General features: G+C 46.2%; 3 protein-coding genes and 1 pseudogene across 3 annotated transcripts; 2 read left to right on the top strand and 2 right to left on the bottom strand.

Moving 5' to 3' along the window:
* Positions 1-2628: 2628 nt before the first annotated feature.
* Positions 2629-4312, bottom strand: CD2H10orf120 (chromosome D2 C10orf120 homolog). Its single transcript, XM_060641280.2, has 3 exons — positions 4067-4312; positions 3796-3871; positions 2629-3406 (listed from the first exon to the last, which is right to left on the bottom strand). Exons 1-3 carry the CDS (start codon positions 4249-4251, stop codon positions 2663-2665), a joined length of 1005 nt encoding a protein of 334 aa, XP_060497263.1. The 5' UTR covers positions 4252-4312; the 3' UTR covers positions 2629-2662.
* Positions 4313-35174: 30862 nt separating this feature from the next.
* LOC144613138 (scavenger receptor cysteine-rich domain-containing protein DMBT1-like) lies at positions 35175-90045 on the top strand. The gene is made up of 12 exons (XM_081790570.1): positions 35175-35225; positions 35346-35643; positions 41055-41375; positions 52817-53134; positions 58891-58922; positions 62592-62943; positions 67886-67894; positions 73717-74031; positions 78556-78946; positions 83174-83364; positions 86199-86516; positions 89945-90045. The coding sequence occupies exons 1-12, from the start codon at positions 35175-35177 to the stop codon at positions 90043-90045; spliced, it is 2697 nt and encodes an 898-aa protein (XP_081646696.1).
* LOC132685695 (U2 spliceosomal RNA) lies at positions 74674-74822 on the bottom strand (annotated as a pseudogene).
* Positions 90046-90061: 16 nt separating the features above from the next.
* On the top strand, positions 90062-138080 carry LOC132685597 (scavenger receptor cysteine-rich domain-containing protein DMBT1; the record flags this gene model as incomplete). Its single annotated transcript, XM_060643045.3, has 36 exons — positions 90062-90394; positions 90784-91009; positions 93013-93045; positions 94516-94669; positions 96644-96861; positions 97918-98235; positions 98612-98653; positions 101258-101287; positions 101766-101919; positions 105028-105245; positions 106207-106518; positions 107929-107955; positions 109467-109620; positions 110913-111130; positions 111751-112062; positions 113683-113733; positions 115054-115092; positions 117607-117651; positions 118782-119096; positions 120412-120456; positions 121246-121560; positions 122809-122844; positions 125070-125111; positions 125975-126013; positions 126522-126554; positions 127951-127983; positions 128125-128163; positions 128345-128383; positions 128791-128829; positions 130743-130781; positions 131530-131568; positions 133081-133392; positions 134004-134045; positions 134596-134628; positions 135164-135339; positions 137973-138080. Coding segments are annotated over exons 1-36 (4608 nt in total), but the record flags the coding sequence as incomplete, so codon positions are not given.
* Positions 138081-144179: the final 6099 nt, after the last annotated feature.

The following is a 144179-nucleotide window of genomic DNA, read 5'->3' as shown; positions in this document are numbered from 1 at the left end:
AATAAGCCTAATTACTTTCATATCTTTCTTTTTATAAGGAGAGAGAACAAATGCTTTGGAGTTTTTCCAGGAGCCCTCTAGAAAAGTCCAAGTTAGTTCAAGGTCAAAAAGACTTCCCCGGCAAGGAACAAGGAAATCGGCTTAGTTCATCAGATATTCTGCTTTTGGGGGACACTGTGCTGAAAGATCGTTATAACTATCTTTTTCTACTTCCTCCTCACCAGCGGGTGTTGGGGTGGGGAAGCTTAGGGTGGACGACTTCATCTTGTTGATGAAGCCCAGATATATGAAGCACTTGGTGACCTTTGTCTCTGTGGAGGTGATGTTTAGGCTGAGACAAGGAACAGTGTAGGGAGCAAGATGGAGTCACTCATGTCAAGCAGTGATGTAAAAAGCCAAAGAGCAGTAACTGAGACTAGGTATCGCTAAAACCAGAGTGTACTCGAGGTGCAAGAACTGATAATCAGCAAGGCCAAGAGAACCGGAAAGAACCCGGAACTAATGATCAGTAGAACCAGAAGAGGTCTCTGAAGGATGAAGCTTTTCAAAGGCAGGGCTTTTAGGGACACCCGGGTGGCTCAGTCAGGTAAGCATCCGACTCTTGATTCCGGCTCAGGTCATGATCTTATGGATCGTGGCTCTGAGCCCCGCTCCGGGCTCCGTGCTGACAATGCAGAGCCTGCTTGGGATTCTCTCTCTCTCTCCTTCTCTGTCTGCCCCTCACCTGCTCGTGCATGCTCTCTCTCAAAATGAATGAACATAATGAATTATTATTATTAATTATTAATTAATTAATTTTAAAAAGGGAGGACTTTGGCAGGAAACTGTCAGACTCCCCAGACCTCGACTCCACGTCTGACCGCATAAGAAGGGCAACTGCCCCCGAGGTTTCTGCCCGACTGCTGTCTGAACACTGGGATCTTCCACTGCTTGAACATAAGAAGCAGAGAATGCCAAGGGCTGGCCAGGACCAGACTAAGTCCACAGACCAACGACGTGCTCACGGACACGTTACCTTCCTCCCTTGTTGTTTATGGCCTGATGTATGACTTGTTTTGTCTCGTGTGACGTGTACGAAGCCAAGTTAAATGCCTCGCGGAACGTCATTGAGGTTGGAATGTTAACAACCTTGCTTTATGACTGAATAAAGCTGACATCGTGAAAAGACACAGCTGGTGTGTGCACCTTGCTCACGTGATTTCGACACCCTGAATCGTGAGCCACAGCATCTACCTACACAATGCTTCAAGTGAAGTAGGTTAAGTTGGCCCCTGTGACCAACAGAGTTATCCTGGAAACTGGGAGAGAGAGAAGCCCCCTTCCTGCCCATGGCTCAGCCTCTGCGGAGAGGGCAGCAGGGTTCTGAAGGAGCTGACGTGAGAACCCCATGCCCAACCCCAGAAGAGGGAGTCAGAGAGAAATCTGGCCTTGTCCCAGGAATGTGCGGGCCATGGGCGCAGGTTCGGCATCTTTCCAACTGTGCGCAGATTGCTGAGGACAGAGTGTAATTCACTGAAAGACCTTTCTGTGCTTCAGATGCAGATAAGAAATGAGTGTGTTCTGTTTCTCAGGTGCCAAATGTGCTGCCCCGGGTGCTGCCTCCTGGATCTGCCACCTCGGGGGCACAGGCAGGGCCTTAATGGGAGCAGCAAGAGCTGACCTCAGGGACCCTGGACCCACCTGCAGACATGCCCAGAGGACTGTGCACACGGCATCCGTGCATGCCCCGTGCCTGCACTTGGCTTGAGAAGGAAGGTGGAAGTCCCCTGGCTAGATTCAAGAGCAGGGCGGCCAGGAGCAGGTGGGCTTTACCTTCATAGGTAGGAGCTGCTTACCTAAGCAAGAAGTGGGAAGCATGGAACCGACCTCTAGACTTTCTGGCTGGGCAACCTTCTCCTTAAGTAACATTCTTTTCCCCATCTGGGCTATAGGTTGGTCCCAGCTCCAGGGACTCAGTGGTGGAGTGATTGCAATCATGGTCCCGGCCATACCTGCTTCCCTGTGTTTGTGCCCTTTGCAGTATGACCCTCCTCCTCTTCCTATCCAGAGATGAAGTCCACTTGCCCACCCTCATATCTTGCTGTGGCCAAAAGAATGTGACAAAGGGACTGTGTGCCAGTTCTGAGTCTTGGCTTTCAGGGGCTTTGCAAACATCCACTTACTCTCTTGGATCCTGCAGTGGCCCTGTGAATGGGCCTGGGCCAGCCTGCTGCAGCAAGGAAGTATATGGCCCAGTCACTCCCAGCTGATAGCTGTCAACCCTCAGGAGAGTCACCTAACTGACCCGTGGTTGACTGTGGACACATGAGGAACCCAACTGAGCCCAGCCTAAATTGCTGACCCACAGGATTTCAAGCTACATTAACGATTGCTGTTTTAAGCCACTGGATTTGAGGGTGATTTGTTTCACAGGAGTGGGCAACTGACATAGGACCCCTGAAAATAAGGCAAAGCGGAGGGGCCTGCATGCTGGAAAGGCCTGGGCTGTGGGATGATGGTGCCAGCTGAGAGCCAAGAGCGAAGAGATGCCTGAAACCAGGAAGCCTCTGCTGTCAGGTGTTACCCTGAGAAGCCTGGAGACCCCAGGACCCTGAGGGCAGAGCTGCAGGAGTGAAAAGGACCAGGGTCTTTGGTTACTATGGCAATAAGTAAGCCTTTAATACTAAAGAGCTTTGTGCGCGTACCCTTTCCAGATGCTGTCTTCCCCCAGGAGACTGGCCTTTGTCATATCAGCGGGGTGGACCCCCCGGGAAATAAAATCCTGACTCATCAGCATTAGGTCACCAGGGAACTCAGCTAAGCGGAAAAGATTTCGGTTGGTTAGGCCAGTGATGGACCGTTCCGCTTTCTTGGTGGGGAAGAACGGTTTCTGATCGTTTGGATGGCATGTGAGACGTTGTTTCGGTTCTTCTGACTTGAAGATGACGTTCATTTTTATTTCTCGTCTGCTTGTGGGTTTGTTCTCTGCCTCGCCTCTCTCCTCTTGCTTGGCAGAGTCGTAGAAAGCCACGACCTCGCTGTCCTCGTCTTCCCTGGTCTTGTCTTTTGCCGTTGGGCCCAGGCCCCCTCCAGACAGAAATGAAGAGCCCCTGAGCCTCTCGATGTAGGGCAACAGCTGCTTATTCCGTAGGGCTCGAGCAAGCTGCATCCGTTCTACGTGCCTGACGACAGTGAGCTTCTCGCGCTGGGGCATTCTGAACTCCTCTGGGGGCACGATCACCTTGGCCGTCCATAGTTTTTCCAGGGGCCTGCAGGCGGCACAGGGACGGGGATGCTGTGTTCCGAACTCCAGCGCCTGCTTGTAGTCCAGAGACAGCGACTGGAGCTCCTTGAGCATTTCCCGCTCCTCCTCTTGCTTGTGGGTCAGAAATCTCCTTGCCGCCGCGGTGTGGACACCACCCAGCCGCTGACAACGTGAAGGGGACTATCAAAAATCTCAACGGGGCAGCAGCAGGGGGTGCCCCCAGAAAGAATCGCCTGGTGGCCCCTGTCCCCACCTGCCGCTGAGTGTCTGGGCCCCTCTGCGGTGGGAGCTTTGGGGTCGGACAGGCCGGAGTTCAAATCCTGACTCTCCTTACCTACAAGCCAGCAGCCCTCACAGTGCTATTCCTAATCAGAACTTTGAAACAAGATAGTATTTGCAGTGCAAGTGTGGGAAGTCTCGAGCGGACTCGAGGCCGCTGGGAACCTTGTATGTCTGTTGCTGGTGGGTTTTGAACCTCTGGCTCCACCCCTCCCAGCCTGGCTGCCTGGCTCCAGCGGGGCCTCCCTGCGAATCAGCTTCAGGACACTTACTAGGATCTCTTTTTCCAAGGGGGAGTATTTTCCGAGGGCGATGCGTGGATCTGATTTGTAGGATTTGGTCCATATCCTGAAAGGCAAAGAGTCAGGTGTAGGAGAACCCCCTTCCTGGGGTTCACTACTCTTAGTTTTGGGGTGGGAAGCGTCACAAAGGGCGGCCCTGCCTTAGACAGGCAAGGGTCACGGTGACCGGGGTGGGATCCTCCCCTTGGCTCGTTCCGGGAGGGGTGGGAAGGACAGGACCCGAAGCCCAGGCTCCGCTCACCCCAACGGCGAAGTAGGACTCAGACCCCGCTGACAGCACAGGGGGGCTTTATCCCAAAAGGAATCGCTTGTGTTATACATTCTGACTGGCGCTCCACGCATCCTCCACCTGCCCTCTGCAGCCTTCCTTTCTTGGGGCCTCTGTTTCCCAGTCTTCTGGAAGCCATTCTCCCATTCCCTGATCATACTCTGGCAATACGCGAGGATGGGAGGTGTCAGTGCCTGGAGTTTCTTTCTAGAACAGTTTAGCGGGAACCCAAGAGATAGTTACGAACTCTTCCTGCATCATAACTGGCCTACTTGGGGCCTATTGTGAGGTCTGAGTTTAGGTATCAGGTGAAGCCCTGGGGTGAAATGGACACACACGACCATGTGCCTGGAGGGGTGGAATCCAGGGGACCAGAGTGGGCAGAGCACGTGGCGGGGGGACATTCTAACCACGTCGCTGCTGCTTACGAGCCCACAAAGACTGCTCAGTGCCTTCAGGGTGAAGACTCAGCCTCTCTCAGGTCCTTGCTTGCCTCTGCAATCTTAATTCCTCAAGCTCCATCAAAGCGCTCGATCCGTGGCTCTTGGAATGAGCTTCTCAGCTACTGTTCATGCCCCCCCACCCCGCCGCCCCTCTCCCCCCTATCTCAGACAGCTCTCTCCTCCCTTGGCAACTTGCTTTCAGGGCCTGGCTTACCTGTGCCTCCCCTGAAGATTTCCTTGCGGGATAAATCACTCCTTTGTCTGCGTTCTCACGGTCCCGGTGCCATGCTCCAGCACGTTATCACAAACTGACTTGGTTGTCCACTAAGCCTGTCTCTCCCTCTGCTCAAAAGGAAGTCCCAGAGGCATCTTATTCGTGTGTTGCTGTTGTTTAGCACGGGGCCTCGTGTAGAGCAGACGCTCGGCTTGCCGACTCAGTAAAAAATCCTCTTGGGTCAAAAGCGTCCCTGGTGAGAATGCACCTTAGCACAACCCCTACTAAAGGTAATTTGGCAACATAAGCATTCCGAATGCGTTTACCCTTTGACCCAGCAGTATGTGTATATAACAAAATATGCTCAAGGTTAGTCAACACAGCCTGCTTGGGACAACACACCTAATGACAAACTCAGGGGTACCTGCGTGGCTCAGTCGGTTAAGCGTCCGACTTTGGCTCAGATCATGACCTTGCGGTCCACGAGTTCGAGCTCCGAGTCGGGGCTCTGTGTTGACAGCTCAGAGCCGGGAGCTTGCTTCGGATTCTGTGCTCTGTCCCTCCCCTGCTCATGCTCTGTCTGTCTCTCTGTCTCTCTCTCAAAAATAAATATTTTTAAAAATTAAAAAAAAACCTAATGACAAACTCAAATGTCCATTAATAAGGATCGGTTAGAGTTATGGCCAACCATACACTGGAATACTACGCAAGAGTAATAAAGATCAAGGAAGGAAGGTCTGTATTTATATGGAAATATCTCCAAGAAATATCGTTAAATGCAAAAAGCAACGTGTGAAACTACGTAAGTTGTAGACTGCCTTTTAAGTTGGAAAGGAAAAAAAAATAAGCATGTGCATTCAAATTTGCATGAAGAAAATCTAGATTAATACACACAAAAAATTAATAAAAATGGTTACCTGAGGTGGGTATCCGGCAGATGAGGAAGTAGTGAAATGAGCCTTTTCATTGTGCACATTATTCTGTCTTGAATTCCGAACCACGTGAGTGCATTACCCATTGAAAAAATGGAAAACAGAAGCTCACGGAAGAGTATCGTTGGTCCCTGACAAGCATCGGTCCTAAAACTTGCCTTCACCTCCGCCGGGAAATTCGGAGTGGGGAGGTTTAGAACGTGGGCTGGTGCTCATACCCATGGGCGCCATCTAAGATACAGTGATGCTCCTCCTGTTCGCACAGGCAAGTTCAGTTACCTGGAGCTGTTCCAGACCCAGGAACCAGCAACGAGCACCTCTTAGCAGTAATGCAAATACCTCCTGCAGTGCATTCAGTGGCTCAACCATTTGCTCCACACTAGCTGCGGATGAACAGTGGCTTTGCACAAGCCACACGACAACCTGACACCTTATACGCACTCAACAAATATTTGCGAAACCACCAATGAGTGATACATGCTGGAATATTACGTAGCTGTCAAAAAGCAAGTCTTTGACAGGATTTCCAATAACGTACTTCTGATGCAATGTGAGCTTTAAAAAAAAACATAGGGGCGCCTGGGTGGCTCAGTCGGTTGAGCGTCCGACTTCGGCTCAGGTCGTGATCTCACAGTCTGTGAGTTCGAGTCCCGTATCGGGCTCTGTGCCGATGGCTCAGAGCCTGGAGCCTGCTTCCGATTCTGTGTCTCCCTCTCTCTCTGCCCCTTCCCTGCTTATGGTCTGTCTCTGTCTCAAAAATAAATAAAAACATTAAGAAAAAAAATAAAAAAAAAAGCATAATACAAAATTTACATAGAATAGGATATGGCTACTATAAATGCACAAATAAACAAGAGGGGAAAGGACTAGCAGGAAATACGCAGAGACATCAGCAGGGGTTACTCTGGGCTGTGGGCTGATGGGGGATACGCTAGGTCTGCCCATGTACCAGCAGCCTGGTCGGACAGGAAAGGGTACCACGGCCAGGATCCAGCTTCCCCAGACATCAGGACCCTGCCACTCTGCCTGGGAGGGTGTCACCATGGCAACAGGTCTTGACACTGGGACACTGATTCTTCCTGCACTCAGTTCCACTAACTGGCTTTTAGCCCACTTCCTTCTCCCCACCCCCTCTCTCATTGCCATTCCCAAGCTTTCCTTTCCTTTTCTTTTTTTTTTTTGAAGATATTTCTCCATGATCAGTTTTGCATTAGGATGCATTCCTGTTACCTTGATACCTGCTTTTGTGCTTGCTTTTTTGGTTTTATTAATTTTTTTTAACATTTATTCATTTTTGAGAGACAGAGTATGAGCAGGGGAAGGGCAGAGAGAGAGGGAGACACAGAATCGGAAGCAGGCTCCAGGCTCCGAGCTGTCGGCACAGAGCCCGACGTGGGGCTCGAACTCACTAATTGCGAGATCGTGACCTGAGCCGAAGTCAGACGCTCAACCGACTGAGCCACCCAGGCACCCCTACGCTTGTTTTTATTCAGTCATCAACCTCATATGCTGGCTTGTTGTCCATGTTTCCTTTTCCATTGCCTGTCATTTTAATCCTCTATCTTTTACTCTCATGTTTATTTTATGTCTTTGCCCCGTAGCCTGTGCCTTTTACATACATCTCTATTTTTACCTACTGTATTAGTCAGGGTTGTACAGAGAGAGAGAGATTTTAAGGAATTGGCTTACGGGATTAGGGAGGCCGGAAAGTCCAAAATCTGCAGAGTGGGCTGACAGGCTGGGGACTCAGGGAAGAGCACTTAATGCAGCTCAGACATGCTGGCAGGATTTCCTCTTGCTTGGGTAGGTCAGTCTTTCTTCTAGTCATAGCTTCAACTGATTAGATGAGGCCCACCCATGTCATAAAGGGCAGTTTGCTTTACCCAAAATCCACTGATTTAAATGTTAATCTCATCCAGAAAACATCCTCACGGAAACATCCAGAATAATGGATCAGACCAAAATACAGCTGGGCCCAGCCAAGTTGACGCATAAAATTAACCATCAAACCTACTTACATTTACCAGGTTTTTAAAGATGAGATTTGGGGGGCGCCTGGGTGGCTCAGTCGGTTAAGCGTCCGATTTCAGCTCAGGTCACGATCTCGAGGTCTGTGAGTTCGAGCCCCACGTCGGGCTCTGGGCTGATGGCTCAGAGCCTGGAGCCTGCTTCCGATTCTGTGTCTCCCTCTCTCTCTGCCCCTCCCCCGTTCATGCTCTGTCTCTCTCTGTCTTAAAAATAAATAAACGTTAAAAAAAAAAAAAAAAAGATGAGATTTGGGCGCCTGGGTGGCTCAGTCGGTTAAGCGCCCAAATTCGGCTCAGGTCATCATCTCGCAGTTTGTGAGTTCGAGCCCCACGTCGGGCTCTGTGCTGACAGCCTGCTTCAGATTCTGTGTCTCCTTCTCTCTCTCTCTGCCCCTCCCCCACTGTGCTCTGTCTCTCAAAAATAAATAAGCACTAAAAACAGATGAGTTTGAGTGGTTTTTAGAGCGTGTTAATAGGTTTTCTATTATTATGCATAATCATACCCATTTTTGAACTGTGTGGTAAAAGACTCATACAGTATATATTCCCTTGTGTCTGCTCTTTTCCCTCAGCATTATGTTTTTCAGACTCTTTTACTGATATGTTTGACTTTAGCTCATTTTCGTTGTTGCTTAGCGTGATTTTGTTATGATTTATCAAGCTGCCTTCTGCTTCTGATTTGGGGAACAATCTCGTACATGCCTCTTTGGGCTATGGGCATGCTTTTCTGTTGGGTGCAAATCTAGGGGTGCAAGGTGCTGGGTCCTGGGGTATGTGTAGCTTCCATTTCCTGGAAAATTCTCAGCTCCATTCCAAAGTTTCCACCATCATAGACTCCCAACAATAATCCCCCCTTGTCAACACCGGTGGGTATGCTGTGGTATCTCACAGTGGCTTTAATTTGCATTTTTCCAGGTGCAAATGATGCCGAACACCTTTTCTATTGGCCATCGAGCTTACCCTTTGTGACATGTCTGTTCAAGTCTTTTGGCCATCTTTTCTAACAAGCTTTTGTTTTCTTGTTGGTATGTGGGACTCGGTTATGTATTCTTGACGCAAGCCCTACGTTGGTTCAATATGTGGCAAGCACCTGTTTCTACTGTTGACTTGGCCTTCTCCTTTTTTTTTTTTTTTAAGTATTTATTTATTGAGAGAGAGAGAGGGAGAGGGAGAGGGAGAGGGAGAGGGAGAGGGAGGGAGCTCCAGCAGGCTCCACGCTACACAGTGCATAGCCTGAACCCACACACCGTGAGATCTTGACCTGAGCCAAAATCAAGAGTCAGACGCTTAACTCACTGAGCCACCCAGGCACCCCGGCCCTCTCCTTTCTCAAAGGTATTACTTGTGCCAGCTGCACTCCAACTTATCAGTCTTTCCCTGGTTGGTTAGTGCTTCCCATGCCTTGTTTAAGAAATCATTTCCTACTCCAGGGGGAAATGATGCTCTCCTAGATTACGTGGCTTGTATGTTTCATAAATCACATTCTCCTATATTCTCTAAAACTCGGGGCTTTTTCCTTTAACTTTCTTCCTACTCTCAGTTTTTTAGCTATAATGCTCAATTATTTCCCATCTTTTTTTCTTTAAGTATATTTTCCAACCGAATTTTACATGGCTACCAAGAAGTCCGTGCCTGTGTACGCACGGAGCGCCCTCTCAAGAAACACACACAAAAACCTAGAGGACTTTCCTCCTCCTCCCCACATCCTTGCCAGCGGTCACCGTGTGGGCTTTGGCTCCCTCTGATGGATCTTGTCACCCATTGCAAGGTGGCTTTCCAAAGACCTTCAGCCATCTCCTCTCTCCAGCGCTAAGATTTTCTATGTAGATAGCCAGCCCCCTCATTTATGGGAATGGTGCTCCTTTTTAACAATGCATAAGATACAGTCTTTGTATAAGCTGAGTGCTTTAAAATCATGGTTTCCCGATGAGCTCTAGGCAGATCAGAGCCCTGGAAAGTTCTTCTCCAACGTCAATGTGCAAGTAAATCTCCTGGATATTTTGCTAAAATGCAGTCTTATTTGGTAGATCTGGGGAGGGACTCAAAAATCTGCACACACCCTCCCCCAACGAGTTCCCAGGTGACGCCAACGCTGCTGGTTTAAAGAGACACAAAGTAGTGACTCAAAGTGGACCACTCAACATGAGGTGCTACTCAAAGTGTGGTCCGTGGACCGGCAGCCATGCTATCACCTGGGAGCGTGTTAGAAATGCAGAATTTCAGGCGCTGCTCCAGATTTATTGAATCCCAGTCTGCATTTCAGCAAGTTCCCCCGGTGATTCACATGCACGGTTAAGTGAAAAAGGAAGCTGGTTGGCACCTGTGAGGAATCAGATGCTGTACAACCTCCACGCTGTCACTGGTGGGGTTCACCCAGAGGGCTTGTGGCCAGGACTCACACTGCTTCACACCCCCCTGCTTCTAAAATCCAGCCCCCCGCTTCTCCAGTCTCCTTCTGGCATAAGGACTGGGGAGACGGTGGCTCAAGCAGAAATGTTACAAACAGTTTCTTAGGAATGGAGTCAGCTGTGGCCCTTTTGGAGGCTTTTTGGGAAGTCCACCCAGAATGGTGGAGCCGAAGGGTAAGGAGAAGACTGTTTCACCTTTAGACCTTTGGGAAATGGTTGGACCTCTGGAAACATGTCAGAAGCAGAGTTGCTGGGGCGCCTGGGTGGCTCAGTTGGTTAAGTGGCCGACTTCGGCTCAGGTCACGATCTCACAGTTTGTGGGTCTGAGCCCCACAGAGGGCTCTGTGCTGACAACTCAGAACCTGGAGCCTTCTTCAGATTCTGTGTCTCCCTCTCTCTCTGCCTCTTCCCCACTTATGCTCTCTCTCTGTCTCTCAAAAATGAATAAACATTAAAAAAATTAAAAAAAAGAAGCAGAGTTGCTGACTTTGTCTGGAGAGCAATAGATTATTATCAGTAGAAGTTAAAGTCCCACACATGCACCCCCACGTTTATAGCAGCACTATTGACAATAGCCAAAGTATGGAAAGAGCCCAAATGTCCATCGATGGATGAGTGGATAAAGAAGATGTGGTATATATATACAATGGAGTATTACTCGGCAATCAAAAAGAATGAAATCTTGCCATTTGCAGCTACGTGGATGGAACTGGAGGGTATTATGCTAAGTGAAATTAGTCAGTCAGAGAAAGACAAAAATCATAGGACTTCACTCATATGAGGACTTTAAGAAACAAGACAGATGAACATAAGGGGAAGGAAACAAAAATAATATAAAAACAGGGAGGGGGACAAAACAGAAGAGACTCTTAAATATGGAGAACAAACAGAGGGTTACTGGAGGGAGTGTGGGAGGGGGGATGGGCTAAATGGGTAAGGGAAATTAAGGAATCTACTCCTGAAATCACTGTTGCACTATATGCTAATTCCGATGTAAATTTTAAAAAATAAAAAATTAAATTAAATAACAAAAAAAAGTTAAAGTCCCAGAAGGGTGTTTTAATCCATCTTGAGAATCTAGGCTAAGGTGACGGGGTTTTTTGTTGTTGTTGTTTTTAGTTTTCTCCACCAGAATTTCTGCTGAGTTCTTTGCAGACTCACCTAGGAGGATTCCCCATCTTTGATAGAATCTGTCCCATTGGAGGACAAGAGGATCAAACTGACACCAGGGTCCAAGAACGGGGACCAGTGCTAACCCTTTAATAGAGACCATTGTCCACACCACATTCTGGTTCTGAAAAGAGAGCTTGAGAATCCCCCTGTGGTTCCCTGTGTTGCTATTAATATTCACCACAGGGCATGAGAAATTGTTTTCTGAAGTGTAGGAAAGCCTGGGTTCTTGGCTCTGGAGAGGTCACATGGCAAGCATTCATCTTCAAGGAAATCTCAAGGGATGTTTATGCTAAGAACAAACAAATAGACTCCCAAAAAGATGGCTCTACAAGACAGAGATTTCTCTTTAAGAATGTGGCCAGTTGAGGTCATAGAGGTAAAGACCCTAATGCATTGGTTAACTGTTTTGATGGGTTTTGATAAAATGTTCACGATAAAGATGTGCTCGAGTATAGTGGTCAAGAGTATGGTTGTGGGTATGCTAGAAATTTTAATAACTGGCTCCAGGGCGGGGGCGGGGGGGAGTTCCCAGATTTAACAAATAAAAATACGGGAAACCCATTAAATGTGAATTTCAGATATGTTCCACCTACTTATACGAGAATTATTGGTTTTCAATTGAAAACTCAAATTTAACTAGGTGTCTTGTATATTATCTGGCAACCCTATCTCTGGGGAAAAAAATAAAAGCCTCGCTATGAAGCATTTACCAATTTCCTTGGTGTTAAAACACTCACCATGGCTGATTTCAAGCTGCCAATGTGAAGTCACTGAATATGGAATTGAGAAGAGATCCCCAGATTTTGGTGCTCATTCTCATTATGTCTGTCAGGTTTCTGCCCTGGAAAGTAACTATTTTACCCAGGTTACTCTTTGGCAGGACATCGCTTTGTGCAACATGCACGTAAAAGAGTCAATGCTCCTCCTTCCTTGAAGGGGAGCTGAGAGCACTGTGGGTTTGTAGGAGCAGAGCGGGTGTGGGGATGTGGTGGGGGAAAGGCCAGAAAAAGAGACAGCTACAATGGGAAGAGCCTGTTAGGCCACACTGAAAAGTTGGCACTTTTCCCTCAGAAGAGTGAGACATGCATCACAACTTTCTCTGAAGGAGGTGGCTTACTCACCTGTTAATTTTGTTTTTTTTTTTTAAGTAGGCTCTACGCCCAGTGTGGGGCTTGAACTCACAACCCGGAGATCAAGAGTCACACGCTCTATTGACTGAGCCAGCCAGGCACCCCAAAACAGTTTAATTTTTTAAAAACAACTTTATTGAGGTAACCTTTACTTACTATGGGGGCACCTGGGTGGGTCAGTCGGTTGGGCGTCCGACTTTGGCTCAGATCATGATCTCCCAGTCTTTGAGTTCGAGCCCCGTGTCGGGCCCTGTGCTGACAGCTCAGAGCCTGGAGCCTGCTTTGGATTCTGTGTTTCCTTCTCTCTCTCTGCCCCTTGCCTGCTCATGCTCTGTCTCTCAAAAGTGAATAAACATTAACAATTTTTTTTTAAACTTTACTTACTATGAAATTCACCTGTTTTCGATATCATACTTCAATGATTTGTAGTAACTTTACTGAGTTGTGTGCAACTCTCTCTACAATTCAGTTTTGGAATGTTTCTAACACCCTAAAAAGATCCCTTGTGCCCATTTACAGTTAATCTCCTGGCAAGTACCAGGAGACTCTAGTCAACGAGTCTCCTTTCTGTCTCTATAGATTTGCCTTCAAATGTTCTTATTTTAAATCAGCTCCTTCCTTTTTAGCTTTAAATGACCCTCTCTTCCTTGGCGCTCTGCTGTGGAGTGAGTGGGCATTTTGTTGTTCCTTTGTCACAGCAGAGGCACCACTGGGTCCATGCTCATGAACCCTGCCCTCTTCTTATGAAGCCGGAAGCTTGCAGCTTCCTGAGCTTGTAGCTGGGATAATGGCTGGGCTCTCTTGGCTTAGTGGCTTCCCCAAAGAGTAGAGCTGGAGATCTGCTTAATTTTCCATAGGCTAACATAGAAATGACTTTGCAGTTCTGAGATTCTATCAGATTATAGAGGGAGGGTGTTAACTGTGGTTTCCCTTATCTCTAAATAACAACTTCCTGTGTTAGTCTGGCACGAAAATGGCGCCAGGCAAACCCAACCGTGATTCTGCTGGGCCCGCTACAACCAGACAAGGCAGGAGACAGGGGATGGGCAAATTTCCCATATTCGGAATGTTCCTTCCAGCCTGTCGGTCCCTGTGACATCTGAACACAAAAAAAAACAGGAGAAAAGACCCTTCCCCCTGAAGCCATCTCAAGTTAAGATAGAAGGGTTGTGGTGTCACTTGCCCTCCCTTGATGGGGAGGATTAGGCAGGGTTTGGATTCCATTCTTGTCTCGTTGTGCCCCGTGCCCCACTGACCTCTGATTCAGCTCTGTCCCCCATCTGGGCTGCTACAAGCCCCATCTGAGAAGTAAACCACCAAAAAGAATGTGGGAGGTAGAGAACTGGCCATCTCTGGGAGGCACATCTGGAAGCTTCAGTGGACAAGAGAAGCAGGTTGAAGGCATTTTCCAAGCAGGATACGTCTCTGCTTGGCTGCCGAGGGATATGCCAGGGAGGGCTGGTCACACACATGCCCCTCCTACAGTGGAACAAAGGCAGGACTGAGATTTGCCAACAGGAGAAAGAAAGTAAAATCTGCCATTGTCCCATGAAAGTTTCCTTCAAAGAGACATTTGAAAATTGTTTTTGACTTAAGAGAAGGGCAAGGGTCCAGCAGGCCTGGGATATTAGACGATGAAGGTGGGACAAACTATCAGCTCCTCTCAATGCAAACATCACTACCAGCCTTTCCTGGCAGGATTTTGTCCTGTGTTCTTTGTCCCTGTGGCTCAAGATGGTGGGTGGTATCTAAAACTAGGTCTGTCATGTAGACAAAACTCGGATAGCATCTTTCAAGGCGGCACACAAAAAAATGTGACACAGCAGAGAAATGGCAAATAGAAACAGGCATTTAAAAAATATACACGCCCATGGGGCGCCAGTAGGTTAAGCTCCGGAATTCGGCTCAGGTCATGATCTCACAGTTCGTGGGTTCGAGCCCCGCGTCGGGGTCTGTGCTGACAGCTCAGAGCCTGCTTCAGATTCTGTGTCTCCCTCTCTCTCTGCCCCGCCCCTGCTCACGCTCTCTCTTTCAAAAATAAATAAACATTAAAAAATTTTTTTAAAGTATACACTCACCCATCAGGCACATAATTTATGTGAATTCAGATTTTGACACTCAGTGAAAGGAGATAACAACAACAGTCATTTAAATGGCACAAGGGGCGCCTGGGTGGCTCAGTCGGTTAAGCGTCCGACTTCAGCTCAGGTCATGATCTCACAGTTCGTGAGCTGGAGCCCCGTGCTCTCCACTGACCATGCAGAGCCTGCTTCGGATCCTCTCTCCCCCTCTGTCTCTGCACACCCCCCTGCAAAATAAATAAACATTAAATTAAGAAATAATAATAAATGCACAAAAATTCCACCTGGGTCTGTGATCCACTTCAAGTTAATTTTGGATGTGGTGGGTAAGGGTTGAGCTATTTTTGTTATTTGCACTTTGGTGTTCAGTTGTTTTAGCACCAGGTTTTGAATTACCTTGGTGCCTTTGCCAAAATTCCGATGGCTGTGTGTGCAAGAATCTATTTGGGGACTTTATTCCATTGATCTATACGTCTTGTTTACATCCATCTCGCACGGCCGTGACTATTTAGCTCTAAATAAAGTCTTTTTCAGAAATGCTTTGGCTATTCTAGGCCCTTTGCTTTTCTGTATTCACTTTAAAATCAAATTGTCAATTTTACAAAAGGCCTGCAGGAATTTTCTTGATGTATTGCATTGAAACTATAGATCACTTTAAGGAAGAATTGATACCTTAATAATACTGAGTTGTCCAATTGGTGAGCATGGTGTATCTCTCCATTTTAGACCTTTAATTTCTTTCAGCAGCGTTTTACGGTTTGTCATGTGTAGTTCTTGTACGTGTTACGTTAAACTTACCATTATGAATTTTATGGGCTCTCAATGCTATTTTTTTTTATTTTTTTTAACCTTTATTTATTTTTGAGACAGAGAGAGACAGAGCATGAATGGGGGAGGGGCAGAGAGAGAGGGAGACACAGAATCGGAAGCAGGCTCCAGGCTCTGAGCCATCAGCCCAGAGCCCAACGCGGGGCTCAAACTCACAGACCTCGAGATCATGACCTGAGCTGAAGTCGGACGCTTAACCGACTGAGCCACCCAGGTGCCCCTCTCAATGCTATTTTAAATGGTAACTGTTTTTCATTTTCCAATTACTATTGCTAGTAAATATATATACAATTGATTTTTTTTAATTTCCCTTATTTCTTGGGGCACCCAGGTGGCTCAGGTGGTTGAGTGTCTGATTCTTGACTTTGGCTCAGGTCATGACCCCAGGGTGGTGGGATCGAGCCCCGTGCTGGGCTCTGTGCTGAGCATGAAGCCTGCTTGGGATTCTCAGTCTCTCTCTCTCACTCTCTCCTTCTGACCCTCTCCCTTTTTTCACTCTGTTTCTCTAAATCTTAAAAAAAAAAAAAAAAAAAGAATAGACATAGAAGGACACAGAAAAGACTGTTCTCTATATATATGCCAAGAAAAATATATAGATGGTGTTCTCCAAACTTTCACAATTTGTACAAATTTTTGTCTTGGGAGGGTTAGTAATATCCTTCCCAGATATTTAAAAGATCAGCTATAGTTTAAAGGGTATCAGTATTAGGCAAATTAAAGCAATATAGGTTTTTTTCAAGTACATGGGAAAACCGAACAGTAACTTTACCTACTCTGCGTTTCTAGCTAGACTTGAAATATTTCATGTACAAGTTTTGGTTCAGATTCCACGCACAGAAGAGTAGCATTAATCACTGCACTTTCGTGGCTCCTGGGGCCACGGCTCCTCGTTTGTTCTGCAACGTCGGTTGATCTGATTCTGCAATACTTCCGAGAGAGCTTCTGCAACTCCAAGGGGTCTTTTTAATTCTTGATTTTTGAATAAATCTTAAAACACCCAAATACCAGTATCGTAAAGTGATATGGAACGTGTTTGCCAAATCTGAATGGAGTCGGGGAAGACAGAAGTCAATCTGAGGGTGAGCCAATGTAAATTGCCAGAAGGACACTTGGGATATAGACTTTTGTCCTTGTCTACCAAGACTTGCTACATTATGCTTTGGAATAAAGCGCTCTTGTAATTCCTCAAGATCCATACATATTTCTCTCTAACGTCTAATTAAAATATAGTATTCCAGGAAGTGAGAACAAAAGATAATCTGTTTTACAGACTAAACCCAAAGACACAAACCAGTTTTTTAAAACAAATAAATAAAGGTGATTAACTCTAAGTGCAAATAAGGAAGACAAACATTTTAGTCCCCTAACTAGGGGCTGTTCACGCTGGCAGCAGCAACTCTGTGCTGCTGATGGGACCAAGACTCTTGACAAGTCAGCTCAGAGCCCTGGTCACACCAACAGTGATCCATACAAATGACACACAGTGAGGAAGTAGGAAGAGGAAGAGCCCACCCAGGCATTTTCATTTTGAGAAGAGGTATATCGCCTCTCGGTGAAGGGGTTTTTCCTGGATTCCAGTCTCAGCTCTGCCATTCCAGATCTGTGGGAGCTTAGTCAAAGTGATGCAGCAGGAAATTAATGAATGGGGAGACTGTACTGGAATCAAATTACAGGGAAGAGAGACGCCCAAAAGCAAGAACAACTCCCACCACCTCCCTCGCACAGAAGTCGCAAATGAGAGAGATTTTGCATTTAGAAGGTCTTTGCTTCCAGGAGGTTCCATGTGTGAATCTGCAAAAGGCAGAAGTTGCCTTTCACCGGGGAACCTGTGTGAAGGGCAGGCCACAGCTCCAGGTCATGGGCCGCTAGCACTGTCCCTCCCAACAGGACCCACTGCTGCCAGGACACGGGTCTCTCTGGGCCCTCCTACTCACTCTCTCTCCGGAGGTCTATTTACAGAGCGGTTGCAGACAAAGAAGCCAGTGTACTGCAGGAAAGTTTCAATGATTTGCCCAAGGTCACACTATTTATAAATAGAAAAAGCCAAACAAAACCAAAAACCACCAATCCCAATGTAATCTGAGGTTAGATTCCCCAGGAAATGGTGTGGTGACTGAACAATTCAAATCGGTCTGATAAGGAGATGGAAACTCAATATGGGGTGGGGAAATTCACACAGGAAAACACGGAGCAACAAGGCTTAGTGGTGCCCACTGTCACCACCCTCAAATAACAGGTTTGGTCTGAAATGAGAATGCCACCAAAATTAACAATAAAATGTAATATTCATTGAACATTTGTTATGAACAGGCACCAGTCTATGAGTTATCCATGCCTGAACTCATTTGAATATACATATATATTCAAATTAATATTAACAAAAGTTCTAGAAGGCATGTGCTTCCAAAACAAACCAGATTAACTGCCTTAATAATCTGATGTGATAGGCAGGTGGCATTAGAAATATCGGAGCCCCAGCACCAGGCACATCACCAGGTGCTGATCAGACTTAGTGCTGTGTTTATACTTATGTTGAGGAGGTCTGAGTTGAGGAAAGAGGCTGGGGCTCCACGTAGTTATAGGGGGCACTCAGGAGGCTCACTGACCACCAGTAAGAAAGACCTGTAATTTTTTACAATTGTGCAACCACAGCCACCTGTACTGGTTGAATACCAGCACTCCTGGCAAGTGTCAATCCTGAATCACCTTCAGTTTTTCAGGAAACTTTAGCAGGTATTACCTTTATCTTGTGGTGGAATCTCCCAAATGTTTCATACAATGTGGAGAGTACCCCTCCCCAGCAACTATCTCTTCCTACCTGGAAATGTGATGTGTTCTTTATCAGGAAGCATGCTTGCTGCATGCTTTTCTTGGGTTTGCAATTGTCTGTACGAAACCCTGTCCTTTTCCACAAACTGAGGAGTTTAAGAGTGTTTTTGAGGAGTTGGGCTGCCCTTCATATCATGAGAGGATAATGTAGAGCGCTGTCTCTCTCTGAACTTCCCCTGTAGACCCCTTGCCCCAACTGGGACTCACCTGGGGAGGAGTTGTGTTCTTTGGAGAAGGCCAAACCCAACTGAGCATGCATAAAAAGATCTTGTGAGTTACGATATGCAAACATGAAACCACCTTATCTTAAAACCCTAGTTGGCAAAGCATTTCCTACAGGTACTAGAACTCCATGGGGTAAGAGGGAGGGAGTTACAGTATATCTTATTTGCGATCTAACCCCAAGGAGAGTGTATTTTCATGATCTTTCAACTGTGTGCCTTGGAACAGAGTCCTGGGAAGAGACCTGAGTGGCCATCGCTGAAAAACTCAAAATGGCAGGCTGAGCACAACTTGGTTGTGCCATGCTTTGCCTGCTTTTTGTTCAAGAGTCCATTGGTTCTATAAATGGGAAATCAATTGCTAATATTTTTAATAGTGGTATTCAAAACAAAAACAGCAACCTGTGGAACTTTCCAGCGGCTACTGGGTTCACCATGTACTGCTGCTCTGTATCTCCCATCCTTTCAGTCACAAGCAAGGCTTGAGGTTCTTATAGCTGTATGGCCTCAGCCACAAGCACCCATCGTGGTCCCCCCGAGGCAGCGACCACCACGACCGCCACCCTCGTCTCAGCTCCATCTCCTTGGTCGACTGTGGTCTTCTCAGCAGCAGGCACTGTTGTGTCCATCGTCTTTGCTGTCCTGCATCCCACTGTGGGTGGACAATGGAGGCATCAGGCACTCTTTCAGCATGTCCGATGTGGTGTGAAGGAAGTGGACACATTTGTCCAGGGAGGTCCACTATTTGTGAAGCATGAAGGACAATAGAGGAGAGCATTGAGAACAGCAATGTCAAGGGACACAAGTCGATGCTGAAGCAGTTGAGTGCACTCATGACCTAGATGATCCCAAGAAAGCCAAACACGTTTCGGGAGGAGGGATGAGGGGATGGGATGGCAGAAATGGGGATGAAGAATCTAGAACACAGTGGTGAGGAGGCGCATGACTCAGAGCTCTCCGTTGTGCCTTTGACGGCTTTCTCTCTGGAACTGAGGATTTTGAGTTTGCGATCGTGCGTACCGACTTCGCTGATGGAGAGAAAGACCTCAGCCTTGCCTGTGGTGGCTGAACATCCAGTTAGTGCCATAGGTTATGGGCTAGATTTTGTCTCCCCAAATTCACACGTTGACGTCCTAACCCCCTAGTACCTCAGAATGTGAACTTTCTTGGAGATAGGATCTTCATAGAGGTCATTGGGTTACAATAAGGTTATGAGGGCATGTCCTAACCCAACATGAACAGTGTCCTTATGAAAAGGGGAAATTTGGGGACAGACAGGCACACAGGGAAAAAACACCAAGTAAGGCTGAAGGCAGAGACAGGGGTTGTGCTTCTACGTGCCAAGGAACACCAAAAATTGTCAGCAAGCCACCAACATCTATGGGAGAGGCATAGAATGGATTCTTCCTTGCAGTCTTCAGAAAAAAAACAACCTGCCAACAGCTTAATCTCAGACGTCTGGCCTACAGAAGGGTGAGGCACTAGATGTCTGAAGTTTAAACCCCTCCGTTACAGAAACCCTAACAAACTGATAACAGCATGAAAATTCCAGAAGGAAGTGTCCAGGTAAAACCCACGTTCTAGAGGGAAACTGTTGATCTTGACAAACGAGCGTGCTTGTCTCTATCGACCTCTGTTAGATAAGCCCTCAGTGTCGAATAAGAGCCTGCAGAAGGTGGGTTAAAAAGAATCCAAGAGTTGAGGAGGGAGCAGTTTGAGGGGGTGAAAGAGAATGCAAAGCTTGAGCAGCAATTGTCCCTCCTCTAGACTTACTGACCTGAAGTTGAACTAATCCCAGATATCAGAATAGAATGCTCACATGCCTTAAAGACAGAGTCCTCACCCGTCTCGTGTGACTCTCCAGGGGCACAGAGACAGAGAACCTAAGAAGCAGCCTGACCTCCCTTCCCCCTTCCCACACTTCTTTCTCGCACCGGCTCACCACCGGCCTGACAGTCCTTTCTCTGAGTCTCAGTCTCAAATGGACACAAGACAATTTGCTCTGCTTACTCACAGAACCACTAGAAGAATCACGGTGACATGAACCAGAAACTGAGCGATAAGAACTAGACAAATAGCCAGAGGTTCATGACCAGATGTCACTGTATTCTCCTAGCAAATGCCATTTTCAAACTCACTTTGATACTTTTAGTCAATTTTCCTGCTTCCAACACTGCTCTTGATATTGATTTGTTTTTCCTACTCTTATTTTTTTTTAATTTTTTTTAACATTTATTTATTTTTGAGACACAGAGAGAGAGAGCATGAACAGGAGAGGGTCAGAGAAAGAGGGAGACACAGAATCCAAAACAGGCTCCAGGCTCTGAGCTGTCAGCACAGAGCTGGACGCGGGGCTCGAACCCACGGACTGCGAGATCATGACCTGAGCCGAAGTCGGACGCTTAACCGACTGAGCCACCCAGGCGCCCCTCCTACTCTTATTTTTATTTTCTCCCAACTTCCTCACTCCATTTGTTTATTTGTTTGAATTTTATCTTTTTAGATTGTATGCATTTTTATAACTGCCTTGAACTCTTCTTCTGGAAGGAGATGACACACACACGAATAAATACTAGCCCCAGCGCCTTCAGGTTAAAGATGTGTTCTCCATGTCCAAATGTGTTAGCCCTGACCAGTCTCTGGGGTGCATATTTTTAAAAATTTTTAAATGTTTATTTTTGAAAGAGAGACACAGAGAGCATGAGTGGGGGAGGGGTAGAGAGAGAGGGAGACACAGAATCCGAAGCAGGCTCCAGGCTCCGAGCTGTCAGCACAAAGCCCGTCGTGGGTCTTGAACTCATGAACCATGAGATCGTGACCTGAGCCAAAGTTGGATGCTTACCCAACTGAGCCACCCAGGTTCCCTTAGGCGCATATATATTTTTTAATGTTTATTTGTTTTTGAGAGAGAGAGAGAGCATGAGCAGGGGAGGAGCAGAGAGAAAGGGAGAGAGAGGATCTGAAGCAGGTTCTGCATTGTCAGCCGGACATTGGGCTCGAACTCACGAATCCTGAGATCATGAACTGAGCCAAAGTTGGACGCTTAACCAACTGAGCCACCCAGGTGCCCTGGGGTGCATATTGTCTTCCAGATGCAGGCTGCAGCTTGTGCTGATGCAGCCAAACAAATCCAAGATCGCCGGATGAAAATCTTGTCTACACCTCTAGCTAGTGCTGTGACCTTCCACAAACGCACTTCATTTTTAAGATAAGCCTTAACTGAGTCTTACTGATCCAGGCACCACGGAGACAGTAACGAACAGGCGATCCGTAACATGGGTGATATACCGCGTCTACCTCCCCCGTGGGCTGGGAAGGTTGAGTGGCATGCACATAAAACAAGGCTCGGCGTGAGGACGGAGGGAGCATTCGGCACATGTCAGCTGTTTTCCAGGTGAGCCCCTCAGGAGGCTCGGGCCTCCTCAGGCAACTGGAGACTCAGGAACCAAGAGGCTGGCCATTCCCGTAGGATTTCATCCATGATCTCTGCCTCTCCCTGGGTCTAACTTTCTGAAAGTTCGATGATATTTGCAAGGTGGGCACAAACTTAGTGGGGTAAATGTGGCTTTGGTCTGAAATAGGAACCGACTGAACACCTATGAAACACAGGAAGTCTCAATTTCTTCAACTGTCCGCATGATGCAACCTGGCTGCGTTTTATTCCAAGGAGGGAATTTATTGCTTTTGTACACGGTGAACACAACATAATAGGAGTTTCTGTTAATTCTTGCCACTTTTCAAGGAGCAGCTCTTCCGCCGGTGACCCTTCCCCCTTCTCCACGTCAGTGATGAACGCACCCCGCTCCTTGGAGCCCCAGCCCCAGCCCTAGCCAAGACAGGTGGAGAAGACCCACGAGGCCCAGGGAGAAGCCAGAGTGAGATGGGGGCCGGGGGGGCAGCTGCCCAGGATCCAGTGCAGGGCAGAGGGTGGGGCAGGGGCCATTTGGAGACAACCTGCTGATCTGAGACAAACAGCCTTAGGCTTCAAATGCTTCCAAATGTATCCAGTTTAGCCAAATATAGGAAATGATGCCAGTTGCCAACAATGAAAGGTGAGTGGAATAAACTATGGGGTATTCTCTGAATGAAATCTTACACAGCTATTCAGAATCATGTTTTCAAAACTAGAAATTTCTCATGGCACAATGGAAGGGTTTTTTTTTAAGCAATATACGAAACCATACCTCCATATATAGCGTGTGAACACAAAACTGGTGACGTTTGTTGTGTTTAATAAAAACAGCACAACAAAAGGCTTATTATACACCCTAAAAAGCTTTAGGGGTGAATATTCTAACACACTGACAATGTGTAGCTCAGTGGGGTGATTTTATTTTCTTCTGCAAGCTTTCAGGTACTTTACACACTTTTCCTTTAGAGAACATGTGTTAACCTTCTTTATGCCAACAAATGAAAGTTATAACACACATATCAGCTTTTGACTGAATTCAACCCTGATTCAGTTCCACAACCTTACACAAACTGCTGAACACAAGGTACGGGTTTAGTCCTGGGGAGGTTCTCCAGTGTCATATACTTGGATGGCTTCCTGAATCAGGCAGGTGCAACATTGTTATCCCTCTTCTACAGAAGGAGCAACTAATAAGTGAGATTAAGGCACTGGCTCAAGGTCATATGGGTCATTAGTAGCAGAAGGGCAGATTAGAACTCAGATATTCTTATTGTGAGAATCCTATTATGTCAGTACTCCCCAAAGTTTATGAAACCTAGAATTTATATTCTCCCTGGGATAATGCGGTATCTAAAAGGAGCAAATTGGAAGACTTTCGTTATCTCATTTGAATTTGTCATTTTTGTGTATATCCTGTCGTTGTCAATATTGCAAAGAACACTGGAGCTCTGCCCTTCCAGGCCATGGAGGCCTCTTGGGGCCTTAGTCTTCCTTACCCCATGTCATGTCCTGATCCGCGACCTGACCTGGCCCCATGGATGCCTGTAGAGCCCTGGCACCAGGGAGGTCCAGAATCAATCTGCCTGGATGCATGGTCTCCCCCCAGGCAGAGAAGGCCAATCATCTGCCCCATCCAGCTGTCCCTGATCACATGTTAGCTTCTCAACCAAGCCTCCCCTGACCATCCTGCTTTCGTTGACTCCCTCCTCTCCCCCAATGCTGCCTCTCCCTGCCCTGCTTTATTGTTCCCCAAAGAGCTTACCCAATGACGCAACCTTAGTTGGTCAGCATCGTCCGTCTTGCCCTAGAACCTGGGGCTCACAACACAGGGGGTGTTGTCTGTTTTGTTGACTGATGGGGTCTGGTTACAGCTCAGTAGCTAGGTGCCCCGTAGGTATTTATTAGAAGGAAGAAGGAAAGGGGCAAAGAAGGGAAGGAGAAAGGAAGGGGAGGGGAAGAGGGAAAGAGGGGAGGTGGGGTAGGATCTTCCCCGTTTCCAACGCAGTAAATAGCCACATGCCTCCCTGCTCACTTGAAGATGGCTGTCCTCTTAGAGCCACTTCCAGACACCGTGGAGCCTCGCCCTGGCCCTGAGGGTGTAGTCTCCCCTCACTTCTCTGAGCTGGTGCTTTTCCAGATTCATCAAGTTCTGAGGAACCAGGCCCACCCAGCACGTGACAGCACAGAGGCCACGTGGGCCTGCAGAGCCCCGGGCAGAGGGCCACTGCGGCCCCCCAGAGAGTCTCTGAAGGGAAGATTCCAGGCCCTCCACAGCGGCTTGGTTGCAACCAGATGACAAGTGATCAGACGACTCATCACAGTATGTGAATACGCGGTGTGGCAGATCGCCACCTCTGGTAAACTTTTTAAAAATTGCCCCAACTCTGAGGTATAAATGACGTACAACAGTGTGTAAGTGTAAAGTGTGCAATGTGATGATTTGATACACGTATGCATTATGAAATGATTACCACAATAAGTTCGTTAACACGTGCATCGCCTCGCACAGCTACCTCTTTTATGTGTCTGTGTGCGGTGAGGACGTTGAAGATCTCTTCTCCTAGCAACTCTCAACTCTTCTCCTAGCAACTGTGAGCTCTGGTCTCCATGCTGTATGTTGGATCCCCAGAACTGACTCTCCTTACAAGCGGGAGTTTCTCCTCACAAACTTTTTGCTTTGTCCAATTTATCCAAAACTCTCAATTCACGGTTGGAATGTCAAAGACTCAGGTCAGTTTGTTATTTGTAAATGCAATTGCTCAACGCTTATTGTAATACAGATAGTTCAGATCTCTTCCACATGTGTCAGGTCAAGTAGTTTTATATCCCCTGCATGGGTGGGGCGCCTGGGTGGCTCCAGTCGGTTGAGCGTCCGACTTCGGCTCAGGTCCTGATCTCGCAGTTCATGAGTTCGAGCCCCGCGTCGGGCTCTGTGTGGACAGCTCGGAGCCTAAAGCCTGCTTCTGATTCTGTGTCTCCTCTTCTCTCTGCCCCTCCCCTGCTCATGCTCTGTCTCTCTCTGTCTCTCCGTAATAAATAAACGTTAAAAAAAATTTATATCAACTGCATGGGTAGGGAGGGCTATGGTTCTTAATAACAATTAGAAACAGCTACTGTTTGTGTGCTAGGCCTTCTACTGGTGTTCTCCATACACATTCTTGATTATTTACAATGACCCTGCGAGGTACATGTTGTTATTTCTATGTGAGAGAACAGAGGTTCAGAGAGCTGAACAGTAACGGCTGGGGTGGGGGGCGTTGGGCTGCAATCAGACCTGGACTCTGGGGTCTCAGCCTCACTCCGTTTCACCAGCAGGATGGTTTCCAGGTGGAAGATCTGCCTATTTCACTTTACAATGAGACAATGTCGTGAAGTACTCACCTACCGTCTCTCACACACCTCACTTTGCCTTCTACGCAGGGCAGTGGCACTAGAAAGGAAAAACATGTTACTGACTTTTTCTTCAAAAGATGTAAGATAAGAAATATTTGGAGGAAGACCCATCTGGGTAAAAGCCCTCTGAAGTGTTAAGAGTACAGAAGTGAAAAAGGAGGTTGATGCTGGTGGGTCCCTGATGCCCATGGGATGAGACTCCCCAGACAATTTGGGAGATTTTAGGGTCTGGGAGAGTAGGGACTTCTGTCTCTCCCACCATCTGGAAACTTGGGTGGCAGGACCCGTGTTGAAGTTCCCCCACTGGGAAGACTCCTCTTGATAAGAGGAGAGAGAGCTGCGTGGTTAGCCAAAGGCAAAGAGGGTTGAGGTGGCTCTGAAATGGTTCACATCCCTGTAGAAGTTAGAAGAGGGAGAGAGACAGTATGAGTGAAGGACCTGGGTCGTGGTCATGGTCATGATGGGAGACTGGGGAGAGCAATGAGGACCCTACATCCTGGGACCAGATAGGACATGGACATCGTATTGACCACCACTGTGGAGGGACACAATAGATGCTGATATGGATAAAAGCCAACATCCAGGAACCAGGGATGCCCCACTGGAGGCCTGACCTGAGGTACGTCTCCAGGGACTTAGAAAGAGGGGAGGAAAAACGCTAGACTTACTAAAAATAAACCTGAAATGACAGAGCTTATTTGAACTTAGTTTAACTAAATTCTATAGTTTACCTTAGATAGAATGGGGGCTCCAAAGAGAGGTGGGTTGTGGGAGAACAAACAGAGATTCACTTTTGGCCTGGGAAGAATTATACCAACTCCAGTTACTATCATTTCTGTAACACACACTCTCTCTCTATACCTCTGCTTTTCCCTGCCTTGCTAAATTTGACCAAATTTATTCTATGGTTTAATGGTATTGAGACTGTCAGAAAAACTCAGTCTCTGTTATGAGGACTTCTATTGAGAAAGAGTAATCTTGCTTGTAAAATGTACAAATCTCTTATATACGCCTAATTTTATCAAATCCTCCCAGTCGCCCTCTAAAGTAAGCAGGACAGATAGTATTATCTCACTTTTTAAGATGAGGGAAAGAAGGCTCAGTGAAGCTAGGTGCATTACCTGAAATCACAATGGAGGGAACAAGGCTCAGAGCAGAGAATTCTTTGTGATTATGGGGCAATTTGCTACCACAAGCCAATGATCTAAGTTGAGGAAAAGTATCCATTAGGGAAACAATCATTTGAAAAGCATCAGATGTCAGTGAGTCCTTCAAAGTCCAATTCAACAAATATTTAAATACAAGGCATCATCTAAGTCTATTATAAGTAAGCAATGTTATCAATAGGACTATAAATGCTCTAGAGAAGCCCTTCCCTCAAAGAGTTTATAAGCTAATGGAGAAATAAGACTAGAACTCCAATAGCTAAAAGCATGGCAGAATGTATTGAGTGTTATAAGAGGGGTACCACGAAGGTGCTGTAGGAATCAGAGAACATACTTGGGGAATAAGAAAAATAAGAGGGGAGGAGAGGCAGGTGTGGGCATTGAAGAATGAGTAGATGTCAGCAGCTTCTTCCTCTAGGAAGCGCTCACACTAAGGGAAATGATGCCTTTAGTGAAATCTAGGGCTCCTGGTGGCCTTTCTCTCCCCCTAGGGAGCTAGAGGGTCCCACCTGCCTAGCCAGGTACCAGCACACAATTTGTCCCTTCTCTCTGACGTCACCTTCCGACTACTCCATGGAAGGCTTCTAACAAGCACTCTTACCCTTTCCCAGTAGCATATATTACACAAAATGCCAAAGCAAATGAGCTGTCCCCTGCTCTGAATGCCTGCCAAGCCCAGCCTGAACACAGCATCAGGTTGCACGGGCCCCGCCCCCACAGGGGACCCTGGAGAGCATATAAAGTGGGGAAACCCATGTATCCCTGTAGCTGGAAGCCTTCCCGCCATGGGCTGCCCAGGCCTCCTCCTTTGGCTGCTGCTCTCCCACGCGACTATTCTACATAAAGCAGGTACCACAGCTGACATCCCAGCACCATTTTGCTTATGCCTTGTTCCAAGCTTCAAAGGGAAAGATGAATGTTTGCACATAGTTCACCAGCTCACTCTTGGAAAGCTTAAGATTAAATCCAGACGAATAGAGTTTTTACTGTGTTTAATGCAACCCAACCACTGACGAGGTGTTGCTCGGATAATCACCGAATGCCTGATCATGATCAGTTTAGGGGAGCTGGGTCAAATATTTTCCGTGAGACTTATTATCTGAGAACAAGGCATTAGCCAGTTTATTGCTCTTTCAAAACATGGCTCTGTTTTTAGGATTGTGGAGAGAGATGGCTAAAGAATGAACATTTGGCTGTAGGATAATTAAATAAGAGTTTTGAAAATGCTCTTTGGCTTAGATACTGATATTTAGCACTAGAGGTATTGACCCACTGACATGATTTCTTCACTGTTGCTGAACAGAGTTGTAAAATGCACAGTAAGAGAATATCTTAGCCTGAAATATTTGGCATATCATACAATTATCTAGACTTGATTCATGAAGTCTTTTAATCTGAAAATCCATACCTTTCCATTAAAAAAGGTATCAGTTTGATAGTTTAGTCTTCATCTGTAGACCTTTTAAGGAAATCTTAATTTAATTTGAAACTAAACTAACTGAAATATCTACACAATTTCAATTATTTCTGTCATTATTTTGTCACTTCAGAGAAAACTGGTAAAGTCTTTTGTTACATAGCTTTCCCACTTATACTGACAAATGAAAATTTGGAAATACTCTTAGCCAAAAAATAGTTTGACTATAATTTTTATTAGCAATCAAGAAAAACTTAACTCACCAACCACAAAACAATGTTCAGTTACAAATTTATACTCAAACTCTTTCTTTCATTCTGTAATTGTATAGATATGTTTATGTCAGCTACTCAAACATATTAAACATATGCTGTATTAAAACATAGTAAGGTGGGGCGCCTGGGTGGCGCAGTCGGTTAAGCGTCCGACTTCAGCCAGGTCACGATCTTGCGGTCTGTGAGTTCGAGCCCCGCGTCAGGCTCTGGGCTGATGGCTCGGAGCCTGGAGCCTGTTTCTGATTCTGTGTCTCCCTCTCTCTCTGCCCCTCCCCTGTTCATGCTCTGTCTCTCTCTGTCCCAAAAATAAATAAAAAACGTTGAAAAAAAAAAAAATTAAAAAAAAAAAACATAGTAAGGTGTTAAGAAGGGTTTAAATGACTTCTTGAATCCTTTGGGTTCTGCCCCTTGTTTCTCATCTGTACGTCCGATGAGATATGAGCTTGGGAATATGGCTTTAGCTCCAGAAACGTCTGCATAAAGCTGGTCCTAACTCCACGCCTTCTGGCCATGTGGGCCTGGGCAAGTGTTTTCATCTCTGCATGCTGCTGCTTCCTTTCACATAACAGGGGATAATTCATTGGATTGTTGGGAGATTTAATGAAATCATGTTTGTACAGTACTTGGAAGAGTACCTTAGGCATGCGAAATGCTCATTCAATGTCAACTGTTATTGTACATGTTGTAAATTTCCAACTGTGTATTTTTAACGGAGAAGAAATGAAAATACAGTTATCAGATTCAGATTATAACATCTTATCATGATGTTTCCATTCCCCAAGAAACCAAGATATTTTTCAATACTTCAGTAGGAGTTTTCAAGTAATAGACTTAATATTTTTAACATGTGTAACAGGGAAGTTCTCTTCTTCTAGCCTATCAATACTATGCAGATGGGTACTCTGGAGATTTATGAATTATACTGAATATGTGTAGGAAATTGATGCGGCTTTCTGAAACATAACATTTTTGGAGATTCCCAAGAGAATTCAAAATTCAAATTTTGTCATATTTGTTCCCATTGTGGCAGACATGCTGCTGACTGGATGCTGAAAGCCACCAGTAGCAAATGGGCTTTAGGTGTGGTTGAAAGTGACCCCTGGAACAATCTGGAGGGAATCATAATGAGCCCTGCCCCAGGCTCTATTTGAAGTGTACTGCTACTCTTGCTAAGTGAAAATGGCCTTATGACTTCATCTGTTTGGAATTAGGTGTTCAAAGGATTTGGGACAGATGTGAGGGGAGAAAATGGAGACAAACTTCAGTCTGGGATAAATGAGTTTCATGATTTCTGGGAAATGGGGGAAGGGGGGAAGCTTAGCGATTCTCCTAGGACTACACAGTGATAACTACTTGATAATATGCTGGAGACAGCATGTTCCTGATAACAAAGACCAACCTCAATTCTGGACTCACCCCCTCTTCTCATCACACTGAAAAACCGAGTCCCAGTGAAGAAAATCAGAGAAAATAAGGGCTATTTATCACATTGTTGATCCAGTTACACCAATATTCAACTCCCTTCTTCCTCTGCCTTATCCTGCTTTCCTTGAAAAATGTAAAATTACTGGCAAATCCCAGCATTATTTGCCCACCAAAGGCACACCGTGTAAGACCTAGGGACCTGTTTTCTTTGCATAGTTCCTGGCCCAATAGAGGGCCCTTTATAAATAGTCTGAATCAGAGAGTGAAAAATCAAGGAGCAGGAATATCACACCATTGACTGATGAATGCTTACTGGTTCCTCTCAAAATAAAGACAATAGGATCATAGGGTTATGTCTCCTGATTGCTTAAATCTAAGGATATTTGAAAGGTTCAGTAGATCTTACAGACGTGATTTTCTTCTTTTTTTTTATACAATTTGTTTTCAAATTGGCTAACATATAGCGTATACAGTGTGCTCTTGGTTTTGGGGGTAGATTCCCATGATTCATCACTTACATACAATACCCACTGCTCATCCCAACATGATTTTCAAATATCATTTATCACTGGGGCCATTTTCTCCCTGACCCTTTGGCTCCTCCTTTTCTTTGCCCCCTTCTGCAATCCTTTTGTCTAGACTTCATACTGCCACCTCCCCTGTCCCCCGAGATGAGTGTGTCACCCCACAGTTTCTAGGGGAGTGTTTCTGAGCTTCCAGGAGTGTGTGGATTAGGGATACAGTCTGGCCCATTGGCTTTGTTAGTTTCCTCATGCTGATTGCACAAGAGCCTTACAGACAATGAGGCCAGTGAGACCTCCTGGGAACGAGCACCCAGAAATGTGGCCACAGTTCACTGAGGTCTCCTGGACATCAGCAGGGATTTGGGGAACCTGCGGGCCACAGGAGCTCAGCTGATATTAGGGCAACTCACACGGAAAATGTGAGGACAAAGGACAGTTTGTTGACAACCAAAGAAAGGAAGACTATTGCTAAAACTGTGGTTGTTCCCTGGTGTTGAATTTATCTGATCAACACAATCCAAGTTCAATAGTTAAAATAGTCTCTGAAACCACATTCTGATCAAGTTACCATCCGTTCAGCTGTGGTGCTGGGCCTGCAGGCCGGACACCCCGACCACAACCTTCTCTCGTGCCCTCACACCTCAGCCCCTGCACCACATGGTCTTGCTCAGCCTTTCCCAGGCCCCCGAGCTCCAACCCCAGCACCATAGTGGGTGGGCAACCCGCGATGTCCCATCTCAGCAGAGCCCCACAGCCACCAGGGCTGCCCTGTTGTCTCGGGTCAGACCCTCAGTAGATATCACATCACCTGATGCTGCTCACAGGTCTTACGGCTCTGAGGACCAGCCTCCCCTCCCCCACACGTATGCGCTCACACACATGCTCTTTCTCTCATACACACTCTTGTGCACACACTCTCACACATACTGATACACACTCACACACTCGCACACTCTTGTGCACAAAGTCTCTCACACATACTTACACACAAACCCACTCTCATGCACACACCTTTTACACAAACACACATACTCTCTAGCACAAACTCACACACATGCACACAAAGCCTCACACACACACAAATGCACTCTCGCACACATACACACTCAACACCCTCTCATGCACACAGACTCACGTACACTCACACACAAACACTCTCGCACACACACACTCTCATACACATGAGCTCTCTCACACAGTCATGCACACTGATACACACATGTGCACCCACACCCTCTCACTCTCAGGACCAGCCTGTTCCCCCCACTCTTCCTTCCTTGTTTCCAGCCCAAAGGACACCTGTCCACCCACATGCCCTGTCCCCAAGTGCCCCGCCCCCGCTCACAAAGGCATCCACTATGTCCCTACTCTAGTGTTAAGTCTTCCTGTCATCGGGGCTCCTTATGTCACCCATACTCCCCTATACACTCGGGCAATTCTGATGAAGCCAGCTGGGAGACCAACCTTGAGAAACATCATCCAACATCTTATTTCCCCCCTTCTGTGTGCCTGGAGCTGCCGTCACAGGCCAAGCACACGGCATCTTTTGGCTTCTTCCCTGGAGTCGTCTGCACCCCAGTTCCCTCCCTACCTTCAATTTGCACTCATTTCCAGCTCTGCCTGTGCTGGGCTGTCTGTCATGTCCCTTCTCTGAGCAAGGACCCCAAATGGCACCTCCACTGTCACATGAAAAGCCTAGGCCTCTCTTCCTAGCATCCCTAAAAAAAATCTTTCCTGTCAATTCATCTTTATAACTCTTCCTCCAGCACAGAGCTGCTGTTGTAGTCCAGATGGCCCCCTTACCGAGCCCTCCAAGAAACGGGCTCATTCCTATTTATTTATTTATCCATTTCCTCTAAATGTAGCCCACCCATTCTTCAAGGCCTATCTGATACCCACAGCATTAATTCATTTTTCCTGTCATTTACTGAGTGCCCGGCAGATTCCAGGCACTGTGCAGGGAACATTGTCCCTTCCATTCAGACCTTTCAGTCTGACTGGGGGGACAAGACATGAACAGGTAGCCTGAGCCCGTAAATATCCAACGAGCTATTGAGACACTATCATTTGCCATTGTATTCCCAGTGCTCAGCACATAGTGGGTGCTCAGTGATGTTCTTTGAACTTGAATGAACTGAACATAAAGACTTCAGGCTCCCAGTTGTGGGGGGGCAGGGGGAACTACAAAAGTTTCCAATGGGGAATTGGTCTTGCCTGGGTACCTAAGATACCATGTTGCATAGCCAAGAGGTTATGACATCCCAGGAATTTTAAGAACTCAAGAAAAGCCCACAGAGTCATGGGAAAGTCTCAAGCTTCCTTTTGGGGGAGGAAAGCCAGCTGCCCATGGGAGATGAGCCTGTGACTCTGATGAAGGAAGATTTTGAAATTCACCTCAAGAACTTGGGCCTTTAGCCAATAGATGATGAAGACCCATAGTAGGCAGGGGGATGACATCCACAGTGGTTTTTCAGCTGAGTGGTCAGGCGACGTGCACTAAAGTGAGGAAAGGTTGAGTTAGAGAAGGTTGATTTAAAAAAAAAAAAGACAAGACAAGACAAGAAAAGGTCATGGTAGTCCACACACGAAGTAAACAAAACAAACAAACCTAGTTTAGGGTGGTCCTGGTGCCAGTGGATTTGGACGACAGCCGTAGAGATTTTACTCAATGGGCCTGAGCAGCAACATCACAGGGCTTCTCGGATAATCTAATGAGCCGATGGCTGTGAGCCTGCTTGTAAGAGTGTAGAGCTGGGTATGTAGGCATCAGAATTGTTGTTCATGGGCAGAAATGGGCAGAAATGGCGTCGTAAGTGGAAGAGTTCAGCCACATGGTGGGAGGATATAGGAGGTATGGGAGGACAAAAAAAAGGAGCAGGAGCGAGTGGCCAAATGTTCAGACTCTGGAACCAAATCCCAGGATGGCCTCTTATGAGCTGTGGGGTCTGGGAAAGCTACTTGTCTTCCCTGTGCCTTGACTTCCTGATCTGTTAAAATATGAATGGAAACAACAATAGAGTCTTTTCCGGTCAAGTAAATTATTGCAAGTCAGTTCGATCTGTGATCGGCCCACAGAAGGTGCAGAATAAAGGTCAGCTATTATTATTAACAACGCCAACTTAGTTGACTTCTAGAAGCCTCCCCTCTACCCAGGTGGACCTCTCCTCCATCTTGCAGCCCAGATCACGCATATAGTCGCTGGATTACATCCTGTCTGGTCTAGTGTTTAATCTGTGTACTGAGCATAGATTTTTTTTTCCAGCCACAAATACCAGGCTCTGGGTGTCTCTGCTAGGTCCCCAGGGCCTTATCCAATGACAAGGAACATCAGGCCCTCCCAACAGCGCCAGGTGTAAATGGACTATTGCAAATCTACTCAACAGCTTCATGGCCCATGTTCTTGGAGGATTTGTCTACTAAGCATGGCTCCACTTTATAATGGCTGAAAGAAGGTGCGAGCTGAAAGGTACAGAGGTTCACAGTGCAAAATCTACCACAGGGGTTGCTTTGGAGGATATCACTTATTTGTTTTCTCAAAGACAATGCTTAGATAAAAGTTATCATGCCTAGCCAGAAAGACTTGGGAACCAGGAAATAAAGGACGGCTGTGGGCAGCCATTGAGAGGCACCCAAACATCTCATCCCTCAGGAAAGCTAACTTTTTTTTTAATGTGTATTTATTTTGAGAGAGAGAGAGAGACAGAAAGAGAGAGAGAGAGAGCATGCACGCAACAGGGGCAGGGGCAGAAGGGAAGAGAGAGAATCCCAAGCAGCCTCTGCATTGTTAGTGTGGAGCCCAATTTGGGGCTCGATCTCACAAACCATGAGATCACAACCTGAGCTGAAATCAAGAGTTGGTTGCTTAACCGACTGAGATACCCAGGCACCCTGAGCAAAGCTATCTTTAAACAACAAATCCAAACAGGTAAAATTAATTACCTAGTATTCATTAAATAACCTTCCAAAGGTAAAAACAGTAATGAAAAAACAGAAAAACAAATAAAAGACAAACAAGGGGAATTTGTTTTAAAAAGACAAATTCAGGAGATACTGGAAAATACCACATTAAAACTAAAAAAGCATTTACGTGTATTTGAACTTACGTGTAAACTATAGTTTAATTTAAAGAAAATGCTTCAAGATCAGCTCTAGATTGCCGAAGGTGCCTGATAAAATATACTGGCTGAAAATAGTAGGAATAACCAGTATAAACATTTATCTGATTAAAAGGAAGTTATAACATTCAATATGCCTCAAAGCAAGAGTTTAAGGGAAAGTGATTCCAGAACATGGGTTCTCAAACCTGGCAGCACAACAGAATCATTTGGATTATACATTCAGACTCTCAGATTCTCTCTGCTGAGCCTGAGTCAGTGGGCTTGGAGGGGGGCCGTGGAAGCCACTGTCTGGGGCTGGGCCCTGTTGGGTAGCCGCACTGGGGAGGACACTTTCCCTCTGTTCTGAACACCCGGCTTCTGGGGCACCTGGGTGGTTCAGCTGGTTAAGCGTCTGACTTCAGCTCAGGTCGCTATCTCACGGTTTGTGCGTTCGAGCCCTGCATGGGGCTCTGTGCTGACAGCTCAGAGCCTGGAGCCTGCTTCGGTTTCTGTGTCTCCCTCGCTCTCTGCCCCTCCCCCACTCACGCTCTGTCTCTCACTCTCTCTCAAAAAGAAATAAACACTTAAAAAGAATTTTTTAAAAAATGAACACCCAGCTTCTAACATGGCCGTACGTCTCAGTTTGCTCCAGGAGGGATGTCAGAGGACCCAGGGAAAGGCTGTGGAAGGCCCATTCTAAGAGAAGCACCATGCAAGGCTCACCCGGGAAGCAGCCGGATGGTGAGTCAGAGCCTGACCATCCCCTTGGGCTGGAGGAGGTGGAGCTGAGGGTAGAGTCACCTGCAGGCACCTGAGGCGGCACCTGCAGGGCTGAGGATGTGGAGAAGCTGTGAACGCCCCTTGGCGTGGATGAGTCATTCACCTTTGGAAATAAAGACACCCCGTTTTCATTTCTATTTAACAAGACCGGGATCTTTATCTAATTTCCTGGTTCTTATACATGAAGGACTGACTTAAGGGCCCCTATGTCAGGTGCTCTTAAGTGTTGGGGGACATGGTAATCACCTGGGTGCTCCAGGCAGCCTGGGACTTTGGAAGGAGGACTCTGCCGGTCTCTTAGGCAACATGTCCCTGGGCCCAGCATCTTGGCGGGAGGGAGAGGCTGAGAAGAGTCCGGTTAGCACATTATTATAGAAATCTGACTTCAGGGAAATTTAAAAACACTTTTTAAGTATAGTTTTAAACAACTGTTCTCAACTGGGATGCCTTTCTCCCGAAGACTGGCTCCCTGTGCAGCTCGTGGGAGGTTCTGGCAGGTGTTCTGGCCGCGTCGAGGTGTACTTCGAAGGCGTGTGGTGCACGGTGTGTGACGACCTTTGGGACGAGAAGGAAGCACAGGCAGTGTGCCGGCAGCTGGGCTGCGGGTCAGCCGTGTCCGCCCCCGGAGAGGCCCGCTTCGGCCAGGGCTCCGGCCCCATCCTTCTGGACGACGTGCAGTGTTCTGGGACCGAGGCCTACCTGGGACAGTGCTCCCACGCCGGCTGGTTCACCCACAACTGCGGGCATGGGGAAGATGCTGGTGTCACCTGCTCGGGTAAATGTCTTGCTCGCTTCTCTGGGACTTGAGTTTCCTTTTCTCCCCCCCAGTTGTGTCCTCAGTTTCTCCCCAGCACAGCTGGACACCGCAAATCTAACCCCCGTCTGCTTGTGTCCGTTCGAGAAGCCAAAGGTCATCATATCGCAAAGAATGCTAGGCTTGAAGCAAAAAGGCTTCGTCCGGTCCCAGGATGGGCTACATTGCGGTACGTCCTGGTGCAAAATGACAATGTGGGTCTCCTCTTTCAGAAATTATTAAGAATTTCCAGACCTGTGAAAGCAGAGCGTTAGAGCTCTGAGCGGGGGCCCTGAGTGAGGCAGGAGCATCTGGCCTCCCTGACCGATGCGCCCCACCCCCCCACCTCCTCTTCCTCTTCATGTGGCTTTTTGTACATTAGTTCACTTTCTTTAAATTTGTTTTTAATTGTTTTTAATGCCTATGTATTTTGAGAGAGAGGCAGACAGACAGAGGATGGGCAGGGGAGGGGCAGAGAGAGGGAGACACAGAATCCGAAACAGGCTCCAGGCTCCGAGCTGTCAGCATAGAGCCCGACGCAGGGCTCAAACCCACAAACCGTGAGATCATGACCTGAGCCGAAGTCGGACGCTCAATGTATTGAGCCACCCAGGCGCCCCACAGTTCACTTTTATCTAACACAGTGGAAATAATAATGATAGCAACCAAAACAATGGCTTTCCTCCCTCTCTCCTCCCTCTCTCCCTGCTGTGAGGGGAGACACCTGATCATTATTATCCTTAACATGTCATTTCATAGCCAACGATGCTGTGCCTGATATTTCTGCTTGTTGAGGACATCCACCTCCTAGAGACCAAGTAACCATGTGTCCAATAAACCATCTCTGGCTGATGGGGCAAGTTCTGGAGTCAGAAGCCAGAGGCAGCCCCCTCCTTGATCCTCAGCTGCTGGCTACGGCAGAGTCAGAGGAGATCTGACGCAGATCATTCCTCCCAAATCTGACACGCCAGGAAGCAGGATCTAACATTATCAGCTAGCCAAGAGCCAAGCACTCATTCATTCAGAAAATATTATTGAGGAAGGCTTGGAGATCCAGCAGTGAAAGTGAACACAATGTCTCTGTCCCATTGGATTGACTTCTAAACTATTTCACATGCCAGCTTCTGCCACAAAGCAGCAGACTCGCCTCTCTTGGTGATGGCGGGGACCAGAGCCTGCCCTGCTGGGACCTTTCCCACTGCAGGTGGCTCTATCTCGAGAGCTGGCTAAAGGGCTGAAGGAGAGTTTCGGTCCATTAAATCACATTCCCAAGCCCTTTCACTGGCTTGCAGGGGAAAGGCGGCCCCAGCCCCCCTGACTTCCTGAACGCCTGGAACCCACCTGTGGTCGAACCATTCCAGATGCTTTTCAAATTGCTTCCTGTGAGTCCCCAGGACAGATGGGATTGGGCAGAAGTCATCTTTGCCTTACCTGGGTGCTCCAGACAGCCTGGGACTTTGGAAGGAGGACACGGCCAGTGTCAGGTCACATGTCCTTTGGTCCAGCACCTTGGCGGGAAGGAGAGGCTAATAGTCCAGTTAACACATTATTATAAAAATCTGACTTCAGGGAAATTTAAAAACACTTTTTAAGTATAGTTTTAAACCGTTGTTCTCAAATGGGGATGATTTTGTCTCCCAGGGGACATTTGTCAATGTCTGGAGACACTTTTTTTTTAAATTTTTTTAATGTTTTATTTGTTTTTGAGACAGAGAGAGACAGAGCATGAGCAGGGGAGGGGCAGAGAGAGAGGGAGACACAGAATCCAAAGCAAGCTCCAGGCACAGAGCCCGACGCGGGGCTCAAACTCATGAACCACGAGATCATGACCTGAGCCAAAGTCGGACACTCAACTGACTGAGCCACCCTGGTGCCCCAGGAGACACTTTTGATTGTCACAACTAGGGGGTGCTGCTGGCATCTTAGAAGTCAGGGACTAACCGTCCTGCAATGCACAGGACAGCCTTCCACCCCAAAGAATTTTCCAGCCCAAAGTATCAATAGTGCTGAGTTTAAGAAACTCTGCTTTTGGGGCGCCTGGCTGGCTCAGTCGGTAGAGCATGTGACTCCTGATCTCAGGGTTTTGAGTTTGAGCCGCACATTAGGTATAAAATAAAATAAAATAAAATAAAATAAAATAAAATCTTCAAGGGGCACCTGGGTGGCTCAGTTTATGCTTAACTCAGTCAGTTAAGCATCCGACTTCAGCTCAAGTCATGATCTCACTGTTCGTGGGTTCGAGCCCCATGTCGGCTCTGTGCTGACAGCTCAGAGCCTGGATCCTGCTTCAAATTCTGTGTCTGTCTCCCTCTCTCTCTGCCCCTCCCCTACCCATGCTCTGTCTCTCTCTGTCAGAAATAAATAAACATTAAAAAAATTTTTTAAATAAAATCTTCAAAAAGAAAGAAAGAAAGAAAGCTTGCTTTGGAATTAAGCATGTGCAGTTGACTTTGCTCGTTTTAACAAGTGTGTGCTAATTAATAATTGATAGTTAATCAATGAATAATTGTTTTACTAATGAAAACAAAGTTGGCTGTAGCTTCTTCCTCAAGTATCAACCTTAGTCCAGCTTTCTTCCGATAATTTCCTCTAATTGTTCTATCTACTGATTACAGTTGACTACATTTACTGTCATTTGGGGGCAGAGAAAACCTAAAATCTTTCAGATATGATATTTCACTATAATCTTAGCATGCCATGTATTCCAAGTCTGGGCATACTGAGTCACTCGATAGAGGCTGCCTCGAAGTGCAAATCCCATCGGGTCATGGAGCGATTTCCAGCTTTCCAAGGCCTTCTGTCTGTTATCACATCCCATCCTTACACAATTCAAACAGGCTTGTGTTTTTCATAAATAAGTAAACTGAGCTTCAGCGACAAGGTTAAGTCAAGGTCAAGTAACTTGACCAAAGTCACATGGCAAATATCCACGCTTCTGGACCTCACCTCTGGTACTCTGTCCCCTCCACTAAATATGCCTTACCTGCTGGAAAAGCGCCCTGAATCTCGACAAAATTTGCAAATGTTCAAAGTTGTCTTGCTGCCCTGTGAGCCACCCTACCCTTTCCTCATAATTTAGGCTCCCCACCCACCCATGTACCCCAAGCCCTGGCACCTTCCCCAGATACATGGTACTCCTCGAGTAGAGCTGCCCTAAGTTATTGAAACCAAAGCCTCCAGACCCACCTTCCCTGATTATCAAAACTGAATGTCAACTGGGGAAATGAACAATTAACAATACGATGAGAGAGCAAATGTCCGGGTGTTAATCAGCTCCTATGTCCCTCAAACAAATGCCCCAAACAGCACAGCCCAGGGTTGCTTGCCCTGAGCACAGACTCTCCTTGGAAACTGTTTGTCTTCAACAGTCACTCCGAGTTTTATTTCCAGGTTACAATACAATCATATTTATCACAATATGAAAACCAATGTTTAAAAGCATTCACAGGGGCACCTGGGTGGCTCAGTCGGTTGAGCCTCAGACTTCAGCTCAGCTCAGGTCATGATCTCATGGTTCGTGAGTTTGAGCCCCGCGTCGGGCTCTGTGCTGACAGCTCAGAGCCTGGAGCCTGCTTCAGATTCTGTGTCTCCCTCTCTCTCTGACCCACCCCTGTTCATGTTCTGTCTGTCTCAAAAATAAATAAACATTTAAAAAAAATAAAAAAATAAAAATAAAAGCATTCACATAAGGTAACACTGGTGACCTAAGACGCACCATAGAAAGATGTCCCTGTCCACCTGTAGGTGTCCCCAGTCTCAGTCTCAGGGCAGGAAACAGACAAACCAACCCTGACTGGATGTATTGGGCTATTCCTGAGCATGGAGTTTAGACTAAGATGTTTGTATTTCAACGAATATTGAAAATAGTAAAAAAAAAAAAAAAGTCTTTCCTTCCAATCATACTTTTTGGAATAATCACACAGAGAACAAATTCCAGGCTGAACTTTCTCACTGAGGTCATAGCAGTGGGACAGCTGCTGATCCTTCCAAAAGCACAGGGCATTCCAGAATTGTTATCATCTTTGATAGACTCCAGTTATATTCAACTTTTTTTTCTTTCTCGCAGAATATGAACATGAGACATCAGGAGCTTTGGGTAAGAATCACCCTGCAGTATATCTTTAAGGGAACGTCCCCACATGACCCCAATCCTCTGACTGTATAACAGAACCCATCATGGAGGTGGGGGAGAGCAGAAGACAAATAGTGAATTTAGTCAAAGGGCTCAACAGAGGAAGGGGGAAAAAAGGTAGCTTCTCTGCCTTTAACTATGGAGGAAACGTTTTCTCCCAAAACTGTTTCATTCTTGTTGCCTAAATGTATTTCAGAGAATTATGGATATGAATATGATTTAATAAGTTAGCATTCAAAGGCATAAGTGAGCCAAAATTGTACTAAAGAAAAATCCTAACTTCAGACTTCTAGCATATTCAGAGATGAATGGAGAAAAGCCCACTGTTTCTGGTTAACCTGGGCCCTTCAACACCTTTCTTCCTTAGAAGTCCCTTTATGAGCCATAGGAATACACTTCTATAAGCACCTGACCCCCTACCTTTCTGGCAGAAGCCATGTTCCCAGAAAGAACCCAGTTTAAAATAATGTGTGAGGGACTCTGAGCTACTCAAATACACTGTCAGGTCTCACTTGCCACTGGTCGGAATGAACCTGCTGAATCCAGTCCCCAAAGCACACCCTTAGCTCAGTGTCTGCCCTGTGAGCCCACCAAGTACATGTGATGCCCCCCAATAAACTTGGGTGGGCCACTTTGGATGGCAAAGATGCCTCATTTCTTTCTCTCTGCTCTTAGATGCTGAGATCCTAACACCATTCCCTGGTGGTGAGTCAAGGTTTTTTACCTCTTCATTTCATATGACTTGGTGGGTCACGTGCTACCCAACAGAACGATTCCAACTGGGGATCTCTATGCACTCACCTCACTCATAAACCTCTCCTGTTTTTCAATGAACTGGGGAAGCCTCTGCCTCCTTCTTTGTCTACTTAGCTCTTTTCTCTTCTTTGTCCAAGCCTTGGGTCTGTAATCACTTCTTAGAAAAGATATCCTGGAGTAGCCCCGTATGCATTCTCAAACATTACAGACGTCTCCCCCTTTGCTTCTTAGCATTTACCATAGTTGTAAATGTAAACTTAATTTTGGATTAATGTGATTACTTCCTCCAGTCTCCTCAGATTAGACTCATCTCTGTGACAGCAAAACCAGGTCTGTTTGGTGAGCCACAATACCTGGAGTGCTATCTGCTGTGACCCCGCAGGGGTCAACAATATGTGTTGAAGGGTTGAACAACACAACAAATACGTGTTGAAGGGTTGAACAAATGGGTTAACACAGAATGTGTTCCTTCTCTTAACATGTAATATTTTTGTGTCTTTGAAAGACTGGCCACAACTACAGCTAGTGGATGGGTCAGGCAGATGTTCTGGACGTGTGGAAGTTTTCTACCATGGCCAGTGGGGCAGGGTTTGCGATGACCACTGGGACATGAACGAAGCTGATGTGGTGTGCCGGCAGCTGAACTGTGGGCGTGCCCTCGCAGCCCCAGTTGAGGCCCGCTTTGGTGAAGGGGAGGGCAAGTTTCTGCTGGATGATGTGGATTGCACAGGAAGAGAGAGCTTCCTGGGACAGTGTCTTCATACCGACTGGTCTCTCCATAACTGCGGTCCTGGAGAAGATGCCAGCGTCATCTGCTCAGGTAATGGTCACCTCTCCCTCTGAGGGTCCACATCTCATTAAGCAGATGGCATTTTCACTAATTCCCTCAGCGATGCTTGCACCTGTGTAATCATAGCCCATCTCTGGCCATGTGTATGAGCCAAAAGTAAAGAGACGTTGGTAATTTGAGAGCTTCACCTGGAGCTCAGGAATTTTCTAGCCACAAGATGTTGAAATGGAATTTTTTTTTATAGAGAAGAATGGAAGACCTTAGTGGTTCCATTACAGGGACTAGATTTCAAAATGACTGGGAAAAGACAACATTAGTCAACAGCGACATTAATCAATCACTGAATGCAATCTACCTTTCTTCAGGACACTGAAGATAAAGTTTTTCCCACTACAAGTTTGCAGTCTAATGAAGGCAAAGAAAGTGGGAGTTTATAGATTAGAACAGCACTGAGTTTTGTCCTGCCCATTGTGAGTCTGGGCCCTCTATTGTTAATCATAAGTCTTCACCCAATTAGTGATTATGTGATTATTCTAGAGCAAGATTTCTCAGTCTCAGCACAATTGATGTTTGTGGTCACATAATTCTTTGTGGTGGGGGCTGTCCTGTGAATATAAGCTGTTTAACAGGATCCCTCATCTAAGAATAGTGAATGACACCCCCAGCTATGATAACCAAAAATGTCCTCAGACATGGTCAAAGGTCCCTTGGAGGGTAGAGGCTTGCTCCTGATTGAGAACCACTCTCTAGACAAACTGATGAATATCCACCAAATATGTGACTAGTATTCATTATACTACCAGCACTAAAGACATAAATGTCTATGCCAGTGGGAAATAAAGGAAATAATGTAGTGGGTCTAGAGCAGTGAACTTGGTCACTTGCTAAAAATCCCAATTGTATTCAGCTAGAAAGACTGGATCCATATGCCAGTAAGGTAATTAATAAGTCAATTCAAACAATAAAATACTGGGAAGGGGGGTGGAAAGTGTTCTGGTTTGTTTTCATTTATTTTTGTTTCTCTTTTTAACCCCCCTTTGATGTGCCTTTGTTTTATTTTAGTCGTTTAGTTGGGTTTTTGGTTTGGGATTCAATCCAGTCTATTCTGCAAAGCCACAGGGTCGCATCTGTCTCACGTGACACATGTTTGCCTCTCACGTGGAGGGGTTACAGGACACAGCACAGTGACAGCCAGGTGAACGTGTGTTGTTAGACACACTGTTAATAAACAGTTTTGCATGTGATGGTTAATTAAAGTCATCTGAGCTAAGGCAGAGAGAGTCAACATTTTCATTCTAAGAACCCCATTCCTTCATTTTAAAATTCATTTTGAGTTGAAGCATCTCTCGAAACAACCGCCCTTTTCCAACGTTACGTCTTTCTTTTCCCACATATTGACAGAGACTGAGCATTTCAAGCCTGCGTTGTTAACGGCATGATTTGCTTTATTGACATGACATTTTTCGAGCAGAAAAGCAGGGAAGAGTTAAGATGGTGGAGCAGCATGGGGACGCTGAGCTTGTCTCATTCCTGAAACACAGCTAGCTCAGCACCAAACCATTTTGAACACCTAGGAGATTGATCTGAGGATTACCATGACATGACATTTTTCATTTTGAGTGCTACCTGGGCAGGTAGGATGTAGATCATGAAGGAATAAAGGGAATCAAGGGGGGGGGGGTGCTCAGATAGCCATATTCTGACAATTATTTGCCATTTCCACATTCCTGGGCCATTAAGATGATCGTACCATTAAGTTGCAAATGTGGCTGGGCCACTTTCTTCCTTCCACAAGAGTTAGCTTTATTTTCATTTCAGTTGTGTGGGTTTTAAGTTATTCTCTGGTATTGATCTTTTCATCCAGTGGAATTGCTGTTAAATGCACCACGTTAAGGAAATACCTTGGTAAATTATTTGTAGAGCTTACACAACTATTCAACGTATGTTCTTTCCCACTGGGTGGCTCTTGTGGCTGGAGAAGGGAATGAATACTTTTACATCCTAACAGTCACTTGAATTGTCCACCCTTTCTCCCTGCAGAGAAGGCACAGGAATCACTGCCAATGCCACAAGGTAGGAAGTATTTTCATGTTGACTTTGTAGTATTTGTCCTTACTTAATGCAAATTTTTAATGCAATTTTGGTTTTAAACCAAAAGGTGTTTTGTTGGGATTGCTGAACCAGATTTGGAGGGGGCAACATATTACATATTGTATACATAAACTATCCATGGATTGGTGTACTAGGAAGCTGATGAGATCTGAAATTAGTAAGCCCAGTGGCAACATGTTCGAGATAGGCCTGAGTACCAGCCCAGGTGGGCTTTGGGATGAGGGAAGGACAATGGGTTTGGCAACAGAAGGTTTAAGTTCCTGAGATCTTGGGCAAGCCACTGACTCTCTTATTTAAAGGGGATAAAAACACTTAATTTGTAAAGCTCCGTTTGGGTTAAAAGGAGGTCATGTATGCAAAATGATAACAAAAGCCAAATTTTATTGAGTGTTAAGGATATTCCAGGCATTTTTCTAAGACCTTTGCCTGCATAGTTATTAGTTATTTGATTCTCTAATTCACGGGTCAGCAAACCTTTTCTGTAAAAGGTCCGATAGTAAATCTTCTGGGCTTTGTGGAAAAGATGGTCGCTGCTGCATTTCAGCTCTGTTGCTGCAGCATGAAAGCAACAGCCATAACAATTTGTAAACTGCTGGGCATACCTGTGTTTCAAAAAAAAAAACAAAACTATTTACAAGAACAGGCACTGGGCTAGATTTGACCCCTGCTTTGACAAATAAATTCCAAGCACTTTGCATGCACGACCCATTTAATTTGCACAACAATCTTATGAAGTGTGTACTATTGTAATTCCCATTTTACTGATGAGGAAATTGAAGCATAGAAAAGTTAATCAACTTGCCCAAGGCCATGAAGTTAGCAAGGGTCGTAGATCTGTTAGACTCTGATAACTTGCTTGGCTTTTATGGAGGGTTGGTGTTAAAAAACAGACTTCTTCTTCCCATTCCGTTAGTTTCTTGAACCAAAAGCCATCTCTGTTGCTCCCTTTCCCTCAATGATCACAACCAACGCTCAGAAAATTCTGCTCCACTTCCCAAAATGTATGCTAAACCCATTAGCATCTCCCAACTCCGCTGTTACTCTGTCTCCAAACCTTCAGCATCTCACCCTCACTATTGCAACAAATTTCTAAGGGGTCTTCTGCATTGGCTCTTTCCCTTCCATCACACATGTAACCTGTTCCTGGCACAGAATCTAGAACTGGCTGATAAAGCATAAATCAGACCATTGCTCTTAACTCAAAACCCTCCAAAGTTTTACCATTATATTTGGAATACTGTCCAGGTCTTTTTCAGTAAGACTGCAAATTATCTAATCCTTGTCTGGGTTTCTGACCACTGAGAAAACACCTCATCTAGCACTGTGCTCCCCACTCGCCTTTTTCCCGTCCCTTGAAACTGACAAGGGAGTGCTCCTGCTAGGGCCTTTGCACTGACTTTTCCCTCTGTCTGGAAAGCTCTTCTCTCAGAGTTTTCCTACCTGGCTCCTTGTAATCAGGTCTCAGCTAAAATATCACTGCTTCAGAGAGGATTCCTCTCACTACACAATCCAAAATAGACTCCCTCTCAGTCATGTTCTATTTTATCAACCTCTTGTTTGTCTCTTTGCAGTACTTACACCATCTGAGATTCTCTTTATAGTTTTCTTTTGTTCACCTGCTTGTCATATGTCCCTCCCATCCCACTTTCCAGAATGTAAGTCCTGTGAAAACAGGAACTTTCAGCAAGTTTATGTCAGAACCAAGGACAGGTCCTGGTGCATAATAGGTTCTCAACAAATATCTATTGAGGGAAAAACAAAAGACACACGCTAGCACTCTGCCTCTGCTATAGAGTTGTTGTTGAAGACAAAGTGTTAGTCACTAACATGCTCAGTGGTCCTCAAACAAAGGCAATAACTTCCTTTGGAAGATACCACTTATCACGCAATTCTGCCTCCTACACTTATTTATTAAATACAATTCCATTGTGCACCATGATTTCCATCTCTCTTCTAACTCCAGGAAGTTCAGAGCTTAACTGAATAATCAGTTCTAATAACTAGCTAAGAGTTTTGTTGGTTGGTTATTGGTTAAATTAGTTAGTAGGTTGTTTTTCGACTTATTTCTCTTTCACCCATATTGTCATTAAACTTGCATTCTTATTTTTCCAGTTTTGCTAGGCAGATATATATATTTTACTGTCAGTCATTGGAAACATGTAGTAGGGTATAATATACTCAGATTAATAGAAATATTTACCGAGGGTCTGGGAGGTTGTATATGAACTACTAGGTCCTGTGGGAAGCATGAGCTGAGAAAGTAGGTCAGATGTGGATACGCCATGGTCATTCTGATTTTGTCCCAGTTGGGAGCCACTTCCCTAGACAGGCAGGTGGCCCCAAGTTCCAGGGGTAACTGGCTTGCTCTACATGTGTGGACATTCTGAAAAGCTAGTATCACATGTTAAAGCTATTACCTGTCGAGTCTCTTCAAAACAACCACATCAGCAAATACTTCTGAGATTCTATCATGTCCAAGGGACTGCATTTCACCAGGAATTCACTGTATTTTTGCATTTTATATTTTGGACCTGTCACATTAAAGATTTGTTGAAAATTGGTAAGTAAGTAAAATAAAGGTTATTCAATTTAATTGAATAAAAAACATTTCAATTTATTTGTGCCAATAGGTGATGGAAATTCAGCAACCACATTATCAGGTAAGAGAACATTTTTTTTTTTGGTAAGAGAATATTTTGGGGCTATTTTCCCCTGGAATATTTCTGATTACCCATCCAAATCCAGAAAAGAAATAAATGAAAGGGTTACTGTTGAGTGATTTTGCTGAGTGACTCATTATAACCTGCCCTTACTTGTGAGAGTATTAGGATTTTGACCCCAATAGATTCACTAGCTTCTAAAAAAAGTCAAGTAACAATGCCATTGTTTTGAATAAATACTAGAGACAATTTTAAACACAGAGGATTTTTAATTGTCTTTAAGTTTCATTTTGGCCAGCTCTTCTGAGAATATCCAAACTCTTAAGTTTTATAAATGATATGTTTCAAATTTTCTTTGGAGGAAATATCGTTTGTCACATGTAATATTTGCTTACTGTATGAGTTCTGAATAGCAGCTGTAACAAATTGACACAAACTTAGTGGCTTAAACAACACAAATTTATTTATTATCTTGCAATTCTAGCATCAGAATTCCAAAACATATATCTCACTGAGTTAATATCTCACAGAATTATGTTCATTCTGGAGGCTCTAGAGGAAGGTACATTTCCTTGCTTTTTCCAGCTTCTAGAAGCCATCTGCATTCTTTGGCTCATGGCCCCACTCCTGTATCTTCAAAGACGACACTGTAGTGACCTCAAATTTCTCCCTGCTTGTCTTCTTTTGCCTTTATTTCCACTTTTAAGAATGCTTGTGATCACATGGAGCCCACCTGTATAATCCAGGATAATGTCCTTTATCTTTTTTTTAATGTCTATTTATTTATTTTGGGGGAGAGAGAGAGAGAGAGAGAGAGAGAGAGAACAAGTGTGGGAGGGGGAGAGAGAGAGAGGGAGAGAGAGAGAATTCCAAGCAGGCTCTGCACTGTCATCACAGAGCCCAATTCAGGGCTCAATCCCACGAACCTGAGCCAAAATCAAGAGGCTGACACTTAACTGACAGAGCCACCCAGGCGCCCTGATAATGTCCCTTATCTTAAGATAGCTGATTAGCAACCTTAATTCCATCTGCAGCCTTAATTCCCCTTGCGGCATGACATGACATGGTCACAGATTCCAAGGATTAGGATGTGGACAACTTTGGGGGGCCGGTATCCTGCCTCCCACACTTAAATACAATTCTGTAGTTGCTACTCTCAGGTGGCACAGAAATGGACACATGTCTCAGGACGTGCACTGAAATCTGGTGACCCAGAAAGCAAACAGAGGAAAAGGTGTGATAGAAGGAAGAGGGGTAGCCTCTACCTGAGTCAATATGAAGAGAGAGGCGATGTTCTTGCCCACTGTCCTTTCTTCTGTCGGTGTTCCTAAGGGATATTGTAAGTAATTGTCAGGGCTACATATGGTGCAGAGGCAGGTCTGGAGGCAGGAGAGAATGTGGAATTGTGTGGATCCATGGAGAGTTCCCATGCTAGGGCAATACCTGTGCCACAGAGCCACGTCAGTGCTGGAACAGGCTGAGGAAGGAAATAAACAGAGCAAGTGAATGCAAGAACCAGGGGGTCCTGATGGTCCAGACCTCCAGCCAGCAATTAGGGAGAATATTAAAACCCAATACACATCTTTCTTGTCACAAACACCAAATATCTGTGCCTGGACACCAAGTCTGGGAGAGAGGGGACACAGATGATTGAGCTGAGCTTCCACGGGGCTGAGGGTCAGCAACTGAGGGGTGATTCAGTCTCTCTATCACTTACACACTGATCACTTCAGAGTTGAAGCAAAACCGACCTCTTTTGAGACCACAGGGAGTCCCTGGCTGGCCACTTCTTTCTCGAGTCATTGTGGGCATGGATGTTTCTTTATTACAGTTCTACCCATTACCGTCTCAACTCAGCTGTCTCCCGTGACTGCGGCACGTTCAACATCACCAGGTAGGACTCCCTCCCCCACCTGCCACCACCATTACCAGATTTACGGCAGCTCCTGTCGTGATAGTCAGCAGTTCTGCCACCACCACTAGACATCGCTGATGTTCTCTTTGAGACAGAACAATTTGAGAAGAAAGAGACAAGAGGACCCTAGAGAGTCAGGATTTCATGCTGTCCAGATTTGCTCTATGTTTATCATCTATAACTACAATTAGAAAACCTCGTAACACAAGCCTCCTCATTTCCCTTATTTCACAAATGTAAAGAGGAAGAGGAAAAAAGGTAAGGGTGAGAGAGAGAGAGAGAGAGAGAGAGCATCACCTCATACCTCTTGAATTGAAGAAATAAACTAGAGCAAAGACCTCATTGTTTGTATCAGTGAATCACATAAATAAGGGACACCTCTTCTTAGTTGTGGGGAATGGTGGTCACAGTTATGGGCCATTTTATTTCATCACTGTGCTGCTCGATGCTGACTCACCTGTAACTACGGACATTTCATTCATACCATCAAATAATCCATATTCTGACAATGCTGATGATAACCTTGAATAAGCCTTCATACCTGCACTGTCCACATAGCTGCTGAATCCTTGAAGTGCCGCTCGGCAGAACAGACAGCTGCCGTGCCTGTCAAACACACACTGGTTCTTTCAAACGCATGGTGTGATAAAAGAACGTAAAACCGCTTTCATTGACATCTTTATATTGATTACATGTCGAAATGCTAATATTTTGGATATACTGGGTTAAATAAGATATATGACTGAAGTTAATCTCACCTCTTTCTTCTTACTTTTTGAAAGTTGGCTACCAGAAAAGTGCAAATTATGTACGTGGCTTTGCACTTCATTTCTCTTGGACAGCATTGCCTCACGCCATGTCCGTCCCCATGACGGCCTGACGTGGATTTTCTTATCTAATCTTCCCAACTGCTGGGGAGGGAACTTCTATAATCCCCATTCTCTGAACGGAGGAACCTCATACTCAAATAGGTTAAATATTGTCTGCAAGGTTGATGGAATGATTAACGCGAACAATCTGACTTCAGAATCCTAGAGCTTAATCTCTGAACTACCTTAACTCTCTAAACCACATTAAAATCCTTAAACTACTAGAAAGACTGACTGGGCATGTTGTCTATTCAGAAACCATGAGGATCCGTTTGCGGAGAGAGAAGCTGAGAACAAAAGACTGAGCTAATCTCTGAGCCAGGGCTGCACTTAGTTTCTTACCCTTCCCATCTTCCACAAACCAGCTGTCCGTTGCCTATCGGTGGCCCGAGGACACCAGCATCAGCCCCCTCCACGCCTTGTCCAGTCCTTCCCATCCCAAGTGGCAGCAGTGGCTCCTTCTACTAGATTCTCAGCTCTGTATCTGTCCTCGCTCGGAGCTCCTATTCCTTCCTGAGAGTTGTATGTATGTACTTGCTCCAAAGACATGATCAGCTTCGCGGAGCAGAATCCATAGTTTTCTCATCTGTGACATTGTCCTCACCCCCACCCCTGCACACAGCACACACACACACACACACACACACACACACACACACACAGTCTTGAGACTGATGACGGCTGTCTGAAGGGCGTTCACTGTTTGTTAAATGAATAAATAAGTAAATGCTTAGATAAATGAGCCCCGTCTGGCTGGCCCTAGTTTGCATATCTGTATCTACTTCCAAATATTAATGAAAGAGAGGGCAGATGCATTAAGTTCTCAGATCTGGTGTCTAAGTAGCTAAGGATTCTTTTGAAACCTGAGTGGCATATTCCATTTACTTGCCGGTACAATGCTCAGAGCCAAGTGCTGGACCACTGGGTTTGGGGCCACTCTCTCCTACCTCCCAGCTGGGCGACCCTCACCAGTTTTCTCTACCTCTTTGTGCTTCAGTTTCTTTATTTGAAATGGGGATAATAGCTACGCACTTCAAGGAGTTGTAAGGAGTAAATCAATGAGTTTGTGTAGAGCGCTTGGCGGAGAGTGTGGCTCACAGCCATGCCACGTGAGTGTAGGCTTCAGTCCCTTGGCGTGTGTCCTGTGGAACTCAGGTGCTTCCCGGGCACCAAGCAGTGTTCAAGGAAGAGGGGTTGTGCTCCGTGACTGCTAGGCTGGGTGAAGAGGGTACAGCTTTTCTGCTCTTTGCTGATAGTCCTGGCCATTTTTCAAAATTCCTCCCCCAGCATCCAGCAACCCCCAACTTGCTTTCTATCTCTACAGATTTGTCTGTTCTGGATATTTCACACAAATGGAGTCATGCCATAAGTGGTCTATTGTGTCTGGCATAATATTTTCAAGGTTGCTCTTCCCTTTAAAATTCCCTGTGTTGAACGAGTTATATAGAGCTAGTTGAATTCTCCTCCTGGAAATATGAAGCAGATGAAAAAAGTCCTTCTCTTTCGTATCCAACACCAGGAGTCATTTTCCCTGTATTGTTGTTTCCCGACAGCACACTCAACTTCCACTGTCCCAGAAGACATTAATCACCCAACCACATCATCAGGTAAGCCAGCCAGCTATGGTTACAACCACCAAAAATGGGTGTGATACTTTGTATTTGCTGCTTCCGCATTCGAGCCCACAGGAAGGATGATGAACTGAAGCTCAGGGCCAGGGAAGATTCACTACCAAGGGATCTAGGGACAATGTGATGCCAATGTCAGCTTCAACACCTGATTTTATGCTCCATGAGGATAGGGTGTTTTTGTTTGTTTGTTTTTTGTCTGTCTTGCTTATCACTGTACCTCTAGAAGCTATCGCCGTGCTTGGCACACAGTAATCACTCAATAAAGTTTATCGAGTCAATAAATGAATATAAAAGTGTTGCATGTGTGAATAGGCCATTTAATCCCTCTTGGGGTAACTTCAGTCTTGGCCAAGAACAATCCTGCTCGACAGTGCAGGGTGCTGACTGGAGGCAAATCCCTCTGCTCAAGGACACAGGCATCACTCTGGAAAGTGCCAGTAGTCCCTCCTTGTACTAATATCCCTCCTCAGAAAGAAGTATTAGTATTTCATAGGTGAGCAAGGTAATGAAGACAAATCCTTCTAACAAATATTTTTTTCAGCCTCAGCAGATAATGAGAAGTTACCAACTCTCCTATCAGATAAGGCAACAATTCCATCACCAGTCCTTACTATCCAGTTGGAAGGTACAAACAGATGGGCCATATCGCTAGGTTATATGATGTCCTCCGTGAGCTCATCCAAGATAATCAGCATCCTTATAAATACAAACCTTTTTAGAACTTTTGCCCAATTCATCACTGACTTATTTTACCACTGTGGAGCACCTTATGCAGAACCAGGAGTTGATGTAAAACTAAAGAAAGTAAGATATTTGGGGGATCAGGATCACATTTAGGCGCTTTCTATCAGCAGCCTGAACTCGACTTCAACCTCATCAGAAAGTCATTCTTCATGAGCCTGTGGCCAGTCCAGATGTTTTGGAAAGGTGTGGCATAGCTAGTGGCTCTTCACAAGCTGTCAGCTGAGTTGTTTTCTGACATGTTGTCCTGTGTCCATCTCAGGAAGAGAAGTTTAAGTTCTAATCACTGTTTCCATGTTGTTCCAGTTCTACCTGTGGTCGACTCCTTGTCTTCCAGCCGCAGAGCCAATGCTCCTTGGCCCAGCCTATCAGGTCAGCAGTCTTCCCCACAGGATGCGCCATTGCTCTCGAAGACCCCAGGGGTCACCACAACCAGGGAGGGAGCCTGGGAGCTATGGTAGAGGCCTCAGAGGTGCCTGGGGAAAGACCACAGTTACAGGAAGAGAGATCACTGCCTCCAGGATTTGTCTGGGCCCCCCACTGCTTTGGCACCTGTTCATCCTCACTCTCCTGATGATCCAGCAAAACTTTCTAAAGTTCAGAAAGTACAGAGATTAAGAAAGCACATAGCCATGTCCCCTTTACCTACGCATGACTGATGCTTACATTTTGGTATATTGGTTTTTCAGGCTTACCAAGAAATAAAGCATCATAAATAAATTTGAAGTTCCTCAAATTCCCAAATCCCAGTCTCTGTTCTCTCCTTCCTCAGAGATAAACACTGTCTTGAATTTTGTATATATCTTCATTTTTCATATTTTTACAAACAGGAATTCTGTGATCTCTATATATGTTATTTCATGTTTTTCTTTCACACAAATTACATTATTCCCCATATATCATTCAGGACCTCTTATTCTTTTTTTTTTTTTAACGTTTATTTATTTTTGAGACAGAGAGAGACAGAGCATGAACAGGGGAGGGGCAGAGAGAGAGGGAGACACAGAATCTGAAACAGGCTCCAGGCTCTAATCTGTCAGCACAGAGCCCGACGCGGGGTTCGAACTCACGGACCGTGAGATCATGACCTGAGCCGAAGTCGGACGCCCAACCGACTGAGCCACCCAGGCACCCCAGTACCTCTTATTCTTTACTCAGTTATGTTTTTGAGATTCACCCATGTTGATACACATATATAGACACTTCACTGCTTTTAACTGCTGTTTTGTTATAGGGTTTTTTTTGAATAAGCCATTTAAATTATGCATTTCCCCACTGACAGAGATGCATTCTTTTAATTTTTCATTTCTGCCCTCTTGATGTCAAGTCTTAAAGCACCAGTGCATCATATTCCACAATCTAATCTGCTTTGTTAAGTGACTCATAAAAAGCACGTCACACAGTGGTCTAATCATTAAGTAATTTTTTTCCTAGAATGCTCTTATACATGTGGAATAACCACAAGAGTCCTCGTAATTTGTAAGCACGGCAAATAGGGCGAGTTGAATAGGGAAGTTTCAAAAACTTACCGTAGCTTTGGTTTCCACAGAAGACTGGGCCGTGGTGAGGCTGGTAAATGGCACCAGAAGATGCTCTGGAAGGGTGGAAGTCTTCTACCACGGCACCTGGGGGTCGGTGTGTGATGACGGCTGGGGTCTAAAGGAGGCTCATGTTGTGTGCCGGCAGCTTGGGTGCGGCCAGGCAGTGTCTGCCCCCCTGGGTGCCCACTTTGGCCCAGGCTCTGGAAAGATTCTCCTGGATAATGTGCACTGCAGTGGTAAGGAGAGCCACCTGGCCCTGTGTGCCCACGATACCTGGTTCACTCACAACTGTGGGCATGAGGAGGATGCTGGAGCCATCTGTTCAGGTGAGGGGTCTTTTTGCATTCTAAATGAGTCATGAACAGAATGGCTTATTACAGAAACTGAGCAATGAGCCAATGGCCCCTCCAGTGAGGGTGATGATTTCCTCTCTTTACACTAACAGGTTCTCTGACGACAAGCCCCTCCCCTCCAGGTAAGACTGACTTGGCCATTTCTATATCCTATTCTTAGTTCTAGTTCTGGCTGGCTTGAGGGTAGATCCCAGGCACCATTTAGCTTGGCGGAGAGCTGAACAGTGAAGAGCAATATTAGCAAAGAGGGAATTCAGAAATTAGCTAAATACCCAATCAGCCAGGTGCCGGAATCTTCCTAAATCAGAATGAAATTACCAGGCAGCCACGGGCAAGACAGGATACTTATGGGGCCATTGGATAACTGGAAAGGTCACTGATTTGGGGATAGTCGTCTATGACCATGCCCATCAGTCATCACAAACCACTTATTTGAGAGAAAATTGCCATTCACTTTCCAGAATAATTAGATCAGAAAATCATCCCCCTGGAGTCTGTGGGGCCTGATCCTTTCTAACAGGTGAAGACACCACATCAGTTGAAAATTTATGCTTATGTGCTTTTGGAGTACCTCTGTCATTAGGAAAAACCCTGGGGCCATTGAAAGCATTTCTTTTTTATCCTACAGCAGTGGTTTTTAAACTTTATTGGGTGTCAGAATTACCTGCAGGGGTTATTAGAACACGGATTGCGGGGCCGCCCCTAGAGTTTCTGATTCAGCAGGCCTAGGGTGGGGTGTGAGAATTTGCACTTCCAGAAAGTCCAGGATGCTTATTCTGCTGGTCTGGGGACCTCACTTTGAGAACCACTGTCTTAAAAAGAAAGAAGGAATCTTTTTTATCCTAATAAATAAAAGAAGAATTATCATCATCATCTCCATCACAATTATCATTCTCACCATCGTCGTCGTCATTATCATCATCACCATCATCACTGCCATCGTCACCACCGTTATCACCATTGTCATTGTCATCATCATTGTCATCACCATCATCACCATTGCTACCGCCATCACCATCGTCATCGTCACCAGCACCATCATCATCACCACTGTCACCATCATCACCACTGTCACCATCATCACCTTCGTCATTGCCGTCATCGTTGCCATCATCACCATCACCAACATCACCATCATCACCATCATCAATGCCATCATTATCCACATCCTTGTTACCAACACCAATGCCATCACCATTAGCAGCAAAAGCTACTCGATCTAGTAAGCCAAACTTCGTATTAATGAATCACTTCTCTGGTTGTTTTTAGTTGATGTGATTTTAAGGGTTATGTATATGCAAAGTTAAACATCCAAGCAAGAAGATAGGTAAACTATTGCAAACATATGAATATTCATTATTACGTAAGTAATCAGGTCTCTGTGGATGAAGCATTTTCCATTTATTTATTTTTTTTAATTTTTTTTTCAACGTTTTTTATTTATTTTTGGGACAGAGAGAGACAGAGCATGAACGGGGGAGGGGCAGAGAGAGAGGGAGACACAGAATCGGAAACAGGCTCCAGGCTCCGAGCCATCAGCCCAGAGCCTGACGCGGGGCTCGAACTCACGGACCGCGAGATCGTGACCTGGCTGAAATCGGACGCTTAACCGACTGCGCCATCCAGGCGCCCCAGAAGCATTTTCCATTTATAGCCAGGAGCCTGAGGTGGTTGCACTCATAGCCTCCTCTTTATCTGATAGCCACTGCCCTAATCCAAATCCTCATCACCTCTTCCTTCCTGGATGAACACAGACTTCTCCTAACTGGCTTCCCTGCCTACAGGCTCCCAACATTATAGTCTATTGTTTACATGCAATCAGTTACTTTTCAAAAACAAAAGTCAGACTTATGGAAATTTAACTTACCTACAGTAAAGATCACCATGTAGTTCAAAGAATTTTGATGAATGTTTGCAGTTGTATAAACATCACTACCATCAAAATATAAAACATTTCTACTACCTTAAAGAGTTTCCTCATGCCTCTTTCTCATCAATCCCTTCTCTTAACCCCAGGTCCTGGCAACTACACATATGATTTCTGACCCTAAAAAAGTTTGACTTTTCCAGAATATTATATATTTTAATCAGACAATATGTAGCATTTTGTGTTGGGCTTGCTTACATAGCATAACACTTTTGAGATTCACCCATGTATCTCCAAGAATCAGACATTCATTCTTTTACATTGCTGAGTAGTATTCCACTGTATGGATGTGACAAATGTGTTTATCCATTTGCCACTTGATGGATATTGAATTTATTTTTAATTTTTGACTATTATTAATTAAGCTGCTTAAAACATTCATATATAGATTGCAAACTATTTTCCAAGGTGGTTGTACCATTTTGCATTCCTACTAGCAACATATGAGAGTTACAGTTGCTCAACATACTTGTCAACCCTTGGATTCTATTTTTTGTTTGATCATTATAGTCTCCTCTCCTATAATGAGAATGATCTCTCTTTGTGGTTTTAATTTGCCTTCCTTTGATAACTAGTGATACTAAGTACATTTTAATGTGTTTATTTACATCTCTTCTTTGGTTAAGCATCTGTTCAAATCTTTTATCTTTTTTTGTCTTATGTTGTAAGACAGGTCTTTATATATTAAAGAAATATAGAAATATTATATATTATAAAATATTGGGTACAAGTATTTTCTCAGATGTGTGTTTTGCAAATGTTTTCTCTCAGTCTACAACTTGTCTCTTCATTTTCTTAAGTCTTTTTTAAGGAGCAGAATTTTTAAGTTTTAATGAAGTCCAATTTACCAAGATTTTTTTCTTCAGTCAAATGTGCTTTTATATTCTAAGAAATCTTCACTTGCCCAAAGCTCTCAAATATTTTCTCCTGTTTTCTTCTATAAGTTTCATAGTTGTAGGTTTGTCATTTAGTTCTATGATCCATTTTTGTTGATTTTTTAATATGGTTCAAAGTATTTTTTTCCCCGTATAGATCTCTAATCATACCAATGCCATTTGTCTAAAAGACTCTCCTAACGCCACTGAAATACCTGGCACTTTTGTCAAAAATAAAATAATCATTAATACGTGAGTCTATTTCTAAACTCCTTCTCTTGTTCCACTGGTTTATGTTACTATTCTCATGCCTGTGTCACATTGTCTGGATTCCTGTAGCTTCAGACTAAGTCATGAAATCACTTTGTTCTTTTTTCTTCTTTTTCAAAATTGTTTTAGCTAACCTAGGCTTTTGGCCTTTCATATAAAATTTTTGAATCAACTTGTCAATCTCTACAAAAAATATCTGCCGGGATTTTTAGTTTAGATTATGTAGAGTCTATATATATATTTGAGTCTATATGTAAATTTGGGGGAAATTGACATCTTAACAATATTGAGTTTTCTGATCCATCAACACAGGACATCTCTTCATTTATTTAGGTCTTTCATTAACTCAACATTTTTTTATGTTTCTATGTTCAAATTTTGCCCATCATTATCAGACTTATCTATAACAATTTCATGGTTTTTGATGTTGCTATAAAAAGGTATTTTTAAAATTTTCTATTTTGGTATTTATCTTTGTGGCTAGTGAGTTGTTTCCCAAAACAATGAAGTATTTATTGACTTGGAGACATGATGACAATTGTTTAATTTATTCATTCCTTAATTTATTAAGCTCTTTCTTATCCATTATCATACTTGATTCCCAGTTTTACAGATCAAGAAACAGATATTCATGTCTAACGCGTGGTGAAGTGAGAATCAGATCCCAGATTAGAAGAATCCTGTCTTTAGGCTGGAAATTCACTAAGCTCTTTAGAACTGGCTTTTATATTTCACCAAGAGATACCAGAAATTTGTTTGCAGTGCCAGAGAACTTTCCCTTTTCTCAGCTTTAGTTGTGTGTCTGCGAGGTGCTAGCTATCACTAACCAATGTTTTCTTTTCTTTGTAGCTGCTGAAATAACAATGGAACCCATTACCTCTGAGGAAGAGCAAACAGCAACAGGTACTTAAGAAAGCAGCTTTTTTTTGAGTTTATACTGAAGCTTTATATCTTCTAATTTATTCAAGTTTACAAGTTATTTCTAGAAATTGGAAAAAAAATGTAAATTTAGTAACAAACATTGCTAGGAGTCTCCAGTCCCTAGCAGCATCCTTGAGGTAGCTAAGTAAAGATGTTTCTGAGAATATGCTCCCAGAACTACAGATCAACAGCATATTAAGATGAATTGCAAGCGCTAACACACGTGACGCGCACGCGCGCGAGCGCGTGTACACACACACACACACACACACACACACACAGGTTCTATGACCCAGTGAATTTAGGAAACATTGCATTAAACAAATTAAACAGGTGCCTTTCCTACAGGACGTCTACAAGTCTTTAATATACAATTAACTCTATAAAATCCCCACTAGAGGGCGCCTGGGTGGCTCAGTAGGTTAAGTGTCTGAGTTTGGCTCAGGTCATGATCTAAGTTGGTGAGTTCAAGCCCCGCTTCTCTCTCTCTCTTTCTCTCTGCCCCTCCTCCCGCATCTCTCCCCCTTTCTGCCCCTCCTCCACTCATGCACACTCTCTGTGTCTCTCAAAAATAAATAAACATTAAAAAAGGTTTTTTAAATCCCCACTAGAAGTCACAGCAGGCAATGCTCATAAAATATACTCCACCCAAATCCCCTTTCCCTTATGTACCATCTCTTAGGAGGTTCTCTGCATAATATCAGTAAGGAAAATGTAAAATCTGGGAGTAATACATATGCTACCACAGTATTCTAATCAAAATAAAATGCAGGGTGCCTGGCTGGCTCAGTTGGTGGACATGCAACTCTTGATCTCAGGGTTGTGGGTTCAAGCCCCACGTTGTGTGCAGAGATTACTTAAAAACAAAATATTTTTTAAAAATTAAAATGCCTAGTTCCTCATGTCTCTGAATGTCTGAATTGAAGGTCGCTGTCCTCCAATACCCATGCTGCCTAAAACGAGCTCTCCCCACATCTCTTCTGTCCATTTCTCAAGGTAGGGTCCCCTGGTCTCCACAAGAAGGCATATCCTGCGTATTTGTATTTTTTTCTTTTGACATCCCTTATAATGCACCTCATATTATAGTTACTTGTACACAGATTCTAGCTTCTGAGTTTAAGACTTTTATTTATTTTTAAAAATTTTTAAAGTTTATTTATTTATTTTGAGAGAGAGAGAGAGTAGAGGAGGGGCAGAGAGAGAGAGGGAGAAAGAGCATCCCAAGCAGGCTCTGTGTTGTCAGCGCAGAGCCCAATGTGAGGCTCGAACTCACGAACTGTGAGATCATGACCCGAACGTCAATCAAGAGTCGGACGCTTAACTGACTGAACCACCCAGGCACCCTGAGTTTTAAGGCTTTTAAGTGCAAGCACTCTGACTCAGTTTCTTTGCATTGAATACGTATTTGTTATTCATGGTGGCACACAGCATCATTAATTTGCAGAGGCTTATTTTATTGCCTTTAGGTCTCCTTAAGTATGATGTTCTTAAGTTTATGTTCTGTTTCTTAAAGACTTATTTCTACCGAGCCAAGGATTCAAGGATAAGTTTACCACGAATATCTAACAGACGACTAAAAAAACTAAACCATCTTATTTGATGGTGACTTATTTAGATGAATCAAAAGAAAACACAAAGCTCCGGAAGGGTCTCAGAATGAATCCTTCAGGCAGTGTGTCCGCTTCCTTCTTTCTGCTCTACTGACTGACGGTGACCTAGCTTTGTGTTCCTCCTAGCTGATGGCTTCTCAGAGCCCTCACCGACCACAGCCTCTGCGGCCTTGACTCCTCTACCTGCAGGTATGGGAAACAGTTCCTGGGAAATTAAGGGCTGATGGAAAGCAGGGAGAGAGGCATTTCTCCAAGCTGGAGTGAACACGGGAGCCAGCGCACTTACATATTACGGCATTTAGAGCAATTTTCTTCACCTTTTTTCACCTTTTGGTTCACCTCAATTTCTTCATCTGTGAAATGGAAACCCATGCCGCGCCACATGGGGTTGCAAAGATTAAGAGAGAAACGTTTAAGTTAGTGGCTCTTAGAGGCTCTGGCATTTCACTCACAAACAACATATGTCAGTTCCTGACTCCGTTTCCTTTACATAGTAAAGCCAGAAAGAAAGATTATGGGGGACAAAGGGACCAAGTTGCTGTGAGACTAATGTAGTCTGGACAACAGAAGTCCATTTAGATACGATCTGCGTATGGATCCTTCCTATTTCATTAGATATATTGACATTTCCCGTTTCTAGGCTATCCATGGCAGAGGAATAACATGGATAAAGTGACTAAAAGAACCTGGGAATTCTGAAAATTTCTTGAAAAAGAGTTTCATCCTTTGCAAGGGGAGATTTAGTAAAGACTCGTTGAAGAGATTTGAATCTGAAGATTATTCTGACTATTCTTAACTATGCGGGTACATGTGGACTGTGTGATCTTACATGTTTGTAAACTGGGGACATGATGACCTAGGGATTCAAAAGGATGAAGGAAACCCTCCAGATATGGGGGGGGGGGGCCGGTCCCCCAGTGTTTCTGCTGCTTGTGCATCCCCAGGAGCCTGGATGGCCGTGAGGCTGGTGAATGGCACAGGGAGGTGCTCAGGCGGAGCGGAGGTTCTCATCCAAGGCACGTGGGGGACCGTGTGTGATGACCTCTGGGACCTGGCCGAGGCCACAGTCGTGTGCCGCCAGCTGCAGTGTGGCCAGGCCGTGGCGACACCCATGGAGGGGCGGGGAGCACTTTGGGGCAGGCTCCGGGAAGATCGTGCTGGACGATGTGCAGTGTGTGGGCGGCGAGAGCCACCTGGGGCAGTGCGCGCACAGGCGTGAGTCCGGGCACGACTGCGGGCCCATGGAGGATGCCAGCCAGCGTCGTGTGCTCAGGGGAGGAGCTGTCACCTCCCAGGATGTCACTGCTTTTATGCACCCTCAGGCATTGTCAACCTGTGTCGAAATCAAGTCATTAAGCAATGTATTGAATAAACTCCATATTGCAAGCATTATTATAATAAGCCATGCCCATGCCTTTCCATCTTCAGGTGCTAATGGCCCACCAGCCCCCAACCCCACCTCAGGTTCTGAAGCTGCTTCCTCAATGTACACACTCACAGGTGGGTCATCTGTGCTTGCTGCTTTTGCTTTTGGTTCTATTTACCCTCTAGAAGATGCTTCCTCAATCTATACTCCGGTAGAGGCACTTAGAGATGGCAGAGCCACCCCTACTGTGCAAGGGTTGTAGATAAGAATAAAAGAGGGCATGACATTTTACAAAACGAGACGCTTATCCATCACCTGGCACTCTCAAAGTGTTCCTTTTCTGTCTGTCAGTTGTTATTCCTGGGAAATCCAAATTGTATTCCACTGGTTCCAGACTCTAATCAAGTTTAAAAGAACCCAACAGGTTAAAAGTATTATAAAAAGCACATGATGCCCAGAGCATCTGACCATCTATCAGATGCTGGCAGTGGGCCAAGCTTACTCAAAATGGTGCCTACAAGGATGGAGAAAGCTGCAGAACTCCCAGAGCTGAGGCACCCAGTGTGAGCGCTGTTCTTGCATCCGACCTGTGCTGGGTCTCCATCTCCTCTGGCAGCAGCTACGGCACCTGTGGGTTATTACTGAAGGTTAAGGCCAGCTCCACCAGCACCATGTTTCCAACTAAAAAAAATGAAACCACAAACCCATTCTCTGCACTAAATATCCAGTTTGCTGCATTAATTGCTATTTGACATTCTAAACACTGATTTTCCCCAACTGACCCCATGATGATATATGGCAGTGAGATCACTTGAATTGATGTTTTATAAGGCAAAATGAGGAACAAGAGTTGCTGAAAATCTCACATTGCTTAGGTAACACATAGTCTAGATAAATTGGCCAAACACCTAGGACAAGCCTAAAAAGTCCAATCATCGACACAAATGCCATGTTGCCATGATTGCACACAGTTGATTGTTTTCTAAAAGAGAAAGAAGAGAGATGGAAACAGAGAGACCCAGAAATGGACTCATGGGCATTCAGAGAACTAGAGTGTACAGACCATGGGGAATATTCCAAAACCTCATCTTAAAGACTGGATAACTAAGTTTAAAGACAGGGTGAAGTGAGGGTTTCTCTGCCTAAAACTTTGTGGAGGAAACCAATGGAAGACTCAATGTCATATTTGAGTCTGACTTTTCGGGATGTTCTCATTGTAAACATCTTCCTTTCCTACATTTAGGAGGTTCTTGGTCACAAATGATGTCCCTGTTTGTATCATTTATAGGTGATGGACTGTCAGCTACCATCCCCACAACAGGCCCTTCTATCCTTCACTCTACACTCATACCAGCAGGTAATGCCTCTCTGTGACTTGCTTCATGTTTCCTGAGCATCTGTTCTGTGCCATGCACAGAATTAAGGGCTTTCACAATATTGTTGCTCCATAATAACCATAAAGGAAGGCACGATTTCCAACATTTCATAAATGCATAAACAGAGCTCAGAAAAGACAGATCAACAGAAGGCACTGTGTGACAACACTAGAGTCACACAACCATATGTGGTAAAGGCTCACCCAGACCTGCCCAACTACAAGGATCACTGTGGTTGTTTTCACTGTGTTTTTCTTGATGACATGATTGAAGTTACCTCGGGAGTGCTAGAGAAGGAAGGTGTGAACAAGAATTAACTGCTCATCCCAAGATGATTTGAGAAAATGATATGGAACGGTTAAATGTTAAGAATACTATTAGGCTCTCTACCACAGAGAATCGCTACAATAAAATATATGAAAGACAAAATGTCACCTATTGATTTCCATTTTCCCTGCACTGCTCCATTTGAGCAAAATTTATCTCCTCAGCTATGTCTAGGCCTTCTCGTTAGCATATATGCTAATGCCTCTTCGCCTTTAATTACAGACCTAACATTTCCAGGGGCGCCTGGGTGGCTCAGCTGGTTGTGTCCAACTCTTGATTATGGCTCAGGTCATGATCTCATGGTTCATGAGATAGAGTCCCACATCAGGCCCTGTGCTGACAGCGCAGAGCCTGCTTGGAATTCTCTCTTTCCCTCTCTCTCTTACCCTCCCAATGCTCACTTTTTCTCTCTCTTTCTGTCTCTCAAAATAAATAAATAAACTTTAAAAAAATTTTAAAAAAGAACTATCATCTCCACAAGCCATATCTCCTATATGAACATCACCAGGTAATAAACAAACAATTTCTTTAAATATTCCCTGAGGATATTTACTTCCAGATCTATTGGGCCACATTGCAGAAGACAAGTCCTCTCAGTAAGAATAAATAGAAAAAAAACAATTAAAATAAAGTAATCTAAAAAGGCTGTTCTTTTACTGTAGATGATGAAGATTATGTCAAGAGACAGCATTTCTGAAAACTTGAACTGTTATTACCTAACAGTATACCCCAATATAAGAAATCTCTTAGAGAGTTAGATCTCCAGTCTCTGTCTTCCTCGTATCTCCCCAGGAGCCATCGTGGCCGTGAGGCTGGTAAATGGCACAGGGAGGTGCTCAGGCCGAGTGGAGGTTCTCATCCAAGGCACATGGGGGACCGTGTGTGATGACCTCTGGGACCTGGCCGAGGCCACAGTCGTGTGCCGCCAGCTGCAGTGTGGCCAGGCCATGGCGGCACCCACGGGGGCCCACTTCGGGGCAGGCTCCGGGAAGATCATGCTTGATGATGTGCAGTGTGTGGGCAGCGAGAGCCATCTGGGGCAGTGCGTGCACAGGGGTGAGGCCAGACACAACTGCGGGCATCTGGAGGATGCTGGTGTCGTCTGCAGAGGTAAGGGGCTGTATCATTTTTTTTAACCCCACATCACTTCTTTGTCTCCTTTCAGACATTTCTCAATGATTATTTTAATGACTCATATTATAAATGGCACCATAGGCCTTAGCATGTGGATTTCTTCTGGCCATCAGGTGCTGATGGTTCACCAGGCCCCACTCCAACCACAGAGCCTGAAACTGCCACCCGAGCATACACACTGTCAGGTTGGTCCATTCTTTGCATGGTTCTTTTGCTTTGAAGATTTTCCTCCTTAGAATGTCCCTTTCCTGGGGCGCTTGGGTGGCTCAGTCGGTTGAACGTCCGACTTCGGCTCAGGTCATGATCTCATGGTATGTGGGTTCGAGCCCCACGTCGGGCTCTGTGCTGACAGCTCAGAGCCTGGAGCCTGCTTCAGATTCTGTGTCTTCCTCTCTCTCTCTGCTCCTCCCCTTCTCACACTCTGTCAATCTCTCTCTCGGAAAATAAATTAAAAACATTTAAAAAAAAAAAATGTTCCTTTCCTAAACCAAGTTAGTAGGGTCTTTGCATGGAACAACTCCAGGGAGCACCACCCTCCTAGAATGCACCGTGGATTCTATCACCATGCAGGTCACCACATGTGGTACATGGATGGCGATTTCTGGGCTTGTGCAGCCCAGTGGTCCTGCATGGTTGAGTCACTCCAGGGTAGAGTGACACCAGCAACAGCCATTCTACATCATATCACATCATACAGAGGGGCACAGAGCAGAAGGGGAATCAGGTTTCTCGTTTCACCACTTAGACCTCTTAAATAATTCTTGAGCTTGCCTAAACAAAACCTGGACGTTGAGAATATTTAGTTTGTCTCTAAAGGGTTCAGAGGCTCAGTCAATTAAAATAAAGTAAGTTGAGATTGAGTTAATTTCTACCAAATAAAATTTATGGTGATCAAGATGTATTTTGAAAACTGCTGATAGATTCACGTATTAGCAGATATTTGTATGATCAGTATGTAGCATCCTTTTAATTTCAGGAATCTGAAAAATACAAAAACAAATAAGTGGTTAGAAGAGGACACAGCGTATAAAAATGAATCATTTCTCCCTCTGTAGGTATTTGATAGGAGAACAACAAAGCCTGTTTCCTTAAATACATGATAACATGGGTGTCACAATAAAATAGTTGCTACTGAAATTCCCACTGGCATTGGCCACACATCACAAGATCCCCTTCTTCACCTTCATTGGAACTGAGTCTCAGTTGCTTTGCCATTGGGAGTAAAACTTCTGGTGTGTATTTGACATACTAAGACTGATTGTACATTGTACCTTGTACAATGAACCACGTGGCCAACTAAAAAATTAAATCAATTATGTGATTTTTTTTTCTTTTTCTATTACAACTCTCTTTAAATAACCACTTTGATGGTTTAACTGATTTCTAGATAGTCTAGTCCCAAATTATTTAAACTGATCAAAATAATTAAGTGGCTAGCCAATCATTTACATATATAAAATAACATTATGAGAAGTCTCAAACTCACTGACAAATGTAAAAATAGTATCATGAACCCCTGAATATCCAATACTAAGTTTTATCAAATCCTAATATTTTGCTCTGCTTGAGCATCTTTTTAAAAAGATGTTTGAGATCTTTTTTAAAAGAAACAATACAACAGCACATTAAAAGGATCATACATTGCGATCAAGTGGGATTTTTCCCTGGGTTGTAAGGGTAGTTCAACATATACAAATCAATGAATGTGATATACCACATTAATACAATTAAAGAGTTTTTAAAATGGGTGAAATGGGTGAAGGGGTTTAAGAGTTCGCTTATCATGATGAGCACTGAGTAATGTATGGAATTGTTGAATTACTATGTTGTACACTTGAAACTAATGTATCACTGTATGTTAATTATACAAGGATTACAATTTTTAAAAATAATTAAATAAATAATTTTTAAAAATAAAGCACATAATCATCTCAATAGATGCAGAAAGTGCATATGACAAAATTTAACACCATTTCATGATGAAAATACTTAACAACCTAGATGTAGAAGGAACGTACCTCAACATAATAAAGGCCATATATAACAAGACCTCAGCTAACACAATGGTGAAAATTTGAAAGCTTTTCCTTAAAGATCAGAATAAAAGACAGGGATGTTCTCTTGCCACTTCTATTCAATATAGTACTAGAATTCCTAGTCAGAGCAACTAGGTAAGGAAAAGAAATAATAGAAATTCAAGTTGGAAAGGAAAAAGTTAAATTATCTGTTTCCAGATGACCTGATCTTACATATAGAAAACCCTAAGCACTCCAGAGAGAAAAAAAAATGTTAAAACTAAAAAATGAATTTAGTAAAGTTACAAGATACAGAATCAACATACAGAAATCAATTGTGTTTCTTTAACAATAAACCATCTAAAAAGAGAATTAAGATAATCCCATTTACAGTATCATCAACAAAAATAAAATTACTTGGGCATAAACTTAGCTAAAGAGGTAAAAGATCTGTAACTGAAAACTATAATTGATGATGTAAATTAAAGGAAATACAAAAAATGTAAAGATATCCCATGTCCATGGATTGGAAGACAAGATATTGTTACAATGGCCATCCTATCCAAAGAGATCTACAGATTCAAAGCTCTTTCCATCAAAATGCTAAGGGTAATTTTTACAGAAGTAGAGAAAACAATCCTAAAATTCATATGAAACTACAAAAGACCCAGAATAGCCAAAGCGATCTTGAGAAAGAACAAAGCTAGAGGCATTGAACTCCCTGATTCCAAAATGTATTAAAAACCTACATTATGGTACTGGCATAAAGATAGGCCTATAGACCAATGGAACAGAATAGAGAACCCAGAAATAAACCCACGTATATATAGTGAACTAATCTTTGACAAGGGCACCAAGAATACACAATGGAGAAATGATGGTCTCTTCAACAAATAATATTGGGGAAAATGAATATCCATGTGCAAAAAAAGAAATTGGACCCCTGTGTTATACCATACACAAAAATTAACTCATCGTAGATTAAAGACTTAAACATAACACCTGAAATTATAAAATTCCTAGGAGAAAACATAAGGGAAAGTCTTCTTCACACTGGTTGGCAATAAATTCTTGGATATGACACCTGAGACAGGCAACAAAACCAAAAATAGGTAAACGGGACTGTATCAATCTGAAAAGCTTCTGCACAGCAGAAATAACAATCAACAGAATTAAAAGGCAACCTATGAAATGGGAGAAAGTATCTGCAAATAATATATCTGCTAAGGGGTTAATTTCCAAAATCTATGTAGAACTCCCAAAATTTAATAGCAAAAAAATCAAATAACCACATTAAAAAATGGGCAAAAGACTTGAACTGACGTTTCTCCAAAAAGAAGATAAAAATGTCCAACAGGTATATGAAAAGATGCTCAACATCATTAATTATTAGGGGAAATGCAAATCAAAACTACAATGAGATATCACCTCGTGCCTGTTAGGTTGGTCACTATTTTTAAAAAGAGAAATAATAAGTATGGCGAGGTTGTAGAGAAATTGGCACCTTGCACACTGTCCATAGACATGTAAAATGGTTCAGCTGCTATAGAAAACATTTCAAAGATTCTTAAAAATTAAAACTAAAACTGGCATATGATCCAGCCACCCTACTCCTGAGTAATATACCTGAATGAATTGAAATCAGGCTCTCAGAGACATCTGCATGGCCATGTTCATTGCAGCAACATTCCCAATAGCTAAGATATGGAAAAAACCCACACGTCCATCAACAGGTGAACAGATAAAGACCATGTGGTACCTATATAAAGTGAATATCGTTCAGCCTTAAAAAAAAAAAAAAAAAAGAAGGAAATTCTGCCATTGGCAGCAATATAGCTGAATCTGGAGGACATAATGCTGAGCAAAATAAGCCAATCACAGAAGGATAAATATTGCATGATTTCACTTATATGAGGCATTTCAAATAGTCAAGCTCACAGAAGCAGAGAATAGAGTGGTGGTTGTCAGGGGTCCAGGGGAGGGAGTTCAATGATAGGAAGTTTCAGTTATGCTTGAATAAATGCTGGAGATCTACCATACAATATAGTGTAAGTAGTTAAATTTGAGCGGTGCCTGGGTGGCTCAGTGGGTTAAGCGTCCGACTTCTGCTCAGGTCATGATCTCACCGTTCCCGAGTGCGAGTCCCACATGGGGCTTTGTGCTGACAGCTCAGAGCCTGGAGTCTGTTTCAGAGTCTGTCTCCCTCTCTATCTCTGCCCCTCCCCCACTCATGCTCTGTCTCTCTTGCTCTGTCTCTCAAAAATAAACATTAAAATTTTTTTTAAATTTGCTAAGAGGATGCATACCATGCTAAGTGTTCACAACAACAACAACAAAAAAAAAAAAAAAAAAAAAAAGGAGGGGAAAATACAAAGAAATTCTGGGAGTTGTTGGATATGTCTATTACCGTGACTGTGGTGATAATATTGCAAGTGTTTGTGTATGTTTGAACCCAATAAGCTGTACACAGTAAATACATGCAGCTCTCTGAGCAGCAATGATGCCTTGATAAAGCTATTTTAAAAAGGAGGCAGAACAGGGGCACCTGGCTGGCTCAGTCAGTAGAGCATGAGACTCTTGCCCTCAACGTTGTGAGTTCAGGCCCTGTGCTGGGGGTGGAGCCCACTTTTTTTAAGTAAATAAATAATTTTTTAAAAAGGAAGCAAAACAATACTTTATTGCCATTTTACGAGTTAATAAGATGAAAACAGGGCTGTCTTCATGCCCTATGGAAGCCTCACACGGCTTTGGCTACTCAGAGCCAAGATAAAGCCACCAAACATCGAAATGGAAAACACTCAGCTGTGTAATTGACTGCATATCTCTGTGACAGGACACATCTGGGCTGCTCCTCAAAGGAAATGAGGGAAAAGATCTACCACTGGTTCTGTGGGCACTTAGAGAACCGGAGTGTGCCAGGCGAGGGCATACCATCCACCCGTGAGCCTTTTACCCCACAGTGGGCTCTGATACCCACGTTGGGTGGGTGTGCCAGGAAAGGCAGAGAGCAGACCCAGACCATAGCAGGACAGACTTGCGCCTAGGCTTCTGTTGGGGCCTGTCTGAAGTTCCCCCTCCCCGTGTGGGGAGGTCGCATCTAGCGGTGAACAAGGCCTCTCTTTGCTTTACAGACACAGGCGAAGTGCTGACAGCAGCCGTGCCCACCACACAGCCTGTGACACTTCCCATGATGGCCATTCTAGCAGGTGGGTTGCTATTTGTTCTGCGGGGAATAGGGGGGAGGGCACTGTGTGCGGGGCAGTGGACTGGCCCCTTCCTGGGCCCGCTGACCACAGCCAGGAGAGGACTCCTGGCCTGCGTAAGAGCAGAGCCAGGAGCCGACATTTCTACCTGACCGTGACCTTCAAGCTGGCTTGGTGTTCAAATCTTTGTCTTTCTTTCTTTCTCATTTTTTTTTAAAGCGTATTTATTTATTTTGAGAGGGAGACATAGAGAGTGCAACTGGGGGAGGGACAGAGAGAGAGAGGGAAAGGAGGAGAATCCCAAGCAGGCTGTACAGGGTCAGTGCACAGAGCAGCCCGATGTGGGGCTCGAACGCATGAAACCGTGAGATGGTGACCTGAGCCGAAATCAGGAGTCGGGTGCTCAACTGACTGAGCCACCTAGGCACCCCTGAAACTTAGTCTTTCTGAAGTTGAAATTAGGGGATGTCCCAATTACTGGGAATGCTTCTGTTCATCCCTGCTGACAGGTGATGGATTATATGCAACCACAGACACAACGGAGCCTGCGGCCCTGCCATCCACACCCACGCCCCTGGCAGGTAAGTCCTTGGGAAAATGCGGGGGGCGGGGGAGCTAATGTTTGTGGAACAACCAAAATGTAATAAAGCAGAGAATCGGATGCTTTCATACAACTGACAGTTCATTGAGTGCTCACAAGAACCTCCCAGCATTATTCTCCCACAACCCTCATCATTGGCTCATAAAATGAGACACAGAAAGGATCATTTTCTAGCATTACCCCCCTAGAACATGGTGAAGCCAAGATCTGGGCATGTAGCAATCTGACTCCAAACCCATGTGACTACTAGTCTTTTGGGGGGCGGGGGGGGGGGCGGTGCGGAGACAGTATGTCCAAAGCTACCTCTGGACTACTGGAAAGAGAACATTCTTACAAGCCTAATTGTACAGTGCAGGTGCATTAGGACCATAGCCAGGAAACGGGGGTGTCAGCTGGTAATCACTTACTCAGTAGGTTTTAGTATAAAATTCCTAATGGGAAAAACTTATAAATTTATAGCTTCCAGGGTGACAGACAGGCAAAATGTACCCTTTTAATATGCCTAGAACTCTGTATTAGGAATGAGCCCCAGCCCGTCTCTTCCTTCTTCACCCTGGGGTACCTGCCTGCACATCTGCTTTACAAAGAGGAAAAACTCGTTGTACCATTTGGGTATCTGAAGGTTGGTTCCACAATAACTCACATGATAAATGAATTTTTCCAGGTCAGGTATCATCAAATGTTTATTTTTCAAGTTTATTTATTTATTTTGAGAGAGCCGTTGGGGCTCGTTGCAGAGAGAGGAGCAGAAAGAGAATCCCAAGCAGGCTCTGCACTGTTAGCATGGAACCCGATGTAGGGCTCAAACTCACAAATCGTGAGATCATGACCTGCCCTGAAATCAAGTCAGATGCCTAACCAACTGAGCCACTCAGGCTCCCCTCAAGTGTTTGTATTTCCAAATAAACGCTATGGTGGGAGTTTATGGCTGTGTGTAGATATTCTGTTGCTTCCTAAAAGCGTATCACACAGCAGTCACACATCACCTCCTCTGTTTCGAGCCCCAGCTTGAGCCACTTCTTGATATCCCTGGGTCCCTGAGCATTTTTGCTTTCAGAGACCCTTATACCTAATTATATTTTATGACCGCGTTGGTATAAAGACAAATGGAATATAGACTAGACTGAGGTCATCTTTTTCTTCTAATTTTAAAGAAATTAAGACATTTTTAGGGGCCTTTAGCAGTCACCTGGGCCCCAGGCAGTGTGCCCACCACATCTGATTGATGAATCTGTCTGCTCCTCTGGGTTGTTCTGAATAACTAGCAGGTCTGAACTCACCACCACCACCCCAAGCCCATTTGGGAAGGAGGAAGGACATGACATTTTTGCCTACCACAAAGTTGTTTCAAATAGGAGGCAGGGGTGGATTCTGCCTTACTTTACAGCTTCCTGGGGGACAGAATCGATTGGCCGTGGGGAGGGCCACCCAAAGGCAACATCCTTGGAGCTGGGCTCAGTAAGCCAGGCTGCCTGTTAGCAGCAATGGCTCACAGCAAGCCGGCCTATTTTGGCCCAAGGGTGCTCACAGGAGCCTTGTTGAAAAGAGGTTTAACTTTCAGGGAACAGTGCACACATTTCCTGGTAGGACTGAGTTGAAAACAGTAGGCGATAGTCTCACTGCGGTGTTTCCATGCTTTTCCAGAGCGATGTGGGGAGGGTGTCCACAGAGCAAATTCTGACGGCCCAGGAGAATTGGGACTTGTAAAGGGGAGCTTGACCTCTAACCTTTCGGCAGGCTTCCTCACCTTCTCTTCTGAGCATAATCTCCTTGTGATTAGGCTGACAGTGCACATTTGCATTGCAATTTTACTCACGTGTATATTCTAACTGATCTCAAAAGAACTGGTATGTTAGAGAAATATTACTACTTATATTATTGTATTGTATTGTAGTGTGTTGTATTCCTACTCCTATTTTGTAAGCTAGAGAGCTATTCATACAATGAGACATAGACCCTTATAAACTCCTCGTTTAAATAAGAAATCTAGTGGGATTGGGGATTCTGCTTTTTATCTCTTTCGTGTAGGGAACTGGGAGGTGCCAAAGATCACTGTTGGCTTAACAGAGAAGCACGCCAGGCTTTTTAGAACCTTCTAGAATGCAGAATGTCAATATAAATATCATGGCCAGGGCAACAAATAAAACAACCATTAGATTGCAGACCCTTTCACTAGACAGAAATAATCTGTGATTATTAAATTTTAAAAATTTTATCTGCAAAGACAACTTTATGCAGCAAAATAGTATCTGTTTTTCTCTAACTGAAAAGAAAGACTTTTCCTTACTGCTTTACCTTGCTGAGATCTTTCTCCTTGGCAGCAGTGAGGAGCTGTTAGAATCTCTCTGGTTAGCATTGAGGGAAAAAAGCAAGTCTGAGTAACTCCACACTTATAATAAGGATCACAAAACAAAGAAAGAATTTTGATAAAAGGAATGCGAGCATATATATTTTGCATCTATAGAAACAGATCTTCAAAAAAATAAACAGATCTTCATCTCTAGTAAATTAAAATTTATTATAAAAATCCTTTAGGGTGGAAATCCATTACTCCTTAATAAATTCCTATATTAAATCAGCAGAAGAAAATAGAATATCTTTCTTCTAAGTATAAGACATTATTTTCTTTTCTTTTAACTCGGTTGCTTTTTGTTTGGTGTTTTGGTATTTCTGTTTTTACTTTAACTATTGAATTATTAGCTCTAGATTAGCCTATACTCACGTATAGTAATATAATTTTTTTAATATAAATTGGTACTTTTAGTATATCCTGCATACATTTTCATGCTTAAATATTTCAAAATAAAATGCATCTTATTTTTAAAAATTTTTTATGTTTATTTTATTTTTGAGAGAGAGAGAGAGTACAGGGGAGGGGCAGAGAGAGAGGGAGACACAGGATCCGAAGCAGACTCCTTCCTTCCTTCCCTCCTTCCTTCTTTCCTTCCCCTTCCTTCCTTCCTTCCTTCCTTCCTTCCTTCTTTCCTTCCTTTCTTCCTTCCTTCCACCAAGGTGCTCTATGCATGTGCATTAACAACTACACGGTGCTAACAGACTGACTGTCATGCAGCCTTCCTTCTCCAACTTCACCCACTACCTTGGTTCTATACCCACAAACTAGTAATCTGATTCTTCTGGGAGTTCTCTCTAGTTTTTATTTTGTTTCCTACTAAATAAATCTCACTAAGATTTCTTGGATGGGCTAGGGAACCAGATTTCCTAATTTCAAACACTGGTTCCCCAGAATTGTGTGATCTTGGGCACATTACTCAACTGCTATGTGCCTTAATTTCCTCACCTACAATATGGGTACTATAATAGAATATATTTGCCTGTAATACATCCATGAGTGTCTATATACATGTATACACAGTATTATTTATATATACACATCTACACACACACACATAGATACACAGATGTGGCTGGAGGACCACCGTGGAGGTTAAAGATGCTGAAAGCATCGTTTACTTAGTGCTGGACACCAAGAAGTCTATATAAACGTTAGTTCTATAATAACTATCGCCATCATTGTTGTCATCAAATATTTACCTTTTGCTGAGGTGAGAGAACTGACCTAGAGAAACTTAAACACACTGAGAAGTGTAAACACACTGAGAAGTGTGTTTAAATGTTTGACTTTCAAACATCAGCATCTGCATTAGGCCTGGCCTTTCTCCCAGGGTCGTGGCTGGGTTCCGGGAGACAGTCCCCTGAGGAAATAGAGCCCAAGTGCATGGCACTTCCCTCACCCTGGCTCGTGCCACACTCCATTGGTCAAGAAAGTCACAAAGGCCCACCTGGTTTTACGAAGGGATGATACAGAGACTCCTCCTTCCGACATGGGACTGTCAAGATTCCAGAGGGCTCGAGGAACGGGAGAGATTTTGTAGACACCTTTAGAAAATACAATTGACCACTATGCCCTTCTTTGCCAGCACCTCAATCCTACATTGGTTGGCATTCTCTTCCTCCAAACACATCACCTACGAGGTTTCTCTGGTCTCTAGTTTCTAAAAAGAACGTGCTGGGATTTTCCCATCAGCTCTTCCTATTCTTCCCGTTTTCTCTGTCCTTGCAGATTACATTTTAAGGCCTTTCACATGCTTGTGGAAGGAGAGGAAATGAGTTCATTTAGTCAAATCATGTTGCAGTTGAAGCCCCTACAGGTTTCCCTTCCACGTGAACTTGCCCCTCCTTTCACTCTGTCTGGGGCGAACCTCCTTCCTTTATGATCGACCTGCAGAAATCATCTTCCTGTTTCAAAGCCAGTCCTACATAAACTGATCTCTCAAAGCAGATGAAATGTCTGTCACCAATAGTGTTGTTAGACTCCTAGAGGTATCCCTCTTACTTGCCCTGATAGCGCAAAGTGTGTGGTTTCTCCATCCTGTCACTGATTGTAAATCCTGAGGGGTGAACTCTATCAACTTTTTCCCCTATTAGGCATTAAGGGAATGTTCTATGGTTAAAAATACCACTGTGCTGGCGGCAAAGAAATGTCTTTAGTGCAAGAAAGAGCACTCTTTAATCTCCAGATTACACCATACTGGGCAACTCCCATGGAAATACTCTGGTCAGCTGTCCACAAAGCCATGGCCATCACATCCAGATGGCCCTCAAGTCAAGGATTCCCTGAAGTTCTTCTGCCGTCAGTGGGACAGGGATACGTGTGCAAGGCTGAGACCCAAGGACCTCTGCCTTTCCCCCTCCAGAAGCCAGATGTTGCTGTTCATTGGGGTCTTCTGGCACTTCTGGGAAGGAGAAAGTCCAGCACTGATGTTCCAAGACCATTGATCTCTCTATCTGCCCAACCCAGAGGAATTATGACAACAGCAGTATATTGGCCCACTGTAACAGGATCAAGGCAACATGCTGACATAAATAAAGGTCAATCTCACAATATCCCGCTGCTCTGTCTCCCCAGGAGCTTCCATGACCGTGAGGCTGGTGAATGGCACAGGGAGGTGCTCGGGCCGAGTGGAGGTTCTCGTCCAGGGCACATGGGGGACCGTGTGTGATGACTTCTGGGACCTGGCCGAGGCCACAGTCGTGTGCCGCCAGCTGCAGTGTGGCCAGGCCGTGGCAGCACCCACGGGGGCCCACTTCGGGGCAGGCTCTGGGAAGATTTTGCTGGACAACTTGCAGTGTGCGGGCAGCGAGAGTCACCTGGGGCAGTGCGTGCACAGGGGTGAGGCCGGGCACAACTGCGGGCACCTGGAGGATGCTGGTGTCGTCTGCACAGGTGAGGTGCTGACTGTCAGTCCTCACTTGGAAGGCTACTGTTATCCCCTCACTACTCATTCTCCACACACACAGCCAGCACGGTCCAGAAATGTCAGTGGATCAAGGCAGGCCACTGGTGTTGTCTACACGCTTTCAAAGTTGTGCATTGACCTGACCATCCCCTTGGCTGCAGATTGCTGAGTATGGCTCATGATCACAGATCCAGGCTCAGATGTGACCTGTTTGGTTTGAAAATTCAGGCTGAACTCGAACTCAGCCAAAACACATTATCTGGCATAAAAATCCAAATTCTTCCGTTTGTGAAAAAAAAAAAAAGTATAAACAGAAGTTAAAGCTCAAAACAACAAATTCTTTTATTACGTTCACCAACTGGATCTGAGAAAGAGCTGACTCTTTGGTCATGAAACAGCTTTCCAGTTCACACAGTCCCCGTCACTCAAACCCCTTACTTGTTTTATTCCCACGGCCCTTGGAAACTTTCGAGTTTGAGTTTGTGACCTCTGGTGATGGGCCAAATTTTTCAGCTGGTGTTCCAAGCCTTCCACGTCTAAGCCTGGTGACCTTCCCAAACCTATGTGTCTTTCCAGTTGACACTCTGCCTCACAGAATCTTTCCTGATTCTGTCCCTCTGGCAGCTGGGATAACGTTCCTACGAATGACAAGCTCTGCCAGGATACACCTGGCTCGTCCTGAGCCATACCCCTCAACATCTAAGGTCCCTGGGGGAGCACTGCCTTCTGATAAGAACAGATACTACACTTGATCTTAGCCAAAAGGCCGAGAAGCGATGAGCACTGCCTTCTGAAGCTCCCCTGGGACGCTCAGCATTTGCTGACTGGTCTCATGGCTCAAATCCCCAGGACATGCTAAGATCCTCAAGGGCATGGTCTCTGCTTCTGTCTGCCTCCAAGCTCCCTAAAACTAGAATGTTACCAGTAAATAATCACTAAATAAGACACGTTAACATGCTCAGTCTCTTTCCATGTTGACAGGTGTTCAGTCCACAGCTGCTTTGCCCCCAGGTAGGACCCGTCTTACATTTGGCCTCATCTACTAGACGTGGTATGAGGTTTAGAGTCAGATCCTGGTTTGGTTCCCAGCTTCATTATTCACCCATCTGTCTGTTCATGGATATTGACTGAGTGTCCACCACATGCTGAACTCTGTGCCGGTAAACACTGGAGCCACAGCAGAGGTCAAACCCCTCCCCCCAGTGCTCTTCCTTCACAGGGTCTGCACCCTAATGGGAGGGGCAGACATGGCATATGCTCACCCTCAGTTATACGACCTTAGCCAAGTGATGTCATCTCTTGATCCCGTTTCATCTTCATTTCTCTTCGTAGGAGTCAGAATAACATAGAGAATTGAATAATTGAGAATTGCATGTGACAATGCCCAAAACGCCTGGCACCAGACAAGCACTGGTGCCAGGCACTCACACAATCTTTTCTTTTGGTCAAATGCCAACTAAGGGAGGCTGTGTGGGGGGGAGGGGGGTGGGAGCCAAAGGGCCTGAGCTGAAGGAATCTGATCCTGGCTGGTCTCTCTCCAGGTGAATGACGTTGGCCCTCACTCTCCATGTCATTAGAACAGGCACATTGGAGTCCAGGATCCATAAAATTCTATGCCTTTGACATTCTGTGACTAACAAGGAGAGGATCAGCAGCCACGTGGATTGGTTGAATGAAGTGTGTGGCACTGTGGCAAGTGAGAGGTGGTCATTGAAGGACGGAGATGTAGGTCTTGTACTAGAAATTGGGGGACCCTTTCCCATCTGACATTTTATTGTGATGATTGTCAAATATGCAGCAGAATTTGAAGGATTTGAAAATGAGCTCCTAAAAAAAAAAAAAAAAAGAAAAGAAAATGAGCTCCTACCTACCTAGATCACACGATAAATTTATCAATATGTCTATCATCCCTTTATTCATCCATCAACCCATCATATTTTTAATTAATATTTGATTTGTGCACCATAAAACTCACCCATTTTCAGGTCCAGTTGGATGGATTTGGGTGATTGTGTGCAGCTGTATAATCACCACCACTATCAAGATGTAAAATAGTTTCTTTGCCCTCAAAGATTTCTGGTGCATTTCAGAGTTGATGCCCTCCTCTCTCTCCTGCACTCCACTTCCAGGAACTGCTTTGTGAATCTCCTTGCTTTGTTCAGGTGATGTCATGACACACATGGAGAGAAGGCAGCAAAGAAAGAGATGATGGCCAACTGATGATCTCTCCTACGGCAGGTCACACGGGGCAAATTGTCCACGAGTCTTGCTTTTCTGATGGCCATGTAGTGCATGTTCATTCATCAACAGGCAATAATACCATGCTCTGTCCTAAGTGAAGATCTTGTGGCTGTGAGGTCCTGGACTTAGAATACAGTGTCGTGGTTATTCCTGGTGAATCCTGGGAGAAGGCAGATGACGCCTTGAAGCAACTGTATCTTCTCCCAATGTTTTGACTGCTCCCAGATGACCATCCTTCTTTTTTACCCACCAACAGCCTATGAGAACCTACTTCCCACATCAGTGACTCAACACTCACCTTCTTCTGCACCTCCAGGTAAGACTGTTTCTCTTTATGATATGTCTTCTGAACAACTTTGTTCATTCAACAATGAATGAGTGAATGAATATATGTCACTAAGGATTCATAATGTCACTGGGGTTATAGATAGCAATAAACAGAGTTGATCCTCAAGTAAGTTAAGTCCATGGGAAGAGGGGGGAAGAAACTGTTACCAAAAAGTGTGGTGAATACTCTAATGGGGAAGCACAGAATGCCATAGGCTCCCAGAAGAGGGTCTCCATCCAGATCCAAGGGTTCTTGGCAGGACTTGAAGGATGAGGGGGCAATGGGATTATGTCAAGCAGGGAAGAAACCAGATAGACTCCCTATGAGCTGCAGGGTTGGAGACATTAACATGTGTTCCAAATTAGAACTTAGGGCTGGCCGATAACCATACAGAATTAGTGAACAGTGAGTTGGCTCTTTGAGATGGTTTTCTGCTGTGATCAGGGATGGGCAATATTTTAGGATATTAAGCCCTGAGTTAGTTTTTTTTTTTTCTTTTACAAATTAAGTCTAGTCTGAGGTCAGATAAGGTAGGAGTAAAACATTGGACTCCTGAGTCTCTTAATCTAGCTGTACAGTCAAAAGATTAAAAAAGGGGGGCACCTGGGTGGCTCAGTCGGTTAAGCTTCTGACTTCTGCTCGTGTCATGATCTCGCGGTTCATGAGTTCAAGCTGTGCTGACAGCTCAGAGACTGGAGCCTGCTTCAGATTCTGTGTCTTCTTCTCTCTCTGCTCCTTGCCTGTTCGTACTCTGTCTCTGTCTCTCAAAAATAAATAAACATTTAAAAAAAGAAGAAAAAGAAAAAAGATTCAGGAAGGAGAGAGAGGAGCCATTATCACTCTTCAGGGTTTGAGCATCCCTGGTAGAATAGTGCCCAGCAGGTGCCATAGCTCCTGGCCGTTGGCCATGGCTTTGAGGGCGTGGTGATTACCAAAGGCGCCATTGTTGGCTCTGTGAGTTCAATCACATGAATTCACACTCCACATCTTTCTTTTTTGTGTTTTTTATAAGTTTACATTTTTTATATATCTGCCCAAGCTTTCTTCTTTACATCCATTTTTTTTTATTGAGGTATAATTAACATATCACATTGTATTAGTTTCAGGTCTACAGCATAATGATTCCATATTTGTATATGTTGCAAAATGGTCACCACAAAAAGTAACTTATCTTAACAGATAAGCAAGTGTGTAAATTATCTATTGCCATGTAAAACCATCCCAAAGCACAATGGTTTAAAATGACCATCATTTATCATTGCTCATGAGTCTAAGGGTCACCTGGGCAGCTCTGCCAATCTAAGATAGGCGTGGCTGGTCTTGGCTGACTCGGCTGGGCTTGCTCATGCATCTGTGACTATCCAGCAAGTCAGGTGAAGACTGCCTGGCCTTGGATGGCCTCCCTCACATGTCTTATAGTTCCATAGCTGTTATCGGAGGTAACGGAGGCAATGAGGTCATGTGTCTTTTGTCACCCACAGGCTAGCTCAAGCTTATTCGCATGATTACCTCAGTGTTCCCAGGGAGTAAACTGAAGCCTGTCATGCCTCTTGAGGCCTCAGTTTCACATGAGTGCACCATTACTTCTGCCATATTCTACTGGCCAATGCAAGTCCCAGGCCACCAGCTTAGAACCTCTTGGGCAGAGCTGCAATGTCACATTGTAAAGAGTGGGGAGATTGGGAAGAGAAGAACTGTGGTCATTTTGGTAAATACTCTACCACAGGCAAGCGGCCTTAAATAGAGTGTGGATAAGGGAGACATTAGAGGCTTCTCAAAGCAGACGCACGTGGAGAATGGCATGGGATCTCACACGACAGCGTGAAGAGTGTGAATAACAAAGTCATAGAAAGTAAGAAAAGTTAGGTTGGGTATCAGATAGTCTGGTCATCAAAAGGCAGAGCGAGTGGCCATCACCCCTTGACCCCTGGTTCTTCCCCAGGAGGCTGGGCCCCCGTGCGGCTGGTAGGTGGCCACGGGAGGTGTGCAGGCCGCGTGGAACTCTTCTACCGGGGAGTCTGGGGGACCGTGTGTGATGACCTCTGGGATCTGTCAGAAGCTAACATCATCTGCAGGCAGCTGGGGTGTGGCTGGGCCATTTCAGCCCCAGGTGAGGCCCACTTTGGGGAAGGATCTGGGAAAATCCTCCTTGACAATGTGCGCTGCAGGGGGGATGAACAGCACCTGGAGGAGTGCTCCCACATCGGCTGGCTTTCCCACAACTGTGGGCACGGAGAAGATGCCGGCGTGATCTGTTCAGGTAAACCCCTGCTCCCCTCCCTGGCAGAGCCCAGCCTTGGCTCTTTCCAAGACAGTACTTTTCAAAAGACAACGTAAATGTAGCTATTGAGAAAGAACCAATACGTTATTTGCTTACAGCAGATATCTTAACCCTTCACACTTACAGATGCTGAATATTCTATGGCCACGCCACCAGGTAAGGAAGCGATAGTTACATGTGCAGTTTACCCAAACTTTGGGGAAGAGGTTCTGCTGGAAGTTGGGTATGTCATTCTCCAGGCCAGTGGAGTACCTGGGACACACGGAGTCACCTGACTGTCTGGTGGGAGAAATGGATAGTACCTTAGAAATCATCTGATCCAGCCTCACTTTCTACTTCTTCCTCATTTTACACAGAGGCAGCAGATTTTAAATTTCCCAGACCTCTGCATAGCACTTTCAGGTTGTCAGCTCTGGGGGTTGCAATGTAATGGCAATGAGATATGGGTGGCTAGGGTAGGGGGTGGTGAAAACATAAGAGGTGGGGAAGGACACTTCCTGCCCAGGGGCAGATGGCTGGTGGGCTGGACCTGGCCACAGTCAAGGTGACCCAATTCTATCCCCACCCTCTCCCTGCCTCTGCCTTGTTCCTGGTGCCCCCAGAGCCGCCTTTGCCGTTGGTTTTCCTGCATGCTCTGAGCGCCAGCACCCAGAGTTTTCCATGCCAGTGCCATCTCTCCTTCTCAATCTCCCACATTCCCTGATGCCCTGCCCTCAGCTTTGGGTCGGACAATGGGTCATAAGTAAGGCTGAGTGGAAAAGCTCTGATAAAGCCTCAGGCACATTGCCTCCTGGGTTGTCTAGCAGGTGGGAATGCATTGGTCCCAGGAAAGGGTCTCCAGGGGACACAAAGGAGGATCTGCAGCATCCTTAGGTGCTGACTCACCAGGTCAAAAGAAGGGATGAATCAGTGCCTCTTCCTATTCTTACCTCGAAGTGCCCTTGGGTCACTGGAGTTGTCTACGGGTGCCAGAATTTCATGTCCTTAGTTTTCTTAATCCCTGAATTTTAAGATATCTCATTTGTGTGTCTGACAAGAGGATAATTTATCAAAATCTGGGAAGGATCTAGATCAGTGCTTCTTCCATCTCCTACATGTTAACATCCCCAACATGCTCTGGCCTTTGCCCCCAGAGATGACTTAGCAGTTCTAGGAGGGACCCCACACTGTATTTGTTATGAGCTGCTTCAGAGTATCATGTGCAGATGGGATGGGGACCTCAGCACCAGCTGATGAGCCACATGTCCTGTGTGTGTTTGACAGATCACCCATTGGCCCTCACAGCAGGAACAATGATGGCAGGTGAGACTTTGGTATCCTTGGCTGCTCTGACCACCATCTTCCAGCTCAAGCCCTGAAGTGGTTCTCCAAGGAAAGGGAGCAAAAATACTACTGCCCTATCTGGCTCATCCCTCAGAACTCATGTTCTGAATAAAGTGTCCAATAATGAAGGGTGATAAATTTACAGTTCCAGTTCCATTTCTGTGTAGTCAAAGAAGGCAGTCCAAATAATCAAGTAATGCCAGTCTGTGTGGTCTCCACCACGGGCACTACATGTGAAGGACACTGCAGCTCTTAACACAGCAATGTTGCCAGGGCGCTACCCAAGAGCATCATTTCAGAGAGCTGCCTCCATAATGACCTTGTTCTTCTTCCCCACCTTTTCCTTTCTCTGACAATCTCTGTCTTCCTTGTTTGTCCTTTCTCTTTCATCTTCCATTTCCATCCCCCCCCCCTTTCTTGTTGCCTGTATCTTGGGATTCCAGAAGCTTCACTAAACTTTTCTTAGCACCACTTGGAGATAAAGGACTAAAATAATACTGATGCCTGGAGGGCCTGGCTGGTCCTTCTATGGAAGAGACACGGGTAGATGACCAGAGCCAATCAAGTGTAGGTCCAGTTCTCACACAGACAGATAATCTGATGGAGAATGCCACTGTCATAGGTGTTATCTTTAATTTTGTGCTGAGTATTGGACAGATGGATAGACAGACAGACAAGCAGATGGGAAAACAAATGGACAGGTTGTGAACAGGCAGACACAGAATGATGTCAATGTTGGAGGGGTGGATGACTCAGGGAAAGTTCTCACTACCGAGTGGATTTCTAATAGCGTAATTTTAATAAATTATAACAGATGACAGATGGAACACTGACATCTTCATACACATACAGGCTCCATGTAGGCTCAGCTTTAATTGGGAAAATGAAGCTGCTTACTCATTACTACTGGTGGCCTGACAAAAATCAAAGCCGCAGAACCCACCACTAGGGAGTAACCAGAGGGAAAGATTCTGACTGATATTGGGTAACTGCTCTGCCCCGTAAGACCATGTCAGTGGTAGAATTCTCAAAAAAAGAGAGAGATGTTTCAAAACTCTGACACTTTCATGCCCTAATTTCCTAAGTTTCCAAAAGTTTTTAGACTGGTTTATGTGTCTGATATGTCCTAAGACAATACCCACAAGGTAACGACCCACGAGACCTTTTTTGTGGAAAAAAAAAAATGAAAGGAAAATAAAGCGTAAATCACAAAATGAATGAACTGAACAATGAAAAAGACTGAAATTCTAAAATACCTTTCTGCTTTTAGAAAAATCTCAGTGTGGCAGCATTATCGCTAACTCATCTGGAGCGATTAGGAATCCCCCACGGAATGAAATGCATGACAACATAACCTGTGTGTGGGAAATCAAGGCAAAGGCATCTGATCATATACTGCTGGCATTTCCGTATCTTAAGTAAGTCACAAGTACATTATTTAAGTACATGTGCAGTTTAAAGTTCCAAGCATTTTCCCATGCTTGATTCTCATAAGCAAAAGAGTCCTTCACACCCTTGAATTTTGAATTTTGAAATAATTGTAGACATATAGGAAGTCACAAAAACAATACATAGAGTCCCGCATACACATCACTCAGCTTCCCCCAATGGTGGCTTTTATATAACTGTAGGACAATGTCAAATCAGGAAGTAATACAATACTGTTGGCTGGGCCACATATCTTATTCTGCTCTCAACATTTCCTACATCTACGTGTGGGTGGGTGTGTGTGTGCGCGCGCACACGTGTGTGAGAGAAGGAGAGAGAGAGTGAGAGGGTGGGAGGGAGAGAGAGAGAGGGAATGTATGTTTCAGTGTCTGGTTAAAGATGCAGATTCCAGGGAAACACCACCCACCCCCCAACAAACCTAATAAATTAAGAAATTTCAGGTTTTAATATTGTAAGTAGTGAAGTCTGATGTTGTTCGCAAATGAGTGTCTTATAGAAATTAATTCCCAGGAACAACTTGAATTATTTATTACTTTTGAATTTTGCTTAATCAAAAGATGACTTAGGGGCACCTGGGTGACTCAGTCGGTGAAGTGTCTGACTTTTGATATCAGCTCAGGTCATAATGTCATAGTCCATGAGTTTAAGCCCTCGTCGGGCTCTGCACTGACAGCACAGAGCCTACTTGGGATTCTCTCTCTCTGCCTCTCCCCTGCTTGTGCTCTGTCTCTCTCTCTCTCTCTCAATAAATAAGTAAACTTGAAAAAAGAAAAGATGACTGGGGCGCCTGGGTGGCTCAGTCAGTTAAGCGTCTGATTTCGGCTAAGGTCATGATCTCGCAGTTTCTGAGTTCGAGCCCCACGTTGGGCTCTGTGCTGACAGCTCAGAGCCTGGAGCCTGCTTTGGATTCCGTGTCTCCCTCTCTCTCTGCCCCTCCCCTGCTCACGCTCTGTCTCTCCCTGTCTCAAAAATAAGTAAAACATTAAAAAAAAACCTTTTTTTTTTTTTAAATATGACTTAGAGGGTACCACTCATCAGGCCAAGGCATGGAAATGGTCTTCTGACTCTAACACCAGGGCATCTGGACAAAACCCCACAACGTAGAACAAGAGCTGACAGATCGTATGACTTGCACAAAGCAAGCTGGGCAGACCTCTGGGCAGGTCTCCTGTAAAGTTTGTAAATAAGTTATTTGCAACCTGAAGCCATGTCCCACAGGCAGGCCGTTGCTTGGCCCGGCCTTGGCCCTGGGCTTCCAGGCACCCACAGTCCCAGGCATCAGCAGGTGTCCATCTGTTGTCTCAGCCTCCTCTTCCCTCTTCCAGGGAAAATCCCATCCCCTTAAGAAAAGGTGGGATAAAAAGAATCCAAACTATGTTTAAATGACTGACAGGCTTTTAATCTGCCCCAGCTTCGTTGTCTTGAAAGAAAGGGTCTGCCTCATGGCTACCTCCAAGATCCGCTAATGGGGAGGCCAAGAGGCAGCCATTTGTCTTTGCTTCCCTAGCCTCGACTGCACCAATGAATATTTTGAAATCCTGGATGGCCCTCCATCCTCGGCAAAGTCCCTGGGGAAGACCTGCTCTGGTTCCTACCTCACCTTCGCGTCCTCCTCCAGCTCGTTGACCCTCGTGTACTTCCGAAGCTTCAACAACATAGGGAAAAACTTCATCGCTTATTATTATTCTGCAGCCAAAGGTATGAATGGTGTTAGGAGCAGGAACTTTGGAGTGAGAGCTGGACGGCCCGCCTCGGGGCTAGTTAGAGCCAGCCGCTTACTCTCTAATGCTGGACAAGAGACCTGACCTCTCTGTGCCTCAATCCATTCCCCCTATAATGGGAATAAGAGAAGCTTACCTCCTAGGCTTGTTGTGGGGCTTACCTGAAATGACACAAGTAAAGCCCTTAGCACAGTGATGGCGCATCATAAGTGCTGAATACTTGGCAACTTCACCATGGATCTGGTGTCCCATAAACACCTCATTGCAGTCAGCCCATTAGGAAGCCATTTCTGGAGTTACTCTGAATCTAGTACTAGGTGGGTGGTTTCAAACTTACACCTTTAAAAGAAGGTGTGATCTCAGCCTAGGAGGGGCTTGGGTACAACCTAGAAGTTCAAGATGAGCACATGATGCAATGAGAGGACAAGTAGAATATACTAAATGAAGGCAAACAAATAGAATAGACTAGAATAGACTAAACTGACACCCACACATGCATCTCAGCAAAAAAACATTAGAAAAGAGAGAGAGAGAGAGAGAGAGAGAGAGAGAGAGAGACGCAGGCTGTACACATGAGGGAAACATAGGAGGAAACAGCCTTACGTTTGTCTTTAAGCCTGGCCAAGCTATGAGTCGAGAAATAGGGAGGGGGCACAGCAGGTGAGGGAGCCATATGAGCACAGAGATGGGGTGTATAGGACTTGCAGCCAGAAGGCAGACAGAAGCTAAGCCAAGGTTGGTTTCTGATGAAACCCAGGTTCTCAAGGTTTGGTAAGCACAACGAAGGTGATCAAAATAGCAACGAACATTTACCGAACGCCTATTTCATGCCAGGCAACACTGTAAGCACTTTATATGCGTTCCCTCCTTATCCTCACACGAACCCATGGTTCTTCTCCTTTTATGGATGAGGAAACTGAGGCATAAGAGGTTCAGTAATTGTCCTGAGGTCACCCATGGATGGGTCCTTCACTATTTACCACTAAGAGAAAAAAGGCTGCCTCACGGACCTCAGGTGCAGTTCTAGCATCCGCCCTGGTCCACCAGTCAGTCTGAATCATGGTTCAGACCAGTCTCCCACTCTGTTAGCAGGAGCTGGGGAGGCTCAGTAGCAAGCTTGGGAAATATGCCGTGAAACAGAGAGGAGATGCTCTGTGTCACAAAGTGGATCAGAGAAAGTCACTGTCACTGTGACTGAACAGTTACTGATGAGGTTTCTCTATCATTGCAGAGGCGGTTTCCCGGACCCCACATCTAATCAGTGAGTCACGTTTACTATTGTCACTTTACCTTCATTCTTCCTTCATGTGTCTGCCTCTGTCCCGACTGCTGGTGCTTTTATTTGCATAGTTTGATCTCTCTCTTACGTTTCTGAATTCCCCATATCCGTCCAGCTAGCCGAGACATTCTGTCTGCACACATCTTGCACAAGTTTGATGCTCATTCACTGTGGAACCAAGTGACACATACCAACAGTTGGGTCTCTGTAAATTGGTAACCGTCAATTTGATTTCTCAATTCCTTGCTTTTATCAAAGACATTGAAGTGCACCTAATCAAGCATTCCCCATTTAGGGAAAGTTAACAAAACAGCAGCACATGGAAGAAATGCCTTTTTCCCTGGAAGGACACCCTGCATGTTCACATTTTGGCACAGAATGGCACAACTTAAGTGTTGTTATATTTCCAGCAGCTGAGAAGAGGAGGACGATATCATTTCAGCTGGATCCCACACATCTGAGGAATAGCAAGATCACGTGTAAACAGAGTTTGATTTGGGGGGGGGGGGGGAGGTCACTCATTATAAAGATGCCAGGGAGAAAGAGTCAACCAGAATCTTGGTGCTTAAGGGAGGTGGCCATCTTGACTTACCCACATCCTCCCTTTTTACCTGAAGGGTGTCATCTTGTATTCACAGCAATCCCAATGACAACACCCAAGACAGTGACAGCAAGACCAGGTAAGCCCTGGGATGCGTTCATTCGTTTACCAAGTATTCTTTGCTCTTGGCACCTGCATTTGTACCTACCTCATGGACAGGAACTAAAACTGCTGTAAGTAGTTCCTCTATTTGCAAAGGGGCCAGTTGACCCTATGCAGATTGGGGGGGGGGGGCATCCAAAACTCTTGGGATTCTTTGGCTTTAGCATCCCAGGGTGAGGAAAGTGCTTTTTTTTTCTTCAGCGTTTTTTGAGTCATCCAAGCCTGAGCACCTTACAAGTGTCTTCTAGCGGGGTCCTATCTTGTCTTTATTTGGCCAGTCCTGCTCATAGTTGCCCTATCTCTGCATCACTAACCGCCTTTTTCAAAATGAGTGGGCATCAGAGCCATTCCAGAGGCAGTGAGATGGAATTGCAGAGAAAAAGAGTGAACTTTGGCATCAGGAGAGTTGACTTCTCCAACTTTCAGTTTCCTTATGGATAAAACTGCTCTACGGGGACTTTTCTGCTTACTTTTCTGCTTACCTCCTGACTTATTGTACAGGTGAAGATGAACAACACACACACGCATACAAACACACTTCACAAAACCACAAATCACTGAATATTATTTACATTGTCTTTCTGCGTTTAGCTAAAACAGATTGGCACATACCTCTGGCCCAAGAGATGCTCGACTAATAAATGTTTTAGGCTAAATGTTACCTTTGACAATCTTGATTATGTATTAACCTCCAATGAGGAGGTTAACTAGTTGACTGTTTCATCAAGTTGCCCATCCCTAATAGTGGTGTCAGGGTGGAGAGCTCAGCCAGCTCATCGGCAATGTGCTGTGTCCCAGAGGGCAATGCTCACCAAATCTCTGTCTGCAGGGGACTGGCCAGACCTGAGGCTGGTGGGTGGCTCAGGTCGGTGCTCAGGACGCGTGGAGGTCCTCCACCAGGAGGCCTGGGGCACCGTGTGTGATGACCTCTGGGACCTCAACGAAGCCGAGGTCGTGTGCCGACAGCTGGGGTGTGGACGGGCCGTGTCTGCCCTTGGGAAAGCCCACTTTGGTCCGGGCTCTGGAGACATCTTCCTGGACAACCTTCAGTGCTCCGGGGTGGAGCGCTCCCTGGGTCAGTGTGCCCACTCGGGCTGGTCGGAGCACAACTGTGGCCACCACGAAGACGCCGGTGTCATCTGCTCAGGTAGCCCCTCCTCTTTCAGACGCCATTGCCAGCCCCACCATGCTTTAAGACCACCCTGCTGGAATTCAGAGCAGGCCAGAGACAGGGACAGGGGTCTCAACCAGGTGGCATTCGGTTTTTGTTTTATCTCTTCTAACTCGGTCAAAAATATAAGATTTTAACTGCTGACCTCCCAGAATAAAACCTTCTGATTTTCTAATTTGGTAGTAAGAATCACCAAAGGTAGGTGTGCTTTGCTGAGTACTGACAAGTGCAAAGAACATATTCAATTATGGGAATTTTTTTTAAGTTTATTTATTTATTTTGAGAGAGAGAGAGAGAGAGAGAGAGAGAGAGCATGAGCAAGGGAGGGTCAGAGAGAGAGGGAGAGAGAGCGACAGACCTGATGCAGGGCTCGAACTCATGAACCATGAGATCACGACCTAAGCAGAAATCAAGAGTCGGATGCTTAACCGACTGAACCACCCAGGTGCCCCTTTAAATATAGGAGTGGGAATTTTTAAGGAGTTTATCTAAAGGTCTAAAGTATACCAGAGGTGAGAATCTAGCATCCCTTGTAACCTGCTATTGTCCTGATCATATGCTGGGGCCTGATTCTTAGCTACATGTGTACTTCAGCTATAGGAGATGAGAGTTTTTAGATGATGCCATAGTTTGTAGTTAGCTGAGCTGAACTGAGCTTCCCTTTTCTTTCTCTTTTCCCAGTGCTACTATGGTCATTAACAACCAACTTCTCAATCCTGGTAATCACTATTGTCTTCCTCTCTCTCAAATACTGGAGAAATTATACAAGCCAGTATGCCTTTTGGATCTCTAGGTCATCTGCATTCACCACAGATGAGAAATCTGAGAACCTCTGTATTATAACATCATACTTACTAAAACTCAGCAACAGAATCCCCTGAAATGCTAGTCAAGCATAAAGGCCAAGGCTCATTGAGGCATGAAAGTATCTGGCCTTAATATTTTCACCAAGTTTTCTAGGCCATTCTGATCCCCACCAAAATTCGGGTGTCATTGGTATAGTAAGCTGGGAGTTATTACCGCTCCCCTAATACCTGCAGTGAGGAGATGTCAAGCTGGACAGACTTGAGTCTGGATCCCAGAGCCGGTGCTGATATTCAGACTGGCATTTGGGCAACACTTAAGCTCTCAGAGCCTCAGTTTCTCCCTCTGTAAAATTGGAGACCGATTGCTGTCTTGCAGGACAGCTGAAAGGATTCGAGCTGTCTTTGTAAAGCACGTGCAGATACCTGCCAAAGGGACTGCGCGTTGGCTCATTTGTACTACTATCTTCCCCACTTAACACACCAAGGGAATCGGTGAATTAAAGTGGCTTATTTTAATCGCCTTATGACATTACAACTTTTTTTAATACTTTGGCTTTACTCGTGTGCAAAACACTAGTAGGGAGTGAGGACGTCACCTCTGGAACGTCAACCGATAACCCTTTCTGACAATGAGATGTCTTTTGCGAAACTAAGAGCTGTGATACCTGGTATGATTTGAAAGATCAGGAACTTGTTACTTAGAGTTGCTCATGTGAGGAGAGGCTCTGTCGGATGTCAGTACCTGCTCCCTGTGACTTTCATGCGAGGTGATACTTAAAAGCTTTGTCTGTTTGTTGGTGCGTTCATCTGTCCATCTGTTTGCTTCTTGGCGTCCTGTGATGCCTGGCATGCCTGACCTAGTTGAAACCCCATGGGCCGTGTGTTTTTCCTGTTTCCATGTTCTGGAAGATTATTGCCTATCTGAGTTTCCCCCCATGACTCCCCAAAGTCACATTCATCTGCCACAAAATCGGCAGTTCAAGTGATACCCCCCTGGTGGTTTCCTTGCCATGCAGGAGCAAGCCGAGAGAGAGAGAGAGAGAGAGAGGGAGAGAGAGAGAGAGAGAGAGAGAGAGAGAAGCTCTCTGTTATGGCCTCGGATGAATCCTTCCCCTATCAGATCAATAAACATTTGCAAGGATATAATTAAAACCTTTGTTTTCAATAGCGGAAGGCAGGATTTTTGAAAAATACTGACATATGTATTCTTTATATAAACAGATGCTGAAGAATCACTTATTAATAATCCAGGTAGGTGACACTTTTTCTTGACAAGACTCAAATATCTGCTGTTCCTGATTTTTTTTCTTGGGCTATTTATTGTCTCCCAGCTCTAAGTTCATTCTCTGTCTAAACTGCAGAGGTTTTCACACCTTTGGAATTATTATTTATGACTTTTTTACACGTGGTAATGGCTGTATGTGTGTGCGCACATGTGTGTATGTGTGTCAGTCCATACTTTTTAGACACATGCATGAGGGAAACGACATTTCAGGGTCTGTTGGCATAACTATATGCTTTTCCCTCTGGCTCAAAGGCTTTTCCTCACCTCTTCCCTGACCCACTCCTTCTCAGTTTTTGTTTTTTGTTTTTTAATTTTTTTAATTTAAATTCAATTTAGTTAACATACAGTGTAGTCTTGGTTTCAGGAGTAGAACCCAGTGATTCATCACTTACCTGTGACACCCAGTGCTCATCCCAGCAGGTGCCCTCCTTAATGCCCATCACCCATCTAGCCCCTCCCGCACCCACCACCCCACCAGCAACCCTCAGTTTGTTCTCTGTATTCAAAAGTCTCTTATGGTTTACCTCCCTCTCTGTTTTTATCTTATTTTTCCTTCCTTCCCATATGTTCATCTGTTGTGTTTCTCAAATTCCACATCTGAGTGAAATCATATGGTATCTGTCTTTCTCTGACTGACTTATTTTACTTACCATAATATACTCTAGTCCCATCTTTAAAATGGCAAATTTCATTCTTTTTTGTCGTCAATTAGTGTTCCATTGTATATATATACACCACATCTTCTTTGTCCATTCGTCAGGCAATGAACATTTGAGCTCTCTCCATAATTTGGCTACTATTGATAATGCTGCTATAAACATCGGGGTGCATGTGCCCCTTCAAATAAGCATCAGGGTAGGCTAAAATTAACAACTCAGGAAACAACAGGTGTTGGGGAGGACGTGGAGAAAGGGGAACCCCTCGGCACTGTTGGTGGAAATGCAAACTGGTGCAGCCACTCTGGAAAACAGTATGGGGTTTCCTCGAAAAATTAAAAATAGAACTACTCTACAACCCAGCAATTGCACTACTAGGTATTTAGCCTTCTCAGCATTTTAAGAGGATTCCTTCCAGGTGCCCCATTTGGTCTGTTCATAACATAGCACGTGTTCCCTTCACCACTTTTATCGCAGGGTGGAATAAAGCATGGTCCTAGTGTCTGCATGTGATTGAAGGACTTTAGGCTCCCTGAGGGCAGGAATCATATCTCTTGGTTTTATAGCAGCAGCATCAATGCCTAACAGGAAAGGCAATCAATAAATACCTTTCAAATGAAATTAAACTGGCTGAAGACCACACCCCCTGCAGCTCAGGAACACATGAGAAACATGAGGACATGTCCCAGGGCTCAAGACCGGGCATGTCCCTCTGCAACCCCATGGTCCTGCCGGCCTCAGAGGCCCGGTGCCGGTGAACCTCAGGTGGGTCATATGGAGACCACACTCACCAGATCTCTCTCTGCAGGGGACTGGCCAGACCTGAGGCTGGTGGGCGGCTCAGGTCGGTGCTCAGGACGCGTGGAGGTCCTCCACCAGGAGGCCTGGGGCACTGTGTGTGACGACCTTTGGGATCTCAATGAAGCTGAGGTTGTGTGCCGACAGCTGGGGTGTGGATGGGCTGTGTCCGCCCTTGGGAAGGCCCACTTTGGCCCCGGCTCTGGAGACATCTTCCTGGACAATGTACAGTGCTCTGGGATGGAGCGCTCCCTGGGTCAGTGCGCCCACTCGGGCTGGTCAGAGCACAACTGTGGCCACCACGAGGACGCCGGTGTCATCTGCTCAGGTAGCCTCTGCCGTCTCAGGCAATAATTTCTAATGTTGTTCTCGAAGACATTTTGAAACTACGCATCCCAGATGGAATTTTCATCCATCCACCCATTCACTCATTCTTGCATGAAATAATCCTTGAGCGTCTGCTCTGCACCAAGCCCTGGGCTCACACACACACTTCAGCAGCACCTGGAAGTCTAGAATGTTCACGTACCCCAGCACCACCCGGGGCATTACAATGCAGAGTCCAGGGCCCCGCCCCCAGAGATCACAATGAACTAGTTTGGGAAAGGGGGCTGGAATCTGCATTTTCTCAAGTCATCCACGTGATTCAGCATAAGAGGGGCCATGAGTAATCCAGCCCTGCCTGCCGTGGGGCATAGGTGACTCAGCTGCTGTGTCCCACCTCCCTCGGTCAGGGATCTTGCCAGAGGAGGGCTGAGTCCTGTGCCCAGATAGTCCTGTGTCTCCCCTTCAGTCCCCATCTGTACCCTCTCCCCTCTATCTCCCACCCACCTCCTCCATGCTTTGGATTCACTGAAGTAAGCAACCTATTACCCTTCTTTATACATTCAGGTGCGGAAGAACTGCCTCCTCCCACCCCTCCAGGTATGTCTGTATCTTTTTCTAGTCTAGACAACATTCTAATAATATTAATAATATCCAATTTACTTATAAATGCTAAGAACCAGGCACTGTTCTGAGTCCGTCATATGTATAACTTGTTTCATCCTCCCGGTAACCCCTTGAGGCAAGTACTTTTCCAGGTAGGTAAACTGAAACATAGAAAGTTAGCAACGTACCAAGGCTACGCACATCGTCAGTGTTCTTGGCCACCAGTCTCATTTACCACATCATTTCACTGGCCCTGGCTACACAAAGACAGGTTAAAATGAGCACAAAGATGGGGAGACATTTTGCCCAGATTATGGCTAACCCTGCAAAAAGGCATTTTATATTATATTTTACAGAAGAGACATTTGAGGCACAGAAAGGTTGAGTAACGTTCCTGAGATCATTCAGCAAGTTAATGGTGGAACCGAGTACTGACACTGGTCAGTCTGACCACAAAGTACACGCTCTTGGAAATCTTACGACTTTTGCCTGTTTTCAAAGATTTTGTAATGTAATGATTGAGTGATATTCATCTGTAATAAAAAGATTAGCAAAAACAGACCAACACATGCAATGTAAATTATGAAATGACACTGGAGATAAATGAAAAGGCATTTTGTTTCATTGCAATAGACATTTCTGAGCACTTGCACAGCAGCAGGGCATGATGCTAGGGTTTCTGTATGAATTAATTTATTTAATTCTTGCAGCTAAGGATTAAGGAGAACCAAAGCCTGCCCAAGATAACTTGATTTGAAAGAAGCAGAGGGGCACCTGGGTGGCTCAGTCCGTTAAGCATCAGACTCTTGGTTTCAGCTCAGGTCATGATCTCACAGTTCATGGGACTGAGCCCTACATCAGGCTCCACACTGACAGTGCAGAGCTTGCTTGGGATTCTCTCTCTTTCTCTCTATCAAAATAAACAAACTTAAATAAAAAGAAAGAAAGAAAGTAGCCGAACTGGACTTTACAGACCCCATCTCTTGCCCTTTGAATGAAACTGCCTGCCCCCGCACAGCCTCAGAGACCTTACACAAGTCACGAGGTATTGTCAGAAGCATCCTTCTTGGACACTTCCTTGGAGGAGACCTTGATGTGTTCTGAGTGTCTCGGGGCGGGGGGCAGACCAGCTTTATGTGTTGGGGTCACAAGAGAGGGGGAAGGGCCATCCAAAGTTAAAGGGCCATTATGGATGGGGTCAAGGGCCGTGGATGTTTAAATGAAGGCCTACCTGTAGTTGTCTCTTTTTCCGTAACTCAGGTAAACTGAAGATTACATAGATGATGGGGAAACGAGGAAGACCGCGTTGAATGACAGGAACCATTCTGGCTATGTGTTGCTACTCCACAGACATAGTGGTTTAACACAATGACTATTCAGTGACACGTCATGTTGTTGTGGGTCAGGATTTCGGGCACCGGGCAGATGGGAGCCTCTTCTGCTCCACATAGCACTGAGCAGGGTCATTTGGTGCTGTTCACCTAGAGACTGGTCTGGAGAGTCAAGGGCAGCTGCACTCACATGCTTGGTGCTTGGTGGAGACAGCTGGAAGCGTGGGCTCAGCCAGGGCCCCCTTCCTCCCCAGGCAGTCTTGGGGCCTCTTCACACAGTCTCTGCAGCAGCGTAGTCAGACTTCTTATAAGGTGGCTCAGGGTGCCATGAGCAAGCCACTGTTCCCAGAGATAAATGGAAGCTTCCAGTCTCTTAATGCACAGTATCACCTCTGCCATATTCTGTTGGGCAAAACAGAGGCCACCAGGGTCAGGTGAGGAGACCTAGATCCCACTTTGTGACAGGAGGCAGGTCCAAGAATGCATGGCCTTCTTTAATCTGCCACAAGATGGTAGAAATATTCACTCAGCACCGTCAGCCCTTTCTCAGTCTGCACTAAGTACATTGACATTTCAGAGAAAACCCTTCACATTTCACTAGCTTATAGATGAAACTCAGTATTTTCCCCCTGAAATTCATCATCCTCTCCCTTTTTTTCCTTCTAGGTCTTTCCACAGCTTCTCAGGATCATATAACAGGTAGTTACTTGTTTTAAATTGAAATGGTAACCCCATGCCAAGAGAGCCATCACAGCAGATGCTAGGCAGTGTGCCTAGGATGTGGCACAGATAGGCTGGAACAGCATGGGCGAGGGGCTGCTTGTCCACTACCCACGCCAGTCTTGTCATGGCCCCAGCCATGAGAACACCAGGGGAGTCAGGACCTCAGTCAATGGAGCCTCTCAGTCCTCACCACAGCCTTGCCAAAGGGCATTCATTAATACTGCTAAGGCCTGAAATACTGACTTTTTAACCAAAGGGGCAGGCTGTAAAGGGAGTGGATCTGCCCAGGTCAGAGTAGGTAGGTGGGAGGGTGACGAGAAACTAGAAGGAAATGTGGTTCGCCCATCCAGGGGTACCCAGCCTGCTTTCTGGGTACAGTCCTGTAGGGGGCACCCATGACAGGCACCAACTTACCTGTAGAGGTTTCAGGAAATCCAGTCCCAGGGGGTTTCATGTCTGTCTGACCCAGCCTGGTTGTTCTAACTACAACCGACCAACAGCAGAGTGATGAGATGCCTGGGCACATCCCTACCTCCTGCCATCCGTTGCAGGAAAGACCAGGAGTCTTGGGATTCTGGGAGCATTACAAGTGAGTCGGGCACAAACGGAAAGAAGAAAATTAAGCAACGTAGTAATTTAAGGACAAGGTTAACAATGCATGTTGTGTTTTCAAATTTCCTCTAAAATAACTTGATGACTCTAAGATTTCTGCTTTCTTGTGTGGCCTGCCGCTTTAAGTGTGTGTGCATGAGTGTGCACGTGTGCACGTGTATGTATGCTTGTGTACTGATTTATATTAATATGACAACTAATATGGAAGAATTAGAGTTCATTTGTGTAACTCTTATAAATCTAAAAACCTGTAAGTTTCAGTCTCAGGAGCTACTAAGTTAAAGGAAACACAATCTACCCAGAAAAAGTAGTGAAGACGTGGTTGGCAGGGGGTGCCCATCATAGCGTCCTTCAACAGTCCACAACTTTTCTCCAACTCATCAGACCCCAAAGTTGTTCTGGAGCCTCCGGTTTCCCAAACCTTCCCCAACTAACACCTTACCCAGACCTGACAGCCTCTGTCCCTGTGTCCCTCATTCCCAACCCCCCCATGTACATACACTCTGCCTCTCTCCCCGCAAGCAAGAATCTTTCTGCCATAGAAGAGGAAGGAGATAGTGAACAGACCTGAAAAATACAATATTTTCTTCATCAGATGGTAAGGGGAGAGGAAACGGCAGGGAACTCCCATATATTAATACTTTCCCCTTTAGAATGAGATTGAATGGACTCTCCTTCCCCGGTGACATTTAGGCTAAAGATCTGTTCAGACAGCCTGGGCGTGTCCACCCAGGTGGACTGCTGCCTGACTCAACCAGACCACTGGGTGTGAGTGGGTCATTACTGGAGTCACACAAATGGGCACATGCTGACATCCTCTTTCTGTTGCTTCAGGAGGAACTAGCTCATGTGGAGGGGTCATGTCTAGTGTCTCTGGCTCATTTTCCAGTCCGCTGTATCCAGAAAGCTACCCAACAGACATCCAGTGCGTTTGGGAGATTCATGTGGATAAAAAATTCCGCATAGAACTCATGATTCCAACTCTGAAGTAAGAAAACAAACTTTTAAGAGAAGATTGTCTCTAAATATGAATATTGGTTTGTGACATCAGAATAAAGATATTTCATTTAGACCGAAACGTTTGGCGGGGGGGGGGGGGGGGGCAGAAGAATGCAAAATTCTTCCCAATTTAAGGGTCAAGTTAATTTTGTGATCAAAACTAGAGTTACTTCTAGTTTAAAAAATTCAATAAGTGATTTATTTACATATTTAACTCAACCTTATTATGATAGTTCTTCTTTTGATTTTGTTTTCTAAAGGTGCCACCCAATTCCTCCTTATCAGCTTTGCCCTTGTTCTACCATGGGTACCGATACCTATCTTCTTAGACTTCCTTTTTCCTTTATCTAAATTTTCAGCAAACAGTAAGAGGCTTTCCATACACACACTTGACCCACCTGCTCTAGCCCCAGGCCCGGCATCTTCTCAATGTTGCCACCAAGTGAAAGGAGGCAGTGAAGGCATGGCCTCATCTCTGACACGTAGGGAATATATTTCTCTGATTCACTTTTTTATCTCCATCTTTTATCTCCATGGCATGAAATAATAGCCGACATTTTTTTAGCGTTGGCTGTGTGTCCAGGCTCTATACAATGTACTTGGTATGCTTTGTCATATTCCAGCATCACTGCAGCCCTAAGATATATACCCTTCTCCTCTCCATTAGAGATGAGGAACCTGAGGCTCAGAGAGGTTAACTAACTTGCCTGAGGCTAACTGGCAAGGTCTGTCTGATGTCAAAGCTCCAGCTTTTCTCCGACACGTGGTTCTATGGGCAGAGTCTGTGCAAAGACCTTCTTCTTTTTTTTTTTTTTTTTAACGTTTATTTATTTTTGAGACAGAGAGAGACAGAGCATGAACGGGGGAGGGGCAGAGAGAGAGGGAGACACAGAATCGGAAGCAGGCTCCAGGCTCTGAGCCATCAGCCCAGAGCCCGACGCGGGACTCGAACTCACGGACCGCGAGATCGTGACCTGAGCTGAAGTCGGACGCTTAACCGACTGAGCCACCCAGGCGCCCCAAAGACCTTCTTGTAGTATGTGACAGACATCATGCTGAGAACCCAGCAACACTAGGAGATGCTATGAAAATCCACCTGTAGCACACACTGCTCGGCCCATGGAGTCAGGCATGCCCTATGCCAAAGAATGTTCTAGAAACATGTTTTCTTTGTTGACTGAAACCCTAAGGACACAGAGAGCAGTCAAGGAAGTGAGAACCTTGAACCCACACCTCCAAAGTCTATCCTGTTATAGGTCACCTGTGCTTTCAAAATCACACAGTTCCTTCAAAATCCCCAGCCTCACACACATCCCTTGTGAGAGATCGCCAAAGTGCAGATACTCTCTATATGCTGACCTTTCTATTTTCAAATTAACTTTTCTCGGAGCCCCTGGGTAGCTGAGTCGGTTAAGCATCCGACTTTGGCTCAGGTCATGATCTCACTTTTTGTGAGTTCGAGCCCTGGGTCGAGCTCTGTGCTGACAGCTCGGAGCCTGGAGCCTGCTTCAGATTCTGTATCTTCCTCTCTCTCTGCCCTCCCCGCCTCTCAAAAATAAACATTAAAAAAATAAAATTAAACAAAATTAACTTTTTTCTCCCCAAGATTTGGGGTATTAAAAATGTCATGAAATATGGAGGTAGGAAAATCTGGTTGTAATGTTTACATGCTGATCATCAGGGTGATTGGCCTGGTAAGAATTTATTTGTAGTGCACACTAGTCTAATGTTTCATGTAGACAGTGACTGGTGATTACTAAGTTGTAGCCATAAGCCTCCCACAATCTTCAGACAAAATAAGACTTCTGTAGTAAGGCATCTGTAGAAGTTAACTGATATTTTATATATCAATATGCAGTTTAAAGTAAATCCAAATATTTAATCCCATGATTGCCATACTTTTTAAGCTTTTAGATCTAGGAAGTTTTAATCTGCCACTAACCCTCCACTTCGATCCCCCCAGCCTAGAGGATATCCTTGGATGCCCTTACGACTCGGTTGAAATCTTCGATGGCCCCCGGATCGCCTCACTGTCCATGGGGAAGTTCTGTGCCTCAGTAGCTCTGATATTTTTCTCCTCTTCAGACATCATGACAGTGGTCTTCCGAAGTGATTCTATGATCACCAACACTGGCTTTTATGCTATGTTCAACGTGATTCCACAAGGCGAAAGAGAGTCAGGTAGCAAGCTTCAAGTAGGCTTTTGGTCTTTAAAAGACAGAACAGTTTTCTAACTTTGAGGGCTCCTGCTATTAGAAAAGGGCTGGAAATTAAGTTTTTAAAATACCCCACAATTGGTCCCATAAGCCTTACTGTGTGCCTGATAGATTTTTCCCACTAAGAGGGTCACATGGACAATTGAACTAAGGCAGTGAGGTGCAGTTGAAATGACAAGATGATTTGGGGGTGGTGGTAATGCCTGGGAAGACAGAGTCTGGGTGGGGAGGGCAGAAGAGAATGCTAGGGTGAGGGGGTTGCCCCTGCGGAGGGAATGGGAATGGACGGCCTTGCTGAGGAGGTCACATGTGATGGATGACAATGAGGGGGCATTCCAGGGAGAGAGAATAGCAAATATGAAGGCTCTTGGGGACATGCTGGAGAGACAGGGGAAAAGGTCAGTGTGGCACAGCTTGTGCGCTCAGAAAGGGAAGGCTGTCCCTGGGATGTCTCCAGGAGACAGCAGGCAATTCGAGCTGGCCACTGCCCGTTGGCCCAGAAATAGCTGTTCCTATTGGGCTTTAGGAAGTCATAGACACCCTGGTGGCCCAGGTGCCTTCAGGGGATAAATCTACCCTCATCCAAGTCATGTCCAAAAATGCAACTGGGGACCCATTTCCCCAGGATCCCAGTACTGTGTCAGAGAACCACACAGCGAGAGCTGCAGAAGCCATGTGCTGGGTGTTGAGCACTGACTGTGCTTTATACTCCCATTCCCACCCACTCATCACTACAGCCCTCTGAGATACATGCTGCTGGAGCTCCCATTTCACAGATGAGAAAACCGAGGCCCAGGCAGACGAAGGAACTTGTCAAAGGTTACACAGCTAGAGAGCATTAGAGCTGGATTCAAACCCTTCTCTGTCTCACCCCGAAGCCCGCAAGCCCTGCCTATTACAGAATTAAGACAGCCTTACGCTTTGCTCTTGAATTCATGTGCCTTAGCCATGAACATGGGAGCTAGAAATCCTTCCTACTTAAAACTTCCCAAACTCAAAAATAAAACCCTGCTCTGTTTAGAAGATGGACCGGAGCTGCGGCTGGTGGGCGGCTCAGGACGGTGCTCAGGACGGTTGGAGGTCCTCCACCAGGGGGCCTGGGGCACCGTATGTGATGACCTCTGGGACCTCAATGAAGCCAAGGTCGTGTGCCGACAGCTGGGGTGTGGACGGGCCATTGCAGCCCCTGGAAAGGCTCACTTCGGCCCGGGCTCTGGAAACATCCTCCTGGATAACATTCAGTGTTCGGGAAGCGAGAACCACCTCGGCCAGTGCCCCAGCTCCGGGTGGTCAGACCACAATTGTGGCCACCATGAGGACGCCGGTGTCGTCTGCTCAGGTAGCCTGTCCCCCCGTGGCAGTTTCTTCCTGAACTTTCAGCCAGCAACATCTTAGTGATGGATGGCGGTTGTGCACAAAGCAGGGTTAGGGAAGCGGAGGGCGGTGGCCCCGCAGATGAGTGTCCCTTTAGCCAGGTTGACAAAGAATGCTGACAGCCTGACTCCATTCTAAAGACACGTGTGCCAGGCCCACATACCTGTCAAGTCCTGTTCTCTGCAATCTCTCCCAGGCCTGAACTGCTTTTCCAGGATCCAACATGCCCGTGTTGCTTGTGTAACACGAAGCTTACCTGCTTGAGATCTGAACCACCACCTGCCTTCATAAAATGTAACTCAGATTTCCTACATCTACCTACTTTTTTTTAATTCATGCAGATGCTGGGGACTGGGCTCCAGATGTGATCCCTGCATCCCCAGGTAGGTCCAACACCGTGAACTTCCAATATCTCTGCAAAGTGAGTAGGAAATCTAATCTCTGTCTTGACCTAGACACTGCTGGACTGTGACCTAGACACTGACTGACTACCCAGGGAGCTTTTAAATTCCTGATGCCCAGGCTGCACCAAGACCAGTCATATCAGAATCTCTGGGGTCACACCAGGTCATCAGTAATATTTAAAGTTTCCCATGTGATCCCAACATGCAGCAAGTTGAGAACCAGCGGCTTAGACAATAAGCTAAGAGCCTCATTCCCCAAATGAAATGGCATCCCCAACTCCTCTCTGGACAACAGAGCAAGGAAGGCTGGGGGGAGGGGGAGAGGTTCTATCACCATGGCTGGGAAGAGGGTCAAGATGGAGAAGAGAGAAGGTAGAAAGTTTTGCCTCCCAGGGACTTGTGTTAAAAAACGAAAGCCTGCAAGAAAACACCGATGCATCAATGGCTCGCTCTCCCAGTGGGTCAAGAACAAGCTGAGTGTGAGAAGTGAAGCCATTTGGGGCTATTCTGAGGGCCTTCTGGCTTCACAGACATGGCAGGAACAGAGAAAGGGTATACCTTGTTCTGGTAACCTACTCAGAGTCGATGTGTGGCAGTGATGTCCAAACTCAAGACTCCAGCGGGATCTAAGCACATGTGGTCCTGCCTCCTACAGCGGCCTACCTCTCCAGGACAGGCTCTAGCTGCCCACTTCCCTTCTTGCTGGCACCCTGGTCCCCACCCAGCCTCCTCCCCAGCCCTGCTCTGTGACAACTTCCATACTCTGCCCCCACTCCGGGTTTGGATGTGGGGCAGGTCAAGGTCAGGGTGCACCCTGTAGTGTTTGGGGGGTGGGCAAGGTGGCTGGCAGCCTGTCCCTACTCTGGACTGGCATCACCATGGGACATTTGGAGGGACACATTTGGAGTGGGGGCCTCTTACCCACTCCAGTCCAGGCCCCCAGGGCATCCCAGGTGGGCGTCACCATCCCCTGTAGAAATGAACCTGTGGGAAGGGGCGATTGACTTCCCCACCTCCAGCTGAGGCCCCACATTTTCATTTTGCACTGGGACCCACTAATCGTGCCGTAGCCCGGGAGGGGAGGCAGAGCCTACAGAGCCATTTCTCAGGGACTGACAAGCAGCTACCTCTGCTTGGCGCCCTCTGGTTTTTCCTTTTCTATCCCAGCGAGGAATCTCCTCTAGCCCCCGGCCAGGGAGGAGAACACGGTTTTCGGTTCATCACACAGCTCTGCGCCACATCCACTTGCGGTCTAGAGTATCAAACCTCAGAAGCCTTTTCTCTTTTTTCTCTCTGCTATAGTATTCCTTTTCTGAGTCAGAGAGGCATAGCTGACTGAATAAAAGAATGGGTCATGGAATAAAAGAAATTATAGGGGGAAATGAAATCCTTTATGTCTAAACAGTATACACCTTGTAAGCTAACCACTTCTCGATAAAGCATTATATATTCTTCTGGACACACACATACACACACACACACACACACACACACAGAGTAAGGCTTTTGCCATTTAACTCTCTAAGGGAAACGCTGCATGTCAAACATTTTAACAAAAGGGAATTGCTTCTAAGACAACTTTAGGTCATCAAAAAAATGCATTCTGCTGATGTCCAGCACCCTTCCTGGAGAAGGACTGAGAAGGCAGGCAGTGGGTAGTGCCGCTGTCCTCACTGCTCTACACCTGGAGGCAGAGCTGCCCAAGGAGGACAACAGGCATAAAGGAATTCTTAAATGCATCTGACCCATTTGCTTCAAACTCTGTGCCCGCCAACCCCTAGTGTAGGACTCCAGCAAGTACCAGCTTCCCAATGGACAGGCTTTCAAAATCTGCCTTCGGCTCACCAGGCACTGGCGATTAAGGATGCATCTAGAGGGGCGCCTGGGTGGCTCAGTCGGTTAAGCATCTGACTCTTGATTTCGACTGAGGTCATGATCTCACATTTTGTGAATTTGAGCCCCGTGCCGGGCTCTGTGCTGACAGCACAAAGCCTGCTTAGGATTCTCTCTCTTTCTCTTTCTCTCTCTGCTCCTTCCCTATTCATGCTTTCTCTCTCTCAAAAATAAACATTTTTTAAAAGGACACATCAGAATGTAGAAATATAGGCCTCCTGGAAATCAAAGCCAAAAGGACACAGGAAAGGAGGAAGCTCTCCCACTGAGGGTCATCTATTTCAACGTAATTCTTATCCGACCTGCCCTCCCCTGCCCAGGGCTCTCAGCCATCCAGTTTTTGTCCCTGTGCATTTCTGCACACTCTGCAGTGACATGCTCAGAAGCCCGGTGATGTTTCTGTGGGTGATGCACGACTGATCGATCTCAGGACAGCCCTGGGGTTGGTGGACCCTAACACAGAAGAGAAAATAAGTCATGTAGCTGTGTGCTATCTGTGATTTCCTGGCGATTCACCGAAAGAAGGGGAGAGACCACATCCCGCGTTAGGAGAGAAAAGAGAAATGAGCGTGCGTGCCCACACCATGCTTCAAGACTCAAGCAGAGTTACAGGTTCACTCATTCGTACGTAAATATATGATGTTTTTGTGATGCCTCTTTCCTGATTTTCTTTGGTTTTGGTTTTTGCAGCTCCCGTCCCTCAAGTGCCTACACCACGAGGTAACTCTCTTTTCGTTGAAAGTATAAAGGATAGAATCACGTTGATAACCTGTAAAAGCAGAATGGATGTCTGTCTGTTCTGGCTACCTGAGGGGAAGGAATTGGTGGGAAGGAGCCCCCACGAGTGCATGGATTGTCTACATCTGAGTTGAGCTGGTTTGCATGGCAGGAAGCTGGGCAGAGCATTAATGAAATTATTGGCTGGACACCCCACACCTGCCACATACATGTCCCACGCCATTTCCAGTCTCACCTACAGCCTTAGGGTCCTGCTCTGGTACAAGTCACACATCTTTCCTTCCCCCTCATTCCCTCTCAGGGAGCACACACTGCAGCCAAGCCACAACTACGCTACCACCATGATCCCTTCCCATTTTGTGACTCACTGTTGAGTTTGATGGAATCGTGGATTCTACTCCTGGGAAATGCCAGGTGCATGCCGGAAGAAGCCAACCAGTTGTCTCTTGTCTGCCCACAGGAGGAAGTAACTCTTGTGGAGGAGTCATTTCTGGTCTCTCGGGCTCCTTCTCCAGTCCTTGGTATCCAACAAACTACCCCACCGACGTGGAGTGTATCTGGGTGATACACGTGGCTGAGAAGTTCCACATAGAACTGGTGATCCCAAGCCTGAAGTAAGCAGCTTTGCCTTTTTCTACACCAAAGGCCAGATTAGCTTTGAATCCATGCTTTCCTTAAGTAGGTGGACTTTCTGCATATCTAGTCAACCCAGCTCAGTTTTGATATAACAAAAATGTCAAAAGTCAGATAATAAACAACAGAAACGTGTTTCTTACAGTCCTGGAGATTGGAAAGTCCAAGATCAGCATTCAGTGTCTGGCGGGGCCCTGCTTCCTGATTCACAGCTGGTTATAGTTTCACAGTCGCTTCACCTGGTAAAAGAGACAAGGGAGCTTTCTCAGGACTCTTTGTAAGGGCACTGATCTTACATTGCGAAGGCTCTGCCTTCATGACCTAATCACTTCCCAAAGGCCCCACCTCCTCATACCATCCTGCTGGGGGCTAGGTTTCAACATATGAATTTTGAGGGGACACAAACATTCAGCCTGCAGCACCGTGTGACACATCCTTTCACATTTTAGGTGAAAATAGGTCTGGTCATCTGAGCTTAGGAGTCTTATAATCATTGAGCTCAGCTCCCTATGCACTGGAGAACGCCCCAAACACCCACGAGCATCCCTGACACCAGACCACCAAGGCAGCGTCATCTGGGGTGGCCCACACACGAAGACCTCATGAACCCTCCACTCTCAGCCAGCTCCACTGGGGACACTGCTTCTTCCTTGGGCCGAGCCCAAGTTTGTTCTTCTTCATTCCCATTTTCCAAACTTCATTCTTGCCTCTAAGGCTACACAAAACATGTCTGCTTCCTCTTCTTCAAGAATGTCTGTCGTGACCCTGCTAAGAGTTTTCTTTCGCAGATTAAATAGACTCCATTCATGCATTCTTCTTAGGCCCATTGTACTTCCTGCTTCTTTCTCTGACCATCATCCATTTTTAAAGGAATTTCTCCTATTTTAATGCATATTTATATGCATGTATATATACATACATATTCACATATACATGAGTGACTTTTTAATGCAAATTAAAAATATTGCTTTTCCTGATATTGTTTAACCTGGTTTCAGCTTTCTACACTGGGTCCCAACTGGGTCCTTCTCTCTTCCTGACTTTGTCACAGTCTCTGCCAGACCTCTGCCACTGCTTTCCATCTGTGTTTGTTGGCCTCAGCAGTGAAGGAGCTGAATGGCTAAATGCTGCCTTCAAATGGGAAATGGGTCAGCAGTGGAGTGAGGGATGCATTCAATTAGCTTTACCTGATGGCCAAAATTCCTTGCAAATGGGGGAGAACATAAACCAATATCAGGGAGCATTGTATATGGTGAACAAAATATACTTATCATTCATTCATTCGTTCATTCATTCACTGCACACACATTTACTCATTTAAAGCAGTGTGAGAAGATTTGGTATGCTATATTCAAATCTATGGAATCCATAGTTCTATTCTTTTGGGGCACAGAGTATCATTTTACCACTTCTGGAAAATGGTTATTCCAAACGGCTGCAGTGGCCCACTCTCCCTGCAGTCTCAGAGCTGCTGTCCCAACAGAAATTTCCTGCTCCAATTTCAGAGGATGCAAATCAAGGAGCTGCTTAAAAGTGTTACCTAGAGCCAAAGCGTAGGCACTAACTTTCAGGGTTTGATGTTTTTAAGACTAGATTTCTCGATATCTGCTTTTTGCGTCTAAGGACATGAAGTTAGTTAGTTTGCTCCAATGAGGCTCCACTAGAAATGGCAGACCCCACAGGACATTCGTCTGGGCCTGGAGGCATCTTCTATTGTCTCAGTTGCGGGCATGGGGTACCACTGTCACATAGTGCTTAGAGGCCAGGGATGAGGCTGAGTGTCCTACTATTCACAAGACAGCCCCCCACAGCAAGGACTTCTCCAGCCCCAAATGTCGATGGTACTGAGAGCCCCTGATTGCAGCTTGCTTTAGTTTTTTTTTTCTATTTCAGCTCCTATGGAAACCCGCTTCACACTCGATTTGCAAAAATTATATTCATATTTAAAATGTGCCATTTCATTCTTGCTAAGTGAAGTGTGTCTTGTTTTCCACTGAAATGGTTTCTCAGATTATGGTTTCATCTGTTACTGTCACCCTATTGTCACCTTACACACAAATGTTATCATTTTTTCTTATCTTAAAGGTAAGAGGCACTTGGCTCTTACTCCTCTGGAACGGGTGTGCTTTCAACAAACAGGCTTTCAAATTTGGGAGTCTGCGTACACTGGGAGGTAGCCATTGTGCGTGTATTGTGCAACAGGCACTTACAACACATGCCTTAGGGGCCACTTACGGCTGTTGGAATGCCAATGTGCATACCTCCCGTGTTTATCATGTTAGATTAATGTTGATATTCTTTAAGGAATATTTGTTGAGCCTGCTTTCATGCAGACTCTGGTCTAGACACAGACTTCTAGTGGCAAACAAGACAGACAAGATCTCTGTCCTCATGAAGTTCATATTCTAGATGGGCAGGCAAATAGTACTCAAATAAACCAGTAGCTCAAGGACAATTCCCATCAGTGAGAAGTTGATAAATGCTATGAAGAAAAATATATATACCTAGATGGTAATAAGATAGAGAAGGGGTGGTTGGGCAGATGGGGTTTGGTGGGATGGTCAGGGACAACTTCTCTGATCATCCAGGTTGGAACCAGGCAGTTTGGGGCATGGAAGGAGAGAGTCCTACTCAGCAGGCCCTGGGGGCTTATTGACAGCAGGTCAACATCTGTCCCTGCTCCAGGTCCCACTGAGTGTTCTACTCAATGAGACACTAGTGGACACTTGCCCACACCCCCAGGGAATGTGAGAGTTTGAATAGAGTCAGGGGACATTCAGGAGGCACTGGAGGTAGAGAGGAAGCTGATGGGAAAGATCAAAAACCAAGATACCAGATGGGGGCCGCTGAAACAGAGCATGTGAGACACAGCACAAGGATGACTGACCTGGGCCGGTGCCCACAGGGAAGGACAGAAGGGCAAATTCAAGCCATATTGAAGGGGTCAAGTCCACCAGTGGGATGTGTGGTTGAAAGGAGGCAGCAGTGATGATTGCAGTTTCTGGCTGGATACAGTACAAATGACGCTTTCATTTAAGACTTTTCTGCAGATTTCCTTGAGGAGATTTGCTGTGCCTTTACCTCCTCAGATTAGAAGACATATACGGGTGCCCTTATGACTTTATTGAAGTGTTCGACGGACGGCAAGTTGCCTCACTCTCCATGGGCAGATTTTGTGCTGGGGCAGAGCTCACCTTCCTCTCCTCTTCAAACATCATGACTGTGGTGTTCAGAAGTGATGCCATGATCACCAACACAGGGTTTTATGCTCTGTATAATGCCATTCAACAAGATGAAAGGGAGAGTGGTAGGTATCCTAATATTCACCCTGGATGGAAGCTAGATCTAATTTGTGTCCTTTCCCTTTAAGAGAGGAGATGCTTTCTAAATCTGACCTGCAGAGTCCACCATCATTAATGCCACCCTGAGTGACGTCCACTCTAACAGTCCCCAGCCAATCCCTCACCCTGCTCTGCCACTCACTGTCCTTTTCCACCACCAAAACATCCTGGCTAAAGAAACAGGTGGCTGGATCTCATATCTTGCATTGACTGTGTGTGTAGATGAAGGACGCAAATGAAGATCTTTCTTTTCCAAAGGAGGGGAGGATGCAGTAGGGCCGATCCTTCTGGAACAAAGCTACCTCAAACTACAACTACCAGTCCACCTGATTCCAGGTGAATTCAATACAAAACCACCCAGAGCACTTATACAGACCTCTTAGGATGTGGGGAACATTCCCGAGCTCTCAGTGGATTATGCTCAGGGTGACCACGTAACTTATCCTCCAGTCAGGATACTTTTGAGAGTTTATTTTTTTTTTTCAACGTTTTTTATTTATTTTTGGGACAGAGAGAGACAGAGCATGAATGGGGGAGGGGCAGAGAGAGAGGGAGACACAGAATCGGAAACAGGCTCCAGGCTCCGAGCCATCAGCCCAGAGCCTGACGCGGGGCTCGAACTCACGGACCGCGAGATCGTGACCTGGCTGAAGTCGGACGCTTAACCGACTGCGCCACCCAGGCGCCCCACTTTTGAGAGTTTAAAAGGGACTCTAAACTAATTAACAGGCATTACTTGCTCTATGACAGTTATAAACCAGGACTATTCCAGGCAAAGCAGGACATAAGGCCACCCTACCTAGAGTCTCATAGCCTAATACAGAAAAATGAGCCCAGGTGCTGGGCATTCCTTCTCTAACTGCAGAAGGTCCTAGAGTTTTGGAGACAGCACCACAGCTCAGAAGCCTCTGTCTTCCTGTCCCCCAGGTGCATCCCTGAGACTGGTGAATGGCAGTCACAGGTGTGAGGGCCGGGTGGAGGTCTTCTACAACGGCACCTGGGGCACAGTGTGTGATGACAGCTGGGACATAACAGATGCCAGGGTGGTGTGCCAACAGCTTGGCTGTGGTGAGGCCTTGTCAGCCCCAGCTCAGAGCTACTTTGATGGAGGCACTGGCCACATCATGCTGGATGATATGCAGTGCATGGGGAATGAAGCCTGGCTGTGGCAATGCACACACAATGGATGGTTCTCCCACAACTGCGGGCACCATGAGGATGCCAGCGCCATCTGCTCAGGTGAGCCCCCAGGACACAGCCACCCTCAGAGATAGTCTTGCCCACCTGCAGCTTCTGGGAAGGGAGAAATCAATGCCAGCAATTACTCAGAAAGGAAACCATGGCTTCAAGCCATCTTTTTAAAGTCAATTTGTTTAAGAGTTAGTGTCCTTTCTCTTAAATTATTGTGTCTGTAAACTGTTCAAGTTTCCCCCTTAAAAGTTGTGATAATTAGATAGAGGATTTGTGTCATCAGACATCCCAGTCCTGGATAAGCATGCCACGGTGTTGGTGACAGTCCACTGCCCCCTGACTAGGACTAGCAGCTGCTGTCCAGAGTGCTGAACGTGTGCCAGGCTCAGTGCCGAATCCAGCTCATTCATATGCTCACTTCATGTTCACAATCTCTAATAAGAGAGATGACTGCATTCTCATTTTATTGATAAGGTAACAACGGCATTGTCTCGATGACATGCAGGCCCATACTCTGTTAAGTATTGCCCCCAAGGTACTGTACGAAAGACTGAGCTTGGCTCTGTTACTAATGCTCCTCCAGCCCTATAACTGACCAAAAGGAAATACATACCATCTATTTTAATTGCTTTCAATTTTCATACTTACAGCAATTAGATGAACCATCATGAAATTGAAAAGCAGAGTGTTCCCCCTCATCCAGTGGGCCCTGACGTAGGCTGCCAATCTTTAAACAACGTCGATGGGTTTTTATACACACTCTCAACTGCCCAGAAAGAATGTGTTTGATCCTTAAACAAACAAACAAACAAAAATAGTACCTGATTTTCTTTATCAATTACATGACTATCCTACTTATTCTCTCTTTGGTCTTTGAGTAGGTGTTGATGGCAGTCCAAAAGTGGGACCAACAGGTATTGTTCTTCCATACATTTCAACTGCTCACCAGGCCCCTGAAACATGTGGTCCTGGCCACTCTTTAATCCTGTAATCAGGGCACAGTCGACAGCATAAGCCTTCTGTTGCTAATGAACAAGAGCGACGCATCCCGTTAGTGTTGACAAAATGGCAGGGCTGGGGGCCTGCAGAGGGTGGGGAGAGGGCCGGGGGTAGAGTTCAGGTTCACCAGAAGTGTAGTATCTGGGCCCCAAGGATGCCCTGAGTTGGCACCTGCAGTGAGAGAGAGCTAGCTGCTTGCAGGGATGATCATGCCATAGATGCTGTAGGAACCAAGGAAATGGGAAGCCCAGGTGAGCCCCCAGCGAGTTGTATCAAACTACACCTATCCACACACTTAGTGTGCAGATGTCCCAACTCTTGGGTTGGACAGTCATCTCTGTCCAGTGGGACACAGAGAAGTCACAGCTTGGAATGTCAATATTTTTTACTATTTTAGAGGCATATTTTGGATAAAAGTCCTTGCTCACAGCATCGTTTTTTCTCTGTATATCTTCACAGACTCGACTGGTGACAGTCCTGCTACAGGTATGTCAGCTTTACGTAAACCCTTCACGTGGTTTTTTTTTTTTCAATATATGAAGTTTATTGTCAAATTGGTTTCCATACAACACCCAGTGCTCATCCCAAAAGGTGCCCTCCTCAATACCCATCACCACCCTCCCCTCCCTCCCACCCCCCATCAACCCTCAGTTTGTTCTCAGTTTTTAAGAGTCTCTTATGCTTTGGCTCTCTTCCACTCTAACCTCTTTTTTTTTTCCTTCCCCTCCCCCATGGGTTTCTGTTAAGTTTCTCAGGATCCACATAAGAGTGAAACCATATGGTATCTGTCTTTCTCTGTATGGCTTATTTCACTTAGCATCACACTCTCCAGTTCCATCCACGTTGCTACAAAGGGCCATATTTCATTCTTTCTCATTGCCACGTAGTACTCCATTGTGTATATAAACCACAATTTTTTTTATCCATTCATCAGTTGATGGACATTTAGGCTCTTTCCATAATTTGGCTATTGTCCTTCACATGGTTTTATACTTGCCTTCTTTTCTTTTTTTGTTTTTTATTTTAGACAGAGAGAGAGAGAGAGAGAGAGAGCATGAGTGGTAGAGAGGAGCAGAGGGACAGAGAGAGAGAATCCTAAGCAGGCTCCACACTAAGAGTGGCTTGATCCCACAACCCTGGGATCATGACCTGAACCAAAATTAAATTAAGAGTCGGACACTCAACTGACTGAGCCACCAGATGCTGTTTGCCTTATTTTCTTTTTTTTTTTTTTTTTTTTTTTGAGAAAGAGAGTGCACATGAGCAGGGGAGGAGCAGAGAGAGATGGAGAAAGAGAGAATCCCAAGCAGGCTCTGTGCTATCATCAGTGCAGAGTCCGATGCAGGGCTTGAACTCATGAAACGTGAGATAATGACATGAACTGAAATCAAGAATCGAATGCTCAACCAACTGAGCCACCCAGGCACCTTGTGCCTTATTTTCAATGTTAGCGCTTGCAACAGCTGGATAAATGCTCTCTTCCTTTTACATATGAGAAGCCCCAGCACAGGGGGTCTTTAATTTAAATTCCACACCAAATCCAGTATTTCAGCCATGAAGTGGGTGTTCTGTGTGTTGTTGGTGCTGATTCCATCTGGGATTTGTATATCACATGGGGGATCTTCTAATATGAGCAGTTTTATGACTGGACGGTGATACGTACTGGGGCTTACATTGTCCTTGCATCTTTTCATTAAAACACATGCTCAGACCCATCTGTGCATATGGGTCCAGAAAGCCCTGTCAACCATACGTCACTGTCATTTGTCCTCACGAAGCCCTGTAATCTTGCGGGACACGTATAATGGTCTCATCTGACAAACAACAGCATTGGAAACTCAGAGGCGTTCCCAAAGCCGGCTTTTGCAGTTATTGGCCAAAGCAGCCCTGGAACAGGTGTCCCTCGCTCCTGCTGCCTGTGCCCTCTGACCCCTCTGAAAACACCAGCACAGCTCAGTGCCTCCTATCTGATGGGGTGTCTTTACCGCATCTTACAGATGAAAACTTCCACTGTGGCGGTTTGCTCACAAATAATTCGGGCTCCTTCTCCAGCCCTTGGTATCCTAAAAAATACCCCACAAATGTGGTGTGTGCCTGGGACATACAAGTGGATGGCAGGGCTCATGTCAAGCTCACGTTTGATGTGGTGAAGTGAGTAAATATCTCCCACTTTTACTCTCCTCTTTGCCCTGTCATAGACACTGTTGTGCTGCCCACTACCCCTAACCCCACCAATAAGCAAACAAACAAACAAACAAACAAACATAAATAAATAAAACCCACCTTCCATAGTTAACTCTCAAAAAGTGAGGAAGGCCTGGGAGGCCTGTTCTGTAATATCAAAACTTTGATCAAAACTTTCATTTTTTTAAGCTTATTTATTTTTGATGGAGAGACAGAGTGTGAATTGGGGAAGGGAAGAGAGAGACGGAGACACAGAGTCTGAAGCAGGCTTCAGGCTCTGAGCTGTCAGTGCAGAGCCTGATACAGGGCCCAAACTCATGGGCCGTGAGATCATGACCTGAGCCGAAGTTGGATGCTTAACCGACTGAGCCACCCAGGCACCCCAAAACTTTAATTTTTTAAATAAATTTATTTATTTATTTTGAGAGAGAGTGAGAGAGAGAGACAAAGAGAGTGAGTGGGGGAGGGGAGAGAGAGAGAGAGGAGAGAGAGAATCCCAAGCAGGCTCTGCGCTGTCAGCACAGAGCCTGATGCAGGGCTCAATCTCATGAACTGTGAGATCGTGACTTGAGCCAAAACCAAGAGTTGGACACTGAACCGACAAAGCCACCCAAGCACCCCCTTTTAAGGTACAAATATTTTAAGGCAGCAATTCTAGTTCCAGAAAATCAGTCTACTGATAAAGTCTTGTGCATGGAGGATAATCATGGCAGTGCTCTTATAGGAACACTAGATTAGAAACCATATAATTGGGCATCAGTAGGGGATCAGTTAAACAGGTTTGGGTCCGTCACACACATAGGGGGTATTGCTAGGGAACGGTCTACAAGAAAACCTCGAACAACACTCCAGTGGCTGCCTTCTGTGCTTAGACTCTATCTGGAAGGGAACAAAAAGAAACTGTTCATTGTAGCTTCTTCTAAGAAGCAGAATGACATCAGAGGGACTAGTCAGGGATTAGAGAAAAATGTACTTTTCACCACATACCTGTCAATAGCAGTTAAGTTCTATTCTTTGTGCTTGTAATCCATATTCGGGAAATGCAACTCAATGGAAACTTTACAAATTAAAAGGATTTTATAAACAGGAAGATACGTACTCCGTTTAGCAACAGGGTCCTATTTCCCTCCGATCTGTGCAAAAAGACATAGGTTTCAGATACCTCTTCCAGAACCTTCCCTTCCTGAACCAATCTGTGCAGTGCTTGGTGGAGGAAAAGCCTCAGCGGATGGAGTCTGAGTGATATCGTATCTTCATAGGATGGAAAACTTCTTTGGATGTCCGTACGACTTCATTGAAATCTTTGATGGGCCACAGAGCGAATCTTTTTCTCTGGGAAGATTCTGTTCTGGTACAACCCCAGTATTCACCTCCTCCTCAAATCGCTTGACGGTGGTCTTCCACAGCGATGCTATCGTCACCAACATGGGCTTTTTTGCATCCTATGAGTCTCTTGTGCAAGATGAGAACAATACCGGTAGGTCCTTTGGTCATTTTGGCCCCTGTGCTGCCTGGTAATGAAGACGAGGGTGGGTGACCGAATCTGACTGGGCACGAGGGACTGGAAAAGGTCCCCATGCTCCTTTGTTTACCCCCAAGATCTGACAGGGGTGGGGGGTGTGGTTGAACACCCAACACTGCGTGGAACCACACGTCCACACACACACCTTCCGATATTAGAGCACATCGCACGTGCTAAGGAGGGGTCTTGTCTGACGCTGTCTCCAAGCCCGTTTCGTTCAAAACAGGCGTAGTCCCTTAAAGCTGCATCAAGATGTTGTTCCCCAAGAGCAGCCACAGCTAGTGTCAGCATGCCTGGCAGTGCCCACCTCACATGGGGCTTCTGGGGGCCTCCTTTGGCCTCTGTCAAATAGTCCTGTCTGGGGAAAAAGCTTTGAAACACACCCCTCAAAAACTCACATTGACGTGAGAGTACTCTTTGCGGCCCCCTTGAGCCCTTGGTGGCTCCCTCCCCACGTCTGAGAGGAGAGCCCTCAAAAGTGGGTCGACTCACAGGAAATTCCTGGGACCTTCCTTGAGGGCAGGGGCAAAGGGGGAGCTCCCAGAGCATGACCCAGGCGTGTCTGTGGTCCCCAGATGTGGCCCTCAGGCTGGCCGGAGGCAGCCACCGGTGCGAGGGCCGCGTGGAGCTGCACTACAACGGCACCTGGGGGACCGTGTGTGACGACAGCTGGGACCCACGTGACGCGCAGGTGGTGTGCAGGCAGCTGGCCTGCGGCAGGGCGGTGTCAGCCCCCGGCAGGGCGCATTTCCACCAAGGCGTGGGCCCCATTGCTCTGGACGACGTGGAGTGCGTGGGGACGGAAGCCAGGCTGTGGCAGTGCCTGCACAGCGGCTGGTTCTCCCACAATTGCGGCCACCACGAGGACGCCGGCGTCATCTGCTCAGGTGGGCCTGATGCTGACACAAGCGGGTGGGCGAAATGACATTCCCAACTGTACTCAGAGCAGGAGGGGGTCCTGATGTCACTGTTTCCCGAGCTTCCGCCGCTCAGATGCCCCTGCGTGGCTTCTGCCCACCTCCCACACACACCACACCTTCCTTAATACTTTTCCTTCACGCGGACTCCTCTTCTTTTACTGACACAAATTCATTTTACGAGGAATTCCTATATCCCCACCATACACGGACAGCCAGGATCAGCCGCCATAAATAGACAATACATACAAACAGACACAGCGGTAACATAGCAATACGAAAATGTTTACAAATTAAAATAAACAATGAACTATCAGGGCGCCTGGGTGGCTCAGTCGGTTAAGCGTCCGACTCTTGGTTTCAGCTCAGGTCATGATCTCAAGGTTCGTGAGATTGAGCCCTGCGTTGGGCTTTGCGCTGACAGAGCCCTCTCTCTCTCTCTTTCTCTCTCTCTCTCTGCCCCTCCTCCACCTCAAAAAAATAAAGAAACTTAGAAAAAATAAAATAAACAATGAACTATCTATTCTGATCAATGCATGCCCATGCATATTTGAAAATGTCTTTAATCAGAATGGAATTCAATGTAGATTTTTAGATTATAATGTTATATAAATATGCGACTCTTAAAATAGAAGATGCATCACCTCAAATTATCTCGCATCCCACCAGTGATGAATCATACCTCTGGGAAGCATCTCTTTGGTTCATCTCCCTTGTTACCCAGGTGACACAGAGATGACTCCTAAAGTCACAGAGCTGGGAAGCTGGGAGCCCAGGTCCCAGCCCAGGGCTCTTATTCCTCAGTTTTATCCCAATTGAGTTTCTGCAAACAAATTCAGTACTTGGAGTCAGAAGCCCCAGTCTATCTCTGCATCCTTCTGGATTTGGCTGGGAAGAGGCAAAGTGGCTGACCAGCTAGACCTGGCCGAAATGACGGGAGGATGAAGGAAAAAGCAAGGGTGGCAATACTAGAAGGTTTTGAGAGGAGAAGGGAGAGGTCAAGGGGCAGAATCAGTGTTGAAGCAAAACATGACCGGAAGCCACATGCTGACTGTGACATCCGAGGACAGGGCTGGGGGCTTCAAGAGCAGGGAGGTGTGGAACAAGGACCCCTGGAAGAGCTGCTCAAGGTGGGTCAGAGGTGAAGGGGAAACATCACAAAGCGGCTGCTCAGAGGTCTCCACCCTGGCCCTCGGCTCCTTCCAGGTGCTCAAGTGGCCAGTGCACATCCTTGAGACAAACGTAGTCCCACGCTTTGCAAACTGACATTTGCTCTGGGAGGCAAGACCCACACACCCAGGAAGAATCACAAAACCAAAGGAAATGGCAAGCTAGGCATTCCACATAAGGCAACCATCACTGTGAGCAGAGTTTGAAAACAAATTAAAGACATTGTGATGTCCCGCAGCTGGACAGAAATGAGCCCAGTGACCCAAGACATCTGCTGGTTGTTACCATGGCAACTCGGGGCTCACATGCCCAGATTGGGTGCTGTTTCTCCCTAGAGCCAGACATGGACCTTTCTGTTCCAAATAAGCAGATCAACCTCTTGGGTTTGAGAAGAATGAGTTTGATTTATGTCTCTCACAGCCTCTCTGCCTTACTCAACACCATCAGCTGCTGGGAGTTACCCAACTTCAGGTAATTTCAATTGTACTTTTTTTTTAATTTGAGAGAAAGAGAGAGCATGAACAGGGGAGGGGCAGAGGTAGAGAGAGAGAGAGAGTGGGGGAGGACAGAGAGAGAGAGAGAGAGAGAGAGAGAGAGAGAGAGAGAGATTCACAAGCAGGCTCCACACTCAGCCTGGAGCCAGATGCGAGGCTCAATCCCACAACCCCGAGATCATGACAGAGCCACCTAGGCACCCCTTCAATTATTATTGATTAACTGTAACTTGTCTTGGCAAAGTCACCCTGGGCAGTAGGGCTGTGGATAGATCCAAATGTCCTGGACCTATCACCCTGGCTTCATCATTCGTGAGCTGTGGGATCTTGAACAAATCTCTGCACCCACCTCCCAACCCCGCCCCCTGCCTCAGTGTCTTCCTCTAGATAAGGATAAGGAGGAGGATAATAATATTTGCCTCCTAAAGCCATTCTGGAACTCAGTGTTCTCTCTGTGTAGAGCAGGTGGAGCAGGGCTTGCCGCATGGGGCACACTATTCAGATGCCAGCCAGCTCCTTCCAAGCACTGCAGGGGTTTAGCTCTGTCTGTCCTACTTTCTACATTTCTCCCTGACAGAGTTGTAAAGAATGAAGGAGCTAAGGGGCACCCAGGTGGCTCATTTGTTGAGCATCCAACTTCAGCTCGAGTCATGATCTCACAGTTCATGGGTTCGAGCCTGCATCAGGCTCTGTACTCACAGCTCAGAGCCTGGAGCCTGCTTCAGATTCTGTGCCTCCCTCTCTCTCTCTCTCTCTCTCTGCCCCTCCTCCACTCTCTTTCTCTCTCTCTCAAAAATGAATAAAAACATTAAAAAATTTTAAAAATAAAAAGAATGAAGGGGCTGAAAGCATCACTTGGTCTTTCCCTGACTCTGACCGGCTCAACAGTTGACCGGCTCACATTTTAAATTAGGTCAGCTGCTTGTCTGCGGCACATTCTTTAAGAGTAAAATGCAATATGCAGAGGGGTTAGGAAAAAGAAGTGACCCCAAACCTCAAAGAAAGCACCAGGGTAGGTTATACTGGACAGTAGTGATGCCCAAAGAATGCTTTCTTTAAAACATACCTGCCATGCTCTGATTTTCTTGAGTGTGCTTTAGCTGCTTGTCTTCCTGGTGCACGTGGCAGTAGGGTGATGGAAGACTCCCCCAAAGAGCAAGGACCTGAGAAGGGAATCCATCTAGAATAGAAACTGTAGGTAGTCCACAAGGCTGAGGGCCCACCGACAGTTAACTTACAGTTAAGCGTGCTTGTCACCTAAGATGTTGTATCCTGTTTTGTTTCTCTCTGTCCTTAGCATCTTTCCCAAAGCCAGCAGAGGTGCCCACATCAGCAGGTAAGCTGTTCCTCTCTCCTCCATGGCCTTCCCTCATTCGAGTTTTAGCTCAGAATTACCCCAGTGTTACTACCGTGGGAGAAAGTGTCCCCACTGGAAACACTGCTCCGCAGCCTCAGGTGGGTGCCCGAGGGCTGAGAGTGACCCACTGACCTCAAATCTCCCCCCAACCCCACCTTGACCTGTCTTTGGCTGTGTCCCCATGAGCTATTCTTGGCTGTGTCCTGAGCACATCCCATCTCTGCTCCCTTCTGCGACTCTGTCCTCTGAACACGAAGGGCGGTCTGGAATAACTGCCTTATGAGCTCCCAGGAGCATCTATGCACATGTGACAGCACCTGATCCCGAACCAACATAGATGGAGCCATTGTGATCATCACTTGATCAATGTGTGTGCAAGGGCAGGCAGAGAACATTGTGCGTGTGCATGCACACACACACGCGCGCGCACACACACCAATTGGTGTGTGCATGTTAGCATCTCATGAAAAAACCCAGCAAACCCTGTGAGTGCCAGAAGCCAAGACTTCAGGACACACAGTGAAGAGAAGAAATGGCTCCATGATGAGGCGGGTCTCTGGGCCAGTGGACTAAGGAGCAAAACCATTTCCCAACCAACTGTCACCTCAGGAAACACAGGAGGTAATACTCAAGGCAAAAATTAAATGAATGAAGCAGAGTGAAAGGGGGAGTAAATCTATCGCCATCCATCACCCGTACAATTTCCAAGAGCTGCTGGCTCTTCTGTGGCCTTTCGGATGAGCCTTGATGGAAGTCATTACTTGAAATTGTCCCCCAAGGTCTGGGTCTGCGGCTGGTGAATGGGTCAAGCAGGTGCGAAGGCCAAGTGGAAGTCTACCACGCAGACACCTGGGGCACGGTGTGTGATGACAGCTGGTCCATAGAGGATGCCCACGTGGTCTGCAGACAGCTTGGCTGTGGCCAGGCTGTGTCCACCCTCTCTGGGGCCAGTTTCAGCCCCGGGTCAGGCAGCATCCTCCTGAATGATGTCAAGTGCACAGGAAGTGAGTCCTCACTGGGGCAGTGCCCTAGCAGCAGCTGGCTCACACACAACTGTGGGTATCACCAGGACACTGGTGTCATCTGCTCAGATGAGCGCAGGTCCCTTCTGGGCCAGTCATGGAGCTGCCAGGCCAAGCCTGAAGTTAGCAGATGGAGTCTAGAAATGTTCCCACGCTTTAAACCTTCCCCACGTCCGGGACAGATTTCTGTTCGAACTCTGAAAAAGTTGCGAGCTCTTTAATGTACGGGAGGGCCCCCTTCCACTGGAGTGGCCATCAAGGTTAATCCATTGGACAATACAGAAAGCAATGGCGCTTGTCTCATAAAAATTGCCGGGAGGATTACACGAGGCATTCAACACCTACTCAGGCACATGGCACTCTATAGATGCGCAGAATGTTAACTCTATTGCTGGTGGTGGCATTTTCGTTACGAAGGCAAATTCTTTCAGAATCACTACCCCAGAGTTTTTGGCCTGGTGACACAATCCACACCTGGCTGTAAAAACCCAGAGGGGGCAGCCCTAGACGCATAAGAACAACTGTTTACACAGGCTTGTTGAGTGACGTGTAAACTGAGACAGTGACCTTCGAACCACTCCACTGCCCTGGTTTCTGTTATGAAACCACCCCTGCGTCTCCTTTGTCTTTGTAGATTCTACAGCTGCTGGACATACAGGCATCTGTGCGTTCACATCCATCTTATTTGCTATTTGGTGACAAGCCATCTAGTGCAGGGTCCCCATGCTGGGTCTCTCTCACCAACCTTAGCTTGCCTTGACAGTGGCTCTGAGCTCCAGACCCTCCCCAGAAGGCAAAGTCCCAGAACTGTTTTCCATCCCCCTGGGGCCCTACTCTGCACCCAGAGGAGAAGCCATTCTGGGTGTTAACAGGCTTGATGTCCTCCTTTCTGTACATGAGGTCTGCATTTCAGCAGGACGGAGACACCGGTTCCTTGACCCAAAGCTCTGTGGTTCTGAGAAGGTGCTGGGCCTGTGGGGCCACACCTTCACAATCCCGACATCCACGTTATTTCTCTTATTTTCTTACCCTTAACCAGAATAATACATACACCTGTATCACCTGTATGAGCTACCATCACATTTTAAATGCCAACTACCTAGGGGCACCTGGTTGGCTCAGTTGGTTAAGCCTCCAACTTTGGCTCAGGTCATGATCACACAATTCATGAGTTCGAGCCCTATGTCGGGCTCTGCTGGAGCCTGCTTCAGACTCTGTGCCTCCCTCTCTCTGCCCCTCCCCCGCTTGTGCTCGAGTGCATGTGCGTGCTCTCTCTCTCTCTCTCTCTCTCTCTCAAAAATACATAAACATTTTTTAAAAAAATAAATGCTAACTATCTGATCAGAGATTGGATAGGGTTGTTTAAAGGCAAACTCACGCATGTGATATAGACGGTACTGAGAAGATTATGAAATTGCATTGTTGGCTTAGAAGGTACTTACGATGACTATTTTCTCTTTCACATGTACAGTTGCTGCAACTCCTGGGGAACAGCCACATGTTTTCCAACCAATAGGTATTTTTTCCGTCCTTACATTTTGCGACTTCTTTTCTTAGGCTGGCATTTGTGGCCCACAGAAATGTAGCCAACATAATTTTCATGGCCCCAGTGCCATACGGAATAAAAGCTGTGCTCATCAGAGACAAGCTGGTGGTATGGTGGGTTCTCCCCATGTGGGGACCTTTTCAAGCCGAGCCAGTCACCCACCCACCCTCAGTGGCATCACTGAAAGGCCCGTAGGAAGGTCCTGAGCCACACAGTGCTCTTGTGGGCCCTTCTCTAGGTGGACCCCATGAACCAGCCCCATCTCTGGGGCTCAGAATCTGAGAACCAGGCTCATCTGCTTTTGGTTCGGGGGTAAGTTTCACTCAGTGAGTATCTGACCTTCTTGTAGGAGCGACGCCCCTCTTCTGCTGTGCAATTTTCCAGCCCCAACCTTCTCCATCATCCTCCGATAAACACTTCATCCTTTTTAAAATTCAAGTAAAGTGAAATTAATTTTGTTCTGAATATTCCAAACATTCTTTAAGAGACCTGGGTAAAAAAATGTGAAGTCTGAACCCCAAGCATTCAGCCGAACTGTTTCGAATTTTTAGAGAAACCACATGACAAATGACACCCAAAAGAGAATGAAAGCAGACAGTTGGGGTGGGTTTTTTTTTAATTTTTAAAAATATTTTTATTTATTTTTGAGAGACAGAGAAAGAGACAGAGCACGAGCAGGGGAGGGACAGAGAGACAGGGAGACACAATCCGAAGCAGGCTCCAGGCTCTGAGTTGTCAGCACAGAGCCCGACACGGGGCTCGAAATCCTGGACCACGAGATCACGACTGGAGCTGAAGTCAGACATTTAACTGACTGAGCCACCCAGGCGCCCCAAGACAGTTGTTTTTAAGTGGTCGTCTGCAAAGCCACCATGTGGCCCATATTTCCATAAGAAATGGCCCACTGACAGCAAAACACTGTGGAGTTTGTGCTGAATCTCAGAAACAAGAAGCCATCACATGGTCTCCTCTGCATATATGATTTGCTTTCCCGGGGGACACAGACTGCAGACGGGGCTAGAATTCTCCAACTGGAAATGCTGTCTCGTTTGAGAGTCCGGGGAACCTTTTCAAGCCTCTCTGACCTTTGGTTCCTGCAGATCTGCCGGTGGTGAGGCTGGCGGCGGGGAGCAGCAGGTGCGAGGGCCGCGTGGAGATCCTCTACAACGGCACCTGGGGGACCGTGTGCGACGACCTCTGGGACCTGCCGGCCGCACGGGTGGTGTGCCAGCAGCTGGGCTGCGGAATGGCACTGGCGGCCCCGAGGAGCAGTCTGTTTGGTGATGGCTCGGGCCCCATCTTCCTGGACGATGTGCGCTGCACGGGCAATGAGACCAGCCTGGGGCAGTGCCGCCACCGTGGCCTGTCGGTCCATAACTGTGGTCACCACGAGGATGCCGGAGCCGTCTGCTCAGGTACCTGAACTCCCCCTAGACTGGGTTCCCTCCTCTGCCAGGCAGGCCGACCCTAAAGGCTTGGGGTTCCAGGTCATGAAAACGGCTTGTCCCGGTTTGCCTGGAATTTTCCCATCTGGAGCACAGAGAGACCCATGTCTCAGGAACCTCCTCAGATTCCGCTAACCCAGGATGGTGGTCACACTTGTCTGAAGTGTACCTGATATCACAGCCCACTCCCCTGGCCCTAAGAAGAAGGAAGATCCTATGAGCAAAAAACAAACAAGCAAACAAAAAACATGCCTGTAAAGCAGGAAGTTATACCCCTGCTCAGGATGGTTTTTCATTGTCAGGAATGATTTTTCGATGTGCGTCAACATCATAAATTTCTCATGAAGGTATTTCTCGGAAAGAGCTAGATGGGAAAGCTCTCCTGAGCTGCTGATTGCCCAGCTCACGATTTTCTTGCTATTAGGGACAATTTTATGCAACCATTCAAAAAAGCTGATTGAATGTTGAAAAGCCCTGCTTTGTTACCTTTTGTTACTAAATAATGCGTGCAACAAACATCTGTGACCCACCTCCCCAACCCCTCCACCCCCCACGCTCCCCCCCTCCCCCCCACCGTCACGGCCCAGAGCTACCCCCGACTCACAGTTGGGGGAGGGGAGACAAGGTTCCCAAATGGGGGAAGATACAGACAAGATGGGAATATTTCTATCCCACCCTGTTGTTGGGTAGTTTGGGGTTTTTTGTTTTTAAATTTTTTCAATGTTTTTTTAAATTTTTGAGTGAGAGAGTGCAAGCGGGGAAGGGGCAGAGAGCGAGGGGGACAGAAGACCCAGCTGTCAGCGCAGAGCCTGATGCAGGGCTCCAACTCACCAACTGTGCAATCATGACCTGAGCTGAAGTCAGATGCTTAACAGACTGAGCCACCCAGGCGTCCCTGTTGGGTAGTTTTGTTCTGTTTTGTTTCGTTTCATCTGTAGAGTGAGCGTTTGGTGCTACAAAGAAGTCTTGGCATCCCTCGATGAGAACTCTGAATTAAAATGTCATGAGAGCCTCATCTGTCCTGTTTTGTAGCCTCAGCTCCGAGTGGCTCTGGATGGCTCCCCCCGGAAAAGCTCAGATAGACCCTTCCAATTAGCCTCCATAAGCCTCGGTCTCACCGGCTGAGGGAAAGGAGGTTTCAGAAGCGCAGTTGCCTTTGCCAGGATTTCCCGAACCGGCACATGGGGACAGATGTGGGTTCACGTACCCATCGGCTGGTGTGTCCACGAGCGTTTCTGCAAGTGCCCACCTGCTGACATGAATGCCTTGGCGCTTTCTCTTTCAGCTGCCGAAGCTGCCCCAGAATCAGCGGAAATGGCTCCTGCAGTTGGTAATCCTTTGACTGCTTCCTTCACCCCTTCCCAGCTATTGAATCTTTCTAGCAGACTCCCTGAGGTTACAGCTGGGAATGTCAGGGCCGGGGTGGATTCGGCCCTGCCATGGAGGGACATGTTACATGCGGGGCCCGCCACTTGTCTAGTCTCTGCTTCTACAATCTGTCTAGCTGTTGGGGCACCTGGGTGGCTCAGCTGGTTAAGCGTCCAACTTCGGCTCGGTTCATGATCTCACAGTTCGTGGGTTCGAGCCCCACGTCGGGCTCCGTGCTCACAGCACAGAGCCCGGAGCCTGCTTCGGATTCTGTGTCTCCCTCTCTCTCTCGGTGCCCCCCACCTCTTGCATGCACTCTCTCTCTCTCAAATAGAAATAAGCATTAAAAATGTTTTTTAAATAAAATCTGCGAATCTGGGCCAGTGTGCAAGTTTGGCTCGACGAAAATAATGAGAAGTTGAGTCTGACCTATTTCCATGCTGTTGCTTAGCAATTTAATGACTCCATTCTGAAATAGGTATCTGTCCTTATCTTTGCAATTATATTTCAAATGCAAAGATGGAAATGAGAGAACAAAATATCTGAAATCAGAGCTCGCCTGGAAAAGCTAGTCACTGCACTGATAAGTACTAATTTGACTTTTTCCTATGGGGCTTGGAGACAGGAATAAGAGATTACAGAGTATAGGACTTCAGGGTTCGCTACGGTAAAAACTACAGGAAAGTCCTATGAGAAATTACTTGCCGGAAGAGTTAATCCCGTTCCAGTAACAACCCCGAGTCTTCCCCAGACCTGCCCATCATCAGGCTGGCGGATGGGAGCAACCGCTGTGAAGGTCGCATCGAGGTGTACCACAACGGCACGTGGGGGACCGTGTGTGATGACCTCTGGAGCATCGGCGCAGCCCGCGTTGTGTGCCGGCAGCTGGACTGCGGGGAGGGCGTCGGAGCCCTGGGGAACGGCCACTTTGGGGAAGGTGTGGGGAGCATCCTCCTGGACGACGTGCAGTGCTGGGGCAATGAGACCACACTAGGCCAGTGCCGGCACCTGGGTTTGTCCATCCACAACTGTGGCCACCGTGAGGACGCCGGGGTCATCTGCTCAGGTACTCACTCCCGACTCTCTCCTGACGCTGCCGGAGCCACAGCTGTTGGGGTGGGAGAGAGGGACCTGGAAGTGAATGTGAAGAAGCTCGGGTCCCCTTGGCGTCCTCCAAACACACGCTTAGGGTCTGTTCTCAACATTGGTTTGGGGAGGCCTCTGGGCCATTCTTGGCCTCTCTTAACCTGCTGACCTACCCAGTGCTTGAAGCTACATTCACCAGTTCACTTTAGAGCCCCTGGTCTCTGCCCTCTTCAAGGACTTATCAGATTCGCTGTTATTCACCCTCTGGGGTCATTGCTTTTTCTAGTCTATGTCTTATGTTTTGAGCCTTAAAGCTGACTTTGTAGTACCGCTTTGGGGAGTTCTGTGAGCAAAACCCAGTCCCTCTCACCTGTACCCCTTGTGAAAGCATCAACACTATTTGTTTTTGGTCTCAGGGGCTCGAGATGGTCTCCTTTTCTATTTTTTTTTTTAATTCAGCCCACACATATATTATCTTAGGCTGCCAAACAAGTTGAATTCGAAAAGCCAATTGGATGAAATGAAAATACCCACTGCTTTAGAGCAAAGACAAGAATAATAGGATTCAGTGGACGCATCCATTTATTTTACAAATATTTGTTGGGCACGTTGCCGGAGCCAGGCAAAACTCTACATGAACACGTGGTAGTGAGGGCAGCAGACAACAACCTGCCCTTGTCGGGCGTCTGTTCCAGTGAAGGGTTCAGGATCACTTCCGTGTTTCAACCCCGATAGGTCATTAACGACAGTAAATGAACATTGACCCAGGGGTCCTAACATGTTTAATTATGTTAAGGGGCCACTGTCTTTTCATATTCAGATCTTGGCCCTGTGTTTTCAACGAGTGAGTTTAGTGAAAATGAGCAAATCCATGTTAAGAACCTGAGGTCAGAATTAGGAAGGCTCTTACTACTTTGCAGCCCTAGGAAACATTCGCTCTTCACGAAATCGGAGAAACAGCCTTTTTGACCCACGCGGGGAGGTTCTACTGTCCTCACAACCAACGGATGGTTCTCACCTCGACCTTCCTGCAGCCCACCTCTGCTTCAGTCTCACCAAGAGGCCTTTCTTGTCTTCAGTTTCACATTTCAGAAGCCGTTTTTGTATCTAATTTCAGTCTATCCGAGGCATAAATGTTTTTGGGAAAAAGATGTCTTCTAAATGTTCTGTTTGTGGGTGGGATCTTTGTTCGGATTTTACCTTATTGTGTTTTGTTTTTGTTTTACAGTTTCAGCATCAGCCACAGAAATGACCACTTCACCTGGTAATTTTCTTTTCTTGCTTGCCTTATGTACCTCATAGATGGCTAGATGGCCTCACATACCGTGAGGGTTAAAGTTTATGCATCACCAGAAATGAAATATCAAGCTCATATCACACTGCCATAAGGTGCTCACATATTCACCGAATGCTTAGTAAACTGGGCAGACGGTGCTTACGTACCTTTCATAGGTATGTAGGACGCCATATGCCTGGTTTGTTCCCTTGGCTCTTAGTATAACTGCAGGTCTCTGAGGTCAAGTTATAGTGAATTGAGCCTCTTTAGATTCACACACTGGGAATTCAGTGAGTTCATTTTTTTTAAATTTTTTAATGTTTATTCATTTTTGAAAGACAGCGAGAGACAGTGCACAAGCAGGGGTGGGGTGGAGAGAGAGGAGGACGCAGAATCTGAAGCAGGCTCCAGGCTCCGAGCTGTCAGCACAGAGCCCGACGCGGGGCTCGAACCCACGAACCATGAGATCATGACCTGAGCCGAAGTCGGATGCTCAACCGACTGAGCCACCAGGCGCCCCACATTTTTTAACAGCACGGGACTTCGGGCATCGTGGGTACAGCTATCCCTGCGATCTGCATTTTCAGAAAATAACAGAGGGCCACAACTCTCATATGTTTCAGAATGTCGTACACCAATCCAGTCATATGCAAATTTAAAAAATAATTTGCATGGCTAAATAAGTTGAGGAAATGCCATATCCTTCTCTTGAAGATTCCTAGTCTGTTAGCCCACTAAAGTCTCTGACAAGTCCTGTAGTTAAAGATCTTTTTTAAAAGTTGGCTTGACCCAGTGTTTCTCAACTTTCTTTGACCACTGAAACCTTATGAGTAGAAATGCAGCATCACAGAATTTGGAGCCCAAGAATCTGGCCCTCTGTTCTGGCTCTAGCCTTAACCAATTGGGTGACAGTGGGCCAGCCCCCTTATCTCCCAGGGCTTAGGTTTCTTCTTCTGTAGAACAGGAGGAGGAAGCTTGTCCCGGGGATTGGGTGGCAGACACTGGTGGAGGCACATAGTGACAGGAGCTTGGTAGTCACGCTCCTAAGGAATGTGTGTGCTACCATCTGCTGAGTCTGGGCTGGCTCTCTAATTTAAGCAACACATGTGTCTTTTTGTAAACTTCCCTGTTGGGGACTTTGGGGATCATTCTACGGCTTGAGCTGCTCAAGATAGGCTAAGGAAGTTCAAGAAATACCATCTCAAAACAAACCAATTCACTCAAGTTTTCTTTGATGATAAACAGTCACGAAAGTAGCTCATGGTCTGTATCTCCTAAATCTCAGAGTCCTCTGCCAGGCTTGGTAGAGACTGACCTCGAAGAAAATCAGACAATGAAATCAATTTCTCTCTTTGTTGGATCTGTGAGAATCAGCTGTGAGGTCTCTCGGGAAGGGTCAAGTTCAATATGGCACCATCTCAGTATAGCATTTTTTTTTTCAAGATTTGGAAGAAACCTTAGAGACTGTTCAGAGCTGAAATCACAAACAAGTAGGCTGTGGGCCAGTTCTGACCCAGGGAGGGGTTTTGATTCAGACAACAGAGTTTTGCTTATGCAATATTTACTTTTCTTTTAATACCACCTTTTTAAAATGGGCAATTTCATATAAAAGTCCAAGTTCAAGCTTTTATGAAAAACCCAGAGGAGAGGAAGTGCTAGCATGAATTTTGGCAAGGCATCAATTGTCCAGGGTTGAGCAGGAAAGGGACCCCTTTACGGGGGCAATGCTGTCTGGTTTCTTCGTGGCCTGTGCCAATTATTTCCGGGCCTAGAGGTCATCTCCAGTTTAGTTGCTTGGTGCCTCTAGAACTTCGACATGTGTATAAATCACCTAGAGATCTTTTAAAATGCAGACTCTGATTCGGTAGTTCTGGGGTGGGTCCTGAGGGTCTGTGTTTCAAACAAGATGATGCAGATGCTACTGGTCTGTGCATTAGCCCTTCAAAGTCACATGCTTGGTTATACAAAGAGCAGCAACTAGAAGCCAGGTGTCTTGAGTCCCGGACCTAAGTACCACCTTCCTCGTTATTTACTCCCCTTAACTTAGTACACAAGTAATAGGGAAATCAAATAGGACAGAGCATAATCAAATATGAGCACGGCTGGGGCATAATTTGTAAACAGGGTGACTTTTTAAAATTATTTACCAATGAACTTGATTGACAAGGATGATATTTAATTAAAACGTCCTTAAATTGTGCTTGTCTTGACAGTTCCTACCTCCGTTTCAGCCACCGATTCGGCCCTTGGAACTGGTAACAAGTTTTCTGCTGATTTGTCCTCTTACTGCCTTTAGGGAATATCGCTGTGTCGACATTCTACTTAGATAGGACACTTTTAGTGTTTTGCAGGGGTCACTTGGCTGAATTAACCCCTTGGAAAAGTGACTAGAATCCAGAAATAGACAAAAAGGGCCTCCACGCAGCCAAGTTTAGGTCCCAACATTCAAGCTCAAGTAAAGTGTTTGAGTACACATGGGGGTGTCCACTAAACCTGTTGTTCTTACTACACACACACACACACACACACACACACACACACACACACAACTGACTATCTGGTCTCCCCACTGACTGTGTATTATAAGAAACAACAAACTGGGGAGGGGACTGGGGATGGGGAGGGAGAAGAGATGATTATATAGAACAACGACAGAGGCAATTGCAGGAAATGCCAACAGTCTGACGGCCAGAGAAGTGTTCAGAAACCCATTAAATGTCACTAGACTTGCTTAATGTCCCGATACGGAGCGAAAATGCCCACTAACCTCAGCATCCTTTGGCACACCTCTGTATGACAAGCCTGAACAACAGTGGTCTCTTCCTCATGAGCCTGAATCGTGCAGGTTAGAATATGACAAATGTCTTCTGTTTAGAAGGACAGGACAGGGAACTGTGCTTCATTTCAGTAAAGTTTTCCTGTATAACAGCTCCCGTGTTTTACTTTGGGCACATTAACTTTTATTCAGGAGGTTGGGAAATGACTAGTCCCCACACTTGAGTTGTACCAACAACAAAACCAGGGCAACGAGATCATAGGAAAGGCGGAACTGTGCACAATCGGAAAATGCATAAAATCTTTCCGTTGGCTGACTTTCCTGTTTGTGTTCCATATTTAGGCGCAATTTCTACTTCAGCAGAAGCGACATCTTCACCTGGTAATGCCCTCTGCCCCCTGCAAATGTAGGCAGATGGGGCAGCAAGACTGCCTGGGCCACGTCACCAGGGCCAATGCCAGGACACCCTGGTGGGGGAGTGAGGGAGGCATAAGGTGGTCACTGCCTTTGAGCAGAGTGCTCAGGGTGGGCCAGACCCTGTGCCAGGCATGAGGTGGTGGTGCCTCTCGGGGAGACAGAGGGGGGACCTCTCTGGCCAGGTGAGATCACCTGTCACAGGTTCTCAGAGCATCACGTATTTCTCCTTCATAGCGCTTGTCACAGCAGCACTGTTACCGAGCAGGAGTCCCATCTAGTTTTCTTTATTGTTTCTCTCCAGCACCTGGCACAGTGCCTGCCACAGCATAGGTGGATGAATCAAAATTTGTTGATCAAATAAACGAAGTCCATGATCGCTATGCTCCAGGGACAGAGAGAAGGAAACAGGTTAACTGTACAATTATTTTTGCCATTAGGCAGGTTTTGACCAACTGCCTTTTCTTCTTTCCAGGATCTTTTCGTATTACTGGAACCACCTTAACAGGTAATGCTGATGTTATTTTGGGTCCTAGCCACCTTACTAGCTATAAATAATCTTATGTGATTTTCCAGGGAGCTCATTACACAACTGTGTAGGTCCTGATCAAATTATCTTATTCTTTGGAGTTTTTTTTTTTTTTAATGTTTATTTATTTTTGAGAGAGAGAAACAGCACGAGCATGGGGAGGGGCAAAGAGAGAGGGAGACACAGAACCCGAAGCAGGCTCCAGGCTCTGAGCTGTCAGCACAGAGCCGACGCGGGGCTCGAACTCACCACGAGATCATGACCTAAGCTGAAGTCAGACGCTTAACTGACTGAGCCGCCCAGGCGTCCCTCATTCTTTAGTTTTTAAGTACGCTTATATTGACCTGACTCACATAGGCCACCTCTATATTCCCTGATGGTGAATGAATTCTGGGCAGCCCAGCTAACTGCATGGACCAACGGATAGATTAGTTCAGCCAATTCAGCCAAACTCCAAAATAAGTCATCCACTGGACTGACTGGCGGTCTAATGTCAACTGTCCATGGCAAGAGTTTCTCCTGGAGACCAACCGCAAAGTGGGTATTTCAAGAATGGTGGGGAGTTCAGCCATGGCTTTGGCTGATCCCCCTTAGACATTCATCCAGCATTCAGGGAGGGTAAATTTGTGTCAGGCTCTGTGCCAAGGTCCTAAGGGATAGAGAGTTGAGCAAGGTAACAAGTAACACCCCTCTTGTACAATAGATCTTGAGTGATGCTGGTTGCAATTATCTGAGGAGCTCCTGGTGTGACTTTGGGTTTAACAATTTTACATATAGAGTGTTAAAGGTTTATTTGTGGGGGGCACAATAAAGAGGGTGCTCTCCCCTACTCTAGGTGCTAAAGCAATTAAATAAAACACCAGAGTTAACACCAAAAATGGCCTTTTTTACTGAGGGCAACTCGTAATACAAGAGGCAAATGGACTTAGACTGAAGTGTAGATCTTGGGACAGCCCTCCTGGAGAAAGTTCCGGTCTATAGAGGTCCCCCTTTCCTGTGTCACTACCTTCCAACCATTTGAGGAGAGGACGGAGGACCGGGCAAAGAAAGCCCTCCATTTGCAGAACCTTTGTTAGATTAGCCCATATCGGGAGAAATTTGGACCGATGGTTGTTGTCCTCTGAGCAGGTAACGTCCATCTTCTCCAAGGGGAGGAGTAAAGGGTGGGCCAAAGGAATGGAGACCCAACGAGTAGAAGGGGGCCTAGAGGCAATGGCGGATCTAGAAATGCCCCGCCATTGCCTCTGTCTGAAAAGCAGGAAGACAAGTCAGGCCACTCATACTGATTACAACAGCCTCCTTTATGTGTCCTGTGTCTTAAGAACATATGCCTGATATGGCTGTCATATTGTCTGTTATTTTTGTTGACTTGCAGCTTCAGTCGCAACCACCATGACCTCCACACCAGGTAAAACACTGTCTCCTGCCCCACTAAGTGCCTCTTCTTGGGGTTCCATTCATCGGACTAGGTTGTTCCATGGAAATTTATCCCCAACATAGCCTCAGGAGTCCTCTGCACTGGTTTTAGGTTTCTCCTCTTTTTCTACAGATACCTCTTCAACCTCAGTGGAAGTGACCTCTCCACCTGGTAAAGTCTCTCTCGTTGTGCTGTTTAAATTAATGAGGCCAGCTTCTGACTTGCCTTGTTCTGTTTAGAAAACGAGCTCACGTCATGACCACTTTGACCACAAAGTAAACTGAATGAAAAGACACACTGAAGTGTCTTTTCTCTCGGTTTCAAGTGTCCTATTCTCTCTGTCCATATACAGATATATCTTCAGCCTCCACAGAAGTGGACCCGCCCTCTGGTAATGTTTTCTGCCTGTCACATTTCTTAAGTTAAATGTGACCAACTCTCCTTCTTTCTGTTGGACAAATGAACCTGTGTACCGAATATTTTGCCCGTGGTATAAGCCCCCAAGTCCCAGCTTTGTGTTCGGTTCACACATCCGTAGACACAGAGTGGTCCCTACACTGGGGAACGCCCTCTCATTGTCGCCCTGACCCATGGGAGGCGAGGGCGGGGGCTCCACACTCCACTTGCTCGGTGGTGTGTGTTGTGTTACAGGTGAGGCTTTGACCCACCCGGCACACGCAAATGCGAGACAACTGGACTGTGATCGTGTTGGCTCTCCCCGTACGCAATTCCACTTTCTACCACACTGCTGTTCCAATCAAAACATTCTATTTTCTTTTCACTCTTCTTTGGTTGCAGACACAAGTCCCACTCGGGAAGAGGAGACCTCTTCACCAGGTATGCTCTCTGCTCTTTGCGGCAGCCCTCGTGAATGACTTCCTGAGAAACCCCAGCCCAGCAGGACTTACACACCCAGAGGAAACACTTCCTGTTTTTCCCAGGAGAGGTCAGGGGAGATGGGGGGTGGGGGTGGTAGGGAAGCTCCAGACCGCTACCCCAAAAGTGGCTCTGATTCCGAACACGGCGAAGGCAGATGTGAGGACGGGATGACTAGGATAAAAGGGCGTCAAGGGTCAACCCTGGAGGATACTTAGAGATGACCCACGGCAGCAAACCTCAAATGTTGACGTGCACGTGAGTGGCCTGAAGAACTTGTTAAAACGCAGATTCGGATTCAGTGGCTCCAGGGTGGAGTCTGGATTCTGCATTTCTCACGGGCTCCCAGACGATGCTGCCGGTTGGTCAGCGACCGCCCTCGAGGAGTAAAATGCTAAACCACTACTCTCGCTTTGGAGGAAAAGGAGGCCCTGAGAAGGAGGACACTTGCCACTGTCCTAGCTCAGGCAGCCATAACTGAATACCACAGACTGTGCGGCTTAAACAGCAAAGACTTACTTCCCACAGTTCTAGAAGTCCGAGATGAAGGTGCCGGCAGGGTCGGCGTCTGGTGAGGGTCTTCCCTTGGGTTGAAGATGGCCACCTTCTCGCTGTGCCCTCACAGGGCCTTCCCTTCCCCAGTGTGTGCTCCCTGACGGGGAGAGAGACAGAGAGAGAGGGAGAGAATGGGAGCTCTGGTATGTCTTCTTATAAGGACGCTAATCCTATCAGATCAGGGCCTCCCCTTATGACCTCACTTAACCTTGACTACTTCCTCAGTGGCCCCATCTCCAAATACAGCTACACTGGGAGTTAGGGCTTTGACATGTGAATTTTGAGGGGACATAACTGAGTCCACAGCAGTCACTGAGCAAGCTGGGGATCCCAGCTCCCAGCCAAGGTCCTTTCTGCTCCCAGTCTTTGCCGATGAATCTGCCTGTGTGACTCCACATTCGATCCGTCTGATGCCGACCTCTTGAGTAGCAAGGCCTATCGCTTTCTTTTGTTCTGTTTCCTTTCTTTTCAAGTCCTGGTTACTTTGAAGGCATAATGGTGCAAAAGGCAGTGAAGCCAAGCTTAGGACTTTCCTCTCGCTTCCACTTAGGGAGAGTTCTCCCTGCCTCCTTCCATCCCTCCCTTCCTCACTTCCTCCTTTCCCTGCCCTCATCATGACCTCACTTTTGGCAGAAGAATCCTTCACTCGTACTTCTCACTGACTCTTGACCTCACATGAGATGAGTTTTTCTTTGCAGACCCGGTTTCACGGGAACTGGGCTGCTTTTCATGCAGATTAAGTGGCATCACACACCTTTACAAAAGCGTGACAGCACAATCACTTCCTGCCCCTGGGAGTGTGAGGGCAGATGTGGTAACCATCAGATCATTCCCTTCCTTCCCCCTCATCCCCCTTCACCCCAGAGCAGGCAGAGTGAATGCAACTCCCACATTTCATGCTCCCGAAGGGCAGAGTGCTGCGGAAAGGGTTATGCTTCGGGGCCTCCCAGGTCAGAACTGAGGATGCCCCGGGCATGTCATACAAGCCCTCTGGGTCTCAACTTCCTCATCTCTGACACACTGATGATACTTCCCTGGAGCAGCTGCTGTAGGGATTTGAGGTGCGAATTATACGACACATCCTGGACGCTCTAAATGGGATTTATTCATCTGTCCTGCAAAATGCCAACCGCTCATAAATCATTTCACTCCTGGATGTGTGAGTCCACAAGATAAATAAGCAGGTGGATTGTATTATATACAGCTTATGGATCAGGCTTATTTTCATAAGCTGGCAGTCCACTGCATAAAATTCCACTGCATCCAACCTTAATGCTTTCTTTTCACCGGAAAAAAATCTCTCTTTTTTGTTTCGGCAGCCTTACACCTGATTTCAACAAAAGCGACATCATCACCTGGTAAAGATCATATGCCTGTTGCTAGATTAACTCTTCGTCTCATAGTTATTTATACAACCATATTCTATCATAAAATCCATTGTTACTTTTCCTACCTTGCTTCCCTCTGTATATTTTCATATGGAATTACACCTCTCAAATATTATCTTTCTGGTTTTTTAAATATTTTTTTAAGTTTATTTATTTTTGTGAGAGAGAGAGAGAGAGTGAGAGGAGCAGGGGCAGAGAGAGAGGGGGACAGAGCATCTGAAGCGGGCCCCACATTGACAGCGGAGAGCCCGATGTGAATGAACCGTGGGGTTCAAACTCATGAACCATGAGATCGTGACCTGAGCCAGTTAACTGACTGAGCCACCCAGGAGCCTTGATCTTTCTCTTATCAAAAAACATTTCTGAGAAATCTGATGGGTTTTCTCCATTTCATTTTCAGCCCCCATAAACATTTTTCCTACAAAATCTAATACTTTTACATTTTTCCTATAAAAATTTAGTATATTTATAAGGCTTCTTTTGTGCCCATTCAGCAAATTATTTTCCTTTTGGAGAATAAGCACCACTTGTTACATTTTGATAAAAAAAATAAAACTTGGTGGATGGTATTTCTGCACCTAAACCTAAGCAGAAACTCAAACAAAACTATTAGTCTCTGAACCTCCAGAAAATGTGTGGGTCTTTTTCAGCTTTGAATATAAATATGTGACTTTGAGGATATGTGTTTTTTTTAAGCTCAGGTTTTCTTTGTTAACAGTTACAATTTCAACTGGTGAAGACATGATCCCTTTGCCTGGTAATTTTTGTTTGTTCCTAAGCACTTAAATTATCAAATCATTATCAGTACTGTTAGGATCGTAATTCTTTTTTTTTTTTTTCAAAGTTCCTGCTCCTTACAGAAACCTTTTATGAGTAATAGACATATATGTGTATGTAAATGTATATGTAAATATATATGCATATGTAAATATATATGCAAATGTCTATGTCTATGTCTATGTCTACACATACCTTTGTGGGGCAGGAGCCCCAAATTCACCTCCTGAGGCCTGACCCAAAAGATACTTGCCTTTATTCATAGTTCAGCCAAGCATGGTTATCTTGGTCCAGTATCACAGCAACCACTTGCATAAGGAGACAGCAACTATCCTAAACCAGGACACTGCAGTCACAGAGAAACCGCAGCCAGTGGTATTTATTAACATTCACTAAGCATCTTCTATGGGCCAAACAGAGCAGGAAGTTGGAAAACAGTTGCTAGCAACCCCTCTTATATGAAGACAAATCATTTTACACACATCTATGGGTATGGAACCACTAACACTCTAGATTTTTAAAATTACTTTTACTTCTTTAAGTCACCTTCTTTTGACCTATAATGATACACAGTAAGTTGCAAACATCTATAGGTTTTTCTAAGGTATACACCTATGTAACCACCACCACCACCGGAATCAAGATCTAGAACCTTCCCATCACCCCCAAAAGTTCCTTCATGTCCCTTTGCAGCAAATCCCCCAGGCGACTGACCACTGGTCTCCTTTCTGCCACTGTAGGTCAGATTTGTTTTTCTAGAATCGCTATCAATGGGATCAAATAATACGTGCTCTTCTGCGTCTGCTTTCTTTTGCTTAACAAATTGTTTTTGAGATTTGTCTATATGGTTCCTTACATTGGCATTCCGTTCCTTTTTATTGCTTAGTAATATTCCACGGTGTGGGTAGTCAGCAATGTATTCATCCCCTCTCCCGCTGGTGGACATGTGTGGATGGTGGAGAATTCTGCTACGCACAAATCTTCCGACGCACATCTGTTTCCTTTATCTTGAGCAAACACCTGCGAGTGGAACAGCCAGGCCACACAATACACTTTGTGCAATTCAAGGGTTGGCTTTTATTCATCCAGAGTAAAAGGAATTCCACTGGACAGATGTTGTTTGCTAAGCCACAGCAGTGCCTCAATAATTTTACTCCAAAGATTTGAGGGGTTTGCCATTTTGTTTTCTTTGGGGTCTTGGTACTTTTGTGTGACGATTACATTCTCACGTGTCTGGGCAACTAGGCTGACAATATCCGCCATTGTCTGCGGCCTTCGGTTAATTCGGGTTTGACTTTTCTATGAGAGAGTGCAGGGGGTGGGGGGGACGGGAAGGAGGGAGCGAGAGACAGAAGGCAGCACCGCCTAGCGTAGTGAAGTTCCCCGCAGTGTCATCTCTTCCACTGCAAATGACACGAGCGGGGCAACGAGGGCATCTGTCGCACCTGTCACCCCCGCGACCCCCTGTTTCGCTCTCTCTCTCCTCCCGCAGACTCTCCCCTGCGCCTGGCGGGCGGGCGCAGCCGCTGCGAGGGCCGGGTCGAGGTCCGCCACCAGGGCATGTGGGGCACGGTGTGCGACGACCACTGGGACATCAGGGACGCCCGCGTCGTGTGTCGCCTGCTGCGCTGCGGCCCCGCGCTCGCCGCCCCGGGGCGCGGCCGCTTCGGCCCGGGCTCGGGGCCCATCCTGCTGGACGACGTGCGCTGCACAGGCACCGAGGACACGCTGGGCCGCTGCGGCCACTCGGGCTGGACGCGCCACAACTGTCGCCACCGGGAGGATGCGGGCGTGGTCTGCGCAGGTGCCGCAGCGCGTCGGCGATCGGGGTTGTCCCCGGGGCTCCGTCCCTCTTCTTCCGCCCGCGTTCCTAAGGCCAAGGCCCAGGCTGCTGGGATAGCAAGGGCGCATGTGAGGGCACAGTCCTAGGTGGACACCCTTCTTCACCCTGACCTGGCCCTCGGAAGTCAGAATGTCGGCTGGCATGTCCCTCTCACCCAAGATTTGGCCTCTGCCTTTCCTGTAGTACTTTTTATTACCACCCGATACCCCTCTTGGCATTCTGGCCTCCATAGCTGGACCCTGTTTGGGGTGGAGTAGTAGTTTCTTATATCTGTCCTACATTTACCCGGGGAAATCTCAGAGAGTTACGGAATTCTCAGATTTGGTGAACAAGTCCGAGCCCCTTTGTCTGTTCCATCCTTAGTTTTTTAACAGGCAAACCAAAGAATCAGTCTATTGCTCTTATCTTTATGTGGGAGTTACTCTTGTTTTGCACAGAAATGGATCACAAATAGAAAAACTATCAGAGTCCCCCTGAGACTAACAGTCCCGCAGAGAGCCATAGAGTATGAGTCCCCTGGGGTCTTGGGATCCTATCTTCCAGACCCTGACTTTCATCGTGTCTGCTCACAGTTCCAGCCATGCCTCCTGCTGTCGGCGGACCCACTGGCAAGGGTAATTCGTTTTCCATTCTTGGATTATACACCAGGGTTGATTGGGTACAGCTACCGAAGGATCAAAGGTGTGGGGCCAAAAGTATCAGAAGGGGTTGAGTGAATCTGGCCAGCCGTGCTTCCTGGCCAGGACCCTAGCCACAGGTGACTGTCCCGCTTTGCTTCTGTGCTGGGGAGGCCTTCGATGGCTATGAACTGCCTACTTCCCGGCCTGAGATTCCGAGCATGTCCTGTGCATGGGAAGGGACACCAGCCCGAATTCACTCATGGGATGGTGTTTATAATCTGCAAAGCCCTGTATTTACTATTCTCTTGGTGTTGATGACACCCGTACTCTCAACGCTTCTTCACGCACACCGGGATCCCTCCCTCCTGCTCCATCGGGAGGTTCTGGGCCCGCTTTCCCTTCCCATTGCTTGGAGTACTCTCAAGCCATGGTGCTCCAGCTTCCGTAGCTCAACAGAATGAGCCCATTTCCCGGCACTGCATGTTCTACTGCTGCCTACACCCTCCTCCTCCATATTGCACGGCTGACGTTTGCTTCTCACCAGGCCTGGCTGCCTCTGCTGTACCCAAAGACAACGGTAAGCCCTCCCCTCTAAGCTGCGGGAAGGCGGAACTAGGACAGCAGTTGTCCCCGGGAGAGAGAACGGGTTTTGAGGGGGCACCAGCTTCTGTCTCCACCGAGATCTCTCACATCTCTATCTACTCGCCGGGCTTCAGGAGGCTGGGGAAGAAGCCTCTTAACACCTATGCCCCCTCCCTCTTTGCTCCCACGCCCTTGCCTCAGATAGATGTACATTCAGCCTCGGGTGTCCTCAACATGGGAAATGGGCCGTTCTCTAAATCTATAGACAAGGCTCTGACTCTCGGCACGTGGGACACGTGCTGTGTGTATAAGACTCCCACGATATGGTGTGACTTTTTGGAAAAGAGAGGATATAAATAAAATCAGCGGAAGTCAAGTCAAGGGTGGGGGGTGATGGGAGCTGAGGCAGCCCCCGGGCGCAAGGTACTGTCCATGCTTTATAAAGTAAGCACGCACCCATGTCCCGGACCGACGCGCCCAGTGTACCAAATCGTCTTTGTGAGCTTCTCCCCATGCTCCTCCTCCTGCAGCCTGGCTCTCCTGCTTGCCTCACCTCTTCCAAGTCACCATTGACCGAGGTTATCTCCGGAGGCTGGGCTACTCCTCCTGGGACATCCACTTAAATGATGAGCTGTGTCGTCCCCACGTCACGGGGCGCTATCTGATCTTCAACATTCCCTATGGTCACTGTGGCACCGTCAGACAGGTAAGAAACTGACGGGGTGGTGGTACCCTTCTGTGGACGGAGGCCAAGGAGAGAGATTTGGAAAATTCAACCACCTGTTAAAAACCTGGCAGGGCCAGAAGAAAGGCACGGCCATGATTTTGTTTCTGAATTCAGTGAGACCTGGAGCACTCACTAATTTGTCTGAAGTTTTCCTTCCTTTTGGGAATTTACAGTATGTACTGAATTTGGAATACACGGTAATAAGTGCTGAGTGCTGATGGACTGATGGGTGGGTAAATAGACAGATGGATGAATGGATAGATGGATGGATGGATGGATGGATGATGGGTGCTGTTCTTTTAGCTCCAAAGCTGAGCATTTTCCACAACTTGCTTCTTTATTCACCGTTAGTGCACACCTACTATGTGCACGCTATGGTGCTGGGCATGGGAGAGGACAAATGATCTGACTGGTGCATTCTAACAAGACAGCTAGCTGTATTCCCCAATCTAGAAAGCATAGACATTTGGGTATAATGAAATGTGTATGTCTGTCTCATTTTCCTTAACCACCAGCTTATTTCACGAGACAATGTCACTGAAGTTAAGGAAACAAGCAAAGAGTGCACAACTACAAAATCGCACTTTTCTCAGCATACCTAACAATGTACCATCAATGTACCACGTTACACAGCACAGTCTCCATGCTATTCCTCTCTTCCTTTGTATCAGTATTTAGAAACACGAAACAGCAAACATTTGGCATTGCTGGAGGTTTGATTCATTCCAATAGCCTGCATGACGCCAAGTGACCGCTTCACTCCATACTTCACATTTTGTCTAGTTGGTTGTGCAGACCCACGGTCGTCCTTATCCTTTTTGCTCTGAACCTTCCAGTTTTTACCTCAGAGGTTTCTGCCCCAGGGGCCGTGCCGGAAGCCCCCCGGTGTCTGCGTGGCAGGCACCCCGGAAGCTTCTAGGCCATCAGGGAGGACCCTGGCAGTGTCCTCTGTGGCCCCGGCTGGCCTAGCTCCTACAGCACTGGGGCCAGAGGACACCACAGGTCAGGAACCACTTGGGGTGATGGCCAGTCCCAGACCACCCACGGCGAAAACACTGCCACAGGAAGGTCCTGTGTGTGACTGCAGAGTCAGGGAATAAGCAAACCTTCTAGGTGCTGAGGACACAGCGGCCAACGAGACAGGGGCCGTGCTCCACAGCTCTCACATTCGAGAAGGAGGCACTGCACAAACACACATATGAGAATCATTTCACAGACCTTAAGATGGCAAAACAAGGAAGAGAATAGGGGATGATGTGGGGTGGAAGGAAGGCCACTTCGAATAGGGTGGCCAAGGAGCTGAGGCCTGAATAAGGAGACGGAGCCAGGTAAAGGAACAGGGGGCATGCTCCGTGCAGGGGGGCTAGTGACGAGGCCCCCCGGGGCAGCAGCAAACTTGGAGGGCTTGAGGAAGAGACTCGAGGAGTCAGCACCGGGAAGCCCAAGGTCAGGTTGGAAGGGGCAGGACCATGCAGTCATGGAGTTTAGCTTTTTCTCTAAGCTGTGCATCAGGTCAAGGGACAAGGGAGACACTGTTTCTTCGGGGCACAAAGAAAAAAATGTCTGTTTTCATGGATAAAGCGTGCAGAACGTGAAGAGTATCTTTGTTGTATTAAAATGTCATAATGGAGGCTGGGAAGGGGCAGGGAGATGAGTAGGAAAGGAAAGGTCTAAAAAGGCGGGGGGCACCTGGGTGGCTCAGTCGGTTGAGCGTCTGACTTTGGCTCAGGTCACCATCTCACGGTTTGTGAGTTCGAGCTCCATGTAGGGCTCTGTGCTGACAGCTCAGAGCCTGGAGCCTGCTTTGGATTCTGTGACTCCCTCTCTCTCTGCCCCTCCCTCACTCACGCTCTCTTAAAAAACGAATAAACGTTAAAAAAATTTTTTTTAAATAAATAAATAGAAAGGCAGACCTGGTCTGAGCTGACGGGGCGGTCCTTGGAGGGTTCCCAGGCGGACATCAAGCATCTGAGTCACACACGCAGAGGCTTCCTGCAATCCACGTCGCTGGGCGGGCTGAGTCTCTGGACGGCACACAGGGCTGTGGGGAGGAGGCTGCCAGAGGCGACGGCACCTCGCACAGTAGTCTTCAGCACCCCCTTAGCCCTTCGAGTCCTGTTGGATTTGAAGGACAAGGCTGAGACTCAAGGCGAGCAGGGCCAGGCGCCCAGCTCACAGGGAGCCAGAACCCCTCTGGGGCCAAGCGAAGAGAGGGGCTGGAAGAGAGGAGAAAAGCACAGTGGGCCATGGTCCGTGCCTGGCTGAGAATACCCGGGCTGAGGGGGGGGCACGTGTGCAGGAATTGGGTGGAGAGAGCGCCGGGTAGCCAGCATGGACCCCCTGCCCCGCCTCATACCAGCACAGCTTGGCCCTCACAGGAGGGAAGAAGGGAGGGCAGGCTCACACACCGGGGCTCCTTGCGTGCTCCCTGAAGTGCTACGTCACTCCGCCGTGGCACTAGGTACCACGGGAGGCAGCCCCGAGGCCCCCTGCCTCCAGCTCACCGGCCGACTGGCACCCAGCAGGTGTGTGGAGAGGCCTCTGCCGGTGTAGGAAGGTGCTTGTCAGGGAGCCAGGAGCACTGGCCAGAACCTCCCCTCTCGTCCTCCCAGGAAAGTCTCGGCTCCCTCAGCTACTCCAACTCCATCAGAAGCCGAACACGGGGCCACCCTGGCCGAGTCATCGTGCGGCACAAGGTGCCTCAGCTGAAGTTCACCTGCAGGGCGGATGGCCCATCTGCAGTTGACATCAGTCCTGGGGCTGACGTCCCAAGGGAGAGCGTCGGCTATGATGTGTCCATATCCTTCCTCGAGTCGCCCATCAGCCTGGGGCCACACTATGCCAGACAGAGGAAAGCGGTCTTCCTCCAGGTCACACTCCAGAGCCCCGACCCCAGCCTGAGGCTCTTTGTGGATACCTGTGTGGCTTCTCCAGATCCCCGTGATTTTACGACTGTCAAGTACGATTTGATCCGGCACGGGTAAGGAACATAGAAGCCCTTCTAGGGTTGACTGTTATATTCAGGTGGCATTCCTGTGACCTCTCTGTAGATCTAAGTCATAACATGGTGCAAAATAGTCCTCGTTATGCCCCAGAGGCAGAGTCGGGCCCCTACCGTCCCTCTGATCTCAGCTGGAGACATATAGTTATAGGAAGCCTGGACAACGTCCCTTGAATCCCCAGAGTCTTGGGCAAAGGCCCTGCTGTCCTGGACTCTGCTGTCCCATCTCACCCTTTCATACCTGTGCCTCCCTTCCCTCTGTGTTTTATGACTTTATTACACTCCCTATTTGTGGTTCAGGCTCTCAGGCATCTGATCTACCCTGATGGGCTGGCGCGTCTTCTCAGCCTAAACTCTTATAGTGGTGAGATTCACTATGGCTGTTTTGATTAAGCAACAAATTCGCCAAGTTAGAACTTGGGTATGTTGTTTGCCTTCATAGCTCCCTTGCCCCCTAACAGGAGCAAACACTTAGAGATGGGCCATTGGTGACCGGTGCAAGACAACAAAACCCTATCACTTACTGGTGGCAGCTTCAAAGTGGTGAGAGCCACATGGGGCGCATCATCGTGGTACCTGTTTCCAAAAGACAGGGGGAGGGGCAAGACGTAGCGCTGTGCATGGGTGGCATGACCTATAGCATGGGAAGTGCACAGGTGTGGCATTGAACCGCACTGGGTCTCGGAGTGAGAAAGCTCTTCCCTTTCCATTCTCCTCACAAATAGATCAAGGAGAGAGACACAGTTTGGTGCCAGAATTTTAACAGCCGACATTCTCCCAATTCTGCTTGTTTAGGTTTAAGATGCTCTTCTGTTTCTAATTTCCTAAGGTGGATTCTACATCTTTCTTCATTTCCAACACGTGCATTTGATTTATTTGATTTTGGTGAATTGTATATTCATTTTCACTTAGTTCGAAATATTCTTTACATTTCTCTGGAGACTTTTTCTTTTACCTCCAGGTTACTTTGAAGTGTGTTTGATTTCCAAATAGGAGTTCTCCAGCAACCTTTCTGTTTTTGATTTCTAGTTCCGTTCCATTGTGATCTGAAGATACATTTTGTGCGATTTCTTTTCTTTAAATTTGCTAAGGTGTGGGTTATGGTCCAGAATGTGGTCTATCTCGGTGAATATTCCATGCAGGCTTGAGAAGAGTTGTGTTCTGCTGGTGTTGGATGGAGTGGTCTGGAGATGGCTGTTAGTCTAGCTGATTGATGGTGCTTTTTAGGTCATCTAAATCCTTCCTGATTTTCTGCCTGCTGGTTCTGTCAATTACAGACAGAGGGTTGTTAGAGTGTCCAGCCATCACCGTGGATTTGTAGATTTCTCTTTGCAGTTCTATTAGTTTTTGTCTCACGCATTTTGATGCTCCGTTGTTACATGTATACTCATTAAGGGTTGTTGTGTCTTTTTGGAGGGCTGGTCTCTTTATCATTATGCAGTATTCCTCTTCATCTGCGATCATTGTCCTGGCTCTGAACTCTGTTTTGTTTCAAATTAATATAGCTACTCCAGCTTTCTTTTGGTTAGTATTAGCATGCTAAATCTTTCTCCATTCCTTTGCTTTTCATTTTTCTATGTCTTTATCTTTAAGATGGGTGTCATAGACAGTTATTAGTTGGAACTTGGGGTTTTTTGTTAGTGTTGCTTTTGTCTTATCTGCTCTGGCAGTCTGCATCTTTAAATGGTCATATTTAGAACACTCACATTTAAAGTGATTACTGATATAGTTGGATGAAAATCTACCATATTGGTAACTATTTTCTATTTGGTGCATTTATTCTTTGTTTCTACCCCTATTCTCCTTTTGCTGTCTTCTCTGGTTTCAGTGGAGCATTTTATATTACTCCATTTTATCTCCTCTCTTGATGTATCATTTATACTTCTTTCCTTAACTTTTTCCATGGTTGTACTAGGGTTTACAAAACACATTCTAATTCTGGAAAGAGCCCCAATGTCCATTGACTGATAAATGGATAAAGAAGATTCATCAAAAGGAATGAAATCCTGACATTTGCAATGACAAGGATGGAGCTAGAGGGTATAAGGCTAAGTGAAATAAGTCAGTCAAAGACAAATGCCATATGATTTCACTCACATGTGGAATCTAAGAAATGAAACAGATGAACATAGGATGGACGGGGGACGGAGAGGTAAACCATAAAACAGACTCTTAATGATAGAGAACAAACTGAAAGTTGATGGAGGGAGGTGGGCGGGGGATGGGCTAGACGGGTGGTAGCGATTAAGGAGGGCACTTGTGATGAGCACTGAAACTGATATTACACTGTATGTAACTAACTGGGATTTAAATAAAAACTTGAAACTACAAAACCCCCACATTTTAAAATACTCAAAATTCACCTGCAAATAAGACAACCACCACCTTTAACCTCCCCTTTGGGCAAAATAGAGCAGAGCTTCAGAAGGCAACAGCTCTAGCTGGAATTTAATTACCTTGTTTGGTTTTTGTTGTATTTCTTTCACAGTTACCTGTCAGGAACAGTGGTTTTTCTACTCACAATAGTATTTTAAGTTTCTTCATAAAAGAAAGAGTGGGTAGTGGCAAGAGGTGTGTTTGGACTTCATATGTCTGAGTCTAAGCCTGATTATTTGAGTTGGGGTGCATTCACACCATCCTTTAAGTTAATCCTTGTGGCTGGGGGTGGTTTCTTCTATCAGGTGCATCAAAGACAAAAGCTATGTCAACCTCCACTCCCACCAGAAGAACACGGCCCAGTTCAAGTTCAACGCCTTCAACTTTCTCAGCAGCTATGATGTGGTGTATCTGCAGTGTGAGGTCGCCGTGTGCAAAGTGGGGGACCATTCCTCCCGCTGCTCCCAGGGCTGTGCAGAGTGGAGTAAGAGGGATGTGGGCCCCAAAGAGACCACAGAAGGGCGGACTGAGCATTTCCAAGTGGTGGGGCCACTGGAAGTCCACAGAGGGACGGGTCAGAACAAGACCCTTGTTTGATTTCTCCACTTTTCACATGATTCTGTTATTAGAAAGCAAAGTCTATTTCCCTTCCGCAATGTAGTAAGTTTGAGAAATCAGAAGTTGTCCACACAGCGACAGGTGAAACTGCTAAAGAAGTTCTCTCTGAAGTTTGTTGCTAAATAAACCTTCTCTGATTACTAAACTTCCAGGCTGTCCCTCTCTTTGCCAGCCGGAGATGCTGCGTTTTCTAATTCTTCACTACCAAGCACGTGACCATTGTCTTAACTGCACAAAATGTTATCAAGAACAGAGTTCTCTCTCTATCAAATTAGCCAATTTAAGGTATTTTTTTTTTTAATTGACTCCTTAATGTTCAGATGCTGGTAGGTGGATCTTTTTGTTTCTGTCCCTTGAGTGATGTGAGAATTTCTTTTCAGATCTCACTAAGAGTCTTACGAAAAATAAACTAAGTGTCAGGAAATCACTGTTTTTTTTTTTTTTAACCCTAATAACTGGTCAGTTGAATCAAACAGGTCATTTGCTCATTTACTTGTTATCACTTACTCAAAACAAGCTCATTTTGCCCATTTCAAAGGGAACAAATTGCGCCTCAGCTTTGTTGGGTTTGGCGACAGCTTGGACATTGACAGCAAATGGGAGTCTGAGACACAATCACACGAACCACCCGTGACTGCTTGCTGAGCTACCACACACTCAGTCCGTGTCCCAGATCCTCAAAGCTTTATAGGAAAGCTAAAAAGTACACAGGAAATCTGAAGAGTACAGAAAGAAAGGCTTGTATGTCCCACACCCTCCTGAGAAAGGAGGGCAGCACCCACTTTATCCAAGCTCTCTTTGTGTCATCACAGAAAGAGGTCTGCACTAGGCTCAGTCTTTAAAGAGACAGTTTTGGACGTGGCCATTGTTTTTTTCTTTGCTTATCAAGAAATATTCAACAGCAACGTTTGAAATATGAGTCCTTAAGGCCAAGAGATTTTTCCTTTCATTGTCATTAAATAGCAGTATGAGATGGGATGAATATGGCCAAGTCCCCCGGGGAGGAGGGCAGGGTTTGGGGGAGCCTGGGAGCTAACCCTGAAGTCCCAAGAGATGAAAATCTGACGAGTGACCCAAGGGCGGACATTGCCTCCAAAGGGGAACATCTCAGTTTCATTTCAAACGTGCCCTTCATCGACAACCATCTTGCTAAAAATAGGTTACTGACGTTTACTTTGATGATGTTCCCTGCTTATACCTAGTAGAAGTTGACGAAACGTAATTACTGGTCAGTCTGGTGAAGACCGTATCTTTAAATCAGAAGTTAATCATTTGTCACCCAGTGGCTTCATCTTCAGTCGCATGATTTTAGCATCGGGCATCGATTTCACCCAAGGGCTTCAGATGAATTAAGGAGTTTTCCAGGTAAGCTGTGAGCTGCTAGAGTTTCTACTTTCCAAAGCTTATCTGCCCAGTAACCGCAGCTATCCAAATGTGTTGAGGAAGTGAGAGGCTAACAGCTTCCAAACTCAGCATCTTAGGACTTCTAACAGGTGCCTAACGTGAAAAGTATCGACATTGAAAGGACTGATCTTTTCAGAATAAAAAAATAAGGGGCCAGTGAACTTCCCAGCCAGGCTCTCTGGCTGTGGCTCAGCTAACAGAAGCCAGGAAGCGGCCCTTTCCACAACTATTCCAGGTGATTCTTAGGGACGCTGAAGTGTAAAAGCCATGGCCACTGCTAAGCATCCTGTGCTTTCTGGATCAAAATGCACTTCACAGAAAACTGCAACCCAGAAACACCAATGGGTACAGACAAAAAGGCCCCAAGAGAAGTCTGCTGTCTCCAGCCAAAGGACGGGTAAAGGAGCAGCCAGGCAAGACAGAGAACTTTTACACAATAGCCACCTGGCTCCACGCACCATGGGTGAAACTGTGGCCCTACCCCAAGCCCAGCCAACGAAGGTGAAGCGGGGAGCCTAGATTTTCACCTGCCCTCAGGATCCTTACATCTCCCCTCTCCTGCGCAGGGTGGTGTCACCTCTGGGCAGTAACCAGAGCCTCCCCAACACCCCCCAGGTCAGGCGGAGACCAGGTGGGGAGACTAGACTTCCAACCCCACCCTTTAACACCACTCTGGGTAGAGCCAGGACCTCAACCCTCATCCAGAGGTAACAAGGCAACTCCACCTTCCGGGGGGAGTGGGGAGGCAGCAAGGTCACATGGACAGCCTGGGTTCCATCCCGCTCAGTGGTAATGAGGTGACCCTCCCCATCTGGTTTGCACGTGCTGATATTCCATTGCCCAATTTGCTCTTAGCCCTGCTGACATACCTTGTTAGGCACGTGTCTTGAATACAGCGTAATGGAGTCAGAATTTAGCGCTATGAGACATTCTGAAGATCCTCTTTTAGGAAGTGAGTCTAGTGACCGCTCTGGTGTGACACCACATCTCCCTCAGATGGGATCACTCATTCCTCAAGCTGCCGGGAGTGTTGGTGGCTGATGGCTCTCGGCCCCACTGCTCTGCAGGAATTCCCTCGGCTCAAGGCAGCTGCCTCAGCCCCATCCGTTGGCTTCAACCACGAGTGGTCAAGGGAGGCACGTAATGGCCGGAGCACCAAGCCTTGGCATGGGGCATCTCTGAAGAGCCGGCCCAGCCCAGGACTCCTGGGGGGCTGACGGGGCTTTCTGCTGCGACCGCTTCTCCGCTCACCAACTCCCCTGCCGGGTCCTCCTTCCCTCACCCCTTTCAGGGCTTGATCGCAAGCACACTCCCCAGGAATCCTTCTGTGCGCAATACTCTCTATCAGAAGTGGTTTCCCGGGATCCGAGCCATGACAGTCAATACCGGGTGGGGTCTGAGGAAGCAGGTACTAAGACAG

This window comes from Panthera onca, chromosome D2, assembly GCF_046562875.1.
Source record: "Panthera onca isolate mPanOnc1 chromosome D2, mPanOnc1 haplotype 2, whole genome shotgun sequence".
Lineage (NCBI taxonomy): Eukaryota > Metazoa > Chordata > Mammalia > Carnivora > Felidae > Panthera > Panthera onca.
The sequence above is the reverse complement of the archived record's forward strand: the minus strand, read 5'-3'. Positions and strand labels throughout refer to the sequence as shown.

Bases quoted from the DNA above. Each gene is read 5' to 3' on its own strand.
- LOC144613138 (XM_081790570.1), top strand. From the start codon at position 35,175: ATGTCCCTGGGCCCAGCATCTTGGCGGGAGGGAGAGGCTGAGAAGAGT. The intron at 35,644-41,054 runs GTAAATGTCTTG...TGTCTTTGAAAG, and splicing joins TGCTGGTGTCACCTGCTCGG to ACTGGCCACAACTACAGCTA. The intron at 58,923-62,591 runs GCCTCTGCGGCC...TTAGAGAGTTAG, and splicing joins CAGAGCCCTCACCGACCACA to ATCTCCAGTCTCTGTCTTCC.
- CD2H10orf120 (XM_060641280.2), bottom strand. From the start codon at position 4,251: ATGATCAGGGAATGGGAGAATGGCTTCCAGAAGACTGGGAAACAGAGG. The intron at 3,872-4,066 runs GTGAGCGGAGCC...TTTGCCTTTCAG, and splicing joins AGTCCTACTTCGCCGTTGGG to GATATGGACCAAATCCTACA. The intron at 3,407-3,795 runs GTAAGTGTCCTG...TCACGTTGTCAG, and splicing joins CCTTGGAAAAAGAGATCCTA to CGGCTGGGTGGTGTCCACAC.